General features: G+C 46.7%; 2 protein-coding genes across 2 annotated transcripts; both read right to left on the bottom strand.

Annotated features, from left to right (window-relative positions):
* Positions 1-60,741: 60,741 nt before the first annotated feature.
* SOX7 (SRY-box transcription factor 7) lies at positions 60,742-65,145 on the bottom strand. Its single transcript, XM_040060532.2, has 2 exons — positions 64,920-65,145; positions 60,742-63,017 (listed from the first exon to the last, which is right to left on the bottom strand). Exons 1-2 carry the CDS (start codon positions 65,143-65,145, stop codon positions 62,113-62,115), a joined length of 1,131 nt encoding a protein of 376 aa, XP_039916466.1. The 3' UTR covers positions 60,742-62,112.
* Positions 65,146-72,426: 7,281 nt separating this feature from the next.
* Positions 72,427-131,899, bottom strand: PINX1 (PIN2 (TERF1) interacting telomerase inhibitor 1). The gene is made up of 7 exons (XM_040060668.2): positions 131,852-131,899; positions 126,938-127,047; positions 125,080-125,172; positions 124,674-124,752; positions 120,915-121,007; positions 118,352-118,428; positions 72,427-74,439 (listed from the first exon to the last, which is right to left on the bottom strand). Exons 1-7 carry the CDS (start codon positions 131,868-131,870, stop codon positions 73,837-73,839), a joined length of 1,074 nt encoding a protein of 357 aa, XP_039916602.1. The 5' UTR covers positions 131,871-131,899; the 3' UTR covers positions 72,427-73,836.
* Between the last annotated feature and the right edge of the window lie 11,580 nt (positions 131,900-143,479).

The following is a 143,479-nucleotide window of genomic DNA, read 5'->3' as shown; positions in this document are numbered from 1 at the left end:
GTTCTCGTTGACATTGTTGCCATTGTTGGAGCGGGGAGGCAGGTTGGGCAGCTTCTCCACCGAGTGTTTCCTCAAATTCTCCATGGACACAGGTTTGAAGGGCTCCCGGCCCACACACACCAGCACGTTGGGGCAGTGGAGCAGGGCCTGCATGCTGTCGATCTGCAAAGGGAACAGCAAGTTCTATGAGGAACGACTGAGGGAGCTGGGGTGGTTTAGCCTGGAGAAAAGGAGACTCAGAGGTGACCTGATCACTCCTCACAGATTCCTGAAAGGTGGCTCTAGTCAGGTGGGGGTCGGTCTCTTTCTCCAGGCAGCAATGACAGAATGAGAGGACACAGTCTCATGCTGCATCAAGGGAAATATAGGTTGGATATTAGGAGAAAGTTTTTCATGGAAAGAGTGATAAAGTACTGGAATGGTCTGGGGAGGTGGTGGAGTCACCATCCCTGGACGTGTTTCAAAAAAGGCTGGATGTGGCACTCGGTGCCATGATCTAGTTGAGGTGTCAGAGCTGGGTTGGACTCAATGATCTTGAAGGTCTCTTCCAACCTGGACATTCTGTAAATTCTGTGAAGTGGAGCACCATGAGCCTAGACAGAGGAATTTGATTCTTCCAAATTCAACTGACAATGAGTTGTCACCTAAATAATAGAGTATTTGGGTAATGGTCTCAGGCATGCAATGCTGTTTAGGGTTTTTTTCTGTGCAGGGTTTTTTTCTGTGGACTTGATGGCCCTTGTAGGTCCTTTCCAGCTCAGGATATTCTGTGATTCAATGAAAATAAATGTGGTTCTGGAGAATTTTGGGGTCTACCAGAGCCTGTTGTAGAATTCCTCCACTGAAAGAGAAGCTCTACTATGTTTTGCTCAGATTTCTTAAGATAGGGAAGGTCTGGGAGAGATTGCCTAAGGGAGAATATATCTCATTCATTATGTAGTATACAAGATTTCACATAATCTTGAAAAAATTTGGGCATATTCCATGTGGTAGTGACAAAGAGGGTGGAACTGGAAGTGGTTTATTTTACCTTACAGAGAATTATAACTTTTAAATTCTTTTAATTCCTGTACAGGATAGCTTTTATTACCTGAACATACTACATGATTTTGTCCCTTAGTTGGTTCCTTTCTTGCCCAGGAAGAGGAACAAGAATTGTGACTTCCCCTAATACTCCCTCAAATACTGCTTTGGTTATGGTATTGCCTCAGTGCTGGACAATGAGGGACACTTTCCACAGTGTGGGAAGTGCCTGTGAAGGAATCTTTGTTCTTCCACAAGAACTAGGGTTGGAACCTTCAACCTTACCACATGACCTGCTCCTGGATCACACACCAAGTCCTTCATGAGTCACTTCTCATGGAACTGTATAATCCTAGAACAGTTTGAGTTGGAAGGGCCTATTTAAGTGCCATCCAGTCCAACCCCCTACAATGAGCAGGGACATCTTCAGCTGAGTCAGGTTTCTCAGTTCCCCATCCAGCTATTACCCAAATACATTTGTCTCCCTCAAAGAACAGGAATCAGTCCTGTGGGAAGCACTGGCAGGCAGGTCCTGGACCCATCTTCCATCTTGTTTCTGCAACTCTCATTTGAAAGACTGAAGTTAAGCTCTCAGGTAAAATACTTGATGTCTTTCAAAAGAATAAGTCTCTCTTGCTATCTGAGAGGACTTGAGAGTGGCCGGTTTCTGGCAGCTTTGTGCATCTCCACAATGAGGGATGTCCCTTCCTCCTCAGCCTGCCACATCAGGAGAACATCTCCAGAGCACAGGGATGACCTCAGCAAGAGGTGACTGCACCATGGGTTACCAAACCAGCACCGATGTTGGGCTCAGCAAGATGCACCCTGACCTCACCCTGTCACTTAATCATCATCCCCTTAGGAGAACCTAGATAAGGAATCGCAGAGGAGCAGCGATGACAGTCCTGCAGTTGTCACACATGCCTGAAATAACAGCACGTGAAGGAAAGGCCTTGGCCTCTAAATATTGTTGCAGCCAAGAAATGAAGAACCAGGGCCCCTTCAGAGCCTGAGCCCTCAGTTTATGAAATGCTCCTGGGGTTTTCCAAGATGTCCCACTGGAACTGTGGGAGGCATTAAGGGATTGGTGCTGGATCTGGTGCAAATAAGAGGATAAATGTGTGAGGGTGAAAGAGCAAGAGATAAATGGAAGCACATTCTAGATCCAATTAATCACTGCTGAAAAGATTTTTTTACACTAAAGCATATAGCATCAACTTTTTTGTGGGAATACAGTAAAATTCCCTTTGTCTTCCCATTATTTTTCTTTTTCTGTTGGTGTTATAACAATGCTTGTGTTTTAGGCCCATCCAGTTTGCTATGAAACCCAAAATAAGGGAGCTTTTCTCACTGAAACTTCCATTAAATTCTGCAAAGCAACAAAACTTCCAAATTCATGTTATGGGTACCATGAAACAGAAAAATAGCTCACAAATCTCAGTTTGCTTCTGTTCCCTCCACTTCTGGTCCATCTATTCCTAAAGAAAACATCTTTATATAGTCTAATGAAAACATCTTTCTAGCTTACTTTAAATTTTATAGAAAGCCTAGAATTTAATAAATAAAATATTTTGAGTATGTATCTGCCATTTCTATATTTAATTTCCTTCTCTTTTAATTTCCTTACTTTTCTGTTTTTTTTTTTTTTTTTTTTTTTTTTGTGTGTGTGTGTGTGTGTGTGTGTGTGTGTGTGTGTGTGTGTGGTTTTTTCTTTTTTTCTTTTTCTTTTTCTTTTTCTTTTTCTTTTTCTTTTTCTTTTTCTTTTTCTTTTTCTTTTTCTTTTTCTTTTTCTTTTTCTTTTTCTTTTTTCTTTTTCTTTTTCTTTTTCTTTTTCTTTTTCTTTTTCTTTCTTTTTTTTCTGTTTTTTTTTTTTTAATTTTTATTTTTAATTTTATTGCTTTGGTGAGATCTTTTCCCCTGATCTGTTACAAGTAGAAAAAAATGTGAGGATAAAAAAGAAGAAAGAGAAAAGGAAAAAGGGGGAGAGAAAAAAGAAAAAAGAAAACAAAACACAAAACATGTTCAGTCCCTAAAGTAAAAGAATCTGTCTTTCAAGCCCCAGCAAGTTTAGGAACTGTTCCTATTTGTAAGAGACTTTTTTTTCAGTGAAAGCTATTTTTTGCCCGCATTTTCTCACATGGTTCCATGTCTGGGTGTAGATATTTCAATCACACTCATCACTGCGGCACTGTGTGTGCAGAAAATAGATGGTGCCAGTGACAAAGAGTCAGGGATCCATGGAGCTGAGCCAACTGAGTTAGGGAATTTACACATTCTTTTATATGGAATACGTTTGTGTTGTGTCACTTAAAATAGTCTGCATTTGTAGTATGGGGTATTTCTGACATCAGCAGCACTTTAGCTCTGACTGTGTCTATAACATCAATTTTCTTCCTGATGTCTTGCAAGATTAATCTCTTCGAATTAATGATTCCAGAGTTTCATCTTTTGTAACGCTTTGTTGTTAAAAGCATTTTGGTAGTTTTAAATACAACTGAATGTTTTCTGAGGGTTAAATAAATCCCGTTTCTCACACTGGTATAATGCAGTATCCAGTGTTTCAGGGCAGTGCAGGGTTGGGATAACATCTGCTCCATACGGAGCCTTCCCACACTTCTGCAGGAATCCCATCCTCTCAACACACTGCCTGCCCTTTCCAGAGAACATCTGTTTTCAGGGCCATCAGTATGACATCTTTTGCTACTGCTGAATTATCGCTGAACAGCACATCCCCTCTTGCGTGTTTAGCAACTTGAAGCTCACTCAGTGTGTCCTGGGTGAGGCCCACGTGGTTCTTGGATTTCCTTCATTTTGAGGAATATGTAAAAACTATTTATAACCTAAAGGGATCAGATCCTGACCCTGCAGGTATTGCAGTGTCCACTGTTGCTCCTGGAAATGCTGAGTGAAATAATGGCCACATTTCAAGCAGTGGCAGAGTCTCCCCGGGCTTCTCTGGAGCCTGAACCACATTGTCTACAGCTGGGAAAAGAGCAAAACTGGGAACTTTCCTTCCACCAACAAGATCATGGAATGGTTTTGGCTGTAAGGGACTTAAAAAACCCTCCAGTTCCACTCTCTGCCATGGGCAGGGACACCTTCCACTATCCCAAAGTTGATCCAAGCCCCATCCAGCCTAGCCTTGGACTCTTCCAGGGATCCAGGGACAGCCACAGCTTCTCTGGGAAACCTTTGCCAGGGCCTCACCACCCTCACAGCCAAAAATTATTTTCCAATATCCCATCTGGCAGTGGGAAGCCATTCCCTGTGTTCTGTCCCTCCATCCCTTGTCCCCAGTCCCTCTCCAGCTCTCCTGGAGCCCCTTTAGGCTCTGGAAGGGGCTCTGAGCTCTCCCTGGATCCTTCTCTTCTCCAGGTGAACACCCCCAGCTGTCTCAGCCTGGCTCCAGAACAGAGGGGCTCCAGCCTCTTCTTTGCTATTGTGAAAGAGAAGTGATCCTGTTCTTCTTGGACACAACAACCACCAAAGAGTTTTTATGACTTGAGCAACTGAATTTTCCATGCAATTTCTGCCACAAATTTTCACGCTGGGAGAAGAAACTGGACATCAGACAGCAACTTGGAGAGAGAGAAGATTACAATATAAGCAGACACAGTAGCTATTTCTGTTTAAGAACCATGTGAGCCCCAGAGGAAGAGATGAAACATCACATGGGATTAAATTCTGAGAAAATAATCTGATGCTGAATTGCTCTTGAGATTAGGTAAGAGGTGGAAATGATCTTGCAGAGAACAGTATGCATTCCAACATACAGAGGAAAAGGGAAGGTTTCATGAGATGATCTCCAGAAGTCTTTTCCAAACTCAGTGATAATGTGATTTTGTGTTTAATTGTAGAAGTGGATGTTATTTTCATGGAGACATCAGTCTTGAATCACAGAATCACAGAATCACTAGGCTGGAAAAAGAGGGGTGGAACTAAAAGACAAGAAGGTGAATGTTCTTATCTGCTTTAGCTCGCACAGACAGCGGGGAAAATTGAATGCCACTGAAGGGGGATGTGTTTCATCTGAAAATAGATCTTCATGATTGTGGAGGTCTTGTCCAAACTTCATCATTTCTATGATGATTCTATGATTTTAGAGCAATAGTAAAACCTTAGATTCTTCTGGTAAACAGATTCGCCACTTCCCTCAGGCTGCCACAGCAAGATTCCTGAGCAGCCATGCTAGGATATTCAGAGAAAACAGTATTAAATCCCACCACAATTTAGCTAAAATAAACCTAAAGGCAATGGACTGCCTATCCTTAAAATTCGGTGATCACCTGAAGGAGATATGATGGAGAAGAGAATTCCCTGCTCTATTATTTCTTCATTAATTCATCACATATTATTGTAACTCATCATCTACAATCAGGGCTTCTTGGTGGAGGGCAACCAATATTTTTGGGAGACAGGTAATTTCATCTAATCCAGGTTAACATCCCCGCTTGGACATGCCGACTCTCACTGATGACAGAGTCAATCATCTCAATGCAGTTGTGCAAATGTAGATTCAAAGAACAATTTGAGATGTTCTAGAGTATCCAATACATGTCTGAGAATGGCTGGCTGGATAAAAGATAAACATGAGACCAGAAAGCTCAGCGGGAAACAGCAATCCCATTCATGAAATTAGAAAATGAGGTATCTTCACTTGAAAGCTGAGTCCCAAAACATGGGAACGTCAAGAATATTTTAATCTGTAAGTGAACAATTAGGAATAAGATGGAAGAGAAATAATGGCTTATGATAAAGGTGTTTGATGGGTTAGCAAAAAGTTCCTTTGGATCACTCAGGATCTATTCAAGTCTTTTTGGAGTTCCCTCGATGTAACTCAGTCACAGTTAAGGCTGTGGATTATCAGAGACAAGAATCCACTAAAATTCAAGGGATCTGTCTCTAATGGTTGGCACTTGGTGGGCTGGAATAGATTCCCATTAAATTTTTATTGTGTTAACATCTGAAAATTAAGTCAAGTTTCTCAATCTTACTGTAAAACCAGATGTAAGTCCCACTGTAATAGATGGGGAGAAATTGGGTGACTTCCACAGACTCTGGATTGGGATCCAAAATGATTATGGATGCCGTGAGTGAAGTTCTGGACAAGAGCCCAGGTTGGATGAGTCTTAGAGCAGCCTGGTCTAGTGGAAAGTGTCTCTGCCCACGGCAGGGGGTTGGGACAAGATCATCTTTAAGGTCCCTTCAACCCAAACCATTCTATGACTTACGATTCATTATCCCCCACCAGAGGAACTCCCTGCCCCAGCGGGAGATGGCATTTATGGATTGGTTCAAAAAAGCTCGATGCTCTTTCCAATAAGAGTGATTTACGGACATTAAGCTCCATTGGGAAGGTCACTACAAGTGAGGTGTAAATGAAAACACATCCTCTCTTCTGAAATACCCCTTTTTTCCCCCCAGTGTGGCTGCTATCCACTGAGGATGGATTGTCCCCATGAATTTTGCTGTACAGGACCCACCAACTGCTGTGATCTCAGCAAGGACCTCTAGGTGCTACTGCAACACAGTTAATAATAAAATGCCATCAGCTCCTATGCAGAAGTAAGGCAATTATAACACCTCTGACATAGGGAAGCAGCTGGTTGTTGTGGAGAACATTCCACCCTCTGGCTCTTCCCAGAGAAAGAAGAGCTGCTCAGCCTTGCTCACCTCAGAAGCTGAACACAGATATCAGTTTCTGATGAGGGCAGAGTGAAGGAGACGCCCTTGCTCTGCCTCTGCTGGCTGCCAGCCAACCAAAGACATCTGAGACTACTCAGACAGAATGTGGAAATAATGCAAGACATGGTTCAGAGGACAAGGCTATAAACTAATTCACCTTCCAAAGGAGTGCAGAGATGCTTGGGAGAAACCAGAAAAGCTGGAAACAGACCCACTGAGGAACGGGCTAATGGGCTGAGTCCATGGCCTGCGCTGTCTCCCTGCCTCCTTTCCTTGAGCTCTTCCATCTGCTCTGTTTTGTCTTCCATTCCCATTTACACCTCCTTGGAGAGTGAACAGCCCTTTTGTTTTTTGGTTGTGCCACATCCAACCCGGAGGCATCCATCAGGCTCTGAACTGATGTATGGTGGTATAATGATAATGAATTTTGCATTTTATTCATGCAAAGAACACATTTGCCCTTCCCTTCCCCAAACTTTGCACCGGAGGAATTAGAGAGTGGTTTTTCTGGGGAGTGGCTGGGTAATCCGTGGCCAGAAGGTGAATCATGGGGTGTTGCCACTCCATGCCCAGATACAAATTAGCAAAGTGGTGGAAGAAAAGGAGGAGGAAGAGATCAGGAAGTGCATGACTTGTTCTCCCTTTCTCTAACCTTGGCAGGGGTCACAAGGCTCTTGCCTGTCATCAAGAGGAGCACAGAACAAAAGGTAATACTGAACTCAGAGCGAGGAAATACTGCATGGAAATGGATCTAATCCTCTGGAAATGATAGCATCCCAATTATTAGTCCAGAAGAGAGCACACAGCACCTCTCGCATGTCCCAAATCAAAACTCACATGGATTCTTGAGTTAAATTAAATATCAGGTCCCCAGATCCACATGGAATTATGGAATGGTTTGGATGGGAAGTGGCTTCAAGGATCATCCAGTTCTACCCCTGCCATGGCCAGGAACACCTCCCACTATCCCCGGTTGATCCAAGCCCCATCCAGCTTGGCCTTGGACACTTCCAGGGATCCAGGGGCAGCCACAGCTTCTCTAGGAAACCTGTGCCAGGGCCTCACTGCCCCCACAGCCAACAATTCCTTCCCAATATCCCATCTGACCCTGCCCTCTGGCAGTCTGAAGCCATTCCCTCCATGTCCTTGTCCAAAATCTCTCTCCATCTTGCTTGCAGGCTCCCTTCAGGTACTGGAAGGCTCAGCCCAAAACCTCCTTTTACCAAAGAAAGATGGATAAATCAGGACAGATTCCAGTGTCCAAGGCTCTTGTAAGAGCAGGTGGTTTGTTAAACACAAATTACAGCTCCCACCTTTCTTTGATGCTTATTCAATGAAAATATGGCCAAATCCAGTGCTCCACATGCTGAAATACAGCAATGTAAGATAATGTGCCATTCCAGCATTTCTCCAAACATCAACATATAGATTTTTACAGACATGACTTGTTCAGCTTTCAGATTCACTCACAGTGTAAAGATGCATGGAAAAAATGAGCATTTTGGAAGGCCATGAAGCACTCAAAGAGCCAAGCAAAATGTGAAAGAGAGAGAAAAAATGCAAAAATGGCCCGCTCTGCTTTCTCAGTCAAGCACAGGCAAAGATCATGAGCAGCTATTGCTCTGCTGGAAGCTTTTCCCAGAGTACTCATGGATGTCTTTTCTCTGTGTGTGATGCTGCACACATATAAAAAAACCAACATTCTGGGTTTTGCCCTGAAAGTACTTTGGATGAACAACTCTTCCATCATTCCAAGAGAAGTACTGCAATCAGAAAATCAGTGGCTGTTGGAAATCACTTGGGTAGTAGCAGAAGGAAAAACACCTCATGGGAAAAGGGAAGAGGGGAAGGAAAGAGGATTGATAGGGAAAATAAAGGCATGGAGAAAGAATGTTTTTAAGAAACAGGAGAAGAGGATAAAAAAATGGGAAGAAAAGTGATTTTTAGCCTGGTTCAGTTTGGAAGTTTTGGTTGTGTGAGGGGTGCCACCAGTACTGCCCCTGTGCAGGATGAGCTGGTTCCTGATGAAGACTGTGGGAGGCTTCCCAAGGACTTCACAAAGTGCTGGATTGATTTGGGGAGATCTCCACATTGCACTGGCCTTACATGCAAGTTCTGATGGCTTTTTCTCTCCCCACCCACCCAAAATTAGGTCAAAATTAGGTCTGACACTGTTCAAGCTGTGAAGCAGCCAGAGAAAGAGCAAACTGTTGTTAAAGGTGCAAATTTCAGCTGAGAAGAGAGGATGGCCTTTCTAGAGAAGTTTCACTGGTGATGTTTTTCACCTTCTGACTGAAATCAGAATCCCCAACCTGCCCCTTTGGCATCGGATTCATTAAATCTGGTCCATCCAACATCAGCATTTGAAAATGATGAGTCAGAGTAACATCCACTCCACCCCGAGAGCCTGCCCTGATCCTCTCCTGGGGCAGGATTATCTTAAAAATTGACGTGACTTGAAAAATGTGAAACATTTAGTTCTTGTGCTCAGCCTTGTTGTGGCTGAGTCAGAGGGAAGGATCCAGTTTGGGAGTTCAAGCTTTTCTCCATGACCAGAAGTTGTCAAAACTCACTCCTTTCATATGGAGAACATTTACATCGTGGATGAGAAGGCATTCCAGTTGGAAATTGTGGGGGAAGGAGGGAAGGACAACATAGTTATGCTCCAGTTATCTCTGGGACCTGGGATTGAGGATATAAACCCTCCTGGATCCAGCTCACAGATCCATAGGGAATTGATCCATGGTCTTGCCATCTTGGCTGTCTCTGTGGGTAAAATCTGTGGGCCCCAGAAACTCTGAGCACAAAGAGAGACACATTCAGCTGAAATTTTTGGTTTAATTGAGTTGTTTTGTTTTGTTTTGTTTTTGTTACTGAGTCCAGGTTTCACTCTCAATTTGCAAAGTCCATGGTACAAATGAGAAAAGTGGAAAGGTTTTTACTTTTACTTCCACATCTTGCTAAGTGTTACAGCAGAACCCTTTGAATTTCATGTTCAAGGCCCAAAAGGAGGAAGAAATTTGATGCAAATGTAAAAATCCTCCCTTTTCCTCTTCTTTTACTGGCTAAAGACTCTCAAGTCTGCATTTGTAAAACCTAATTTCCCTATTAAAAAAACCCGTAGACCTTCCTCTGAAAATTCTTTGATGAAGCAGTGATTTCTACTTACAGAAAATTCACACTTTTTCCAGGAGAGGGTGGAATTCTGCTATTTTTTGCACTCTCATCAAATGAATATATAGAGAGATCTTGGTGACAAATCTTACTCTCCTGAAGTCTACTCTTATTTAGTGCTCCTTTTCTGCATTACAAAGAGAGCCATCCACAGGAAAAGCTTCATGTTTCTCATAAAATATTTTGTAACACAACTTTTTCTGATGAATCTTGATTTTTTTTTTTTTTTCTGGCAATTTGCCTGTTACTGACATAGAGCTGTTTTTATTGGCTCGATACGCTTTTTAACAAATAAAACCCCCATACAGGATTTTTATATCAAGTTTAAATTACTGTAACGCACTTTCATGCTCTTAGTTGCCTTGACAAATCTGCATTTTATAAGTCTTCAACTGTCTACAATCTTTCTAGAGTTCTAAGCTTCTATATATCGGTAATTATAGAAGTAATTTTCCTCTAAGTACTTTCTAAAATTTGCTTAAGATGGAAAAAAACTGTGTGAAATGTGAAAAATTGTACCTATAAAAAATTCAATTCCTTTTTTCCCAAAACCACTTGCATTTAAAAACAAAATACTTTGTTCTGGGGAAAATCCAGAAATGTCAAAAATAGTTGTAGGAGGTACCCATAGCGTAGCAGAAACTTTTGGTTGTATAATTGAGGTCCTCAAGGAGAAATTAAATGAGTGGTAGAATTTCCTAAATTGCTATTAGGGAAAATTAGAAAATATTAGTGGTCATACCACCAAGGCTGCCAGAGCTCCAGGAGGGTTTGGACAACACTCTCAGGCACATTCTGGGATTTTTGGGATGTCCTGTGCAGAGCCAGGAGTTGGACTCCATGATGCTCGGGAGCCCCTTCCAGCTCAGGATATTCCATGATTCCATGATTATTGCATACCCTCAACAACGTGATTGGAAATGTCTTTGCCCTGGGTTAAATTCAAAAGGATTAGAAAGCAATTACACTTTCCTCCATTATTACTGAAAGAGAAAAACCTCCCCAGGCTAAAGGAATCATCTGCATTCAGTGTGTGTTAGATAAGGAAGTATCAGATTTGCTGCATGTTAGATAAGAAAGTCGCTAAACACGGGGTCCCTTTACCATGTAAGGCACCTGGCCAGATGATCTCAGGGCATCTCAAAGGTTCACAAAACACACCTGGATATGAATCTTCTTGTGGATGAGGTTCATGGAAAGTTTTGCTGAGGTTTACAGATCGCTTGTGTAAATCTCGTTGGAGTCATTGTGGTTTTGGCACGGAATCAGAGAATATCGAACCTGAAACCTGTGGTTTGTTTTTAGACCATGAGTCACACACATGGTGGGTGGAAAAGTGGCACAGCTCACTTGATAGCAACCGTTTGCTCCAGATCAGGGGCTGGAATTCATTGCAATCCTTCATACCTGAGCAGAGAAACTGAGTGTCACAGTGAATACGTCGACGTGCAACCAGAAAATTAATGATCCCACGGAGGAAAATTATCACCTCTCTTCTCTCACTGTTTATATATACACACCACATTTTAAATCAGCTTATCTCCCTCCATGTATCCCATTTTCCTCCTGCATTTCCATCAGGGTCTTGATGACACCTGTCATTAAGACGGATGATCTTGGTAGAAAGCCCAAACATGAGTGGCCGAGAGGATGCCTGCGGGCAGCCTACAGATGTCCCAGGAATGGCTCTATGGATGCATAAATCTGAGTCAGGAAATATGTCAGACAAGCCTGTTTCCTGGCCTTGCACCCCTAGGTCGCTGTAAATACAGTCATTATCAAGAACTACTTAGTAATAATAATTAGGCCACCAGCTTGGCTAATAACACCTAAAAATAAAAGTCCTGAATTTACAACTAAATTAAATCAGTTCTGGATCCAGGGCACTGGAACGGCATTGCCTCTACCACGTCTCTTAGAGTGGTCATTCGAGTATTTAAAGCCTGGATCAGTTGGCACTCTCCCAGGGAATTCCTGGGCAGATCTGGGAATTAACACATCCCAGGGAGTTTTTCTAAAAAGCGGCTTGAACGTGGCCACCTCTGTGGGAATTAGGCCCTGTTTTGGGTGCTACAAAGTGTGATTATCCACAGATGGTGCCATTTGGTGCCAGAGTCTGTGCTCTGGTACTCTCCGGGCCACTGGAATAACTGTGGGGGCTCATTGTGCTGCTTTGGGCTGAAAATCTCATCCTACAGGTTGCTGGAGACTGGGAAGATACACCACAGAAGGAGCCACTTCATTTGGGCCACTCTGTCTTTCTCCAAGACTGGGACATGGTCAAAGATGGCTTGATTTGCCCCAGAATGGCTGGTCTTGCCTAAGTGCAACCAGAGTCGAATTCCACAGAAACACAGGACAAAACTGAGGGTTGTCACCCCAAGGAGTTTCTAGTAACTACTCCTTTACCGTCTCCAGTTGGTGGTGCCTGAGGAAACATTCCTTAACTCAAGATTGCTCCCCCTGATTAACCCGCACAGCAATTCTCTGATCCGTCAAGGAAATTTGGTGGCAAAGGGTGCTCCTTCTGCAACATTCTCACTTGTAGAAGCTGAGGCAAAATCGAATCTTTCTGGTCTTCCACTTGACCTTTCCACACAACAAAACCGGATCAGATTCACTCATTAAATGTAACAACTTACGGTCAGCCTTGAGTGCGCCCAAACAAAAAAACATCTCAGCTTTGGCCTTGCTCCAACAAACATAAAACTGGCCACATCCCCTGGAAAACTCTTTCGAGGGCTGATAAATCCCATTTGAGCTGCTCTTGGTAATTGCCACCAGTAGCCATAAACTATGTAGACTATTTGCCCTCTCACAGTGTGGTTTCAAACGCCATGTGAGGAGGAATGTTAGATTTTAAGGAAGACTTTGGTTTGGTTTTTGTTTTAGTTTAGGACAGCCAGTAAAAGGAAGGCACAGCAATTCCAGAATAAGGACATCTGTGTCTGAATACAGTCATGGTGCTGGATTCCTGTGACTTAACGGAGTCTTAATGACTGTTCAGCTGGTGGGCCCTGGATAATTGCCATTTGTAAGGGAAATCCTCTGTCGCTGCCTCATCATCCTACACGTCATTTCTTACAGACTGGGAGGATTTCTGCCCTCTCGGTGATCTTTGTCTCTTTGCCCCCAGAGACATCCTTCCCTCTCCAGGGGTGGGTTGTGGGGATCTAAACAGAGGTGCATTCCTGCGGTTTTGACCATGAGAAAGAAAACCCACTACGTGGTATAAAACCTCCCCAGAATGAAGTCAAAAGGTCATTTGATGGAGAAGATAACCTACAATTCTTTTTATTTTATTGAGATATCTGCACACCTGGTTCTTTTTTTAGTTTAGAACTGATGTTCCCAGTAAAACCTAGAAAATACGTGATTTCCAACAGTCTCATCAGCTAATGGATGTAAAGTCCCTTATTTGTGTTTGCCAATTTCCAAATATCTGTCGGACTTTGTAACTAGTATATGAAAACTTGGGCCTAGCTTAATTCACTAGTCTCAGTCACTTTTCCCCTGTCCCATAATTAATAAAGAGGGTCCAACAGGCAGAATGTCCCCTCCATCCCGAATGCCTCATAAGGCAATCAGATTTAGATGAATTAATGAATTATTTCCAGGATTGTCTATATTTTAGTGGAAAAGTGTGCACTGAATTTCACTGGCCAGTTAATTGCATGTTGATGTTAACCTAAATAACAAATTTCTCTATTTGGGCAGTTAATCCAATTATTTCCAGCTAATCACCTGGAAAACACCAACAAGTGGCTTGACCTGAAAAAAAAAAAAAGCTTAATGATTTACACTTCTTTTCTTGCTGAAAATTTAACTGATTTTGCTTACTTAAAACTGAAATAATTTTTTTCTCCAGTCCCATTGTCATCAAATTTCTAGGCAAGAAACATCTTGGTTAATCTGGGAAAATGGGCTATTCACCCTGATGAAATGAGTGTTCAAACACTTCACACCTACTTTCTTCAGTAGGACTAGGATTTCCTAGTAGGAAATCTGCTTGATGTTTAGGAATAAAAATACTGGGTTCACCTCACTCAAGGCTTCAGGAGTTAGAATGAAAATGCAAATATGTAAATACCAATAGAACCAAACTAGGTGTACTTCCATGGGAATCAGGGCTTTAAAATTCTCAGATTCTATGATCTAAGTTTGAGCTATGATTGAATTAAACTTGGAGGTTTACTGGAAAACTTTTGGACTACAAAAGGAAGGAATCACTTTTCTCTGCTTTCTCAAATCAATACTCCATGAAAGGAACACAAAACAAGCCTGTTCCATGTGTGTCTAAGTGATATAATGACATGAAGATTTGTAATTTCAAAGTGTCCTGAATTTACTCAACAAAATGGTAAGAATATTAAAATGGAGCAGATCGAAACAGAGTGACTGGGACAGAGATGATTTAACTCATTTTGCGATTTCAGTTTAGATCTGGAATTACAGTAGCAGAAAAAACAAAAGGAGACCAAAGAGCAAACACTCTGAGGTCTCTGAACATATCTTCCATTGAAGGAAATTTGATTAACAGGTAGGACAGGAGATTTTTGCCTTTTTTTGGTGTTTGGTTTTCAAGAATTCAAGGAAAAACTGGCTGAAAAAGGGACATTGTGAACTTGCTATTAAATGCTGTGAATTTTGTTATTCTGAGCCAGGCAAATATGAAGTCAACCCACCAGTAGCCCAGATACATTGCTTAGGAATTATTCTGCTAATCTGTCAAAATGCAGGAATAAATATCAAAGTTACTGTTCTATTCAATCCCAGCTCACTTTCCTAAAAAGATCTCTGAGCTAAGTCATGGGAAAAAAAATTGCATAGATAATTGAGATAAAAGAAGTTTACAAAATTATTTAGAGAGAATTCACATTATTCTTAAAAGAGAATAATGCAAGAAAAAAGGAAAACCCCAAGAAATATGAAATATCCAGATACCTTTGAATGATCATGGAAGAATGGAAGCTTCCTTCCATTGTCTTTAACAGAAAATGCAAATTTAAGTATAAAGACAAGATGTGTAGCTAAAATTAAACTCCAGCACCAGTGGAAGGAGGTTATTTGGGAAAGCTGAAAATTGTGCATTGAATTCACAATTTTCACTCCTCAATGAAACAGTTTTATCTGGTGAAAACTCAGACATAACCAACTGTGTATCAGGAACAGAGGTCTCGAAGCTGAGCTATGAGGAAAAAAAAACAACAAAAAACTTAGAAGAACAGAGATAGTTTAGAGAATCCATGTGAAAGGCAAAGATTGGAAAATCCAAGACAGAGTGAATTTTTTGTAGTTTAAATGCTTTGCACCTAAGCCTAGAGTAACAGGAAGCCCTAATAGGAATGGTTCTTAAATGAACAGTAGTGAACAGCTTGAAAGCTGGAGGTAAATTACTAAATTTAATAATGGCCAAAAAACTCACTGTAAAAAATTCCCAGGAAAGGTATTAATAATCACATATCTTCTAATTATGTGGAAGATGATGATGTTGCTGAAGTTGGAGCCTTCGACACCTATCACTGTGATATTCTGCACAGGAATTAAAGGAGTGAAAACAGAATTATTAAGATATAGAAAATCAACTCCTTATTGACAAAACAGTAATGAAAATTTTCATATTAATAAACCAGAATCTGAAGGGAGCGTGGAGTGATTAAGTGACAGTGTTTGACCCACACCCATATTTCTGCTGATGGAAAACATGGAAAGGTTGGAAAAGACTTCCAAGATCATTGAGTTGAAGATACTGTGTTTACAGAGTGCATATTTAGCACATATCCCACCTAAAATATTAGTGTTTATAATGACTAGAAGGAAAATTATGGGGGATTCATTTAGGAATTACAACGGGAACATTAAGACTGCACCAAGAAGTAGAAGGCAAAGCTTTTCTTTAGAGAAATCAGTGGAAATTTTCAAAAATTGAAGAACGGGAAGTTGCTATCAGTTCACAAGATTATTATGTTCATTAGGACTGAGCAGGAGTGCAAGTCTTGAACACTGGAGGAATCAGTGGCAAAATAAGTTGGTTATCCATAGATTACAAAATATATTGGCAGCAGGATTTGGTTTGGTTGGAAACTCTTTCCAGACTGGTGGGAATAGCAGAAAGCTCTGTGATAAGATACTGTGCTTCCATCAGAAAGGATGGCTTAAATTATCCCCTCCCTCTCTCCTTCCTGCTGCATGTTCCCCTCCCTCTGCCAGGTAAAAATGAGTTTATTGCAAAATATTCCTGCATTTTTTCCCCTTCTGGATAATGGGTCATTTGAACCTGGGTCATTTCAGTCACCTGGCTCAGAAACTGACACCACAAGTGGTTGTGTTTTTACCACTGAGGAGCTGGCACTCAGCCCTGTAAAGGTTGGAAAAGTGGGAAAGGAGCTGGGAATCTCCATTCACTGCAGGGACAAGTCAGGATAACTCATGCAATCCCTTCAAAAAAATGGGCGTAAATGTTAGTTAGCTAAAATGAGATGGAGAAGTCAAGAGAATCTCAGATTTGACAGGAAATTCCTCTGGGAACAGAACAATGAAGGAATTGCCATGCCCTGAATTTATTATAAGAATTCCGCCCCCTCCCAGCAGATTCACTAATTCATCAATACAAAAGTGTCTCTTGAGCCACTCAAACCCTAATATTTTATGCATTAGTTGGTTATCTTATCATCTTATCATCTTATTTTATCAGCATTGGTTATCTTTTCTCTGTTGAGGATCCCACGTCATGAGCAGGAAGGACTCTGTTGTGTGGGGAACTGTGCAACCACAAGGTGCTACCTAAGGGCCACCTTATCCTGTTGAATTCCCAGCTGTCAGGTATGGAAAAGTTGAACCTCTGCTGGGACATGCCTCCCAAAAAAAAGGTGAGAAGCACTATAACTAGAAGGGGGTTTTATATCTGAGTGCAAAACTTTAACCATCCTATTGACCCCAAACAATATTTGGCATGAAGTTCTTGAGAGGCTGAACAGGATTCTACACCAAACTATTGTGTAATTAATGGGGAAGAGATTAATGTGACAGAGCCCAAAGGATTAAGGTAACGTGGATAAACTTTTGGATCCATGAGCTAAAGATTTTGCATAACAAGGAACGTGATGACTCCTGTTTGAACAATTGACCAGCACCAGAGATATTTACCTTCTTCCCATCAACAGTGTAGAGCTTCTTCACTGGGAACTGCAGGATCTCCGTAATCTCATCCAGGAGAGTTTTGAAACTCCGGGCATTTCTGCGGTTCAGGATGATGGAGCGCCGAAATCCGCTCTCCCCATTCTTAACCAGAGTGATTTTCTTGGGTATTCTGGGGCCGTGGTGAGTAAAAGACGTGGAATAGTCTTCCAGCTTGCCCTCCTGAGCCGGTCTCCTCATGGTGCTGGAGGGGCGACCGTTCCGTGGCGGGGCCGGCCTGTGTCCCCCAGAGGTGATGCTGATGGGCTTCACGTACTTCTTGTCGGAGCAAAGGTAGCACCCTCCATCCTCCAGCTGGTCCAGCTCACTGATGCAGTGTATTCCTCGTGGGGTGGTGATGGTCCGGACCCCGAACGGCAGCGGGACCCGGTGGGAGAGGTCATCCATGAGCGCGTTGAAGCTCTTGAAGCTCCGCTGGTTGATGGCCATCTTGACTCCTGCAAACTGGGGGTCTCCACTCTTGAAGAAGGTTATTTTTTTGGCTGGAGGGACCTTGGAGAGGGTGCTGGCCTGAGCCACGGCGGGGAGGGACGGCTCATAGTTGTAGGGGCTGGTGGTTGACAGGTAGTCAGCAGGCACCTGAGTCATCCCTCTTGCTTGAAGTTAACTACAAAGAGAAGGGAAAACAGAGCGGGGTTTGTTTGAGTCAGGAAAGATCAGAGCCTGACGGGTGTGGGAGCAAGGCTTGTGCTCCTCACAACAGCTCCATCATGAGCAGATGGTACCAACGACCCCGAGGAATTCATGGATCAGGTGGATACAGGGAAGCACAGCAGGGTGACCATCCATAACCCTGCTCCTCACAGTAAAACCCTCCTGGTCCTGTGGATTCCAGTGGGAATCCAGTCAGTGTCAGTCACCCCTGAGGCACAAAAGGCATGAGTCAGACCCCAAGCGAAACCCACAGAAAGTGCATTGTTGTCCTTTGGAGTTTTGTATCTTCCTTGCTTATATTTTTGAGGTTTTCTCTGAAATTATCAGAGCCAGTGATTACTTCAGCTTTATTTTCACAAGCACAGCACTGAGATTCTCATGTAACCCTTTAACCCTGTGGACTGGAGCATGACAAAAACCAAAACAAAGCTGAATTTCTTCATGTTGTGATTACACTTTGTAGCACACAATCAGTCCTGGGCTCACTGAGGGGCAGAGCAGTCTGGTTTTAGAGCAGGCTGTGCCATAATGTGCTGAGTTCTGGATGAAAAATTTCTGGCAGTTATGCAAACAACCAACAAATAGCACAAGACATGAAATAGAACTACAAAATTTGGTTCTGCTAAAGAGTGGGAAAATTTGGCATTGGTTTGGGATCATCTGCCCAATTTTTGTTGGTGTCCTTAGCTTTAAAATATAAACTGATTTTGGTGTTTCAGTCCGGTGGTTGCATGCCACATTTTGAACATAAGTGGTTTTAACATAATTTTCTTGATGAAGACAAGACTCTTTCTTACTTGCTCCTATCAAATCTTTTGTCATGGCAGCCAGTTACTAAAAAATTCAGACCTCACATGGAATTAAACTATTATGCACAAAAAAGAAGACGCTTTGATTTTGACATGAAAAAAAAAAAAAAATTAACAGGATTTTTACAACTGTTAAAATATTGGCTGTAATGAGCACAATACATTTATTTAATGAATATGAGCAGTGATTCCCCAGTTTACTCTGAGTTGATTACTCAGACTTCAATGGACACTATAAAAATGGCACTTAGATGCATCATATTCAGGTCATTTATCTGCTCACAGGTAGGAAATTATTTGAAGTTAGTAAGGAATCAGTAGAATTGTAACTTGCAGAAGGGGGTTCTGGCCACAAACACCTACATCCCATTTATTTTCCAAATTCTGTTCTTAGTTCATATCAGTTTTCTGTGGTAATTTTTAAAAATATCTGACAAGAAAGGAAATGTTTTAGTGCTCACAAATGAATTAGAAAACAGTAAATGTATTTATAATGATATGGTTCCTTCAGTTTGCTCCTGGTCACCTCTCTTGCAGCAGCTGAATGAAGTTCTAGTTAGAATAATTGTGATACTCACAATTTATTCTTTGGAGAATCAATTTGGTGCCCACTGCCATTAATAGGAATTTTGTCATGGTTGGAGCATTCAAAAAGATGTAAATGCTGATTTTTTCTATATTTTAGAACAAAACAATTATATTCTTACCACAGTACCTCAACTGAAATATTTGTGCACGTTGTACTGCAGCAAATGCTGTAATAAATGGAAGTTTGAGCTCAGCTAGGTGAGAAAAGATATTAGGCATCATTTGAAAAGCCATTATTGTGACAACTGCTTTTTTTACATCCAGGCATACCCCAAAGATTTCAGTATGATTTATTCTTTCCATGTTCACATTTCACCAAGCAATTATTCACTTATTTATTTCCCAGTTAAAGGTCAATCCATTACTCCAACTCATCATTTCCAGGGAAAAAAATATCTCATTTCTCTATTTTCCAACATCATCCAGAAAGGTGGGTTCAACTTTTCCTCCACAAGCCCCACACTGGAGCTTCAAACAGCAACAGCATCCTTTCCAAACAAACCCATTATCCAAATTGTAGTCACTGGACAAATGGTGATCCACAGTATGCTGACTGCATTCCCCGAAATCTAAACTGCTTGCCAAGGATTTATTGTACATTGTGCAAGTTTTTAAATAATATTGTAAAAAGCACAGAAAAAAAATTAAATACAGGACAAACCATAACATGCTTTCCCAATACTATTTTTCTTGGGGAATAATTTCATAGGATTGCTTTGGGATGACTAATTTAAAGGAATATTTTTCCATGAGTTTTGGGTGATTATCCACCCCAGCCTAGAGGGTCTGTCAGATCTGATCTTACAAAGCCATAGATCCACAAAAAAGGGAAATATTAACAGTTCCCATACACTTCCCAGAAGTTTAATATTATATATTTGAAGGGTCAGAGTTGGAAGGGAATTTTACTGTTAATCTGCAAAGGAAAATGCTCATCTTGCCCAAGTACACATTTTTAGAGAAATAAGAGAAGTCTCAATGCATATTTTTGTACTTACATTGAAATACTTCATCCCTCTGGCTCAAGCTGACTTTTTCTTACGGAATATCCAAGGGATTAAAAACAAAATCAATCAAATAATAATGTTTTAGAAAAGCAACACGTCCAACCAGCCACATACAGGATCAAACACTCTGGGAAAGACAGGGAAAAATTTTAACAGGTTACCTGCTGTCAATCAAATTGGCCTCAAAATGACTGAGCACAGCTTGGAGGGTTAAGCAGGGCTGTGTTGCTAAGGATAGAAAGAAAAGCTATCTAATCTTCTGGAGAAGGCTCTCAGATCCACTGGGGCTTTAGCCACAATTTGTCCAATCCCTCTCTTCCTTGTGGCCATGTAACTCTGGTATAAATCTGACTCTGCTCTGAAATCACACCAGTACAAGTGGAAAGGCAATCCAAGGTGTATTCCTCTCCTAAATAAAGGCCTGCAGAGACCTGGAAAACTTTCCTGATTCAACCCACTCATTAAAATGCTTTGGAATCTTATTTATCTTCTGGCAGCTCCAGGGAAATCAATGGAGTAAGGATGATGGAGGGTCTGAAGAATTTGTGTGGGTCTGTCACTTCTCACCTGGTTAATATAGTCCTTTAGTCAGGACAGAGATGGGTGAGATCCATAACGACGTTTTAGGGAAATATTAACAGGAAAGCCTGAGGAGCCCTAGCCCAAAAATTTTCAAGTTCATGGCAGATGTCAAAGTCACAGTGTCAGAATGATGCTCAACAGCTGGATCATTGAGATTTGAGCATGAAATATGGACACACAAGCATGTGAATGACAAAAAATGTGAAATTTCTGTAAGAGCCTTCCTGTTTTGTCTCTCAGTTCCTACTCACAAAAGTAGACACATACAAAAACAACAACAACAACAAATCAGTTGGATTTAGGTACAAAATTATTGAGAAATCTCACTCCTGCATGGACTGGAGCTCTTGAAGATTGGACCTGATGATCTTGGAGGGTTTTTCCAGCCTTAATGACAGTGATTCTGTGATTCCATTACTCACACAGCTTGTGCACCTTTCTCACTCCCAGCACTAAGCATATTCTTTTGTAGAAACAAATTACTTGCAGTGAGATCAGGGTCATAAAGAGCTGTCCAACAAGGGCAGGCATCTGGGGATCCTGCAAGAATAAATTCAGCAATGTTTACATCTCAGATCCTTGACAGGAGTCTTCTAAATGTAATGTCAGTGTAGGAGCTGTTACATTCTTCTTTGTACAGCACTGCTTTTCCAGCTGTGGACACATCTTTGAGGGTCCAGAGGCCATTCCTGTGGGATCCTTGATGCACAGGACCAAGTTCATCTCTTTGTAGGTTTGTACTGAGTAAAAGAGATCTCAGCTCTACAGCAAAATTTGTAGGAGTCCATCCATGGGTAAGACTGAACCCCCTGGAGGCCTTTCTATACACTCAGGGCTCCCAGGGGCCAGGCTGGCCCCTGTTTTTCAATTTCCCATCACAGTTCAAAATGAAATCTCAAAAAGACCAAAGTATAACACTCAGGGAAATCCTGGATTTCTCAAGCCTATCAAACCTCTGCTGCTGGAATTCACATAGAGGAAGCTGCGTGACCCCTTAACCAAACCCTAATGGGATGGTTTGTGTTGGAAGGGACATTAAAGATCCTCTCATTCCACCCCCTGCCATGGGCAGAGATACCTCCCACTATTCCAGGTTGCTTCAACCTGGCCTTGGACACTTCCAGGGATCCAGGGACAGCCACATCTTCTCAGGGAAACCTGTGCCAGGGCCTCCCCACCCTCAATATTCCTTCCTAATATCCCATCTAACTCTGCCCTCTGGCAGTGGGAAACCATTCCCTGTGTCCTGTCTCTCCTGTTCCTTGTCCAAAGTCCCTCTCCAGCTCTCCTGGAGGCTCCCTTCACTTACAGCATTAACATCTGTTCACATCAGCCTTTGCCTTCTGTCCCTTGCACTGCTCTTATCTTGGAAAGTTTTTTCCCTCCTTCTCTCTCTTGGTGGTCTAGAAGAAGTAGAGGAACCCAGGTGTCACCCAGAAGGTGCCTGAGCCAAGGCAGAACAGCTGTCAGGGAATGTGACTCCATGAATTGAGCACCAGGTCTATAACCACTGTCCAAGGCCTTTATGCGGAGCTTCCAGACTTGACTTAAAAACCTAAATTTATCAAGAATCCGTCCCATCCAGCAGTGACAGCTCACTAATCCCACATAATACTAAAACCTGTGTCTTTCCTCTCACCTGAGCAGTCCCAGTGTCAATTTTTTTATGACTTTTGTTGATTAATCAGGGTGCAGAATTTTGCTGGAAATTTCTCTTGACATAGAAGTAATTGGAGCTTGTACTTCTGCAGTCATTTCTTTCAGACAGGTGAAAAAATTACAGACCACCAATAGCATTTGGAATGCAGCTGATTGAAAACTCCAGGATTGTCTTCCAGGGAAACCATAAACAAAATTATTTCATGTGGAATTTTTTCCAGACTAGGTGAGAGTTTCTAGCTAGGAAGACAAATCAGTTTGAAGATTTAACCATGGTTTTTCTTAAAAAAAGCTCATTTCAATTTGCCCCATACTCTTTTTGATGAAGAAAAAAATTTTTTAAATATCAAAGTGATATTAATTAACAAGGAGTATTTATGGCCTGACCAAGACAAAGTAATGTATGGAAAATTACAAACTTGGAGAGATTTGATTCATAAAAAGATAAAAGCATTGAATTGGAAAGCAGATTATCCATTTCCCCATGAATGTATAATAATTATCTGAAAAAAAAGGAGACCAAAATGGATAGAATGTATATTTTCTCCTCAATTAATTTGTTACTTAAATTGCTAGGAAAGGGTTATCAAAAGGACTTTAAGTTTTCCCTTGTTTGGGAAGGAGCCAATGTGTCATTTGATGTTACTGATGAATGATCCTAAACCATTCCTCACCTTTCCTCACCCAGGTCCTTGTCAGAGCTGGTCTGAAACCCATGGAAAATCACTTCCAGGTAGGAACAGTGTTGGAGATTTCAGGGATTGACACCATTTCTTGAACCTCACTGTTGGATCAGAAATGAAGCTGGAGATCCAAACTCTGTGCCAAAAAATCTTCTCGATTTGACAGCACCTATAGCTTAGAACATTTTCATCAACTGTTTTCTAGGAGGGTTTGGATTCACTGCATCTAAAATAATTCATTTCTTTTCCTTCTCTTCTGGGATTTTGTTAGGAATTTGCATGGTAGATGGATGGGTAAAGGTTCCATCTCTGGAAACATCCATGGACAGGTTGGATGGAGCTCTGAGCAACCTGGTCTAGTGGAAGGTTCCCTGCCCATGGCAGAGGGGTGGAATTTTGTGGGCTTTTAGGTCCCGTCTATGATTCTAGGAGGGTGTGGTGTGGACAGAGATGATAAGAGCACTGGAACTGTTGAACTTGGGAAAGGACTTGGAAACATCCACATCCTTGTCTATAACTACCTAGGGCATGGGATAGAGACTCTTGCCAGAAGAGCAAAGCATTGAGACATGGCAGACCCAAGTGGCAGCTGGAAAGAGGTTATTTTGGTAGGAGAAAAAAATAATTAGTGATGATGATCAGAGGCTGGGGCCTCAGAGGTGGAGGAACAGCTATTCCTGGGGATACTCAAAACTCCTCTGATCTACTGAGGCTGTGAGTGTAGAACCTCCAAAATCTCGTCCAGCCTAATTTATTCTGTGATTTAGCAGAGGCGAGGCAGCTTCTACAAAGGTTGCCTGCACTGGATCAGGCTCCTGCAGCAATTGGGATCCACCAAAATGCCAGTTTAATGTGATCCGTCCTTTGCAGCCACCTGAACCGTTCTGTCATCAGAGATGTTTTCTGGGATCCAATGGAATATTCCACCTCAAATTTCTTTAACATTATTCGCTCTTCCCTTTTGTGATCACTAGATTTCCTCCTACAAATTTAAATATTCATTTATACATGTGACTTTTTTGTTATTCTGGGTTTGGCAGGGGGAAGGGGCATTGGGGGGATTTTTTTAACAGTTTAGGTAGGGTTTTTTATTAGTTTGGTGGTGGTTTTTTTTTTTTTTTTTCAAAGAATGTACTTCTTCTTCTTTACTTGAGTCCATATCATTTTGAAACTAGTCAAACCTCAAAGCACAGCAATCCAAGTTGCATTTCCAAGTACAACCTCCAATGCAAAGGATTACAGTGCACTTAGGTAATAAAGAAGCCCAGCCTTCTGAAGGATAAGAATTAGACTCAGGGATCAGATTCATCTACAGAAAATCTCCCTGCTATTCTAGATGTATTACCTAAGTAGTTTTCCAGCCATCAGCCACAGGTGCAAAGAAAGAAAATCTAATGAAATTGCTGAAAAATCAGGGTGGTTTTTTTCCCAGAGTTCCTTATTTTTAAGGCATTTATTCTGTTACAAGGTCTCTACAGTTGATACATCATTTCCCATGGGTTTAAATCATGAAACTGAGCACCTTCAACATGAAATAAAATACAGCAGCTGAGAAACTTTGGAGGTTGGGTTTACAGTTGATACATCATTTCCCATGGGTTTAAATCATGAAACTAAGCACCTTCAACATGCAATAAAATACAGCAGCTGAGAAACTTTGGAGGTTGGGTTTTGGAACTAGCTGGTGTTTTAGTTCCGTTCCAACCCAAACCATTTTGTGGCCATTCCTGTGGCAAGAGGTGCCTTCACTATGCCAATAAAAGGTGTATTCAGGAAGCTGAAGACCAAACTCCTGGTATCAGTTCAGAGAGTTGGGAATGAGCCCTAAAGGTCTGGTTCCAGGATCAGCACCTCAGACAGGACAGACCTTACCAAGGCTGGCTCTAAACTAAGACTTGGTTCAACATCTCAGCGGCGAGGTTTGCTTTCTGCTTAGGCTGCCTGTGGAAATAATGGAGGAACCACCCCTCAAAATGTTCAGGAGACGCAGAGATGAGTGGGGCCATGGGTTACTGATGAGCTAAGGTTTGGACTAGATGATCTTAGAGGAATTTTCCAACCTCAATAACCCTGTGATTTTTGGTGAGCAGGAACAGGGACACCATGATTCCTGTTGGTTACCCTTTCCCTACTCATCCTGTTGTCCCCATCTCGGAGTCTCTCTACTCAATCATGCTGTGACATCTCCCCCAGGATGCTGATAAGCACAGTCCACTGTGAGATTAAAACACCCTCCCACAAGAGGAGACCTAACAGAGAGGACTATCTTCTTTTCCGAAAAAAATGTAGGATTTGTCTTTCTTAAAAATGAAAGTAAAGGTTTAATAAACTAGATGAAGAGAGGCCAGCTCTGCCACTTGCTGATAACACCCAGCTGTGGTCTATTGAAACAACAACCCTCAGTCATAGAATGCTTGAATTGGAAAAGACCTCCAAGACCATCGAGTCCAACCTGTGACAGATCCCCACCTCGGCACCAGCCCAGAGCACCGAGTGCCATGCCCAGTCATTCCTTGGACACCTCCAGGAACTGGGACTCCAGCACCTCCCTGGGCAGCCCGTTTGGCTGGGACCCAGCCCCAGTGAGACTGAGACAGGATCTGACCGCAATGGCCACATCTGGGTGTTTCGGAGTCTGCATTGTTTAGCTCCAGCAACAGGGCAGAAATACCTCCAGGATCAGGGACAAGGCTTTTGTTTCAGAGGGTATTTCTAGTTCTGAAGCCAGAATAATATTGTAATATTGTTATAGGTAATCAGCACTGCCCTTTACTCACATTTCTGGCAATATTGGGGAAAATAACTTCGCATTTCCTTCCGAGGTGGAATTTGATGTCCAACTTGCTCTGCGTGTTTGTACCAGGAAATTGATAAACTGAGGTGCTATTTCTCTTCTCTCTAATAACGAGGGATGGGACCTGAGGGAATGGCTGGAACTGTGTCAGGGGAAGGATTAGGCTGGATATCAGGAAAAGGTTCTTCCCCAAGAGAGTATTTGGGCACTGGAACAGCCCCAAGGCTGCCAGAGCTCCAGGAGCATTTGGACAACGTCCTCAGGAACAGGATGGCATTGTTGAGGTGTCCTGGGCAGGGCCAGAAGTGCGATCAATGATCTTTGTGGGTCCCTTCCAGCTCAGGAGATGCTGTCATTCCATGATTCTATTCATCAGACAGAGCAGAGATCATGACAACTCAAACCTGAAATGGTACAACTAATTGCATGAAAGGAGCACGATCCCAAAACCACACATGGATCACAAGGATCAGGAACGGGCTGAGCAGATGTTAGCAGTTCTTTTGCCTCTCCTGTACCTCCCACCTCTCATCCCTGTTCCCAGCTCACGGGAGGAAGCCCAGGCACACAAGGAGTTTATAGAGAAGCAGCTGAGATCTCCTAAGCTGGTGAGCTCCCCTGTAACAGGGAATTCCTCTCTGTACCAGGGGATGATGGAAGAGGCTGAGAAGGTTCAGCATCCAGGGAAGCAAACCAAGTGACTGGAGTGAGTAGCTGAAGAATCAGGAATATGCACAAAACCCAGGAATATGCACAAAACCCAGGACCTGAGGCAAGCTGTGCCTAAAAATTGCCACCCAGAAGCTGATTGCTGAGAGATGAACGAAGAGAGTCCCCATGAGATTTGGGGAGGTTTCAGTCTGCAGCTGGATCTGGCCTGGCAGCTCAAGGCTGTACATCAGGAGAAGGAACTCACCACCAAGTTTCCAGGAACTGCAGGGGCTGGGAGGGGTTTTCCCCCAGTTTCCACAAAAAAACCCACTCCGGTCCTTCCTCAGGACAACAGGCAACCTTTGAAATACATGGACATTTTATTCCCCAGACCTCTGGAGTTCAGCATGTGGTTCTCCATATGGCCAACATCCATTTGCATCCCAGTGTTTCCATCTCCATCAGGCACAAGTCATTTTGCTATTTTCCATTTCCAATAAGACATTTACTTGAGAGTATTAAACCTTCGAATGAAACGTTAGCTTTTTTTCCCCTTGGTACAGATCTCATTTTACTGACCATTGTTAACATTTCCAGGCCCTTTTATACAAATTCTCTTTTCTTCCTTATACCCTCAGCTCCTTCCAAATGATTATCAATTTTGATTTTCATTAATGTGTCTTTTACACTCTTTAAAATGTTATTTAAAATATATATTAAATCAAATCAGCTCCCTCCACATGTACATCCTTTCTCTCTCAGTTTTTCAATATGCATTATTGAACCCATGGAGAGCATTTATTCATCCAACAATGTCTCTTTCTAAAATGCTTTTAAATAATTTTCCAGGCCAAATCCAGCACTGTGTAAAATCTGATAAACAGTAGAAACAGTCAATTTTCTCTGGAATCGTGCATTTATCTGGCCTTTTGTCTGGAATTTTTCTGCCATACAGCTGCACTCTTGTTTGGGCCTCAACATTTGGTCCACTGTATTAGAAGACACAATGTCTCACCTGGAGTGACTCCTTTTGGCTTTGACTAATAGGAGGGAAAATAATTATCAGGGATATTATCCCAGTTTTTTTCCTTTATTCATCCCAGTTCACATCAGCTGCCTTTGGGAAGAGATAGAGTTGGTTTCTCAGTTCATTCTCTAACATCCAACTTGTCAAGATCAGCAAAACTGATCTGTGTTCTTTCCATTTTTGTTTTTTTTTAAGGATTCTCCATTTGTTCTTTACCAATTGCATTTTTTTTATAGTGGCTTCCTTCCTCACTTCAAATCCTGTCCAAATCACTCTCTTGTAGTTTTCTTCTTCAGGAGATTTTTTTTTTTTTTTAAGTTGTTCAATAACTCACCCAGTTTTGAATCTTTGTCCTCCTCCTTATTATTAATTTGTTATTAGTCCTGCTTTTTCCACTAGTTTTTCTCTATCCCCAAGATTTATATCCTCCCAGTTCTTGCTTATCCTCAATTTTAGCTCATGTCAGCAAAACCCCGACCTCTCATGCAGAGCAGCATTGCTAACGCCGGCGGCCCCGGCCAAAGTCTAAATCTGGTGCACTCTGTGATTTTTGCTCGCCTACACTTTTAGCACAATTAAACTGCTCCTAATTCCTCCCATCTATTGAATCCCAGTGCCAGACTCTCCAACTGGATGAGCCAGCAAGAGCTGACGGGAGCTCAGGGGAATCTCCTGGGACTGAACACCTGCTCCGTTCGGGCACTGTGCAGGAGCAGAAGGAACAATGCTTCCCCTCCACTGCCAGCTGTGGGACAATGGGGGGTATTTCTGACACAAACGCTCCTTCCCAGATGTTTTGGGGCCCTTCTGGGAGAACAAAGTGTTCTGGTGGGGCCGCACAGTCAGGTGGCCCCACCACTGCTCAACCCTAAACAGGGTCAGGGAGATTGTGTGCACCCAGGGAGGTGGGACAAGGATCAGCCAGTGCCTGGATAGTGGGAGACAAATAAATCCTGCTGGGCAGGATACTTGAGGCTGGATGTGGATTTCTGTAATGACTCCAGCTGAGAATGTTACTCCAGTCTTCTTCAGAGCCACCAGACAGACAGGACGTCTTTCAGGCCGTGTTCGACTCATGGAATTGTTTGGGTTGGAACCTTGAAGCTCATCCAGTCCCACTCCTTGCCATGGGCAGGGATACCTCCCAGTGTCCCAAGTAGATCCAAGGCCATCCAACCTGGCCTTGGGCACCTCCAGGGATCCGGGGGCAGCCACAGCTTCTCTGGGAAACATGTGCCAGGGCCCCACCACCTTCACAGCCAGGAATTCCTTCCCAATATCCCATTTAACTCTGCCTTCTGTCAGTTTGAAGCCATTCCCTGTGTCCTGTCCCTCCATCCCTTGTCCCCAGTCCCCCTCCAGCTCTCCTGGAGCCCTTTTAGGCACTGGAAGGGGCTCTGAGCTCTCTCTGGATCCTTCTCTTCTCCAGGTGAGCACCCCCAGCTCTCCCAGCCTCTCTCCAGAGCAGAGGGGCTCCAGCCCTTGGAACTCTGGAATCTCTGTGGCCTCCTCTGGACTCATTGCAGAAGCTCCACATCTTTAATCCTGAACTGGAAGTCTCAAATGAACTCTATCTTCAAACTTTTGTTTCTCTCCACTGTCTGGAAAAGAAGCTCAAGGTGATGAACACAGAGGGCTGCAATAAAGTTGTTTCATCCATTGTGTCTCACTCCCTGTGTCCTGGCTCTGAATGATGAGAAATGAGTGCTTGAATGGCTCCTTGTTGACCCTTCAAAGAGCATGTTTGAAAGTTTTTAAAAAAATCAAATTGAAAAGAACTACTGAAAATGAACACCTGAAGTACTGAGAAATAAGGGGGGGAAAGCCCCCTAAAAGAACTGCATTTCTCCTGAGCTGACCCTTTAAATTACATTCCTCTGATATTCTTGAGAGACGAGAAACTTAAAAAAAAAATAGATTAATTTTAAGTTTTGTTTCACTTTAATTAGTCTTTCAAAGCCTTTGAAAGTCTGCTTGAAAGAGAATAGAAATGTCATATTGAGACATAGTTTGGGGTCTTTTAAAGATTCCACATTCGAGCTTGTGATTTAAAACCAAAACGGCCGAAAAAGTCACCTCCTGCTCCTCCTCCGTGTTAGCTGCAGTTAAGGCCCAGTTCTCCTCCACAGCAACGGACACCACGTTTTTGAGACTTGGTCTGCTCTGCTGCCTTCACCCCAGCGTAGGATCTGAATGTCCTGGTGCTTCTTGCTCATCCTCATCCCCTCTCTGCTGACATCGTGATCCCTGTGGTGTCAGCTGCTGGCATCAGCCTTGATATTCACGTTGTCAGGGGCAACCCTCCGCTGCTGGATCTCTCCTTTCCTCCCTGAGCTTTCCCAGAGGTGATTCTGACAACACTTTTCACAGAATCATGGAATAATTGGGGTTAGAAGGGACTTCTGGAGATGCTCCAATCCAACCACACCACTAGGGCAGGGTCACCTGGAGCAGGGGACACAGGAACGCATCCAGGTGGGTTTGGAATACCTCCAGAGAGGAAGACTCCATGGAATCCCTGGGCAGCCTTTTGTCACAGTTAAAAGAACACCTCCTTATCTCCCACCGCAGCTGCTCCCTCCCTCCTGGGACAGCCCGCACTCGTGTGACACCCAAGATCACGACCTCCGTGTCGTGTTCAACACCTTCATCTCCTTCACACCAAATACTCCCACCTGGACTGGTGCCAGATCTTACAGACTCCTGGCTGAAATTGCTCCCAGACCTCCTGCCATCCCTTCTCGTGAAACACCTGTTTCTGAGCGACCTTGTCTCAGCCTACATAAACTCCTATCCGCTTTCATGATATTATACGAGATCCATGCAAAATCATGCCTAGAAAATCCTTCACTCCTGCAGTCACAGAATCCCAGAATCATTTAGGCTGGAAAAGACCTCTCCAAGATCATTGAGTCCAGCCTGTCACCAAACACCATCTCATCAAGGAGACCACAGCACTGAGTGTCACATCCAGTGGTTTATTGAACATTTCCAGGGTTGGGGACTCCACCACCTCCCTGGGAAGCTCCTTCCAGTGCTTAAACTCCTGCTTTTTTTCCATGTTTTCAGCTTTGCCCTTACCGTGCTCAGCTGATCTGAAGATCTTTCTTGTACCTGCCTGTCCTGAAGACTGAAAGGGTTGGCCAATCCAGCTCAGGCCTCAATCTATGGAGCAGGAATTGTTTTTGTACTCTGGGAATGGGCAACAAGTGAAGGTTTAGAGAGAGATGTCCTTGCTGCCATTCACCTCCCTTCCATGGCCTCATACTCATCCCAAAACCACAGATCTTATAAACCACGTTGGAGTTAAAGCAAATCTTATATAACACTGCAGTGATCACTCAGCTCCTCAACTCCACCACTTCCCAGCTTATATCTGATCCTGACCTGGATTCAGATGGGAACGCTGCTCCATTTGTCCTATCTCTCACTCAAAGGCAGATGTGATAAGGAGCAGAAAGATTATTTACTAAGAGGCTTTGCAAGCCTTTGAGGAAGCTTGAAGTGATAGTGTGTTGAAATGGGTGAGTGAATTGCCAGCAGTATGGGAATAGTTCTGGAAAAGTACTGCAAAAAAATACCTGGGATTATCTGTGCCGATTCTTTTTTTCCCATGGGTTGGCCAAGGGCCACGTCCTTCTGACTTCAGTGTTCACTTTGCCTGAACTTTAATGGCAAGGGCACCTGCCAAATGTGCTCATGGGCTCGCTGAGGTGTTCGTGGAGGGCAAGTCAGAACTCCCTCCCTGCCAGGCCTCGTGGCCACATCTCAGTGACACGAGATTGGCTTGTGCAGTCAAGAATTGAGGATGACACCCAGTGAATAAGTCTGGTCAGCTAATGCAGAAAGAATGCGAAATGCAAGAGAAACCTGGGAGCAGCTGGTACAGGATAACTTCAAACAAACTTTGATGCACCTGGGAACATTCCCAAAAGTAGGACAAAAAGTTCCACCAGACTGTTGTAACTTATTGAAGCGTCTGTAGTGGCCTCATTATTCTTAGGTGCAGTTTTAGAACCAAAAGTTGCTGCAAATGTGCTCCTTCCTATTAACTCTTGATCAAATATTCTACATTTAGGTCATGGAATTGTTCAGGTTGGAAATGCCCTCCAATATCATTGAGTCCAACCATTCCCCCCAGCACTGCCAAGGCCACCACCTGACACAAATGTCCCCAAGTGCCACATCCACATGGCTTTTAAGTCCCCGCAGGGATGGGGACTCCAGCACTGCCCTGGGCAGCTGTGCCAGGGTTGGACAACCCTGTGAGGGGAATAAATTGTTCCTATTCTCCGATCTAAAACTCTCCCCTGGTACGTTTGAGGCGGTTCCCTCTCCTCTTGTCTCTGTTCCCTGGGAGCAGAGCATGACCCTCCCTGGCCATCCCCTCCTGTCAGGGAGTTGTGCAGAGCCACAAGGTCCCTCCTGAGCCTCCTTTTCTCCAGGCTGAGCCCCTTCCCCAGCTTCCTCAGCTGCTCCTGGGGCTCCAGCCCCTTCCCCAGTTTACAACTTTGCAGGTTATTTTTTACCTGCCAGAGCCCCACTGCTCTCTGGGCTCTGAGGCAGGGTCTCCTCTGCTGTCACTCCCAGAACCACCCCGTTCAACCCAGCCCAGAAACTGGAGGTTTACTGGCACCTGCACGCATGATTCCATCAGGCAGCACAGAGTCCTTTTCTAATTCTGACAGCTTTACTGGCTGCACCTGGGTAAAAAAAAAATCCAAAAAACCATGTTTGTTTAAAGAGTAGAACTGGCACAACGTGGCTCCGGGGTGAGCATCATGTCTATTGAGCAAGCAGGTATGATTTCTACAGATTTATTGGCCTGTTGGATTCCAGCAGTGCTCCAAGGCTGGATGGGGAAGGCACATGTTGGGACATGGACACAGCCAGGCAGCACAGGCCCAGGCCTGCTGGCAGGAACAGATTTGCTGGGATCAGGCGTGAACACACAGAGAGTCACCTCTGCTCTCTGGGTGCCACAACGTGAGCCAGCCTCCCTGTGCTGGCTGACATCCAGGTCACGCTGCATTGCCATCACTGGATCATGGAATCATAGAATCATCAGGGCTGGAAGACCTTCAAGATCATCCAGTCCAGGTGTCAGCCCAGCGCTGCCACTGTGACCCCTAAACCACATCAGCCAGTGCCAGATCCAGACGCCTCTTAAACACCTCCAGTGATGGTGACACCTGAAACACCTCCCTGGACTGCCCCTCTCACTGCCTGACCACCCAAACAGTGAAAACATTTTTCCAGATATCTAATCTGAACCTCCCCTGTCTCAGCTTAAGGCAGTTTCCTCTGGTCCTCTCAGTGCAGTCACGGTAGGAGAAACTGACCTCACCTCACTGCAGCCTCCTGTCAGGGAGCTGGAGGGAGTGACGAGGTGGCCCCTGAGCCTCCTCTTTAGATCGTAGAATCAGAATGGTTTGGGTTGGAAGGGACCTTAAGGATCATCTAGTTCCACCCCCTGCCATGGGCAGGGACACCTTCCACTATCCCAGGCTGCCCCAAGCCCCAACGAACCTGGCCTTGGACACTTTGAGGGATCCAGGGGCAGCCACAGCTTCTCTGGGCACCCTGTGCCAGCTCTTGATCATCACAGCCAAGAGTTTCTTCCTAACATCTAGGCTAAATCTATCTTCCTTCAGCTGTTCCTCAAGGCCCTCATCCCAAGTCCCTCTCCAGCTCTCCTGGAGCCCCTTTAGGTACTGGAAGGGGCTCTGAGATCTCCTTGGAGCTTTCTCTTCTCCATGTTCTCCATTCTCTCTATATCCTTGCATGAATTCTTACAGGCACATGGTGGATGCTGAAACCCAGCTGAAATCCAGCACATACCACAGAAAGCTCAGGGAGCCTGAAGAGTTTAAGGTCTCCCCATCTCAGAGCTGTGGAGACACAAACCTTAGTGATAGTCATGAAATCCTGGAATGGTTTGGGTTGGAAGGGACCTTAAAGCTCATCCCATTCCACCCCCTGCCATGGGCAGAGACACCTTCCACTATCCCAGGCTGATCCAAGCCCTGTTAAACCAGGCCTTGGACACTTCGAGGGTTGGGCATCCACAGTTTCTCAGAGCATGAGACAGAAGACATAGACAAAGGCTGAAGGGAAAATTGAGGTTCTGGTGGATCAAGTAACCTGCCCAGTACCACTTGCTTGGCCATTGGGACAGCAACAGGAGCACAGCCTTTGTCCCCTTTGGCACGATATTTTGATTTACATTTCTGCATTAAAGCAAAGAGAGAGAGACAAAAAACCCCAATATCCGGCACAACCCCACTGATTCCAGGTGAGCTGCTTGGAAACAGCCATGGGAGGATTTGCTCTCCTTTATCCACAGCCCACCCCTCCCTCTAAGCCCTCGAGCACACACAGGATCCTTCTCACTCCATCCAGGGCACCCACGTCAGCAGAAACACTGAAAAAAGTCAGGCAACAAACTCGACTTCCATGCCCTGCAGGAGGAGGAAGACTGGGGGTAGCACGGGACAACCACAAGCCTGCAGGATGCCGCCAGTTTTGGGAGGTTTTGGAGGAAAGCAGCAGAGTGATTGAGGGGTTGGCGAGATGAAGGAGGGAGAAAACAAAATGTTGAAAGAACTAAATATACACTGCTTGGCCAAGTAATGCCCAAGGGAAAATTCAAGGGCTGGCAGGCAGGAGGGAGCCAAGAGCCAAGGAAGAAGTAGGATCTCCATTGTTGAGAGCTCACAGCCCCTGGAAGTGAACAATGAGGAATGATTGGGAGCCAGGAGATAAGTTAGGCTGAGGGGAAGCTGAGGAGTGGAGGCACTGCACAGAGAGATAAAATCAAGTCCTTTCTGGAACAACATTTTTGGCAGCAGCCAAACACCTGGGTCTTGATTTTCTCCTGTATTTTCTCCCGTATTTTTCATTCCCTAAGTGGTCAAAATGTTAAGGCTCTAATTCTTTTTCTTCCCAGGCATGCAGAGGAACAGCTTAATGTAGAGGAGGAGAGTAAAAATAGATGTGATGGGATAAAACTGAGAAAAAGGCAAGCGAGGTCATTTAGATTGGAATAATCTTCAAATGAAGCCCCTTCCCACAGGTTATTTAAAACTAGACTGAGTGGGGAAAAAGAGATTGTTTTGTTTTTTGGCCAGGGGCGGAGGGTATCACACAGTGAAGGGAAGAGATTAAAAGATGCATTGGTTATCTCTCAAAAATTATTTTAAATCTATTTAAACCACCTAAGCCTTATAAATGTCATTTTATTATTAAATGTGCAGTTTGTCCTTCTTCTACATTAATGGACACAAATTACTTGTAACAATTGATAGCAATAAAACTCACCTCTTGGCCAATGGTTTGTGCTTCTTCAAAGCAAAATAAGACATAATTACAGGTAAATAAATAAAAAGAGAGGAGAAAAAAAAAGACTTAGTGAAGTTCCAAAGGAGAGCCAAGGGAGATCCAGTGAAGTAGGGGGGAAAGAAACCCCAAATCAAAAAATCAGCAAGAGATGGAAGCATTATCTTGTGCCCTCAGTTGCTGTGAGGGGCAATTTGGGGGAGTAGAAGATGTGGAAGAAAAAACTAAATCAATCACCAGCATAACCGATTGTTCATAGTGATTGCAGCCAGGCCAAGAACCTGCTGGAGTTTCAGATGTTCGAAAGCAAACATAAATCTTGATCCAAACCCTAGAAGAGCCACAGAGGTGCAGAAATTCCCAGATGAGGGCTATGGCCACCAGAAAACATCCTTCCAAAACAGGCCAGTGGAACCAGCTGGGTTTTCCCGTGGATTGCCAGGTTCTTCTCTTCAAAGGCTCAGTGGGATGCTGACCTGTGGCTTCCTGGTGAATTTATATCAGTTCTCACCTTCCCGCCTGTATTAATTCAGTTTATGTGCTCCTGCCCTGAGTTTCTCAACACAATGTGAACAGATCTGAAAGCAAAGGAGCTACAGGATGAAATTCAATGCCATTTTCTGTTCAAATTTGATGATCTAAATGACCCTTATGTCACCAACATTAGGAACCACTCTTCAGTCCAAGAAATCAATCCATTTTTAATAGTAATTCATTAAAGAACTGTCAAGGGTTGATGACCTGAGATGCATGTTAGCCAAAAAAACACAAGCCCCTCCCCGCCCCCGTTTTAGGTTGTGCTTAGAGAGACTGAGGGACTGCCAAGAAAAGAAAAAGAAAAGGGGGGGGGGGGGTGGTGTGGAAAAAAAAGCCTTGTGGTTATTCAGTTCTTACAGAGAAAATCAGAGCAAAAATTCTGGTTTAGACTCCAGCTGGGGTTGTGGTGACAGTGACATCTCTCCTATCAGGGCCTGGAGCAAACCTGGCTCCCTGCCTGGGCAGCACTGCATAAAATGGACAGGAGTCCCTTCTTCGTGCACAGGAGCTTGGATCTTCTTACGGGATTGATACACTCGATCTCCTGCTGTCCCTAAATAGCAGCAGAGACTTTAGGAGGCTGCAGCAAGTTACATCAGGAAAACGGGACTCTAGCCCTGGTCAGAAAGGAGACCTGTTTGCCTGGGAAATGCCTCAAAAAGGACGGACCCAGAGCCCGCTGCAAAGCCTCCCAGGAAAACACAAACACAGCCCTTGGAGGCCTTCCAGGGATAACATCTGCATTGCCCAACAGAGCAAAGAACAGCCACCAGCTATGGCTTGTTCCCATCAGAACTCTTCCCTGTAAGCAGAATTCCTGTTTATCACAGGCACCTATTTCCCCAACGTAACCAACAACATCTCCATTTCCTAGTGAGAAACAAATCAAAAAGGATGACAGAGTTGCTGGGAAAAAAGACAGTCAGTGCTAACGTCAGTCCTCCAGTGCCTCCCTTGTCATTTCTTTCTCCCAGAGTTGTTTTAAAAGCTCACAGAGGGACAGACAGAGTCAGGTTCCACTCACCACAGCGAAGGTAATCCAGGTACATATCTCTGCTCAGGTCAATAATCCATCCCAGGCGAGGCCTTCCTCGAGCACCGACAGTGGGGATCAGAAGCCAAGCAGAGAATTCCTCTGGCTCCTGCTCCTCAGCCCCGCCAGCGAAGGGTGGGACGCTCCTGCTCAGTCCCTGCCCGCACGGGGAGATGGGCCCCCACCTCCCTTCCTAAAGATTTACATCTCTCCCCTTCCCGCAGCTCTCCCCACTGCCAGGTGCTCCCATGCTCCGCCACTTCTCCAGATAACAGAGCCAACGGGCTCCTCTGCCAAGGGGAGCTGCTGGGAACGGGATTAGGATGAGCAGAAAGGAGCTTACAGCTGGGCACCATCTGCGGTGACGATGATTAGCTAATGAGGTTTTAAAGTTGCGTTTTTTTGTTCTCTTGTCCCCCGTGCAGGTTTGGTGACGGAGAGTTTTGCATCACTGTGAGCACCGTGGTCCGCTTCTCGCCCAGCCTGACCCAGTGCCCCCCTCCTCCTCCTCCTCCTCCTCCTCTGTCCACACATATTCCAGCCAGGAGCTGGAGCACAGGGAAAAGCTGGCTCCTGGTGGCAAAGGCTTTCTTGCCTTCTCTGATCGCCAAGCCCATGTTTTAAGTCTCCAGGCTCTGATATGCAATAATTAAATCAGATTAAGTGAATGCAAGAGCCCCTCCTAACCTAAAAAACTCTCATGAACGGCAAAAAAAAAAAAAAATTTCAGTATCCGGGACAAAGCTTCAAATATTCCATCAGGGACTCTTAAATTGTATTATCACTCTCTACAACTTCCTGAAGGGTGGTTGTAGACAGCTGGGGTTTGTCTCTTTCTCCAGGCAGCAATGACAGAATGAGAGGACAGAGTCTCAGGCTGCATCAAGGGAAATATAGGTTGGACATTGGGAAAAAAGTTTTTCATGGAAGGAATGATAAAGTACTGGAATGGTCTGGGGAGGTGGTGGAGTCACCATCCCTGGATGTGTTTAAGAAAAGACTGGACGTGGCACTCGATGCCATGATCTAGTTGAGGTGTTAGGGCTTGGGTTGGACTCGATGATCTTGAAGGTCTCTTCCAATCTAGACATTCTGTGATTCTGTGGTTCTGTGATTCTGTGATAAGTTATAAGGAATGACAAAAACCCACAACCCAAGAGAGGTGAAGGTGTTTTTCTTCCTTCATTGGTTTCATCCTTTCAGCGGAGAAGAGGCATCTTCAGATTCTGGTATCTTTCCCCACAGCAGGGCCAAGGGCAGACCCCAATGTCCTAATGCCAAGTCCAACACCCTGACCCCAGATGATGCCTCCATGCAAAAACTCTTGTGTTTTCTTGGGCTTCGTTCCCACTTCGTCACTGAAGAGACTCCCCAGGTCACATTCCCAAGGCTGCCAGAGCTTCAGGAGTGTTTGGACAATGCTCTTAGGGATGCACAAGGTGGGATTATTGGGGCGTCTGTGGAAGGCCAGGAGTTGGATTGATGATCCTTGCAGGTCCTTTCCAATTCAGGATATTCTGTGGCTCCATGATTCACCCTCACGAATTACTTCATCTCCCCAGGGAATAAGGGAAATGTGAGATTTTAGCTCAGATACAGGTCTCTGGAATGGACAGCTGGAATTACATGGGATGAGTGCATACTCTCATGGTGCCCAGTCACATAGAAGGACAAGAACTTTCCAAAATCGTTCTGCATCCTAGAGTGAAAACTGACTGTAGCACAGAACAACCATCACAGAATCCTAGAGCAGTTAGGATTGGGAGGGACCTTAAGGTGCATCCCATTCCACCCCCTGCCATGGTCAGGGACACCTTCCACTATCCCAGGCTGGTCCAAGCCATGTAATAAGTGATATTATTCCTTCCAGGGTGGGACAGACACCCCTGGAATCCTTGCTCTAGAAGGAGCTGAACCATTTTCCAGGCCCTGCTGACCACGTCTCATCCAGGAGGAAGATCACCACATACAGCAGAAGCATAAACAGTTCAACTTTTGAGTTTATTCAGTGAATCCTATAATCCTAAATGAGGTGTGGCTGTAAATGAAATATTCCCAGAAATTCTTACCTACATTCAGGTGCTTCTGTGTCTTCTAGGGCAAAACAGGGAAAGCTCAGCCAGCTCTGAATTACCCTTGCAAGTGACTCTTGCCTCACTGATGACAGACCAGAGGCTGTTTGCAATTATTCAGTGGTTGTAGCCAAGGAAAAATCTAAAATTCTGCATGACTGGCCCCAAAATAATGCCCCAAAAGACAAGGCCACGAGAACTGTGGTGTGAAAAGATTCTTCCTTGGTGTGTTGAGCTCCCACCTCCTTCCTCACCCCATCCCCTCCGAGACTCAGATGAAGGAACTGATTTTGGCCATGTGTGAGGACTCCACATGTTGCAGGCTGTAACTCCAGGCAGGTGTCATATTAAATCTCCTGAGAGACTGGTAGCTGTTTATCATCAGAACTGGGGGAATCTCTCCAGCTTTACCCCGTGCAATGGTTTCATCACCTAAAGCTGCACGTGATCAGCTTGACCTCATGCTGCCGTGGTTGAATGGGGTTTTTTCCAAAAGGAGATTACACAGAGTTGCTCGGTGTGGGATTTCCAGCACTTTTCTCCTCTGAGACTGCCTCAATAATTAATTGTTTATTATAATTAATTGCGTTTTGGCAGCCTCCCTGGACTGTTTTACCTGTAAATCTCCGTGTAACTTCAAGGCATTAATGAGAATCGACTCACCCACGAAGGTGGTTGAGAAGGTTTTATTAAGTGTTAAGGGAGAATGCAGGGAGGAAAAGGCATTTTGGAAAACGTGTTAGGCTTGAAAAAACTCCTGCTGGGACCACTGCTCAAATTCAAGGCTGAACCCCAGTAAAGTCTACAGGGTGGATAACTATCAACGCAGATTCCAGTCTTCTTAAAAAATTAAAGCTGTAGGTCTCAGCTCCTCGCCACGGTGGATGTTCTGACCCTATTTCCTCCCCTGATAAAGAGTTCTGTGAAGGTCTTGAGCTCAAGCATCCAGTGAACACGACACAGCAGCAGGTCATGCAACAAAAACCCAGGGGTCCCCTTTTCTAATCCCCTCCTCCCCTACTAAACACCTCCTGCCACTAGAGGAGAAATTTGGCAGAAGACAGGAGAAATTTGCTGACTGACAGACAGGGAGAACGTAATCCTTTTGACTCCCATAAACCCCTCCTTATGTTTGGATACCATTAGCACCTGTTTCTAATCCATTATTGAAAGGTTTTACACTTAACAGTGAAATTACCGAGGCTGTTGGGTCTCGCTCAAAAAAACTGAGTGTGGTACAACTGGGATTATTTTGGGGAAATCACTTAGACCCTGTTCCCACAGGAATATGAGCCAGCACCTCATTTCCAGATGTTTAACCACCTTCTGTGTTTTCCTCTTCTGAACAGAGCCTCACTTTCTCCCTATGGAGTTATTTTCCATGTAAGTGAGAGGACCTCAGTCCCAGCCTCCCAGAGGGGCTCATCAAGAGGTGACTGTGCTGCCCAGGAAAAGAGAAGGAGCTAGACCTCCCTGTGTCAGTGACCAGTTTCTGCTCTCTCCCAAAATCATCTCCAGAGAAAATGAAATTCCCATTGTGTGTATGGCGACACATCAGAATTGTACAATTTTGGGCAGACTGCACTTGAGGGCTGCTTTGCTCAGAGGATCCCAGTCGTGGGTGACCAACTTCTAAGGAGGTCTAAAAGCCTGGGTGTTACCAAGACTTTCCTGATCTAGTTGACGATGTGCCTGTCTGTTGCAGGGGGTTGGACTTGATGAACTTTAAGGGTTCTTTCCAACCCAAACCATTCCATGGTTCTATTCTATAGGAGGGGAGTCAGGAGACTTGAGAAACGCAGCCGCAGGCAGACTCCTCTTTGCCACTGAGACTGAAGTTATTTCTTTGCCAAATCTCTTTCCTCACCAAACACACATCCTGCTTCAGCCTTGCAGGGTCACTTGAGAGAGCTCTTAGTTTGCTCTGGAATTTCATAAAAATAGAAACACCTGAAAACCAAACAAGCCTGAAAACCATGTTTTGTCCTGAAATGAAGCTGTATAAATGCATTAAACTATGTGGGTCAGTGAGAGAAGGGTGGCTGGGCACTGAACAGGCTGCCAGAGCTCCGAGAGGGTTTGGACAACACTCTGAGGCACAGGGTGAGACTGTTGGGATGTCCTGTGTAGGGTCAGGAGTAAGAGGCCAAAAGCACTGGTCTCAAAACACCGTGTTGTGTGGAGGTTTGACTGGCAGGACATTACCTTGCTTTGGTCCATCACAGACCTAAGAGGCAGCTGTGGGATGCTTGAGCATCTTCCAGACTTCACCTCCTGCATGGACCCCTCTTTAGAACCAGCCCCAGGCTCCCCACAGTGGTCTGAGCAGAACCCTGCACCAGCAACAGCTCTTCCAGGTGAGCCTGAAGGAGAGCAGGGTCTTTGCCAGGCTTGGCTGTGCTCATCTCATCCGGAGCACGGCATCTGCCATCTCCTCAGGGCTCCATCTCTCGGTGCTGGGAAACGGGCAGCAGATGCACAGGGCGACATCCCTGCCCTGACCACGCTCTCAGGGTGGTGGGCTCTGAGATCAGGATCTCATGTTGTTGTTGGGAGCCAGCTGAGCCTCGCTGGGCTGAGGATAAATCTCCTGCCTTGCCACAGTTGCACCTGCAATGGGCAATGCAGTTTCAGGACTGCATTTTTTCACCTTCGGAGGTGCAGCCGATGCAAGGAGCCCTGGGTGTGCTGCACGACACAAGCACAGGAGATGAGAGCCCTTCTGTCCTAATCCCCTGGGACCCAAAATTGGTCTAAGAGAGAAGTAACTGCCTTACATGCTGAGGCATTAATGGATTAGCACTAAGAGCATTAGGGACTCGATTAATGATGCAACCTCCACGCCCCCGCCCATCACGTCACCGGCCTTTAAAGGGCTCCATCCTTGCCTGGTCCTTGTGCTTTCCAGAACTCGTTTCTCCTCTTGTAGAGTCACAGAATCATGGAAAGGTTTGGGTTGGAAGGGATCTTAAAGCTCATCTCTTTCCAAACGCCTGCCATGAGCAGGGACACCTTCCACTATCCCAGGATGATCCAAACCCTGTCCAGCCTGGCCTTGGACATTTCCAGGGATGGGGCAGATGCAACTTCTCTGGGTTATCTGTGCCAGGACATCACCACCCTCACAGGGAAGAATTCTTTCCTAATATTGCATCTAATCCTGCCCTCTGGCAGTTCGAAGCCATTCTTCCTTGTCCTGTCACTCCATGCTCGTGTAAAAATTCCCTCTCCATCTTTCCTGTAGGCTCCCTTCAGGTACTGGAAGGCCTCAATCAGATCACCCCTAATCCACAACTACACTCAAATACAGCCATGTGCCAGCCTGGCATCTCCCATTCTCCTCAGGTGAAACAATTTCCCAGCAGGAATCAGCTGCTTTGGCTGATTGTTGTAGCCATAACCCAACACTTCCACTTTGAGGCCTTGCCTTCATTCCAAAGGGAATTTCTGCAAAGCACGGCTTCTCACGGCTGGTTTGTTTCCACAATTTCAGCTTTGTCAGCCTAAATTCATCCAGCCAAGCTGCAGGTATTTACAGAGCAGGTGGAGATCTTCCTTAGGGGAGACGCTTGCTGGGAAAAACTCGGGCCACGCAGGGGAGGTGGGAGAAATGTGGAAATCTCTGTATTCTGAGGAATGACGCAACTTCCTTGAATCTTAAACTGAAGATCTGGCCTGTCGTGTCAGCACATGGGGAAACCTCTCCCACTCATCCAGGAGCTGCTTGTTTGAATGTTTTGATGCCCAAAATACGGTGATGGAAATGATGAGTAGGAAGTTTAAAGCTCCGGTGCTCTCCTGGCTGTGCCAGAGAGTGGGAATTCTTCAGCAAATCCCCTAAACCTGGGACACAAACTGTTATTTCATCTCACCCGATCAGCAGCCATGGTTAACCAGAGGATGTAGGAGTTGAAGACACCTTTGAGGAATGCTGGAGCATGTCCTGTGCTCTCTGGGATTGCCACAGGAGGCTGGGAAGGGAGAGGTGGGTAATAATCTCAGAATTCAGATTAAATCACTACAGATTTTTTTATTTAGAGAGGATGGGCAATGACAACCAGGATTTGCTCCCGTCCTCATTTTCATAACTCAGTTTTTAGGATGCAGGACTGATACAGGACAGGAAGGTGACATCTCTACCAGGAAACCATTCAGTGCTTGGAGTAATTTTCTGGTCCTGATGACAATTGTCAGGGTTGGCAATGTCCACAGAATTAAACTTCCTCCAAAATGAAGTGAATGTTTCCTGTCTGGGATCAAGGATGGGCTTTGGTACCAGTTTGGGCCAGGCCTGGGGTTGTGGTCAAACAGCTTTTACAGACCAGCTAACCCAGTGCTTGTCCCTGGCTGTTCTTCTCAGCATGATCACTTTGCTGGATTCAGAGAGCAGAAAAAGCTGGAGACTAAAGAAAAGCCAGGAACATGATGGAGAGGGTGGAGAAACTTGAGGAAAAGGAAATCTGACTCTGGTCAGGCCCTCAAGTGCCAGAGGGGATGTGAATCAGGGCAGAAAACTTCCCCGGGGAAATGACACTCTGTGCAAAGTGCAGGTTCCTTCCCTACCCACCACCCAGCTCTGGTCCTCTGGGAAAAACTTTCAGGGGATGAGATCTAGGGATTTAATCACAACTGTGGGACTTCACACTTCCAGGGAAGGTGGCTTGGATTTCTCCTGGCTTTGCTGAAGAGGGAAATGCCTTTAAACTCCCCAACATGACAGTGTTACAGGATGCACCATCCAGCCTTTTGGGATTCAGAAACCATTCTCCCAGCTATTTCACTCTGCTCTTCTCAGGTGCTCTCTTATTTTTTTCCCCCTCCCTGTCACTTTTCTTGAATGCATTTATTTTCTTTTTCTCCTGAAGTAAGCAATAGTGGGAGTCACTAATTTTCCAGCAGGGCTCCAGATCTTTGCTCTGACTTTCCAAAAGCCTCTTGCAGAGCCTGAAGACCCCTCCCAAGCACAGAAGGTGCCACTGCAACCAAATTTGGGATCTTCAGTGCTGTCCTCTACAGCAGCAGTGAGGAAGATGTAAAGCTCCTGAAGGATGTGGAGGACTGATCTTGTGGGGTCCAGCACTAGCTGTTTGTCCATTGTGTCTCATGAGATGAGGGGAAGTGGGGAGAGCAGACAGGAAAAATGCCTCCAGAGAGGTTTTACACAAAGAATGTGGGGTGTTTAGCTCAAAATCCAGGTCACAGAGGGTGGATACCCATGGGAGGGGGTTTGGACTGAGATGGTCTTCCAGGCTCCTTCCAACCCAGAATCACACCATTAACTGGGCTGGAAAACACCTCTCATATCCCCGAGTTCCACCTGTGACCAAACACCACCTTGTCAACCAGGTCACGGCCCAGAGTGCCACATCCAGCCTTTCCCTAAACACCTCCCAGGGCAGCCCATTCCAATGCCCAGTCACCATTTCCGTGAAGAAACTCCTGACGTCCAACCTAAACCTCTCCTGGTGCAGCTTAAGTCTGCGTCCTCCTGTCCTGAGCCTGAACCATTCAATGTTGTTTCAGAGAGGAAGTGTAAATACAGGCAGAAAAGCTCCGTGGCAGCCCGAGAGTGGCCCCAGGCTGGGATGAGCCCGGGAGGGAAGGGTTTGTCGGAGCTGTGGTTGCTGGGGACACCAGGAGCAGTCATGCTCTGGGTGAAGTGTCTGGGAGCACAGCCCGGCAGAACGAGTCTGGTGGGGTTGCTGGTGTGTTTCTGGTATGAAATCCTGCCCTCACCCTACCTCCCAGTGAGCTGTGAAGAGCTTCCCTGTGTTGTAACAGGGATGACAACATCCATCTGTGCCCTGCCAAGCTGGGATCTGAGAGTGGCCGGGGAAACCTCCCCGTGGTGCTGAGCTGGAGGGGTCCTGCCCACGGCCCCTGCACGCCTCTGGGTGCCTGTGGTTTGTGCAGCGAGGGGCTCTGCTCAACACACGCACACCGTCCATACAGAGCTCTGTGAGGATTTCCTCCTGGGTAAAAGTGGCTCTTTAACTCCAGCTCTGCACTCAGGTCTTGGGGCTTTTCCAGCTCCTTTCCTTGTCCCAGCCTTTCTCCCAGCCTCTGCACCACGTCAGAAATGAAAAATTAAATAAAACCCCTGACATTTCAGTCCCCTGTATTGCAGTGAAAAATATTGCTTGTATCTTGATTTTGCTTGTATCTTGTATTGCTTTGGACTTACAGATGTTCTTGGGCATCAGGTCTGGACACAGACTCTCCACCACGGTAGCACTGATCTGATCAGATTAAAGATGGAGGAGCTACTGTGGCTTTACATCATCAAAACTGAGCCAGAATTCAACCCATCGCTTGATGCTGATTATTATATCCATGCTGGGCATTACAGTCTGTCCAGCTGAGAGAAATTGGCTCTGCTGGGTGGAGTTTGCAGAAGCCTGGCCGTGCCATTGCTGCAAATCCCAGGGCAGATGGATTCTTCCCAGAGAACAAGGCTTGCTTTTGCACTTTTTCTCTTCCAAACCCGTGTCTTGATCTGCTGAGCCTCCACCTCTGGTGCTGAACGAACATCACCTCCTTGCCCTGCTCTGACTCTCCACTGAAGTGGTCCCTGCTCTTTAAAGAGAGGTGAGATGATCCTTAATGGAGTATTTTCTACTCCCTTCCAGCAGCGGAGTTCCCTGAGGATCATCAGGAATGCTCTGGTAAGTTTAAGGAAAGAATTAGGCTTGAAGTGTGTCTGTGCCTGTGCATGGATAACCTGGCTGCTGACTTGAGTCACTGGGAGCTTTGGCTGCCTCTAAGCCCGGCATCAAATCCCTGGCAGGGTTTCAGCATGACCTTGCACCACTCTCAGGAACAAATCCCAGGTGGGGATCAGGAGTCAGCACAGGTCCACCCTGTTTTGAAGGCTGAACTTGACAGGATGGACATGTCCAAACCACGGCAGGTGGGTGAAGTCCCAGAGAATGCAAAAGACACTGTTTGATTGGTAGATACTGCAAGAAAGGGTTTTTTTGTGCTGCCTCTGTTGGTTTGTGGGTTGTTGAATGACAATATCTTAGGCACAGACAGATAAGAGTATCCTGAGGGCTTTCCCTTGCAAGAGCCTCAGTTTTCTCGTGTTAGTGGCTTCAGACTGAACCCACCCAGTCCTTCAGTGCTTTGAAGTATCTGCATTGTTAGGGCTGTTTAAAACCATCATCAGTTTGATTCTTTCTCTCCTGCACTGTGGCTGCCAAGAAATAATCCCGAGTTAACACTTCCCTTGTTTTCCTATGCGATAACAGAGCAGCTTCACAGCACGGGGTGTGCCCGGAGTGCCCCGGCGGGGCTCTCTGCGCTCATGGGGACATCACCTCTGACCCTGGAGCCTGGTGGGAGCTTCCTTGGAGCTTCCCTCACCTCCAGGGCGGGGCAGGGCAGCTGCAGCTGGAGCCGTGTCCAGGCTCCTCGCAGAACCACGGAGCAGTGAGGATCAGGAGGAACCTCAGGAGGTGTCTGATCCAAAACGCCGTTCAAAGTTAGATGCAAGTTCAAAGTTACATTGCTCAGGGTCATACTCAGCAATATTTTATCTCCAAGGATGGAGACAATCCCCCCTCCCCTCCAGCATCTCTGGGTCACCCCTCACATTTTTTATTCTCTTCACGGTGGATTTCCCCCTCCCTCAGTTCCCTAATGTCTAACTGGGATTTCTGTTCTTGCAATTAGACTCAACTGTCTCTTTTCCTTTCATTTTAGACACCGAAGGAAAATCTGATTCTACATTCTCTACACCCTCTGATGGATGAACAAACCCAGATCCCTCAGCCTCTGCTTCTAAATCCTGCTCTTTAGCTCCCTAAAGATGTCAATACAAATAAATAAATAAATAAGTAAATAACTATATACACCCCCTGACCTTCTGTCTGACTCTCTTCAGCTTGTCAATCCCCTCCTTGTGGAAAAGCCCAAAACTGGGAAGTCTCCCACCAGGCACAGTATTCTGGATGTGTCCCACATGAACCACAGCCGCCCATAAAAAGGAGAGAAGTCCTCTATGTCACGCTGATGTTGTTCTGTTACACCCCATTGCACTCCAGAAGGTGCACTAAGGATTCTCCTCCTCTTGGACTCTTTCATATCCATCCTCTTAGTGTTTTTTTTTTGTTTTGTTTTGTTTTGTTTTTTTTTTTTCCCCCTTTCTTTTTTTTTTATTTTTCTTTTTTTTCCTTATTTGAATTGATGCACGTAAGGCAAGAATCAGACCCAGGCTAAGAGAAAGGTGAGGATGATCCGTTTTCCCTTTGGGCCTCCGTGGAGAATGAGAAGAGAGCATGTGATGAGAGGAACCAGTGACGCTCCATCAATCATTTCAAAAGGTTTCCACAAAAACAGTTGTGTGAGAAAATGTCTCCTGCCCTGAATGGAGAGAAAAGAGGGAATGGTGCTACAGCACCATGGAATTGTGCACAATATTCTGGTTTCCTTCCCGCCTCACCCACGCTTGGGAGGCGGTCCATGCTCATGTCTTGGCTAAAGAGAGGGAACAGGGGGTTGTGCTGATGCTGGGTTAAACCTTTGGGCTTTTAGGGCTCCTCCAAAATAAAATTAAGATGGCTAATTACACATTTATTTATTTATTTATAACTTGACACAGAGTTGGTTCCTCTCCCTAAAAAATGGTGCTGGGACCTCCTAAGCCCTAAGGATGACACTGGAGGTGCAGAGCAGAGCTGAAGGGAAGGTAGCAGCCTGTCCTGGATCAGACCCTGCTCAGGGAAGCCAGAGGAGGTATTTTGATGCTTACAAAGCTGTTTAATCATGAGATAACACACGAAGCCTGTTCACACAAATTAGGGTGGGTCCCGTTTGCATAATGTTGATCCCAGAGACAAATTAATCCCACAGACAACATGTTGCTGCTGCAGATTTTATCCATTCAGCACATTCGATACGGGATCAGCTCTCAGGCTGAGGAAATCGTCACGGGGTGAATTTTGAGAGGGAGGAAAGAGGAAAAGGGAAAAGCAGCTGGATTTCACAGAGGTAATTTCTCCTGGATTGCTGGTTTTGGATGGAATTTATTTACTTTTTTATCCCAGGCTGGATAACTTGAAGGGGGTCTTTGCTTCTTGCTGATGTTCCTAATCAGAATATGCTTCACAATCATTCATCCCTCATTTATTTTGAAAATAACACAAATTCAGTCATGGATCAAACATCCCACCCCCAACCCTCCTCCAGGTGCTTCTTGCCCACTGATCTCCCAATACTTATGAAAAATGCCCATTCAGTTCTTTCCCAGCACTACACAGGATCGGGGCACCAATCCTCCAGCATTCCCTTTGAAATAAAAATCTATTCAGGACATCCACTGCTTCTTCACAAATTAATTAAATTTTAATTAAACGTCATGAAGAAATTACATCTCCCTTTGCAGCCAGCTGGGTCAGGAAGGGCCATGGGGCATTCTGACAGAGCTGCAGCTTTCCTCAGCTTTCCAAGGGGAGGGATCTATGCTGATTCATTCATAATCAGCTCACTGAATAATGCATGAGATGCTAATAACAGTCCAAAGTCCTGCAGAGGAGCCAGGATGTACTTCCATGACTCCTTCCTTTTGGAGAGGAGGTGGGAAGACGGCAATTAAAAAAAAAAAAAAAAAATCTGTTTAAGAAACAAGGATGGAAAGCAGAGCCTTGAGGACTTTTTGAGTTCCTGATGGATTTCTGGAGGCGCATTTTTGGGGGGCGGGGTGTAATTTCAGAAGTTGCCTTCTGGGTACTCACTCTGGTACTGCACTTCCTCTCCTGTAACAGAAGAATCAATGCTTGAAAATAAATCCTGAGGCAGCTCTTGCTCACACATCCCCACAAACACAGGGACCAGTGGAGGGGGAAATGGGGGATGTGGCGTCCTGGGAGTGAGAGAAGCACTGAGGAGCAATGAAAATTGGGAGCTGCAGGGCTCTGACAGGACTTGGTGGGATATTCCCTCCACAAGCCTGGAAATTGTCCCTATTTAGGAGGGGTTTTTTAACAGAAATCCTGCGGCCAATGGCTGTAACCACAGTGCATGGCTTTGATTACATGGGAATTTTAAGCCACCCTAAATTATTTCATATTTAGAGAGCACAAAGGCTCTTCCTGCTTTGCTCCAGTGGGGGAAATCTCCAGTGAGAGGCTGGAAAAGCAAAGTCAGCTGGAGCACAAGAAGCTCAAAGCTTCCAGCAGGCAACGTTTAGATGAACTTGGATGAGAAAGGAAATGAGTGAGAGGCAGGAACACATTTTTGGTTTGTTCCCCGACCTGTGATGTCCTCCTGCAAAGAAAAGGCAGGATGATCAGTCTCTGGAGGCTCATTAAACTGTATCCAGTTCTGGGGTCCTCAGCACGGGAGAGACAGGGAGCTGCTGGAGAGAGTCCAGAGGAGGCCACGGAGATGCTCCAAGGGCTGGAGTCCCTCTGCTCTGGAGCCAGGCTGGGAGAGCTGGGGGTGCTCACCTGGAGAAGAGAAGGATCCAGGGAGAGCTCAGAGCCCCTTCCAGAGCCTAAAGGGGCTCCAGGAGAGCTGGAGAGGGACTGGGGACAAGGGATGGAGGGACAGGACACAGGGAATGGCTTCCCACTGCCAGAGGGCAGGGATGGATGGGATATTGGGAAGAAAGGAGGTTTAAATTGGATATTAGGAAAAGTGTGTTCCCTCAGAGGGTTGTCAAGCCCTGGCACAGGCTGCCAGGCCCTTTATGTGTGGTTGGGATTCTCTGAACTGCAGGAAACACCCTGGAGCTGGAGAAATCCAAGCTCTTGCTTCCCTTTACGCCCTCTGGAGAGTAAAATTGAAGAATGGAGTAAGAACAAAGGTTGTTTTTCAAAAAGACAAGTTGTCTTATTTTAAAATAGCTGTATAAAATACCACGACCATGTCTGGAGGCTGTCAGTCCTCTGCTTGGACTAGAGGCAAATTAAATTAGCTGAGACCTGGAATTTTTGGTTATTCATCTTCCAGCAAACCAGGAAGTCCCAAGGCACCAGTGCTGGAGTCCTGCTGTCCCGTCTGATGGAGAGCAAAGGCATTGAAATGTTTTTTTTCTTGGAAAACCACCACACACCCAAGTGTATTCCTGCACAGACTTTGGGAGTTTGCGTTTCCTGGGGTGATTCCCAACAGCCAATATAGCTGTACCATCCTAAAATCTTTAATATTACCACTATTTGGGAAGGAAAGAGTCATGGTAAAATCATAGAATCATAAAAGGGTTTGAGTTGAAGAAACCATAAAGACTGTAGGCAGGGACAGCTTCCCCTAGAATATTTAGACAACCAATGGAGATAAAGCTCTGAGTTTCCATAATTTAGGTGGGATAAACAGCACCCCACATTTTATTCTGTGCTCACAAAATCCAGGCTGGAAAAGACCTCCAAGACTGTGATCACAAGACAGATGCTGAGGTTTATCCTGCCGTTCTCACTACAAGGGAATTATTCAGAAGAGGGGGGTGTGGCTCTCCAGTCTGCAGTTCCCCAGAAATAATATTGCTCCTTGTCTGCTGGGAGACGTGCTCAAAGCTGCGGGATTTGGGGACTTCAGCCCTGCAAGGTTTCTTCCCTCTATAAATGCACAAAGGACGCAGACTCCACTTTTACTGGTGAACCTATAATTGCAAAAGGTTGGAGAGTGGTAGCCAGGCACTTTGCACAACAATAACCTGTTCCTCTTCATCCCACAGGATCTCTGAAAGATTTTTCATGCCTAGGCAGGATGAGGCGTACCCAGTCAATTCCTGGTCTCACCCCCTAACCCCATTCCCGGGACATGACTCATTTTTGGACATCCAGCCCAAAGAAAGTCCAGGAATGAGCCTCCAAGTGAAATCAGTGGGCACCAGGCTCCTCCAGCCTCCTGTAATTAAGCTGTCTCAGATATTCCCCACCAAAAAGGCATCGAGGGAATGCTGGGCTTAATCACCGCATCAGTTTATCCAACACTTCTCCAGTGGGCTGGGCTGGGCTTTTGCCAGGTTTTGCCATGGATCTTCCTTCCCAGACAAATGTTTCTGCGCTAACAGCCTCATCTCCCAGGGCTCATCCTATTCCTGCAGACGTCTCTCCCTCAAGACACCGAGCTCTCTCCAACTCGTTCGTGTCACCTTGGAGGAAAGCAACAACCGCGTCTGCTCACTTCGGGATCTCACAGGGAATAATTTATGTTCCCAGGTCCCTTAAGAGAGGGATTATCATCCCAGTAGCGCTGACAGGTTAGACAGAGCTCACTGGGGTTAAGGGACCTGGCAGGGGGTGTGGAATGATTTGGTGGCAGGAGCAAAATCATGTAAATGCAGAGATCTGGTTCCATTCCTAATTATTCTCTTCTGTTAGCGTAATGCAGGCTGCAGAGTTAAGAATCAGATCCCTGTGCTCCATTCAGCTTCCAAACATATTTTTTAATGACTATTCCCTAATCCAAACATATTTTTTTATGACTATTCCCTAATTCTATAAATGTCTTTATCCAGTTTGACTGAAGGGACAGGCAAAATCAGCAACAAACAACTGGAAAAATCCCAATTGTTCTCCCAGTTGAGGTTCTCATCTTTCTTTCATCAATTGAAAAAAAAAAAAAAAAAAAAAAAGCCTTTCAGAAAAAAAAAAAAATCATACTAAAATCCTTCCTTTTTTAGAGGGAAAATGGTCCTATCTATTTCAGTTTTATCTTTGTTTAATTGAGAATAATAATCTATCAATTTTATTGAAAAATCTCTTATTTTACTCACAGTTATACACCCGAATATAGTTTAATATTGAAGTAGAAAGTGTTTAAATTACAGAATCACTGGGCTGCAAGGGATCTTTGAAGATCATCTCCTCTGACCCCTAAAACAAAACAGATCTTCAAACTGGTAGAATCTGCTATGAGGATGAAGCTTAACTTGACCAGGAAACTGTTAAGTATAGCTAATGAAAAGGAAAAAGTAAAGAACATGAAAAAAAAAGAGTCCATTTTCTATGGATGTTTTGAGGGAGTTTGGATATTGCTATGAAAAACATAAAAAATATATACATCTTGTCATTTAAAAAAATCAAACAGTCTCACTTTGTCTGGTCCCTCATCACTTTTATTTTTCTTCTCTACAAAAAAAACCCCTGAAATTTTGCATAAAATATGCTTTCCTTTAGAGTGCGCTTAAGGGAAACAAGGCTAAACTCAAAGTTTTCTTTAAGTTACTTGGCTTTTTTTCTTTTTTTTCTTTCTTTTTTTGCCTTTTTTTTTTTTCTTTTTTTTCCCTTAGAAGGATGTTTTCTGCAAGGAAATCATCAATGGAAAATGTTTGACCAGCTGTACCCTTATCTGCAGATCTGGAAGCACAGGCAATACATGGAAATCCCCACCTCACTCTAAGTTTCAAGGGGGTGGCTGGTTTTTTGTGCTCGTGCCTCTTTCAATGTGAATAAGTGCTCCAGTATTCGCTTTTGTTTGCTATCCATCCACTCCAGCCCAAGGGAAAACACAGGGAAATTTCACCCTGTGCAGGATCCCGGCGCAGGGACCGCGGAGTCCACACCGGGTCGGTTTTGTGCAGTCCCCCGAACAAGGCCTCGGATTTGGCTCCTTCTGGAGTCTTCAGGGAATTTGAACCTGGAGATCAACTTGCAGCTTGCAGGAAATAACAGAGGCAACCTGGATATGCCTCAGTGTGGACTGGACGTCGCTCGTTTGCGCTCCTGGCTTGGGTTGGAGTCTGCTGGAGTGAGCCCAAATGATCCCAGCCGTGGGTCAGGATCAGCACGGCACAAGGACCATTCCTGGGGGTTGTTCAGATGCAGCCACCTTGTTCTGGAGAGGGTTTGGACCAGACCAGCCAACTGGTCATCAAGGCAGAGGATGGGCACAGGGTGCCCAGAGAAGCTGTGGCTGCCCCTGGATCCCTGGAAGTGTCCAAGGCCAGGTTGGACAGAGCTTGGAGCACCCTGGTCCAGTGGAAGGTGTCCCTGCCCATGGCAGGGGGTGGAACTGGATGAACTTTAAGGTCCCTTCTAACCCTCACCTCTCTGATTCTAAGACTTGCCATTGATAGAAAGAGATCTAGTTTTGTTGGCCATCCATTACAAGTTTGGAATTCCTTTGTCCCTCTGGCATTTTGCCAAGCTTTGATTGTGGGAACTGATCTGAGGGTGAATTCCAATTCCTGACCACTCTTTCTCCTGTCCATATCCTACAAAGAGGCTGTAGTGCAAAATCTTCCTGGTCTTCCAGGAGAACAGCAGGGAAAGTTTAAATTGTTCGGCCTGGAGAAGAGAAGGCCCTGGAGAATCTTCTTCCAGTAGAACAGCACTCAGCAGGAGCGGCAGGAGATGAATAACTGTTCAGTTTGGCTTTTCTTCCTAGTCTGGATTTCCACCTCTGGATTTCCAGCTCTGGCCTGCATTTCCACCTCTGGCTTTATTTCATACCCCAGCCATGAAGTGTTGATAACACTTTGGGGAAAAAAAAGACACCCCAAAAGCCCAAACACACACACACACACAGACACAGACACACACAGACTTGCTTGGGCTTGCACTGCAGGTTCTCCGCCCGGGAGCAAATCACTTGGGAAATTTAATTAAAGTTTAATGAGGCACTTTGATTGCTGGGCCGTACGCCTGCTGGAATTAACGTACGATGAAGGGGTGTCTCGTCACGCTGCTGGCAAGAGCTGGCAATAGCTGGCAAGTTCATGTAGAGCAGAGCATGTCATCCTAAATCACCTTTTGAACCCGGGAAGGCAGCAGGGAAGAGCAACCAGGAAGGGCTGATGGGTCATTTTGTACAGCAGGTCCTTTACAGGAGAGTCCCATACCTCAGGGAAATTCACTTGGAGTCACTTTTGGGATTTTTCATGGGGTTGGGGATGGAAGGCAGGCAGGGTGGTGTGGGGGGTCTGGGTTGTGGGTTTCCTTCTCCTATTTCCCTTGACTGAAAGAAGGGAAGAGGAGCCTGGATTGGAGGGAGTTGTGGCATGGGAGATGCTGGGAGAGGTGGGACCTCCATGGATCCTCTGTGGGACCATGGTGCCGAGATACCCAAACTGTTTGTTGCTAGTGGAGATGTGGGCTTTGTTTTAAGGGAAGGGCCTCCAGGCCACCAGGAAAAGGCATTTTTGGAATGCCATGCTGGTTTGGAGAGGGACAGACAACCCCAGGTGAGTCCCATCTCCTTCTGCCTCCAAGCCAGGCCTCCATCTGGGAAAAGATCTATCACATGGGATCTCCAGAGGTCCCTTAGCACCTCAGCATTTCTGTGACAACCACAGAATCACAGACTATTCTGAGCTGAAAGGGACCCACAAGGATCATCAAATCCAACTTCTAAGTGAATTTCCCACAGAGAGATTGCACCGACAACCATGGCATCACTGGCACCACGTTCCAACCAACCGAGATGAAAACTGCACCAGGATGGATTTAACCTCCAAATCAGAGTGCAGATAGCTGGGAGTTAAATCCCACCTTTAGTCACTGATCAGGCTTGCCCAGTGCAGGCACTGGGAGGGGCCCTGGCAGGCCTTGTCAGAACTTAAATGTTGGGCGGATGCTCCCAAATCTGCCTGAGCGGAGAGTGGTCCAAGCCGGGAGAAAAGTTCATTGTGATCTTGTAACCATGAGGTCAGTGACTTCCAGCGCACTGTCACATCCTGAGAACTCCTGCACCCCGGCTCTCCTGCAACGCCTGGCACGTCGAGGGAGCAGGGAGGTTGCACAGACATGCTCCAGGCCTGGCCTTTCCTAATCCTGGAGCACATGGTTCTGCGACAGCAGCGCGTCTTCCATCTTCCTGGGCACAGGGGACGGAAGTGGGAATGTTTTCTAAGGTGGTAAAAGCCCAGGAGACAAATCCACACTCCAGAAGAACCCATCAGGGAATGAGAGCAGGGTCAGAGGCTTCCCAATGATCTTCCAATTGTTTGTGGTGATTTTGGCCCAGGTGGAGTGGCAGGGATGCAACCATTGCCCCGGTGAGGTTCAAGGTGAGCAAAGGCCAGGGATCATTCCCAGGACACACAGGGATCATTCCCAGGAGGCTGAGAGGATGGACCCGTTGGGTTCAGAGTTGATCCCTTCATTTTCCTGCACAGGTGCATCCATGAGGATCATTGGAGCCTCTGGAACCACCATCGAGGCACGGTCAGAGGCTGTCACCTCTCCCAGGCCAGCCCTGAAGAGCATGAGAATCACGAAACCCTGGAATCATGAAAGATCCTGTTTTGGAAGAGACACACAAGGATCAAATCCAACTCCTGGCCCTGTGCACAGACACGCCAGCAATCCCACCCTGTGCATCCCTGAGAGCATTGTCCAAAGGCTCCTGGAGCTCTGGCAGCTTCGGGAACATCACCATTCCCTGGGGAGCATCTTCAGTGCCCGACACCCTCTGGGGAAGGAACCTTTTCCTGATATCCACCCTAAAAGGACACGTGAGACATGGACTTGGCTGAGAGTTCCACCAGACTGTGCTGAGAGCTGTGGACAAGGACACCAAGGGATGCTGCTTTCTCTAAGCCATATGTCCTCTGTGTGCACACTCACATGAATATGTATAAAATCATAAAATCATGGAATACAAGAATCGCTTGGGTTGGAAGAGACCTTAAAACTCATCTCACTCCACCCCCTGCCATGGGCAGGGATTCCTTCCTCTAGACCAGGTTTCTTCCTTATATTTAATCAAAATCTGCACTCTTTTAATTTAAAACAGTTCTACTTTATCCTATCATGACTGGCCTTGCTAAAAAGTTTGAAGTAATTTTTCTTACATATATATATTAAAAAGTATCCCTTTTACATTTATATATAGACATGCACGTGTCATGTCTCCTGTATGTGTATATATTTACATTTTTATAGATGTGTAAATCTATTTATATATTTATATTTATATATTTATATTTATATTTATATTTATATTTATATTTATATTTATATTTACATATGTATATTTGGTATCTCCAGTGACTGAGAGGGGTAGAGTTGGGAGTATCCATCTTTCTTACATACAGATATATCTATATATCTATATATATATATAGATATATCTGTATATATGTGTGTGTGTGTATTGTTATTTATTTATTTATTTATTTATTTATTTATTTATTTTAATCTACAGTAAATATGAGGGGGAGAGTTGGAAATGTCTGAGTGGTGCCAATCACAACCATGCGAAGCCCCGGACAAGAAGCCTGGCCTGAGGAGAAAATCAAGTAGCTGGTCCCAGGTCAGGGGTGCTGAGGAGGCTCTTTTAAATTCATGTTTTTTGGCATCCTCCCTGAATTTTGGCCGAGGCCCAAATGGGCAGTGTGGAGACTCTTCCCTCAGCAGGGAAGCAAATCCACTCCAACTTAATGAAAAAACGCCTGCAAATCGTGTTCTGTTTATCAGAACAAATAAAATGGGGTGATGCTGGCAGTGGTGGATGAGGATTTTTGGTGCCCCGGCCGGTCAGGGCTCGGTGGGACCTGGCATCCCTGGATACCCGATCCCGCTCCCTGGGATGCCGGGAGGAGCAGCGGGATCGTGACTCAGCCCCACATGAGCCGGTTTCCTTCCTGCACCGCCAAGCCTGGGCTTCTGATGTTTTGTTTGCCGTGGAGCTCTGGGGGCCAAGTGGGAGCTCCTGGAAATCAAAGGGAAAGAACAACATCTCGGGCTGGCTGAGGCGGGGTGCGGTGTCCTGGATGGATGGGACGCGGGGGAATTCCGGGTGCTGAGGGAAGAGGGGTGGGCGACACTGGAGGAGGGCACAGGTCAGGGCTCCAGCACAAGGCTTCTTATCCCAAAATTCTCCCTGGATGCCCCTCAGCTGCCCTCATGGGCTCCTTGAGCTCGGAGGAGGAAGAACAGGGCTTTTCCCTCTCTCCTTTCTTCTCAGGTTGTCCTCCGTTCCTCTCTTGGACCCACTGGGTGGGAAATGGGACCTGCAGCAGCTCCTTTTGGAATGAGATGGGAGTGGGAAGAAGCTCAGCTCTTGTCAATCACCCTGGACAGGAGATAGCCAGATTTTGTCTAATTTCCGATTTCTCCCTGTTGATGCTGAATGCAAAACTCTCCATGAAAAGCTGCTCAGTGTCTGGACCCATCCAAACCAGGTGACCATGTCCAAACCCTCACCAGGAATGTCCTCACTGTCCCTATCCTGGGCCTGGGCATGGCTGTGCTGGGATCTGGGGTAATTCCAGTGGGAACGGTAATGCTTGAGGGCTGGGGGTCTTCCCTGTCCTAATTTCTTGACCAGTCTAAGTCTAGTGCAGCTCTCTCCATGTTCCTTCCCTCATCCAGAGGTGGCCCTGGACATGTACCAGCCCTCAGTCAGTGCACAGGTTCTGCCTTGAGCCTTGGGGATGCTCCCAGAACAGTGTGAGGAGAGCACAATCCAAAGAGGCAGCTCTGGCCAGCACTAGATTCTACCTATCCATTGCAAAAAATATGGAGAAAATCCGTGTTTTCCTCATTCCCTCCACACCCACCGCACAACTTCCCCCTGCTCCCCAGCCAGCCGGGCTGCCAGACCCAGCTCCGCCGCTGTCCTCCCTCCGCCAGCATCTGATTCCCTGGGTGACAGAGGCGGGCAGGATAACCCCGACCTCCAGCCATGAGGGCTGCCATGGCTCTGGCCTCGAAGGGGCTCCCCTGAAGGGTGAGGACAAATCCTAACGGGGATCTGGATCTGCTGCGGGGCGGTGACACGCTGGGTTCGGCCAAGGTGACCCCGGATTGATGCTGAGCCCGATCCCACAGCGCTGAGCCTTCACCCTCCACCCTCAGGCTCCTCTCCCCACATCCATCCCGCCTTTGCCCGGGCACATTCCCACGCAGCCCCAGCGAGCAGGGAAGAGACCCCAGCCTGCCCACAGCCCTCCTTGTCCTATTCCCAGCATTTATCCTGCCGCACGTAGCCCTGGGGGAGCCAGAGGATTGTACACAGGAGGGAGAAGTTATTTTTCCTTGACATAAACATCCAAGCCTTTCCTCGGCCCCCTTCTCTTGAAACGTGGAGGTAGGACCTGGACTCATAACATCCTGCAGGAGGGGTTGGCCTTATCTGCCAGGAAACACTCAGCTCCGGATACATCCTCCCCTGCTCCCGGCACCCCGAGCAGCTCCCATTGGCAGTGCTGGGCAGGAAACCACTCAGCAGCTTGTCTCATTCCCTCCTCTGGAGACACGGGAGGGCCTGATCCTGCCCTCCCTGCCGTGGGGTGCAGCGGGGTTCTAAATCAGGGGAGGGAAAAAGGGTTGGATGGGGAAGGAGAGCAAAAAAGGGGGGAAAAAGGGGATTTGGGATCTGGGGGGAGTTGGCCGTGTTGAGGGTCTCTCTAGGTTCTGTCACTGATTTGCAGAGTGAGCTCAGCCCGGTCGCCTCACCCCCGTCTCTGCCTCGACTTCCCCCAGCTGGTTCTGCTTTGAGAAATCGGGGGAAATTGTTGTCTCCCTGCTGGTTTCGTCGCAGGATCCAGATCCCTCACGCGGGGCAGGGACCCCTCGTGCTGAAGGCAGCACAAGCACTTGGTCCCGTTCAAATTTTGGGGAAGAGACAGGTCACGTCCCAGCGCTGGCTGGAAAAAGAGCGGGAGGGAAGGAAGAAATCTCTCTGTTTTACAGACAGGGAAACTGAGGCATGGAACATCCACGTGGGTGTTTGTCACCAGGGCCCACCCTTGCCCGGTGGCATTGGGACACGCAGAGAGAGGACGGAGAGGAGTCACCACCTGCTCAAGGGATGCAAAGGAAATCACCCGGGGCATGACACACATGGCAGCTCCTGGCCAGCCCAAATTCCAGCTGTCCGGGAAGGTGACCTCATCCCTGCTCCCAATGCCCGGCACCACGACCTGGCCAGCCGCGGGGCCGAGGAGTGGCCAAGGCCACCGGACACCGGGGGCAGAGGGCTTACACCCTGTCACCTCGTGGCAAGGAGATACCCCTGTCCTGGCCCAGGCTGACACCCCCGAGCAGGAGCCCAAATGTGGTGTGAGGCCGTCTTTATCCCTTCCTGCAGCCCTGATTTGATTTTCCTGCTGGTTCCCAGGCTGGGGACAGCAGGCCACAAACCGCAAGACTCCTCAGCATGCCATGGGCTGCCACGGGCTCCTGGATTTGGGGTGGGGAGGGAGGAGAAACAAGCCCAGGACTGGTGCAGAAAGAGCCCTGCTTGGGGTGGAGACCCCCCCCCCAACATCCACAAACGGCAATGGCCAGCAGCCTTTCCTATGGATATCCACTTTCCAAGCAAACCCACATCTTCCCACCTCTGCCCGCCACTTACTTTCCACCTGCTCCCCGCAGCAGCGCCCTGTATCCCAAAAAATTGCTGTGGGTGGAGGGGATGGACCCACAGCATCTCATTTCCCATCCCACCAGAGAAGGGGAGGATGGTTCTGCTCCTGAATTTCGTCTCGGCTGCAGTGTCCTGGAGGTGGGAGCCGGCTGCTCCCGGCGCTGGGCGTGTGCCCGGATCCGGCCGTGGCTCCCAGGGAGCCGCACCTCGCCTTGGCTGCGGCTCCCAACGCCCTCGGGGGGCCCCGGCTCCCGGTTGGGGCCTGTAGCTGTTCCTGGCGTGCTGAGAGCACAGGGACAAGCTCCCACCTCTCCTCACGTGGCTCCGGGTTGAGCAAGTGGGGACAGGCTTGGCTGGCGGGGATCTCGGTTCATCCCCGGCACGACGGGCTCCTTGGGGATGGGGTGCGCGGATAACCCCCGTTTCCTGGGAATATCAGACTCTGGGATCTGCTGGGAGCTCTTGGAGAGGGGTTTGTTTCTGCCAGCCCTGCATGGGTGAAAGCAAGGAGGGAAAAGGCTCCACAGCGTGGGGTGGTTGATCCCATCGTTGCTTTGATCCCATCATTGCTCAGGGCATGGGAATAAGGAGAAGGACCAGCAGGAGCAGCCAATGTCCTGGAGAAAGGGTCCCATAGGGTGAGAATGTGACATCCCACATCAGGCTGGTGGCAACACCCTGAGCTGAATTTCTGGGAGGGGGCTGGGACAGCTGAGCCTCCTCCCCAAGGCAGTTTCACTGTTCTCAGCTGCCTCTCGGGCCCCCGGCACCACAGGGATTGCAGCGAGGGATGGAGAAGGGAAAAGCAGGACTTCTCCAGCCCCACTCCTGCTCCTGGCATGGTCCCACGTGAGTCAGCGCTGCTGGGCAGAGAGGCCAAACAGGATCCTGGCACCTCCCTCCCTCCATCTCCAAAGTCCTCTTGGAAGAGTCACGTTTGGGCTGAGGCACCCCAGTCAGGGAGCCACCACAGGACACCCAAAGGTATCTATTCCTTCCCCCCTAAAAACGAGAGGCCAAGGGTGAGTTCGGAAGAAGGAAGAGGCAGGATGGCAGAGCTGAATCCAGGGATTACAAGCGGGGGATGGAGGATGACAGGACAGGAGCACCTTGGTGCCTCTGCAGATACTCACACAGCCTGCCCTTTCTGGGACCATGGGCTCCGTGGGTCAGAGATGTCATTTATGGGAGACAAGCCACCCTGAGGGACAGGATGGGGTTGGGTGACCTCTGAAGACCCCTCCCAGCCACCAACACACAGGTGGCGTCACAAAGTGCATTAGGAAACGTGCTCCTCCATTTTTGGGTGCCAAGCAGGAGGACCCAGCCTGGCAGGACACTGCTTTGGGAGGTTTTTACACTGTCTTGGATCTCCAGAGGTCCCTTCCAGCCCTGACAACTCTGGGAGTCACTGTGCCTGGCCAGACCTCAAGGACAGCCTGATTTAATGTCTGGCAAGAGCAGGCTGTGATGTTTTTTCATGGACAACAACATGGATTAAGCTTTTCTCTTTGCTGGCCAGGCCTGAAGGCCATCACTCAACATCACCTTCACGTGGCTCCCCAAATTTGACCCCCACACACTTCTGAGGCCTCATTGCCTCAATCTGCACCTGAGACGAGGACCCTTTTCAAGGTCCCCACACTGTGGAGCACCTTAAGAGGTGAATCAGCCCAAACTGTGAGAGAAAAGAGAGCCTTAAATGTGACTAAAACCCACGCTCCAGGCACTGGCACTTGCTCCATGAATTGGCAACATCATCTGTGCTCACCAAGACACCAAAGGCAAAGCTCTTGACTTCACTGTGATGTGGAAACAGGATTACAAAGATCATTATCTGAGAGATGGCAAAAGCAGGATCAAGGCCAGCACAGTGATCCGAGACACTCCATGAAAAGAGGGGGGTGAGCACTCACCATGCCCCTTTTTTTGTTAGAAAGCAATCCACAATTTGTAAAGATAACCACAGATCTTTGTTTTATTTATAAAAAAATGGAAGTAGAAAAATTTGGCTGAAAATACCAACAACAACAACGACAACAAAAATATAAAAAAATAGCACTTGCACGGGAAATGTTTCTGTTTTGAAAACTGTTGTCAATAGCGACAGCAATTTAAATCATCGAGCAATCATCATATAAAAACATATTTATTTAAATTAAATATTTTATGCAAACTCGTATCTACACTCATTCAAAATGCATAGAGTCACACAAAAGAGATGGAATGTATTAGCTTAAAAACCAGTGAACTTCGGGGTTTTGGTTTTTTTTTTTTAAGTTTTCTTTGCAATTATTATAAATACATTTTTGGGGCCGAAACCAGGAGATCATAACCACGTTACTAACTAATCATTACCAAGTGCCATACAGTAAACACTAAGATTAATCATGTCATATAACTGATTTAAAATAAAGCTTCATCTTTATGGAAAGGAAGAGAACTCGAGCAATACAGAATCCGAGGTGAGGGGTGGGGGGAGGAATAATGGAAGGAATAAATCAATGTACAGCTTTATTACAAGCAATAAAACGCCAGAGTTAGGAGAGGCATCGGGCACTGTGGCTCCAAATACTGAGCCTTCCCCTTCAAAGGATGTTTGATAAAAAAAGTGTCTGCTACATCATCACCTCTTGGCCAAAACGTTCGTCCCAGGACCTGCTCCCAGGGGTGGATGCTGGCCGGATCCTGCCTTTCCAAGCCCTGATCTTACCCCATTCCAGAACAGGCTCAGCACCCCTGGGGCTGGCTACTGTTCTCCTGGCTGGTGTCCCATCCCCTCTGGGGTTTCCCGAGGGATGAAGCCCCCAGTCCGTGCTCTGGGGCAGGGATGGGGGGCTTTAATCCCCGTTGGAGCAGTCAGGCAGGTCAGGGTGGCCGCAGCAACGCCGCCACCAGAACCCAGGAACAGCTCATAGACCTTCACCAAAATCTTCCCTTCTCCCATCCCTGCCTTTCCCCCTTCCAGGGGGGAATTCAGACCTGACGTTTGCGGGGTGCTGCCGCCCTCCTGACTCCAAAGCAGAGCTGGGGACACCCCAAAATGAGGGGCAGCCTTCCTGTGCTCCCAGGAGCATCCCTGCTTTGGAAGAGGGACTTGGCCGAAGGGCTTTGGTGTCGGGAAGTGTCCCCCGACCGCGGTCGGAGCAGAGCTCTCCAGGCTTTGCCCGGCGGTGACCCAACAACCCAAATCCTTTACCTACAACACCAAGGAGACTCCAGGGCCCGGCGGTTCGGACTCGGTCACCCCGAGGGGCCGCGGGCCGTGTCCCCAGGGAGCAACGCCTCGGAACAGTGTCGGGTCCTTCCTCGGCCGCTCCAGGCGGCCCCGGCTGGGCTCCTACGAGACGCTGTAGTTATTGTAGTAGGTGGCCGTGGCGTCGGCCAGGACGGAGATGAGGCTGTTCTCGGAGCTGTGGGAGCTGCCGGACGCTGGGCCGTGCCCGTTGGCCAAGGCCCCGCCGTGGTGGTCACCGTGGCCGGGGTTGTTGAGATACTGGTCGAACTCATTGCGGTCCATCTCCCCCAGCAGCTCCGCTTGGCTCAGCTGGTCCAAGGGGTCGAAGCCGTGGTGGTCGGGCGGCGGGGAGAGCTGGCCCAGGTGGGCATGGAGGCTGGGAGTGGGCAGGGAGGGGAAGGCGGGTGTGTAGTAGCTGGGAGGAGGAGGAGGAGGAGGAGGGAGGGGAGGGCAGCTGGAGGCCGGGGGGATCATGCAGGTGGCCGGCTGTGGCATGGGGCTGAGCGGGTGGTGGCCGCACGGCAGCGAGCCGCCCGCGTACTCCGGGGAGAAGGTGGCACCGGCGAGGTGAGAGCGGTGATGCTCCTCGGGGCAGGGCGAGGAGAAGAAGCTCTGCTCGGGGTCTATGGCATCCAGGGGGGACATCTCCGGCGGGGTGGGCAGCCCGTAGGGGTAGGTGTCCACGCTGGTGCTGCTGCCGCTGCCCGGAGCCTCCCGGTATCCCCGCACGGCCGGCAGCCCCGGGCGGGGGTGGTACTCACCCGGGCCCTCTTTGTCCCCCCCGGCCCGGCTGCAGGTCCGCTTTTCCGGCACAGAGTTCTGGTCCCGTGTCAGGCTGCCCAGCAGAAAGCCGGCATCCACCCGCTTCCCGATGCGCTTGACCTGCTTCTTCCGACGGGGCCGGTACTTGTAGTTGGGATAATCTTGCATGTGCTTCACCCGCAGCCGCTCGGCCTCCTCCACGTAGGGACGCTTCTGCGACAGGCTCAGCGCCTTCCAGGACTTCCCTGAAACGGAGGACACGCTCCCTTAGCACCCGCAGCCTCCCGAGGGAGCCCAACATCCCACCCGGCACACGCGGAGGACGCATCCCAAAAACCCTGCAGGGGGACGTGGCGGCAGCGGGTGGGAGAAGAAGGGGGGATGTGAGGCTGTTATAGGGTCTCTGACCCACTTCATCCCAAGTCCCCACACCAGGTGGGTCTAGGGTTAGTGGATAAATCCAGGCAGATGAACTCTCCCAGCTCCACAGGCCGGGGCAGAGAGCCTGGCTATGGAACAGGGACAGCCAAGGCTGGCTGAGCAGAGGGTCAGGACGTGGTGTCCCTGAAGGTGCCCCAGCCTGTGCCCTGCCAGGACTTGCACCCGGGTACAAGGAGACCTGGGCACTGTGACAGCTGGTCTGGGTGGTGTCCCTGCTCATGGCAGGGGAATGGATTAGATGGTCTTTAAGGTCCCTTCCAACCCAAACCATTCCATGATTCCGTAATTAATTCTATGACCTCGCTCCTCCCTGTTCGAGATAAAATGTCCCCAAGACACAGGACAGAAGAGCAGCACTGGGCAGAGGGGGCGTTATCCCACAGTGAGGCTGTCCCAGGCTGCTCCTCAGGGTAAGGGGCAGAAATGAGGATACACATCAAAGCCTTTGATGCCTTCCCATGGCCTGAGACAGCAGAAATAACACTAACAAGCTGAGATGCTGCACGGCAAAGCAGCGAGGAGAAAACCCAAACCACCAAAGAAAACACCACAGAACTGTCCAGGGAAACACAAACTTTGGATAAGAGGTTGGGCAGCAAAGCTGTGTTGCAATTCGGGCAGCTCTTTCTCAGGCTGTCTGGGCCGATAATTTCAGTTTGCCCTCTTGGTTTCATGTCAAAATGGGGATTGGGAGAAAGGGAGAAATAGTGGATGGGGAGTGGGAAACAAACGTGTGCTCAAAATGGGTTGTGATCCCCCAAAAGGAACAACAGAAATACACACACACACCCCCCAGCCACATAATACTGGGACAAAAGTGGGACAGTAAGGACAGGCCAGGAAAATTTGGGGGTCCCTCCCTGCACAGCACCCTCAGGGTTTGCAGCAGAGGGGTGGCAGGGTGCCTGTCCCCTGGCATGCAGGACAGCACCAGGAGTGGCTGCACACCTGGAGTGCGGGACAGTTCTGGGGTGAGCACCCCGTGGGTGACGGGGTGGGTGCACGGTGCTGCTCCCCTGGGAGTGCAGAACTCCATCAGGTCTTGCAGCCCCAGGCTGCTGCACCCGGGCTGGCTTTGCACCCCAAAACCGGCCAGGTAGGTGCAGGGGTGCCCTCCTGCTGCGTGCCAGACCGGGTCCCCACCTGGGCAGGGCTGGCACCCCCAGGGATGGCCAATCCGGGGCGCTGGATCTGGGTGGGATTTGCACCCCAGGATGACCGGGTGGGTACATGATGCCCACCCCAGGGCATTGGATCCGAACGGGATTTGCACCCCAGGAACGGCCGGAGGGTGCCTGGCTCCCCACCCCAGCGCGCTGAATCCGCACGGGGTTTTCACTCCAGGGACCGCAGGTGGGTGCCTGGGGACCAAGCCCGGAGCGCTGGATCCGAGCAGGGTGTGCATCCCATGCCCGGGTGGGTGCGCGGGTGCCTCCCCCGGGCCGCTGGATCCGGGCAGGATTTGCACCCGCGGGAATGCCCTGGTGGGCTCACGGGTACCGAATCCGGACACGGTTTGCACCCGCAGGGATCTCCGGTGAGTGCCCCTGGGCACTGAATCCCGACAGGATTTGCACCTGGATGGGTGGGTGGGTGCCCGGGTGCTCGCCCCGGAGCACCGGATCCAGGCAGGGTTTGCACCCCCGGGGATGCCCGGGTGGGTCCCCGACCTCGCCCCCCAAACCCGCGCCCCCGGCCCTCCTCACCGAGCATCTTGCTGAGCTCCGCGTTGTGCAGGTCGGGGTTCTGCACCGCCAGCCGCTTCCTCTCGTCCTTCGCCCACACCATGAACGCGTTCATGGGCCGGCGGATGCGGCTCTCGGAGCCCTTCTCGCCCTGCGACGCTCGGGGGGGTGGCCCTGGGGACAGCCCCTCGCCCGCGTCCCCCTCCAGCCGCTCCGGCCAGGGGAATGTGCTGAGCAGCGCAGCCATGGCCCCCCCCGGCCCCCCCCGCCCCGCCGCGCTGCCCTCGGGGTCCCCGCGCAGTCCCAGCCTCCTGCCCGGCCTCTCCCGTATTTATGAGCTCCTTGGAAAAAGCCTCCTCCAATGACACCGAAGGGACTCGCTGCTCCTCCTTGTTTGCAAACTCCTCAGCCCCGGCCGGGATGGTGCTGGGAGAAAACTTCTCCCCACCCTCTGCGCGGAACCCCCCCGGGGAAGCAGCACCCCCCCAACACCTCCCTTTCTCCTTCCCACTCCCCCGCTCCCCCTCTTTTATTATGATTTTTTCCTTATTTTGCCCGCTGAAAGGGAGCGAGGAGAGAGCTGGAGATGTCCCGCCCCCAAAACAGCCCCGCTGCCCCCCTGCACCTCAGACACCTTCAGAGTTTAGAGGTTACGGGGTAACACAGAGAGGGGAGATAAAGGCACGGGAAACTTGGAAAGTGGCACCGAAAGGAAGATCCCACTGGGGTGAAAAAGGCCCCTCCCCAGGCTTTGACAAGCTGCAGGAACCCTCTTTGCCGAGGGAAATCAAGGCACGGATCCCACAGGCAGGGACACCTTTTCCCCACCTCTCCTGCTTTGCCCACCAGCCCTGGCTGTGCTTTGCCCACCCCACGTGGGTTTTCACCCCACATTTCCAGGTCCTCTTGTATGGGATGGAAACCTGGACATGATCAACCTGCTGGTCCAGCCTGGGTGCTTGCCCAGCCTGGTCGGACCCCTAAGGGAGCTTTTGGGGGAAAACAAGGCAGGGATGGGGCTGGGCGCAGCTCGAAGAGGTTGAAACATCCTCAGTCGGTGCCCGCTGCCCATCCCTGGACACAGGGAGACAAAGGATCTTTTCCTTGCTGCTGCTTTCTATGGAGTGCTGCCCCATCCCCCAAAAAAGGCTGGATGGGATGGAAATCCCAAAGCCACACAGTGGTGTTCCCCCCTAACCCCAGCTGGGTGTTCCCGAGGGTGGGAAAGTCATCCAAGCAGCATTCCTCTCTCTAGGACAAAGGATCTCCAGGAAGGTGATGGCATCGAAAATCCCCAGCTGGCTGCCCTTTCCCTCCTGCCCTGGGGAATGTCTTTGAGGGCTGGATCCCTTTAGGATTTTGGCCCGTGGACTTGGGGCTGCAGAGGCTGGATCCCTTTAGGATTTTGACCCGCGGTCGTGGGGCTGCAGAGGCTGGATTCTTTTATGATTTTGACCCGAGGACGTGGGGCTGCAGAGGCTGGATTCTTTTATGATTTTGGCCCGAGGACGTGGGGCTAAGGGTCTGGATCCCTTTAGGATTTTGACCCGTGGACTTGGGGCTGCAGAGGCTGGATTCTTTTATGATTTTGGCCCGAGGACGTGGGGCTAAGGGGCTGGATCCCTTTAGGATTTTGACCCGTGGACTTGGGGCTGCAGAGGCTGGATCCCTTTAGGATTTTGGCCCGAGGACGTGGGGCTGCAGGGCCTGGATCCCTTTATGATTTTGGCCCGCGGACGTGGGGCTGCGGGGCTGCGGCGGCTCCGCTTTGACTGCCCGGGGGTTTCCTCTCCGGGCTGCCAGAAAAGCGGCGGGACGGGTGCGGGATGGGCGGGCATTTCCTGGGGCTGGCCAAGGCTGCCCCATCTGACCCCAAGGCAGGGGGGAAAGCCCCGGCGCAGATCCCAGGCCGGGGAGCTGGGGCAGGTTTCCCACGTGCCTGGGTGTTCCTATTGACTCTTGTCAGCTTAGGAGTGATGGAGAGAGCTCGTGTAAATGTGAGCCGGGCAGGATCCGCCTGGGCTTCCTGGTCTCTCCCTTCCCTCTGCACAGCAGCGGGATGGCTCTGGTTTCTTGTGGATTGCAGCGATTTTTGGGGTCAGGAGAGCTGGAATCTGCCAACTTCGCTCGCAGCAGAAGCAGCAGCTGCCCTCCCCGAGCTTTATCCCGAGACCGAACTAAAACGCTGCGGAAGCAACAACATTTTCCAAAGGAACTGATTAAATCTATTAAGCTATTTACAAGTGGGCTCCATCAGAGCGGTGTTATCTGGGAATACAACAGGAAGGCAACTTCTCTTAAATCTAAAAGGCGCAGGAGATTTCCTGGTCTCGGGACAGATTTATAAACCCTTTCCACACACACACAAGGAGGAGCTGCCTTTTATCTGGGGTTTGGAGCCGGGCACGCTCCTGGGGACAGCTCGTCCTGTCCCAGCAGCTCCAGATCACTCTCAAAATCCCGTCTCACGCCTTCAAGTGCCGGGATGGAGCAGGGAGGGAGGATGCCAAACTATCCACCCTGCCCTGCACAGGTCTCCCCCGGTGCATTTTGCAGGCTGGAGCTGCTGCAGAGGTTGGCAGCGAGAATTTTGGAACATCCTCAGTTTTGTGTCGTTCCCTTTAGGAAGGGTGGAAGTGCCCTGAAAAAGAGGCTGCCCGGAGTTGAAAGGTTTTATTTTGAGCCGGGTGGTGCTTTGGGTACGGGTAAATACGTTGCACGGCTCACTGTTCCTTTTTAACCCTCAGGATGCTTGGGACCTGGATATCGTGAATATAAAAACACCTCTGCTGAGGCCCCAGAGGCCAGGAATTTTTAGCAGTAGCAGCAAAATTTCCCTTCCTGGGAAAAGGGAAGAGATGGATGGATTCCACTTGATCCCTTTTACAGGACTGCTTCCACCTTGCCCTGTGTTTTCACGTTTTGCAGGATGAGTGGAAAGGTTTGGGAGAGGATAAAACCCCGAGCGAGGACAGGACCTGCGCCCACCTCCTGCCTCTGCTGCCGAAGCCTGGAAGCTCTCGGAGCACCTCTCTGGGTGTTCCTCATCCTCATTATTCCCTCCACATCCTGGGAGTAACATTTGACCTCCCAGAGGTATCACAGGGGTCAACTCGTGGCTTTTCAGAACCTCCTGAGACACAATCTGGGGCTCCTGCGCAGTTACGGCACAAAGAAATCCGGCAGAATATTCCTCGTTTGGATTTCCTCCCTTCCCAGGGCCCCCACACAGAATTTTAAGTGCAAACACTGCTACTATTATTAATAACCACTTTTTTTTTTTTCCCTCCCCCTTCTCCCACAGCACCTGGCATTCTGATGGCATTACTAAGGAGGGTTTCATTCTGCACCCTGCCTAAAATGCTGGTCAAACCTGTCCTGTCGGAAGCTCTGGCGTTACATAAAGGAGGCTGTGGCCATGTGAAAATGCCACCTCTTAATTGCCACCGGATCGGGGTAATTAGTCTGGAAAAACCTCAGGATTACCTTTTTTTTTTTTTTTTTTTTTTGTGTGTGTGTGTGTGTGTGTGTGTGTGCGCTCACCTTCCCCGCTCTGCTGCGAGGCTTCACCTGTATCTGGGGCACAGGAAGCAGCAGAGCTCTCCCAGGGCTTTGGGAACAGGGAAATTACGGCGAAAAGCCGTGAGCGAAAATAGACGGAGCAGACAAAGGGGGGAAGAAAGCTTTGTTCTCCCCCATTTTCACGGATGGGGAACAGTGGCAACAACTCCCATGGGCCAGGCAGCAAAGGAGTGGCTGAACCCTGCATGGAACGGCCATCTCTTTAAAAATATCCTTTCTTTTGGGGCGGGGGGAGTGGATCTGACATCTGGAATTTTACTCCTGCAAAAAGAGAGTTTATTTTCAACCCGCCCCCCACCTCGCACCCCACCAACCTTCAGGGACACTAAAATATGTGAGAAAGTGCAAATCCTAAATTAGCTCAATATTCACACGTTCCTTAATTATTGATGAAACTCTTGTCTCCCAAGGGAAGTTTTTGCAGAGGGAGCTGGGGGTTCCCAGCAGAAGATTCCCTCAGTGCTGCAGTTCCCAATTCTGCCCACTGCCCATCCCCTCTGATTCCACCTTCCCCAGGGATTGCTACCTCGACCATTTATTTTCCAGATAAAAACCCCCAGAGCTTTCCCATTATACAAAAAAATGCAGAAAACCTCCCTCCCCGAAATGCTAAATTTTTCAGCATGGTGCTGAATATTCCTGCTCTTACTACTTTTAAAATGCTGCTTTAACGTTACAAAAATATACATTTTACTGCCTTTAGGTTAAAGGGAACCAGGAAGAGTTTCCCTCTTACACCTTTAAATTTATAAAGATGTGTTAAGATAAGAAAAATGTACTTGGGTGATTCAGAAGCAGATTTTGACTTGCTGAGAAATGGAGCTTTGTTTTACAATATTCCCACTTCTGCCACCACAAAACTGTGGCTTTGCACTGCATTTCCTAGTCCCAGATCACTACAAGTTTGATGACGCCCCAAAAAATTGGTTTATCCCTGGATGGAACAGGTACAGAAACAAAAGCCTTGGTTATTGTCCCAAATTCTCTGAGCTCTGATCCTTCCTGGGGATTCTTGCCCAGGAATGAGGGGGAATTAGGTGAAGGACGGCTTTGGATGCTCACAATCCTCACCCCATATCCAAAAGGACACACTATTCCCAGATCATTTTTCGAGCCAGGTGTGATGCTGAGCAGTGTTTCCAATAGAGTTTGTGTGGTTTCCCTCTCTCCTTGGAGCTTCCTTCCTTCCTTCCCTCAGTGTTGGCAGGTTTGGAGGTTTCGTGACGTAAATTCTCTCTTTTGAAGGTGGGTGCTGCAACAGCTTCGGTCTTGTGTGTTTAAACAGGAGAAAATTGGTTAATTACGCTGATGAATGCAGCTAATTGTCTGGAGGCAGAGAGCACCAGGGCAGCTGAAAGAACTGCAGCCATGGACACGATGCCGAGCTGTCCCCAAATACTTCACAGAGCCACAGGATGGTTTAGAGTGGAAAATCTCTCAGAGATCATCGAGTCCAACTGTTCCCCAGCACTGCCAAGGCCACCACTGCCCCACGTCCCCAAGGGCCACATCCACACGGCTTTGAAATCCCTGCAGGGATGGGGACTCCAGCACTGCCATGGGAAACCCCTTCCAATGCCTGACCACCCTTTCCATGGAGAAATCACTCCTGATGTCCAACCTGACCCTCCAATGGCACAGCTTGAGGCCGTTCCCTCTCCTCCTGTCCCTGTTCCCTGGGAGCAGAGCCTGACCCCCCTGGCTGTCCCCTCTTGTCAGGGAGTTGTGCAGAGCCACAAGGTCCCTCCTGAGCCTCCTTCTCTCCAGGCTGAGCCCCTTCCCCAGCTCCCTCAGCTGCTCCTGGGGCTCCAGCCCCTTCCCCAGCCCCGTTCCTTTCCATTCAATTCCCTTCTGCTCCAGCCCCTTCAATTCACAGAAGTCACAAAGCAGCTGCATCTCAATGGATTAAAATTCACTTAAACACAAGCATGGGTGGTTCTGAAATCTTTAATGGTGTCTTGCATTTATGCTTTAAAAACCCCTGGTTGTTACTAAGGGGCACTTGGGGACGTGGGTCAGTGGTGGCCTTGGCTGTGGCTGGACTCGATGGTCTTGGATGCCATTTCCAACCTCAGTGATTCCATGATCCTACAATTCTCCCTCTGCTTTATGCTGTCTGTGTGTGAAGCATCAGAGCTGGAGCGCCTTGGGAGGAAATTCAAGGAATTCTGCCTTTAGCACATGTCTGGGCTGGCACTTGGTGTGCTCCTGTGCCATCTCCCACCCCTGGCTCCAAGGAAAGCTCCACCGTTAGACAAAACTCCAAAAGCCCATCAAGTTCACGCGGATTTGGGTCCAACAATGCTACCAGGACTATTTTTCCATGGTCTCTACTTCCCAGGGCAGCCTGGTGCCTGCAGGTGTTTACAAGCACAATTCAACCTCCATTATTGCTGCCCTAACATTGTCCTTGGCCGCAGATCCCGCAGCGAATTCTGAGCCTCGAAGCCAAGAACAGCCCTCTCCCTGCAAAGAATGGGACAGCTCAGGAGAAACCAGCGTTGGAATGTTCCCAAAGCAAAAAGGGAAATTTCCTTCAGTCACTGCTGACCCGGGGTTACCAAAACTGAAAACGTTTTAATATCTTTGCCGCGCGTGCCTCGCTCCCCGCTCAGCAGAGCAGGGAGTCTCATTTTCCTTGGTGTCCAGGTAATTTCACTGGGAGCCACCTCATTCTTTGAGTACAATGGATGAACTTATAACAAAAGGCCTCGGAGTTTGAAAGTCTGATTTTCGCGGAAATGAAACCAAGTTGTTCCTTTGTGCTCACATTCTGCTTAATTCCGCCATCTGGGCGCTGACGTAATTCTTTTTCTTGTGCTTTCTAAAAAAGGCCTTCTTGCCAAACCCAGAGTTGGGTTAAAACCGAACTCCAAAACCCACTAGAAACAAACAAACAAACATATATATATGTAATTTATTACTCTGAAACATGTTCTTCTTGTTCCAATCATCCATTTCACTGGACAGTATCTGGTAAGAAGAGCTTTTCATTGAGTAATGCTGACCACAAACACAGAGCAGAGCAGTTAAATCAATTGCTTCTGTCAAACACAAGCAATTTATGATTTATGATTATTTATTTATTATGATTTTTCCCCTCCTAAAACCACATGCAGAGCTGGGGCACATTAAAATTCCACATTTCCTGGGATAAAGTGCCTTGTATTTATTGCAGAAACAGAGAATCTTCCATTGGTAGCTGATACTTCCATCTGAGCCAGATTTAAGCCTTGGCTATCCTGAATTTAACAGGAGTGACAGCACAAATTTAAAGGTTTATTCCTGGTTTTATTCTTCCTGTAACTGACACTGGAATGTGGCCAAGCACCCACAAGAATCTGCACACAGAAACACATGAAAATTCACAGAGGGAACAAACAAACAAGCCCAGCAGTATTTGGAGAAGGAAACCTTACTCCTTGACTAGCACCTTTTTAAACTGAAATCCCACAGAGGCTGTAAGGTTTAGTTGGCTTAAGAGGTAAAAAAAATAATAATTGGAAACAATCAGGCTTTTGGATTTTAATAGCAAAATTAATAACAAAAATTCCAACTTGTGGTGAGCAAGGAATCAGGAGGGATGCTTCAGTTTAACATAAAACATTATTCTGCTGTCTTCTTCCATTGAGAAAGTGATTTTTTCACCTCAAGCAAGGAGTTTCCTCCCAATCTGACAACAACTGATGGTATTTGGTGGTATTTCATTTAACGAAGCCAGGGACAAGCGGATTATGGTGAATAATAATTGTACAGCCTGAAAAGGAGATGCAACAAGGGTTAACACCCTGGCATGTGAAACCCAGGGAAAGGCATCTTGTTCTCCCACACAAGAAGTGAAACTCCATTTTGCTGCAGTGAATGAGCATGTCCTGAGGGCAGGGAAAAAAAAAAAAAAAAAAAAAAAAAAAAAAAAAAAAAAAAAAAAAAAAAAAAAAAAGTGCTTTGGAAACCAAGAGATCTTAAAAAAGGAGGAGTTGAGCTGCAACCAAGCCATCCATGTGGTCCGGGTGCTGCAGACCGAGCTTCCTCCAGTGCACAATAAAGGCAGCTCAAGGAAATTTTTTTTTCCCTATTAACATCTGCATCTTGACAATGTTCCTCAGACCATGTTAAGCAACTCTGCTGAGCTGAGACAATATAAAAATGTACCCGTTTTCTTCAGCAGAGCAGCAAATGGGATGTTTTAGATTTACACTGATGAAAGCCAGCCAGGCCTGGATGAAATGGGCAGCTCATGGATTTGGATTCTGGATTCTGCCAGGATAACTGGTTGCTGTTCAGTGTTGTGCTGGCAGTTTGCTGTGGCCAAAGAAATATCAGAACACCAGGAAGGTGAATCCTTCTTCCCATTTCACTCCTTCCAAGCTCACCCATCTCTTCCAACAGCTCTGAGTGACATTAAAATGACAAAATTCATGCTGAATGTTTCAGATCTCCCACAAAACTGCTTGTGGCAGTGCCCAGTTCCAGCATTCCTTATTTCCAGGCTTACAATGAGAAACAAGCTCTAGTTTGGTTATAAATCCAAATTGCAAGTTCTCAATGTGTGAATGGCAATAGCAATCTGACTGTGCTTTTAAAATGTGCTGGTCTCCCAATTTCAGGAAAAAAACCTGGCTCTATCCAAGGCAGCTTTCTGGATTCCAGAGGTACTAGCGAAGAGATCCTGAGAATTGCCTGGAAATCAAAGACTTAGGTATGGTTAATAAATAGTAAGGTTACTAAACAATTCTTTTAGTTTTGGTGCAAAGTTACAATTGTTTGACAATGGTTTGGAGGCACAGGGAGGTCTTTTTTATTTCATCCTTTAGTGCTGACACTCAGGAGCAAACTTTTAATCAGAACAAGCACTTTGGGAAGAAACAACATTCATTTTACATGTAAAAAGAGATGAATGTAAAAATCAGCTGCAAAAATCAATGAAAAAAACCAGCTTTGCAAACCTCACCCCTGCTTCCAGAAGCAGGGCAGGGCTCTCACAAGTGAAAACAACTTTAATAAAAAGGCAGTACTAGGGTGATTTTTAATTTTTTTCTTCCTGGATTGAGAAAAAACACAGTCAGTGTGAAGCAGCAGAAAGTCATTCCCTGCCTTTCCCAGTCTTGATGAGTTAATCCTCCACATGGATCCCTTTTGAATGTAGCACTGAACCTCCTGTTGGCCCATCACCATCCTGTTTTCCCTTAGGAGAGCTGGGTTTAGATCCAGCCTGTGTTTAGATCCAGTCTGAGTCTAGATCCAGCCTGTGTTCAGATCCAGCCTGTCCCTGCTGGAGCTGGAGCAGTGTCCAAGCCTGGACTGGTGCTGTGTTTATACAGAGCCTCCTCTAACACAGACATTAAGCCTGAAAGGGTTAAATGTTCTTGCAGTGCTTCTTTTTCTTTCTGGGTGCTCCTTCCCCACACTCCCCTGTCTCCTCTTTTTGCTTTTTGTGCTTCTTCTTGTGGCGTTTCTTCTGCTTTTCCTCCTGCTCCTCTGCGCTGAGTTCCTCCCCCTCAGACATTCCCACAGAAATCTCTCCATTGCCCATATTTTCATCACAACTGATGTTTTCTCCTTCGTCCTCTTTATGTTTCCTCTTTTTTTTCCTTTTGTGACACTCATTTAGTGGATCATCCAGTTCTTTTCCATTCAAGCTCCCTGTCTTAGGCTTTTTCCCTGGTTTCTCACAGTCCTCTGCCCTCTCTGCCTCATCATCTCTCCTCTGCTTCTTCTTTTTCTTTTTGACTTTGGTTTCCATCTCTTCTGAAGGCTCTACAGCTTCGTCAGCTGCTGGGCTGGAATGATCCACCTTTGTTTCTGTTTCCTTCTTGGATCCCTTCAGCTTTGCCATGCGCTCAGCAAAATATTCCTGGACAGTGAGAACACTCTTCACTGTATTGGAACCATCTCCCGGGCTGGAGAGCCAGTTGTTCCTCTCCTTCTCTTCCTGGGAGTCAGGATCAGCAATATCCTCCTGCAAGGGAACAGAGAGGAGCAGGAGTGAGTCAGGAGTCATGGCTTTAAACATAATGCTGGGGTTTTCCACACTAATAAGGAAAATACTGAAAAGCAACCCGGTGCTTTGAAAATTAACTGTGAAAATACAGATGTGGGTGGAAGTGAGGCAGCCCTTAATGTGAAAAATGCTGTGGGTTTCGGGAAAAAAGGTGGAAGGAGGGAAGGCAGCAAGAGAACACAAACCAAGACAATTTTCAGTTGTTTTGAGTTCCTTAGTTTACCTACTCCTACTTAACTCATGTCTACCACTGTCATACTCAGTGCATTACACCGACTTTGCAAAGCACGTGTCTCTGCAAGACACAAACCAGCATGAAAAATGATCCACTGCAATCCATTAGCCTGTGGCACACAGGAAATCCCATGCCTGGAATAACTCTTCAGCAAAGAACTTGTGATCCAGGGAGCAATCCAGCATTGAGGCATCTCCTCCATCTTATCTGATCTTTGGGAATGTTTGTTTCCGAGCTGCTCTGCTGTCAGGGTGTCTCAGATGTTGTTATTTAAACAGGCTCCATTTGATCACACGTTATCAGATGGCACAAACAACATCACAGGTTACATCTTACAAGGTTTCTGCAGACATGAAATAAAAGAGCTGCTCATCTCCCGCTCCAGGTGAAGAGCCTTCTTCCTAGAAAGGAAATATCAAACTAAAAGCAAAGTATGGCTCTGGAGCTGGATGCTATGGATGGCACAAAGAGAATTTACCGAGAAAGCAATAAATGCCACAAGATGGAAATGTATAATTTGTTAAATTATCTGAGATTTACAAAAGAAACAAACCATAAAGTTGAAATTAAGGCTTGTTCACATACATACCAAAGCACTCAAAACAAAGCCTCTGTGGTAAAGCCTTTGTGGTAAGCCTTTTGCTTGGCAAAAGTCACAAACGACTCTTGGAAATGTTCCAGATTTTCACAGAATCACAGAATCATTTAGACTGGAAAAGAGCTCCAAGACCACCGACTCCAACCTGTGAGTGATCCCACCTTGTCACCAGCTCAGGGCTCTGAGTGACACATCCAGACCTTCCTTGGGCACCTCCAGGGATGAGGACTCCAAACCTTCCTGGGCAGCCCCTTCCAATGCCTGACCACCCTTTCCATGGAGAAATCCCTCCTGATGTCCAGCCTGAACCTCCCCAGGCACAGCTTGAGGCTGTTCCCTCTCTTCCGGTCCCTGTTCCCTGGGAGGGTTCCTGGCTGTCCCCTCCTGTCAGGGAGTTGTGCAGAGCCCCAAGGTCCCCCCTGAGCCTCCTTTTCTCCAGGCTGAGCCCCTTTCCCAGCTCTCTCAGCTCATTAATTGTTTTTTTAGAGCCCTGTACACACCCCAGCGAACCAGGTAGCCCCTCTGGATGGGAAAACCTGGGCAGGATGGTGTAGAATCCTCACCAACATCTGCCCTGCAACACCTTCCTGAAGGAAAGGGGATCCACAGGGATGACAGACAGAGAGAATTCCCTGTTTTTCCATTCATAAATGCACGGATGGGTAAGAGCATCTGCTCTGCCCACACATCCTGAATCCTGCCTGCCCAAATCAGAGCAGTCAGATTTCACAGCCACTTGCACTGCCATAAGCTGATACTCGGGGAAAGCACTTATCTCAACACGTTATAGTTATTACATGATGCTGCAGATAAGGGACCCGGCTCTCTTGAGGGCATCGTTAAACTTGCTGGCTGAAGTGGGGTTTATTAGGGTTTGTGAGCAAGGTTTTCCAGGTCTGGCCCCTTTCTGCATCCATAACCTTTACTCCCATGAGCAGGAATGCAAAAATTGGTGTCATTAGTGATGCATTACGAGTAGTGGTTTCCTCATCCATCTGCTTTCAAGAGAGCTATTCCAGTGGAACGAAAGTGAGGCTGCACTTGAGATTCCAGTGATGTTTGTGTGGGCACTTACCAAAATTAGGGACTTTTCTTGTAGGGATATGTTGTAGTGTTCCTCAAGGGTTATGAAGTAACTGAAACTATTTGACTTCTGGCAAAGAAGACTGAAAAGGGATGTGGAACATGGGGAAAAACAGGATGTATTCACACACGTCTCTGCACAGGTTACATTTGAAAGGGGAGCTGCAGCAGAAGTTTAACAAGACAGAATTCCCAGGATAAATGTGTTGAGCTCTGTTTATATTAAACCTGGTTTTAATAAGACCTAACTCAAAAAGCAGGGAATCCCATGTCATCACAGGATTGTTTAGGTTGTAAAGGAGCTCCAACAACATCGAGTCCATCCTGTGACCATCCTTGTCACCTAGCCCAAAGCGCTGAGTGCCACATCCAGGCCTTCCTTGGACACCTCCAGGGATGGGGACGCCAAACCTAGGGCCCTGGGCAGCTCCTTCCAATGTTTAACAACTCTTTTCATGAAGAAATCCCTCCTGATGTCCAACCTGAACCTCTCCTGGCACAACTTGAGGCTCTTCCCTCTCCTCCTGTCCCTGTTCCCTGGGAGCAGAGCCCAAACCCCCCGGCTGTCCCCTACTGTCAGGGAGTTGTGCAGAGCCACAAGGTCCCTCCTGAGCCTCCTTTTCTCCAGGCTGAGCCCCTTTCCCAGCTCCCTCAGCCGCTCCTGGTGCTCCAGCCCCTTCCCCAGCTCCGTTCCCTTCCCTGGACATGCTCCAGCCCCTCCAGGTCTCTCTTTTTGGGAGGGTCCCAGATGTGTCCCCAGGGCTGGAGGTGCCCCAGCAGTGCCCACACAGAGGGACAACAATCATTTTCCTGGCCTTGCTGAAGGCCAGGCAGACAGGGTCATTTTCCTTCTCCCCACAGAAGGATTTTGACACCCTGGATTGCAAAAGGACAAGCAGACTCCCAGGTTTTCAGCCAGAGCCGTTTCCCTCCCCGCCCCAATGTGTAAAACACACTTGGGCCCAGAACACCAGCTACCCCCTGGCCAACCAGGAAAGGATTTTCTCATTGCCTTGCTGACTTCAAGTCCTGACAACTTAATTACAGTAATTGAAGGCAAATATTACTTGAACTCTACACATTTCTTTCTTTTCATGAAGTATACATTAGGCATAAAAACAAATGTTCCTTTGGTTAAGCAGTGGAGTTCCAAAGGTATGTACAAGTTTAGAAAATAAGAACCCTGCTCAGAAACTCCTTTATTGATAAGAATTTTTAATAACCATGGGCCACTGAGCACAGAACTAACAGGGCATGGAGACAAGCAAAGAGGTGCCAACCCTAGAAAACCTCTGGGTTTAGGAAAAGCTTATGTAAAACCATAAATCACCTGGAAGGGCTGTTAAATGCCAAGGTATTCCTGCTTCTGTGGTGTACCTGTCCCAGTAGCCATGGGAACACCGCTGAACTCTAACCAGGGGCTTTCTCTAACCCCCCACAGTTTATGCAATTCCCCCCCTGCATGACACGACACAGAGAAACATTTCAAAGAAAAATAATCAGATACCCTGAAAAGTGGATTGTGCTGCTGCAGTTTCTGAAAGACCAGAAAGAAATATTCTTGCTCCAAAGAACTGATAATCAGGAAAAAGAGCAGTTGTGCTGTAACTGGAGTGAAACCTGAAGATTGGGCTTTGGAGAAGGCGTTTGTCCATGCCAGGAGTTCCAAAATTGCCCACAAAATCGAGCTGAGGAGATGACGTTAGAAGGCACTGGGAATAGGGGATTGGTAGGATGGTCCCAAGCAAAAGGAAAGAACTGCTTGAAACGTGGTGTTAAATGTGGAATGAGTAAGAGGAAACAATAGGAAAATTCAAGGAGAGGTTGGGAAGTGCACAGGAAGAGATGAAGGTCAATTACAGGCAGAAATCCCCTGTAAATATCATCTGTTTATGTAATTAGTGAAATGTATGGAAAATAACCTAAAGCACTCCATGTACCCCTGTGTTTTTCTCTGCCTTTCTCTGCTTGCTGATTAAATCATTAAGGGAGTACACTAAACTTACAGAGGGAAATCCCGGTTCCCTTGGATCCTGCAGGATCAGGATTGCATCTCTGGGGCATCCCACTCCCAGAACACCTTTCAGTTATGTAGAGAAGGGAAAAAAACAGGGGGTTATGGTCAATTATCAAAGGAATTCCCATCAGTGAGAACAGTTTGGCAAGAGAAGGAGCCCGAAGTGGGAAGGATTTAGACACCTCATGAAATCAAATGGGTCTGAAACCCAACCCAGTCTAGTGGAAGATGTCCCTGCCCATGGCAGAGGTGGGAATGAGATGAGATTTAAGGTCCCTTCCAACCCAAACCATTCTGGGATTATTATAATTAATATTCAAAAAAAAGAACTGCCACCTGCATGTCACCCTGGGAGGAAAAGTGAGATAGAACCCAAGCACAACGCAAAGGGTGCTGGCAACATACAGGAGCAGCCTGGATTAATTCAGAGAACTTTCCCTCCTCTTCAGAATGCAAGTATTTCCTTTTTAGCACTTAAAACAGGGGAATAAAAGAATCTCTTATACCATCTCTGTCTGCTACAAATAAACTACTATTACTTAAGCCCAGTAATTTCATCATGACTTTGCTTTTTTGGTACTAATTCACAAGGATTTTGTGAAATCTGATTCACAAAAACGACGCAAAGTCCAGAAGGGATGAGCAAAAAGGCAGAACAGAGCTGAACTATTTCAGTAGGCTCTCACTTAAATTACAGAAAGTGGGCTGGATGAAGCACATGGAGCCTGAGTTCCACGGAAAACACAGGATCACTCCTGGCTTTAAAACGCAGCCACTCCTGTTCTTGCCTTTCTTACCAACTTTCTTGCTGAGAAACGGTAACAATAAGATTAAAATAATCCTGTTCTGTTCCTGCTGCTTCAGATCCTCACCGAGAGGGTGGCAGGACTCCCATGCAGGGCACAAAACTGGCACGAGCTGAGGGCATCCCTGTATCTTTCCATCCCAGGAATGGCTGCAGATAATTCCTGAAGAGGCACTCTGGAGCTCTGCAGACATCAACGATGACAGAGCCTTGCTTTAAGGAGCTGACAACTTCAAGTTAAGTATGAGCATTAACGTTTGGATTGGGATCAAACAGGTGAGAGGGTGAACAAAGACCTGTAGCCTGATGAGTTTAAGCAGGATTAAAATAAATACATGCATAAATAAGGCCACATACCATCAGTTGTGCAGCCAATTCTGGCATCAGAACAGGTACCCAGGAGGCTCTAATGCTTTTAATTTACCTGATTAAAATTGGGTTTATTGTAGACAGCATCTTGTGAAGAGCTGATGAGAACAGACTCCCGATACAGAAGGGGCTGATGCAAAAGGAAAACGGGACCATTTCCCTGGTGCTCATGTGGAAAAGGACAAGCAGCAGATGGAAATTATCCACAGGAAAACTTTGCCAGTAGGAGAAATCAGCATCTTTGTGAAGCCTCAACAACCGCCAGGAGTCTCAACCACTGAAAGCAACTCAGACAACTTTTAGGGAAGTGTTAGGGGGAGTTAATCCTTGCTTGGAATATAAAATGTGGGAACTGGACTCCAGAAGCATTTTTCAGTCCTGTAATGCTTCAAAAACCTAAACAGGGGTACAATTTGACCTCCTGGTGATCACAGAATTGTTAAGGTTGGAAAAGCGCTCTCAGATCACTGAGTCCAAGAATTCCCCAGCACTGCCAAGGCCATCACCAGCCCATGTCCCCAAATGCCAGATCCACACAGCTTTTAAATCCCTGCAGGGATGATGATCCCACCACTTCCATGGGCAGACTCTTAAAATAAATGAGGGCTTCATGAAAGACATGAGAAGCTGGGATACTCAACCTGGACAAAAATGGTAAAAATTCAGGCCACCTGCAACTTCTATTTTTTTGTTGGCCCTGGTGGTGTAATCACCAACACACGCCAAGTACCCATAGGAAGGTTTAATTTTACTACTCTTTATCCTGAGTACCAATAGGACAATGAATCCACTGATGGGAAATGGAATGAAAATCCCGAATGTCCAATACCTGGATGACATGACATTTGTTGAAAGGACAAGTTCCAATTATTACAGAGAAGCACTTTCCTGTTTGACTCTGTTAAAATAAATTCTGTGCCAGAATATATTGAAACATCAGCTGCTGTCTTGCAGGTGATGTTAACTTCTACACTCCACATGAGCCATCAGCTGTCTCTAACCCAGCAGGGACAAGGAGAGAGGTTAGGAAGTAATTAATGGAAAGGGGACAGGGAAAAATGTTTTTAAAAATACGATGTTTTTCCATGGAATTATGAAGATCCATTTTTGCTACCCTTGCAACTATGAAAGAGCCAATTGTTTCTCTGGCAATCAAAAGACCAAGGAATTTTATTATAGTAATATTTACACCTAAAATAATCTGGAGGTTATTAATAGAATCATTGACCTCTGGAGCAGAACTACTGTGAGTGCTAGACCAGCTCCACTTTTTTTAGTGGTGTAATGGAAACCTCCAAAGACAGAGGTTTTACCATCCTTGAGGATATCCCTGTTCTAATTAGAGAATCATGGGATGGTTTGGGTGGGAAGGGACCTGAAAGCCCATCCCATTCCACCAGGGCCACTTTCCAGCATCCCAGGCTGCTCCAAGCTCCATCCAGCCTGGCCTTGGATATGGTACCACATCCTACTGAGGTGGTTTTACCACCACATAACAGCACCCATTTCACCCCACTGCAGCAATCTACAGGTGCTTGGTTTTCATTTACATTGTATTTGCTGATTCTGTTATTATTTTGGTTTTAAATTCCGCGGTGATGCGTTTCTATTGAAACCACATCCAAATTCTCCCAGCCCATCTCGTCCTGCTATTTTATATTTTTGTCAAAAGAGGACTCATCCTGTACCTCAGAAGGTGGCCAAAATTAGCAATTTTCATTCACTCTTATAATTCACACAACAGAAAGCCCCCATCTCTCGTGCTGAATACTCCGGGTATGCAAAATGCCATTTTTGTGCGATACAAACAATCCATTTGCAGGGCTGTGGGATGAGCTGGAGCCCAGCCCGATCCCATCAGCGAAACAGGAGCTGCACAATAGAGCTGTGACACTCAGCCAGGTTTTGCCTCCAGCCTGCAAACACCAGCGGAACAGGAAACAACAGGGTTGCAAAAGTGCAACGGATTAAATTTTGGCCAGAGACTTGATTGCAACGATAGTCCTGGGGATTCATTCCAGCTGTCCTGAGCAGATCCTGGTCAGGCCACAGCACCTGTATTTCCAAGGGCAGCTTGGGAATCCCGGCACCGTGTCCCAGAGGGCACACACACACTTCCTCCTACTGTTCTTACACTTTTCAGGAAAAAAACCCCAAATTTATTTAAGTTTTTGCATAACAAAGGCAGCAAGTAAAATTCAGGAGCTGAGGCTAAGGGGGAATACACACCGTGGGATAATTCCCAGGGGGTGCAGAAGGCTGAAGACACATAAAGAAGAAGTTAAAAAACTCAGCACATGGCAGAGAAAATCCCTTCCATATCTTGAGAGACACTCAGATATCCCTGTGACATCTCATTCCACTCCAGCTCCGCTGCTGAGGCCAGCACAACCTCTCTTCCTTCGCATTTCCCTGCAAATTACATCCGTGCCTTAGACTGGATATAAACAAAACTAAAGGAAGATATTTCCCCTAGGATCTCTCTATTGGCACGATGCAGAGATCCAAACACAGTGACTTCATCTTCCCAAAAAGCACCTAAATCAATCCTAGCTGCTCTGTTCTCACCTTGAATAACAGGGGAAGTACAGTCCAGCAAAACGAGCACAGGACTGGGAAGGTCACGTTTCCCAAATTCTCTTCCCAGCTGGTGGGAAACCCTGGAGAAGTTATTCCCTGCAGCTCTGGCACAGGTTATCAAAGCACAGAACATGCCTGATCAACTGCATGAAACTCACAGCAGAGCTGAGTTTCATAAAGTGTCTGTAAGGTGCCTTGAGATCCTTCGCAGGGATAAACAAGGATGGAAATAACCCTGGAATTCCACTCACCTGCACCTGGGGCTGGGACACTGAACACTGACCTGACCCAGCAGCACTTCTGTGACAGATCTGTGAGCAATCAAATCACCAGGAGTCTCAGATTCTGTATTTTAAAGGAGTGGGTAGGAGAAAAAAACATGGATGGTTTGAGTTGGAAGGGACCTTAAAGCTCATCCAGTTCCACCCCTGCCCGTGGCAGGGACACCTTCCATCTCCCAGGCTGCTCCAAGCCCTGTCCAACCTGACCTTGGACACTTCCAGAGATCCAGAGGCAGCCACAGCTTCTCTGGGAAACCTGTGCCAGGGCCTCACCACCCTCACAAGCAGGAATTCCTTCCCAGTATCCCATCTAACTCTGCCCTCTGGCAGTGGGAAGCCATTCCCTGTGTCCTGTCCCTCCATCCCTTGTCCCAGGTCCCTCTCCAGCTCTCCTTGAGCCCCTTTAGGCTCTGGAAGGGGCTCTGAGCTCTCCCTGGATCCTTCTCCTCTCCAGGTGAGCACCTCCAGCTCTCCCAGCCTGGCTCCAGAGCAGAGGGGCTCCAGCCCTTGGAACATCTCTGTGGCCTCCTCTGGACTCTCTCCAGCAGCTCCACATCCTCCAGCTGTTGGCCCCAGGGCTGGAAGCATCGCTGCAGGTGGGGTCCCACCGACACTGGGGATCAGCCCAGGATGCAAATCAGTGCAGATTGTTTTGTCAATCCTGAACCCAGACTCTAAATGTCTAAAGAGTCTTCAAAAGTCCCGGACAGTCATCCCCATCCCCAATACTGTGAGTACTGTGCCATGCTCAGAAGAAATCCAAGCCTTCTCCACGTGTGCTGTCACTCCCTGGGCACTTTTTATTATCCCCTTGTAACGCGTCTGGAATGGGGAGCTACTATTAAGAATTCAGGAGACCGAACCCTCGCTGATTCTTGAGTTCAGGATTTCTTCCTGTGCTCCACAGATACAGAAAACCCCCAAAAGAAGTAACAAGTGGGTTTGGATTGTGACTACAAACAAAGATATCAATGAGGGCTCTGAAGATTTGGGATGCTGAGAGAAAGAATGGAATAAAAACCATTGGAAGCACCCAGAGGAGAGAAAGGAGTTCTGGTAGCAGTTCCAAGAGTAAGCACAGTCACAGCATCACAGCTTTGGCTTCTGGCAGAGGAAACCACATGTGCTTTGAAATCTGAAAACAACACCTGCCTATGTCAAACCCCTCTTCTGGCTCTTTTCTAATAATAAATGCAGAAAAGCAGATCTGTGTATAAATAAAGTGCTTCCAGGAGCATTCGAAGCAGGTAATTTAAACCAAAGCTTCACTCTTTTCCCCTTCCCCTCAGAAAATGCTTCTCAAAAGGAAAATCGACACTTGAGGCTCTTCCGTTCCTCTGATCCGAGAGGGTGATTTGTGGGAGAGCTGATCCATGGATCCAAACCAGCTCAGACCTCTGGGCAAGGGGACAGACATTTCCTGTTTTTCAGCACCAGCAATGGCCCAGGAGTGGCCCTGAGAAATACCTTGTGTCACTTTGTTGTCACTTTTCAGTGTGCCTTCCTCAGGCTTGGTTCCTCTCCTCTAAGCAGGTGTGAAGGGGGACTCAGAGCACAGGGAAATGAATCAGAACTTCACAATTTGGGGCAGGACAGACCAGAAATACCATAAATACCAGCAGGGCCCTCCCGTGGAGGCTAAAAGACAGATGCAGACAAACAAACAGCAAGAATGAGAATTAAATCTGAAATACAACAGCAGGGCTGTGTATGCACATTTTTTTTCCTTCTCTCCCATTTATAAGGGTCTGAAGAAAAGTGTTTGTCTGAGGAATGGGATTTATTTTTTAAGGAATACCATTCATGCAGTGTGTGCCTAGAGTTCAGAAAGGATCATATCCTTGTTTTCAAGGATTCACACAGCACAGCCCAGTGACCACAACCCAGTCAGGTATAACCTCTCTCAGCCTTTTTTTCCATAAATTCTTGCATTTCTTCTTCATTTCTGCCTTTAGTTTTAAAAAACTCTTCTGACAATCAGCTCCTCAGATCAATTCCAACTGGGACTCATCCTCCCCTCCAAAAACCAACCCAACTCTTCTCCTCTCAGCTTCAAAATGCTGCTCCAAGTGTTTCCCTAACCATCTTGCCCGCGTCCTACCTTACCCTCTCGGTGTCTGAGATGTGTAACATCCTGCCCTTGTTCTGTCCATCATTTCCTTGCAAGCTCTCTGGGGAAGCAATTAGCCCACTTGTGAGAACTCTACAACATAATTAACAAATAATAACCACTGAGAAATGTAGGCCAAAAAAGCCAAGTTATCACAGCCCCATTTCTGCAGAGACTTGCATTGTTCCGTGCTTGCTCGCAGCTTCCAAGTTCCTGGAGGCACAGATTCTCCTCCACGGCAGCACAAAAGCAAAGGTGAACGCTGTGTTTAAAAGAAAACATAAGATGTTCTGACTTTATTTGGATTTCCAGGCTTTTCTGCTTTTTCCCACTCATTAACACGGCCAGTTGTGAGTATTTACACAGAGAGCACTACAATAAATCTCGGAATTGGAGGTGAAAGGCTCATAATTTGGTTCTAAATTAACTCTGGGAACGGGGGCACCGAAGGAAGGAAAGACAGGATGAATGTAACCATGAGCAAGATGCAACACTAACCTAATGACATCATTTAGGATGAAAAAACTGCTGGAGGAGACAGGGACAGAACCTATTCTTGAGTTTCCATCCACACATCCCACAACAGCCAGTAGGGAATGGTAACAGTTATCAGGGAAAGCCTAAAAACTTGTTCTCATTTCAGCAGCAAACAAATTATTTCCAGTTCCTGAGGCTTCCTACTGTAACACAGCTCTTCCAGGCTCCTGCACACTTCCCAGGAAGTGTTATGAGTCTTGGGTATCCCTTCAATACTGAGAAATAAGGTGCCAAAGCAATTAGACAAAGGTTTCTAATAAGGCTGAAGCAGAATTCTGCTGGGGAGCCAAGGAAGCATAAAGGAGGATGAAGAAAGAGAAGGATAAATTACGAGTTTGGAGTGGTTATTGGGATGGAGAAAGATGGCACTTGGAATGTACAGAGAAGGAATAATGTTGAGGAAAGAGGGGGGAGAAAGTTTGTGGTTAAATCTCCACATTCTACAGCCTTGAGTAGGTCAACAGTGACGATTCTGAAAATCTGATTTCAGATCCATCCACCACTGATCCTGTCCTGAAACACCAAACTGAGGTGGTCCCCACTGAGAGCAGGACAGTGAACAGCACATTTCAGCCACAAAGCAGCTGGAAAACCTGTAATGGAGTAGTTGGCACTGATTTATGGATAATCCCTGGAGCCTGAGAGTGCCAGGATGTCTCACCCAGCCCTGCAACCTGAGCAAGACAGAGCACATCTGCTGTGACCTGGGACAAAGGATCCTCATGGTCACTTTGTGAAATCTGCCATCCCTGGCACAACTTTGGCTCTGCCGACCTGCAGAACAACTCACCTGGTTTAACCTTAGGTCATCTGAGGAGAGAACACCTCAGATCAGCACGTACAGGAGAGATATTTCCCAGGCCTGCTTCAGTAGCAAAGAAAATTTTAAAGGTACAAGAGGAGAGGTCTTTTCCTTCAAAACTGGTAAAAAGCCACAGCATGGCTGGAGCTCAGTGATCTTTCAGGGCCCTCTCAACCCAAACCCTTCTGTGATTCTCTGATCATATAATGTTGAGACACTTTGTAGCCTCACAGCCAGGATCTTATCTCAGCTTTTCTGCTCATGGGCAATCCAGTCCTGATCTCCCAAGTATTAAAAGTGAAAACATTTGATTTATTTTTGTTTCACATCCATATTCGTCCAGCCTGCTCTCAGGTTTACATTGAATTCCTCTCCTGGGAGTAAAGAGCCCCATTTTCCACCTTCAAACTCATCCTTGGACTTCTTTACCTTTGGGCTGTTTCCCATGGCTGACCTTTGTGTTTCTGCTCTGCTTTTCACAGAATCACAGAATGGTTTGGGACGAAGAGGAACCTAAATCTCATCCTGTTCCACCTCCTGCCATGGGCAGAGACACCTTCCACTATCCCAGGCTGCTCCAATCCCCATCCAATCTGGCCTTGGACACTTCCAGGGATCCAGGGGCAGCCACAGCTTCTCTGGGAAACCTGTGCCAGGGCCTCAGCAGCCTCACAGCCAGCAATTCCTTCCTACTATCCCACCCATCCCTGCCCTCTGGCAGTGGGAAGCCATTCCCTGTGTCCTGTCCCTCCATCCTTTGTCTCCAGTCCCTCTCCAGCTCTCCTGGAGCCCCTTTAGGCTCTGGAAGGGGCTCTGAGCTCTCCCTGGTCCTTCTCTTCTCCACGTGAACATTCCCAGCTGTCCCAGCCTGGCTCCAGAGCAGAGGTGCTTTCCCTTCTTTTTTTTTTATTGTTTGGTGATGACTGCATCCCTGATTTTGACCTGGTTGAGTTTTAAAGGTGCACCTTTCATTACACCAAGTATGAGCTTTATGAAATGGCATAAAGATTCCGCAGCAACGCAAAAAAAAAAGAAAAATGCCAACGAGAAAATCCCTGTGCCTGCAATTCCGGATAGATTTCCTAGGATTTTATTATTAACACTTTGTGTAATGCCCTGAGGGGAGCAAAGAGCTCTATGGTTGCCCCGTGAACCACACAAAACACAAAACCTGTGCCCCAAGGGAGCTGCGGGTTAAAGCTCTGAGCGGGTACAAAACACTACAAATAACTGCCAGGTAGGTGGTGATCCTGCAGGCAGCATGCACGTTCCAAGCTGGAACGTCTCCTGGCACAGGAGCTCTGGAAGAGGAGTGGGAATGGGATGTTCATCACAGCTCAGCAGCAAACTGCTCCAGGAATAAGCAGCAAAAGGAAGAGTCAAGAGGAAATGGCAGATTAAAGGGAAGACCAATCTGTTCCCAAAGTCTCATTTGCTCCTAATGCTCTGCGGTCTGCAGGTAAGCAAAGGAAAAGAGCTGTGGAATCCTTGAGGTTGGAAAAGTCCTCTGAGATCACAGAGTCCAACCATTCCAAGCACTGCCAAGGCCACCACAGGCCCATGTCCCCAAGTGCCACATCCACACAGCTTTTAAATCCCTGCAGGGATGGGAACTCCACCACTGGCCTGGGCAGCTCTGCCACTGCTGGACAACCCTTTCCATGAAGAAATTTTTCCTAATATCCGATCTAACCCTCCCCTGGTGCAGCTTGAGGCCATTTCCTCCGGTCCTGTCACTTGTCACCTGGGAGAAGAGCCTGACCCCCATCTGGCTGCACCCTGCTGTCAGGGATGTACCAGCCCAGCACAGAGCTGGCTGTCCCCAGCCCCGACCCATTCCTCAGCTGTGGGAAGCTGCTCTGGTGAGAGGGCAGTGAGGTTGGCTGGGGTCTCAAATCCATAATGGAAGGCTCAGAAGAGCTTAACAAGAAGTATTAAGTGTCCTGAAGCAGAGAAAAAACCAGATGCCTAACATCAAAGAAATTCTTGCTTGACGTTGAGCATTTAAACAGCGAAGAGAAAAGGGAAATAAAGACTCACAGGGTGGTTTGGGTTGGAAAGAACCTTAAAGACCATGGGCAGGGACACCTTTCACTATCCCAGGTTGCTCCAAGCCCCGTCCAACCTGACTTAGAACACCTCCAGGGATGGGGAGCGTCCCCTCATCCAGCAGACCTGAGTGGCCTTGCATTTAGCAGGAACACAGAAGCTTCAAGAGCTGTTGCTTACCCCCAGTTACACTCTAAAATCCACCTTAAATCTGCTTGCTAATTTTGCTTTGCCTCCTTCCAGTTAATCCTCCACTGCCCTGTTTTTTCCCTTGGGGTTGCCCTCTGTTGATCCCTCCTGCTGCGTCCAGAGCTGGGTGGTCCTTGCAGCACCGAGTCACCCCATCTCAAATCCCTGCAGTGACTGAGCAATGCCAGCTCAGGTTCATTCCCTTCGTTACCCAACACTTAATGCCCTGAGAAAAGCAGGAGGGTGGAGCCACAGAGATCTCCAAGAAGTCATCCCAAGCACAGGTGAAGGTCACGGCTGCTCCGAGGTGGGAGCTCCATTTTTCATTTAGAAAAGGATGGTTGTGGTAACTCTCAGCAAAGCAGTGCCACTTCCTGTGGCTTTGGATATTGTGTCTGGATGACCCTGGATCTGATAAAGCTTTTAATGGGTTCTGATTGAAGCTGTAACTGTGGTTATGGAGGTTTTAACACCTTTCCTCCATGTGGATTTTCTGATGTTGAATGATAACGTTGAACCCAGCTGGGAAAACAATTTGTCTTTCCTTTTTGTGCAACCATTTATTTTCACAAAGAGTAGGAACTTCATATTTGTGAGGCTGCTGTCTGCCTGTGGATTGTGCCTCAAATCAGTGAGAGAGGATGGAATAGACAAAAAAAAAATTAAAAATCACCGAATAATGGAATCATTAAGGTTGGAAGAGTCAGTCCAGCACCACCACCCTGTTCACCTAGAAACCACATCCACATCTTCCAAACACTTCCAAGGATGGCGAGTGTTCAAAACAAAAAAAACCCCAAAAAACCAAAACCAACCAACCAAAAATAATCTATCCTTTAACTTATCTGGAAGCCAGGCTAAAAATGAAGCAGTCCTTTAAGTAGTAGAAATAAGACCAAAATAATTCAGTGTTGATAAATAAAAAGAAATGCACTTGGGTAAAACAGAACCGAATATGAAATATTGTAAAATTAGAAAGTCAGGATGTATTTCAGCAGTTCTGTACCTTATTGATGCTCCTGCATGTCTAAAATACCACATCCAAAAGTAGTTGGATAATTTAGAAAGCAGTATATCACACACACAGAGGTTAAAAAGAAAGCCCTGTAATGCTGATTGGTCCAAAGCTCCCCAAAATCAAGTGTGCCACAACTATTTACCATTAATTCCAACTACCCTAAATCTGATTGCTCAGACGTTTCTCACCTTCATGCAAACACGACTTGTGCTAAAAGGAGGTGTTGATTTCAGGTGGAAGCGAGGCTCAGTGAGAAACAGGAAAACAATAACAGCAGCATAAATGACCACAAAAGACCATTTAGAATAATATTTTGTGCTGAAGCAGACAAGAAGCAGCCACAGACCCTTTTCCAGAGAGGAAATAAGCTCTGGAAAGGTGGCAACAACATCCAAATGGAAGCGGTGAGAGTAAGGTGCCGATGGCAACCATTAACACGACTATTTTTGCAGCAATCAACACCTCCTGAAGAAAAAAAAAAAAAAAAAAAAAAAAAAAAAGAAAGCAAGAATCCATGCTAACTCATAGGTGGTAAGAAGCCAACACAGCACTGAAGAGGAGGAATTGTTCAATTATTATCTTGGCTATGAGCATTGCAAATGCAGGCACCGACATCCGTGTTACAACCTGTTAGCGACCGCAGCACGTTGAAGGGATTAAAAGCTAATGACAGGCCACCATCCCTCCTAAAATCCAGTGCCAGGCCAGGGGCTTCCACTTTCTCAGCTGAAATATCCACGGTTGCAACATCGGCCCGGCGTTGTTTGTTCCTAATGAAAGAGGTGATTCACTTTCTTTCCAGGAGCTGCCGCTGTAAAATGTTGATTAGAGCTCGAACCGCCCCCGAAATTTGAAGCAGAGGGGGGAAAAGAATACAAAGTGAGGTGTGAGAGGAGATGGGAGTCCAGGGGGAAATCAAAGCAGGGAATTCACCAGGAGGTAGAGATTTTATCAAAGCGATTGGTTCATTAGGCACAAAATTTGACTGTCATTAGCACGGTGTTGCAGTGGCTTTTTGTTAGTGAGTTCTTCAGGGCAGACACCTTTGTATTTTTACTTGTAAAACACCAATTAGTACCTCGGGCAGACTACAAACAAATCAACATTAAAACAAAGCAGCGAAACAGAGCCATTTGTATCTCCTGCTAAGCCTGGAGTCACCGGGACCGATTCAACTCTCAGGAGAGAGACCACTTTCCTCATTCCCTAATAGCCTTCCCCTCGTCTGCTGCACATCTGTAGGAGTTAAAAAGCACAAATTTGGATTTATCTCTCTGCTTGGGCTCAGAGGGACTTCATCATGGGATGCTGCCCTGGGAATTCTTGTTACAAGTTTTGTGTTGCCTGCGTTCAAGCTGGATTTCAATTAACAGCAGTGCAATCAAAGCCCACCCAGCACAGCCAGGCATCACTGCTTTCCCAATGTGGAAGTGAAGTGACCTCTTCGACATCCTCTGAAATACCACATTTGGGAATTAAAAAATGGCTGGAAGGGTGGAAGGAGCCTGACCTGGTTCAGTCTAGTCCATCTGGCTGGAATGGGAAGGGTTCCTGAGACTGTCTCCAGAAATTCAAAGGAGGTTTGCTCATTCACTTCAGAGCAGAGTTTGGGAGGGAATTTACTTCTGTGGAGAATCCATTTCCTCTGATCCTGGTTCTTCCTCCCTGGGAGAAGAGCCTGACCCCCACCTGGCTATAATCTGCTTTCAGGGAGTTGTGCAGAGCCAGAAGTTCCCCCTGAGCCTCCTTTTCTCCAGGCTGAGCCCCTTTCCCAGCTCCCTCAGCCACTCCTGGTGCCCCAGCACCTTCATCTTTCAACCTGCCCTACCCATCTTCTCCCCCCTTCTCACACACACTTTCTAAACAATATTAAATATCTTTTTCCGGTTTAACTCCCTAAAATATGTTCAGAGGAAAGGTCAGGCACAGCAACAATCTGCTGGTTCAGGGTCACTGTAATGGTTAAGATGCCAGACTACAGATTCAGAGTTTGCCATGATTCACACTGAGGGCTGGTCAGGTTATACTCGCTGTAAGGAGAAAAATGGTAATTTAGCCTTGATGATTGAGAAAACCTGAAAATCTGCCAGCCTCATTTCTGCCTGGAGTGCCAGTAGCTATTAAAGCCTTAACCAGGGACACAGGCAGGCATGCGTGATTTGGGGTTTATGATTCCTGGAGCAGTGTGAATGTCAAAGATTGGGAGAGAACGAATGGTCTCGCCTCCACGTTGTACTCCCTGTGGTAAAGAAATAATGATTGTAAACAGAGGCAACAGAGATGCATTTTTTAAAGAGCTGGAGAAGCCTTTCCATGTTTAGTCAGGCACACAACAGCCTGTGCAGAGCCTGTGGGGTTGATGTAAAAGAGCACCCAGCTGTAGTGGGATTTTTGAATACATCAAGACTCAGGTGAGCAGAGCTGATCCCTCTTGGGGAAAAGGTGATGGATTTGATGAGCTCTTAGGTCTTCTCCTAAATTACCTCCTATGCAAAGAAACCTGGACAGCAGCTTGGAAATGGATTGAGAGCTCTCCTGAAGGAGTTAACCATTCAAACAGGTAATATCTGAATTTTGAAAGAATTTGGCCACCGGAGCTACTTCCCTGCAACAGCTCCAAGGAGCTGCTGCCAATGTTAACATCGGGAGGCAGCTACTGACAGGTTTCATTTTGCCCAGTCTGATGCTGCTATTGACACTCATGCAGACAAGCCAGCACAAACAGGAATAAAAGGCCACCGTCCATGGCAACAGTTCTCAAGGAACTAAGGAATTTACTGACAGCCCTGAAATCCCTGGCAGGTGGTGGGATTCGTTTCCCAAATGTCCCGGGGCACGGAAAAGCTGATGGGACTCACATTAACAACGGCTCCTACCACGCTGCTGGGCAGCTCCAGAGATGAGTGACAGCCTCTGCAATATCCAACAGGAATTACTGGGTAATATGGCCTCTCAGGCAGTGGCCAAGTGATGTGGAAGGTTGGGGGTAAATTCCAGCTGCAGGTCAGTGTCCTTCTGAGAGGACAGAAATTTTTGCAGAACCAATGGCTACTTGAATTTTTCTTCAAATTTCTTAAACAAGAGTTACTGGATAGGGCTTGGAGCAACCTGGGATAGTGGAAAGTGTCCCTGTCCATGGCAGGGGGTTGGAATTAGATCATCTTTAAGGTCCCTTCCAACCTAAACCATCCATAACTCTAATCCCCATCCAAATTTCTGCCTCTGCATCTTCTACCCCAGTTCAGCACCTAACCAGGCAACTCTGTGCTAGTGCAGAAGGTACAAGTGATTCAGAGAGAGGAAGCTGAGCTCATTTTGCCAAGTCCAGGGGAAGGGTGAGCTGTGTACAAGAATGTTCCCTCCCAGACAGGGATCTTCACACCCTGTGCTCAGAGCAGTTCCCAGTTTTCCTGCTTTTGAAGAAAAGGGGATGTGGGTGTACACTGGGAGCTGAACTCCCCGCTCCAGCTCCTCTGCTTCTCAGAAAACTCAGCATCCCTATATTTGGATTTGAATCCAATATTTAGGCCTTTAGTCCATCACTGAAGTCCATTGAAGGCTGCAGAAAACCCTTCATCCCAGGAAATTTAATCCAGTTTCAGATTCACAGCACTTTAGGAGAAGCTTTTACAACATTCCCCAGAAACTGTGCTTTGTCTTTAAAACAGAGCTGACAAAAACGTGAATCCTGGAGAGCTGGAAGTCATGGAAGAGCAACAACGTAAAGGTTTGAGGATGATTTTGGAAACACCAAAAGGCCTGCAGAGGCAGCTGAGAGCCTGTTATCGATGACAGATTAGCCAACCCCACTGGGTATAATTTGCATCTGACTCACAGGGACTGGAAGAGAACTAGGAAGTTGGGATTACAGTGGGATTAATCACAGGACTCCAGGGATCCCATTCATCCTGCTGCTGAAGGGTCCTAGAGCTGCTCTGCACTGCCTGAGCTGCATTTGGGAAGTTATTTGAGGTTTGCTGGGACAGGAATATCAGATTGGAAAGAGGGAAGAGATAAAAGTTTGCTGGTTTTCCTCTCAAAGCCAGCCTTTATCAAAGTTATGTGACCACAAACTGAGATTAAGGACTGTAGTAAACCTCAATTCCCAGCCTAGAGCTGAAAACCTTTGAGATTTAATGCTCCTAATTCCTCCAGCCCTCACATTTACTTGAAGTGACTGTTAAAAAAAAAATAAAACAAATCAATCACTCTGGAGGAACTGCTGTGCATCCTGAAACAAAGGGAAAGGATGAGATCATCGCTGTTTCTTCAGCCTTGGTGAGGTCTCCAAGTGAACATACGGAGCAGATGAGACTTGCCTCAGCAAGGCCTGCCAATGTCAGAGCAATAAATAAATGTTCAGAGAATGAGGCTGCACCTTCAGCTGATGTGAGCTGCTGTCAGAGCTGGGAAACCTGCAGAGTCCCAGGATTTCTGGGAAAACGAAGATGTGGCCCTGCGCTTCCCTGAAGGGAGACTCCAGAGCAAAGCCTCTGGAAAGGGTCAGGCTGCCAGGCAGGCACTTAATTAGAAGAAAAACACTTCCAAAGCTTCTCTCCCATTGTGATCTTCTGTGTTGACCTTGGCATGACCATGGAGTTCTCGGGCTGTCCTACACCAGGGACACCAAGGCCCGGGAAGCACTGAAGCAGTTTGTCCCAAACTGTTCAGCATCAATATTTGATGTGGGGACTCCTGGTTTTCTTCCTGCATTTCTCTTCCTGGGCTTTGGCCACTGAGGAAGATTTTCACACGGAGCCAGAAGAGCTGGGACTTTCTGTGCCTCTCTTAATGGTGAAAATTAGGAATGAACCCTAGCTGTTATTAAGTGTAACAAATGAGCTGCTCCAACCAATTCCTAACTGTGTTTACAGATTTCCAAGAATTGGTTCCCAACCCGGAGTCACAGCCCAGGCCTTGGCACAGCTCCAGGCACACCGAGGCTCAGGCATTCCTGGTGGAAGGTTCTCTTTGCTCCAATTCCCACTCCCTCTGCCTTAGACCCTTCACTTTCAGGTCACATCAAGACAATACATAAAAGAAAACCTCTGATGTTCATTTGTGACAACACTGTCCAAATAACCCCTTCTTTGAGGACAACTTGTCTGACCTCTGTTCCAAATCTGACAGCAAAATTCTGATTTTATAAAACTCTCTTGGAATACACTTTTTTTTCCTTCCCTAGTTTTAAACTTTATTCACCTTTTGGTGAAAGTTTAAAGAAACAATTAGGAGTCAGGCTGAATTTATGCCCTTTGGGGGGAAAAAAAAACCAAAAACAAAAAACACCGCAATATCTACGGAGATGTCTACTGACCCAGCAGTTATCAGAAATGTGGTGGGTTTTTTTGGGTCTTTTATTTTATTTTATTCTTTCTGGCACAAACCCAGCTTTCTCAACAGCCAGTGACCCACTTTCACCTAGCTGGCCTCTGAAGTTGAGAGAAGATTCCTAGCCTCTGGACGCTGGAGGCTCTGTTTGAAGTCCCTGCTGTCAGGAGATGGTCAGTTTACGTCTCCTGTCCTAGGACAGGAAAAGGATGCACTCTCAGCTCCATGTGTTGCAGGGAGATAAGCACAAAGATTTCTGTCCTATGCCCTTATCAGCTTTTCCTGCTACTCTCCAGAACAGACACCATCAAGGCTGGCAGTAAAAATTAAACTTAAGCAAAACGAGAAGGAGGAAAAAAAAAAAAAAAAGAAGTATTTCTCATAACTGTAATTCAAAAGGTTGTAGTTTTGGGGAAAAAAAAAAAAAAACAAACAAAAAACCAAAAAAACCCACCAACAAAACTGTGCTAGGATTTTTAGGAGTACTGAAAACTACCTGCAATATTCTGTATTCTGAATGTAAACTGATCTACTCTGCCACACCCAGGATGAATTAGGGTTTAAAAGATATCTCACTACTTAAATAATCTTTACTACATGAGAATTCTTCCCCTTGCAAATAAAACCAATTAGCTGGCAAAAGGACATCCCCTGCACATGGAAATGATCATGGAATTACAGAATGCTTTGGGCTGGAAGAGGCCTTAAAGATCAAACTGTTCCACCCCTTGCCATGTGCAGGGACACCTTCCACTAAACCAAGGTTGCTCCAAAGCCCATTCTATAAATTAATATTTTTATTTCATGGTTTCTTCTGCTCCAAAGCCCATTCTATAAATTCATATTTTTACTTAATGGCTTCTTCTGCTTTTCCTTCTTTCTCTGCTCCTCCCTCCTTATGTTCCTTCAGTCCTGTGACCTTATTTTCTTAGTGTGCAGAGGACAGGCTAGACAGAGTCTCCAAGGATTTTGAGTTATCTCCCATCTTTCCATCTCCTGCCCACACAGGATTTAATTTATGTGTGCCTCAGCCTCCACCCTCTATAAAACTGGAGTTACTTCTTGTTAAAACATTGTCAGCCATAAGTGAGATGGACTCAGTGTCATTTTAGGAGGCACCTTCAAAGTAAGACTTGAACACAGAGGTGATAAATAAACATTCCAGGAGGAAACCAAGTGTCCAGCTCTCCACAAAGACTCACCTGGATCTACCAATGTAGAAAAAAACAAAAATCATCCAGCAAATACCCACATATAATTCCCAAACATGTTTTGGAAACCTCAAGAATTGCTCCTATGCTCCTCCCCAGCCCTCAATGTCATTATTAAAATCATGGCTGCATTGTCAATTTATAAATTGAAACAACTTTAGAAAACACCCCTCATGGAATTGCAGCAGCTGTTTAATCCACATCACAGGATGCCAAAGAAATGTGGGGAGAACTTTACGGATGTGACAGGGCAGAGAAAATCCTGGAGCACTTCAAGATTCCCAAATTCTAGATTTATTTCTGCTACCAATTTCTTCTATGAAAAGGTGTTTGGGGTGAACTTTAAAAGAACAGTCCAGTTTCATTTTTAAAAGCACACAGATCCTAAAATATACTAACTTCCCAGGTGACTGAAAGAGTTTGTATCAACACAGAACATGTGGAGACCCAAGATGAACAGAGGCCAATGTAGAAATAATCAATGTATTGGCATTTTAGGCAAAGCAGAACTTCCCTCTTAGAAGTTCCTGTTTCTCCTCTCCTTAAAAGAAGCTTCTAAAATTTGTTTTTAAAATAATTGTGCTGCTTATACATTTTTACCCCTAAACCTGATATAGTGTCCTCATTAAATGAAAATCTTTTCTGCATACATGGAACACCAAAACTTATGTTACTCGTACTGCTATTGAGCAAAAAATTCAAAAGGCAAATCATGAGAGATCAGCATTTCTCCAACTTCATTCTCCCATTTCTCTTTATGTCCTACCACAATAAAGAAAAAATTCCTCACTCAAACCTCCTGCAGTAATACAAAAAAAAAAAAAAAGGAAATGATGATGAAATGCTCTTTGGGCAAGACAGGAATTATAGTGATGGCATCAAAAATGTCAAATATTCCTTCAAACTGGAATAAAGAAGTATTTTAAGACTCTGAGCACATGCAAGCAGCATTGAGCCCAGGATTCTGGATAAACCAGCAAGTGTGTGTGTGTGTGTGTCCCTGGGTGTGTTTATCCCTGGATATCAGACAGGACAGGAAAGGAAGAGTTGAAACACTTGTCCAGAAAATGCTCAAAAAGAAAACACAGCCAGGGACGAATTTAGCAGCTTTACTTAGCTGGGATATCAAAGGCAGAGCTGACTGGAAAAGCAACCACCTCTCAAGAATGGCAAAATAAACTTAGCCGAGTCTCGGGAGGAAAACCCGGATCAGAGGCTGGGTTTCGTTAACTGCTGCTGTTTTGGGTAAGGCAGGTCCTTTCTGACACTGCTGAGATAATCTTGTCAAAGAACAACAAAAATGAAAAGCCAAAAAAGAAAAAAAAAAGAAAAAAAAGAAGATAGACACACAACCAGCCATTTCAGGGGGAATCTGTTTGGTAAAGTGGCTTTGAGGTGGTGTCTGAAGAAACAAAACTCGGAATGAACTTCCTAAATTTTTTTTTTTCTTCTTCTTTTGGTCTCCTTTGGAAAAGTGAATTTCAATAGGCTGATTGGCAACTTGTTTGTTGATCAAAGCAAAAGTCTGAAACACATCTGAAACAGATTTTCAGAATTAAAAAAAAAAAAAAAGCATTTCATGCTCAATTCAGAAGAAAGTTACCCCAGCAGAAACTAGGCTATTTGAATTTTTTTTAAAGGTTTCCATCAACTAAAATGAGCCAAAAGTGACATATTTTAATAAATTCTCTCTTGAAGACATGCACACCTATTACCTGGATATGATACTGAAATCATGGCTTGGAAATGTGACTTTCTATCCAAAGTTCAATAATTTGCTTGTATTATCCAGAAGAGGATTTACCTCAGACTGGGAAAAAAACACCTAGATCTTACAGTGACCAGAATCCCAATTTGATGCTCAGAAATAGTCTGGGGTTAGATGGGAGGAGGGTGGCATCTGCCCACCTCTGGCAAAAAAAAAAGAAAAAAAACAAAACAGAGAAGGAAAAAAAGAAAAAAACCAAAAAAAATCCTCAACTTTTCAAGCTGCTGCGACTTCACCTGGGGAAGTCTTCCTGGAAGATTTAGTACAAGGGGCAAAGGAAGTGTGTCAACATGATCTGTACCATCCAATGGATAAAACTGGCTTTGGAATTCACCTTCCCAGTGCCAAACTCCCGCTGCCGAGAGATCCAGAAATTGAAGTGATGTCAAGCAATTTCCCTTGGCTCCCAGTCATGCCAGAGACAGACACTCTGACGCCGAGGGAGGATGATGGGGAGATAGCAGGTCCCTCTCATTTTCACAAGAACTCCAGGGAACTGCTCCCATATCTGGTGCAGAATTAATCAAGATAAGTTAATGTGTGATAACATGTATCTGAAGGGGAGAAAACCTGGACAGCTCCTGTCTCTCCAGGAGTAAATTTAACGGCTCTCCAAGAAACACAAAGCTGTCCTTTTTCTGCCCTGATCCACCCCAAAAACAGAGCTCAGGCTGGACAATCTAAGAAAGGACAAGGTATGGCACAGGAATGTGACATCGTACAGAAGCATCTCACAATACTGACAAATCACTGATGCTTTTACACCCCGGCACGAGAAACCTTCACCTGACCCACAGATGCTCCTTCTGCTGCTACTCTTAAAATGCTCCACACTAATAACAAGTAAATGGTTTGTACATCCACAAAAATGGGTATTTTGAGGTATTTCGGCGAGGTCTAAACTCTGTATGATCGCTACCTTGCCACTGTGACATGTTTCATGCTGAATGAAAACTTCAGAAGCAATTGGGTCACTCGAGTTGTGGGGAAGGGGGGAAACTGGAAAAAGGTTTGGGTTGCAACTATGGAAACTGGAGCGTGAAGAAAGAGACCACTGAGCAAACGCACACACAGACACTTTTCTCTCTCACACAAGTGCATCAAGCAAAGTGCTGCCTTCTGAATCCCAGAATGGATTGGGTTGGAATGGACCTTGAAAACCATTCAGTTCCCTTCTGCCACGGGCAGGGCCACCTTCCACTGTTCCAGGTTGCTCCAAGCTCCATCCAACCTGGCCTGGAAGATTTTCAGGGATGGGGCAGCCACAGCTTCTCTGAGCAATCTGTGCCAGGGCCTCCCCACCCTCACAGGGAACAATTCCTTCCCAATATCCCATCTAATCCTGTCCTCTGGCAGTGGGAAGCCATTCCCTGCATCCTGTCCCTCCATGCCATTGTCCAAAGTCTCTCTCCGTCTCTCCCGTAGCCTCCCTTCGGGTACTGGAAGGGGAATTAGGTGACTCTGAAGCTTTCTCTTCTGCTGAACATGCCCAATTCCCTCAGCCTTTCCCACAGCAGAGCTGCTCCATCCCCCTGAACATCCTGGTGCCTCCTTTGGACTTGTTCCAGCAGCTCCAGGTCCTTCCTGTGCTGGGCCCCAGGGCTGGAGGCAGCTCTGCAGGTGGGATCTCACCGGAGAGGGGCAGAATCCCTCTCTGTGCACCTTCATCCATCCCAAACGAGGCACTTTGCAGAGTCCAGAAGCCGTCAGGCCACACGACCACATGGAATGCGCACATTCAATTCCAGCCTGATGGAAGCGTTAGCAATCAAAATCTGTGCATGGAGCACCCTGAAATGTCCACAGGGAATTCCCAACGAGTGCCATCAATTGGATCTGATTAATAAACCACGCCAGCAAGACACAAGCTGAGAATTTGTGCTCACAAGCACTTCAGGCACACAGACAGGCTCGAGGCTTGTGTGCATTTATAGACAAGGACATCACTTACACTCAGGTAGCCAAAGACCTCTGAAAACATCACCTGGTATTTGTACAGGAAACGCTGTCTGGAGAGCTCTCATGCTCCATTTTCCCACCTGCATTGTTCACAAGGTGACATCCATCAGCAGCATCCCAGATGGATGGCGTGAATTAACAGAGCATCTCCAGAGGCCGAGCTCCCAGCCAGGTATTTATATCCCTTCCCTTGTGAGTGAGCTCACTGCACTTATCTAAGAAACTGCAACCCCTCCCAAAGAATGCAGAAGTGTCAATATATATAAAAATGGAATCCAATAGGGGGGAAAAGATACAAATTTGTCTGTTTTGTTTGCAGACACGTCAGATATGGAATAGACTTCTAAATGGAAGGTGATGTGACCAGCATATTTCCCTGAGGTATAATTTGCCTCTCTAATAAAACAATAACTCCCACTGTGCTGTCATGAATAATATCATCAGAAATAATGCTTATTCCTTTAATCCAGGAATATGTGTAAGCATGAGAAAAGCATTCCCATGTATGACAAACGAACAGCAAAGCAGCAGGGCTGACATCAGAAACTGTCTCTTCTTTAGTACTTCAGCCATCTCACCAGAGATTGGTAGTGAAAACACAAAATATTTCAGCTCCAGATGTGTGAATCTGGGCTCAAACTCAACCATTTGAAGCAACATGAAAACAGAAGGAGCTGAGGTCTCAGCCATCTCAACCTGCAAACCTAAAATCAGTAAATATCTGTACTACCTTGTGGAGCAGCTGCACCCAAATTCCGAATTTTGATTTGTTCTTCAGCACGTAACAAACTGTCCTCTACCTGATACCATCCCCAGACCAGAAAGGATGAAGATACAACTGCAGTAAACAACGTAGAAAGAATATTCCCTAATTCCCAGCAAGAATATTCGTAATCCTGTCTCCTAAACAGCATTTGAATTGTATGTAGTAAATAAAGACCAAGGGCACACCCTAAATGAAAAAAATACCAAAACAAAAAACTCAATAGCTGCTCATGATGTGAGTGCCATTTCCAGAGAAATGAACAGTACATAATTATGTAATTAACAATTATGATTGTCTGAATAATCTCTTTGTAGGGTTGGAGTGTGTCATGTTACACGATCAAGCTCAGATTCAGCATTTCTAGGGGGTTTTTTTTGTTTGGTGTTTTTTCCTTTTTCTTTTTTTTTACACAAATTGGTACTTGAATGAGGTTCTGTACAATACATGGAGAAGTGGCATTATGGAGAGCAGAAAAAGGATGAAATAAACCTTAAACTCCTGACTGTACAAGAAGGGCATTGCATAAAGGCCTCTAGGAGACATGGCCTGACCCACTCAACCGGCTCCAGCACAGGCAGCCCAAAATCTCCCTGGGAGAACATGCAATTCCAGCCTGATGGAAGTCCAAGCACTGAAACCCTCAGAGAGGCTTAAACATTCCTTGTATGATACTCTTATGTCTTATGAAAGGAAAATCCCCCCAAAATTTGATGTATTTCATTAATACGTCCAATATGTCCAAGGCCCAGCTTGATGAGGCCCTGAGCAACCAGGGACAGCAGAAGATGTCCCTGACCATGGCAGAGGGGTGGAACTAGAGGAGCTTTAAGGTCCCTGCAATCCAAATCATTCCAGGACTCCAGTATTTTCAAGACAGCCCAAAGGCATAAAAGCTTTAAAGAGACATGTCTTTCAAAAATTTGCCATAAAAACCCAAGAGCAATATCCTCTCCCCCAAACAAATAGTTTTCAAACACAGTGCTTGTGACATCAGCAGAAACTGTGAAACGATTCAGAATTTTGAGTTCAACCAAAACTCAAGCATACACTTTACTAAAAATTAATTGGAGGAAATTTACATCCAAGGCCAGGTTGGACTGGGCTTGGAGCAACCTGGGATAGTGGGAGGTGTCCCTGCCCATGCCAGGGGGTGGAACTGGATGAACTTCAGGTCCCTTCCAACCCAAACCTTCCTGCGATTCCATGATTTTATGTTAAAGCAATAATGGCTTTTTACATGTAACTATTCAATTGTTTGCCTTACAAATGGATTCTTTCCATCAAATGCTCCTTTAAGAACTTTCTGAAGGAAGTTACAACACTTCTATGGTTTCAGAGTGGACAAACCCCAAGTTTTTCCTTCAGAGAGAGCCTCCAGGAGCTGACATTACCTCTGCCCCAGCCAGGCAGTGCTGAAATCAATATTGCAGGGCTTGCAAAACAGAAAGTCCTTTCCCACTCAGACCGTCCAAACCTGTCTGCAGCCTGTTGGACTCCTCGGAGCCACTGGATGCTCCAATGGTTTTGGCAATGCAAGTCCCCATTTTCACTCGGGTCAGCCAGAACAAGATCAGACCACATTCCTGGTGGCCAGCAGGTGATCTGTGCTTGTGTAAGCTCAGGCACAAAGGCACAAGTTTATCTCCGTGTCCCAACGCGGCCAGCTCGCTCTGCAGAACCCCCTGCAGTGAAAAGAGCAGCTCAAGAACAGATTCCAAAAAAAAGCAGCCCACTGAGACAAGGTCTGTGTGGCAGTAAGATCCTGGCAATGGAATTCATCCACCCTGGCTGCAGAGCCAAGAAAACCACTTGCACCTTCAAAGAGCTCAATGGTATGCTCACATATCACCAGGTGAAACAGGAGACTAAGTTATTCCTTCTCATTTAATGAGAAAGGATTAAAAATGTATTAAAATTAAAAAGTGTTCAAGGATAATTTTAGCAAGAATTAGGGGGAGCACTCCAATTTCTTGGAGTTCATCTGCTCTTTAACCAGAGAACAGCTGCCTGGAAGGTATCAACCCTGAGAATGTTGTGATTAGAAAGCTGACCAATAACAGAATCCCAGAATGGTTTGGGTTGGAAGGGACTTTAAAAATTATCCAGTTCCAGCCCCATACCATGGGCAGGGACATCTTCCACTATCCCAGGGTGCTCCAAGCCCCATCCAACCTGGACATTTCTAGGGATGGGGCAGCCATAGCTGCTCTGGGAAACCTGTGCCAAGGCCTCACCCCTCTCTGAGTGACATTATTAGGTAATTATCTTGAATAAGATAATAATATTAGAATAAGATGTAGCAAATCCTTTAAATGCTTTTGAATGTGCCTTTCTGCTTCTGTACTTAAAAGATGACTGAACAGCTCGGGTCCCGCCCAGCTGGCTATAGGGTAGAGGCACAGTATAGAGCAAGGGTCATCATAAATAATTTTTAAAAAAATAAATAAAAAGGAAAAGATGTTTTGGTTCCAGTTAAGGTCAGAACGACCATCTTTGTAACCAATTAATTTAGCGAGGCTTTTCTTGGTTTAGAAGCCACAGTCTCCTGTTACAAACTCTGAATCAGTCTCACATCTCTATTCTCAAATGCTGCGCAGGATAGCCCCAGGGGATTAATCCAGCATTCCTCAGTTTCCCCGGTGGAGGGAACTGGCAAGTGTATTCCGGGGCTGTTAAAGAGTTAATTAGGTAGTGCTTTGTGCATCGCAGCTTCACTGTTTCAGCAAGTCTCCGGTGACACCTAATTAACAAATCTCTGATGAGCTGTTTCTTAGAGAGCTCAGCACGGTACTCAACGAAAATCTCATTCCAGCCACGCAGCTCCACTGTCCTGCTGCCCCTCTGCCCCTCGGTGAGGGGATACCCGTCATTCTCCGGCTGGCTCTAAGCTGTCAATCCTGCCCCCTTCTCAATAAAAGTTTATTTACTAAACTTGGGAGCATTTCGTACAAAGCAAAAAACAGGCAGCTACATCAAAGCCTCCCTATTATCACTCCCTAGTGAACTGTGAAAATATAAATTCAAAGCTGACAAGCTAGTTAGACTTTTAACTAAAATCTGAGGGCAATTAACTTTAACCATGCCACTCTGCTGCTGTACTCCTGGCACCAACTTTGAGAAGTGGCCCAAATTCCTCTGAGGAACAGAAAGACCATTTATCTCCTCTATTTATTCAGGGCAAACCTCCTCCTTTGTGTCAAGCTGGGAATGCAGTGTTGCTGACTGTGACTGGCAGTGATAAAGGAGCTGGTATGATTTTCAAATGAGCAGCATGTCCTGCTTTCCCAAATATTGGAGAAAAGTGAATAATATGCCCTTCTAAATAAGAGCCAGGTACCGATTCAGAGCTGCACACTGGGGAAAAGGTGCCTATAAATTCCTGGACACATAAAGCTCCTGCCTTAAGAAGGATTTCTGCTTGTATCTCCTACAGAAAGGTATTTTTATTAGTAGAACTTAGGAAAGGAAAGCAATCAGAAGTGACAGAAAGGCCATTTATCTAAGGATAAGTTAGGAGGTGGCATTAATCTACAGAATAATTTCTGTACTTGTGGTCCCTTCCAATGTTCCTTGAGGTCCTAGCCACGTTCTGGGACTGAATCCTTTTAGCAGCACCAAAAAAGTGAGTCCCTGGCCATGGCAGGGGGTTGGAACAAGATGATTTTTAAGGTCCCTTCCCAGCCAAACCATTCTGCAATTCTGTTCTATGAAAAATATAAGACAGAAACTGCCAAAAGCATATTGCCTTGCTAAGTATCGATATGGAAAGGAAAAGAATATAAAGCTTTTATATATTTGCAATATATGATTATAAACCAAGAGCTTGGTACCTAAAACTCAAAACAAATCTTTAACATTTAGTGGAAGCTCTACATCTGGAGTCTCAAATCTTCATACCCAGTGGAGAGAGGTGACCCTCAAATGCACAGCCCACACCTTAAGCAGGTTAAATGCTCCTTCACTTTGGCTTTACTCTTCTCTTGCTTCTTAGATGTTACATCACTATATTTAACCTCTCAGCTGAGATTAATCTCCCTCTCCTTTAGGCATTGAGCTTAACTCTGAAACAATTGGAGAATATTGTCTTGAATCCACCAGGATCAGCAAATCCCCGCAGCAACAAGATATCCTGAAGGACAAAACAAGAAGCCAAGTGGGTGCCCTCTGCATGACACCCTGAAGGTGATTCTGTGTCAGGGCCTTTAAGTGGTGTCAAACCCCACAACTCCCCCTTGGGTGCAATCCCACCTTTTCTTTCAAGGACTTCAAACCCAGGAAAACAGAATTCTCCCACCAGCCTGACTATCCAGGTTGCAGAAAAATTGGTTACTAATCAGGACAAAAGAGACTTGCACTGTTCAGTCCAAAACTTTCAACCATAAAAACTTCTTGGAAAATTAAATACGAAAAGTGGTTTACAGATGTCGTGGCAAAATTCTAATCTCTTGTTGCCTGACATGAACTTGAGATAACTTTTTCAACTTCCCAAGCTTCCTCTGAGAGTGCAAGCAGTTCTGATCCCTTCAGCCACCCTGTGAAGGTGAAGGGCATTTTGTTCTGCTGATACAGGACAGAAAGGAGCTCAAGACTCAAAGTTCTGAGATTGGAGGAGGATCTGCCACAGCCCTGCACAGCTTTAGCTCTGTGGAGGTGCAGAATTTGGGAGCAGAAGGGCCCTACAAAAACCCGCTGTGGGTTAAAGCAGAGGGGCAGCATCTCCTCTACCTTGGAAGATTCCCAGAAGGCAAGAGCAAGGCTGGACTGGGCAGGGAGCCCTTTATTGTTATCAGTGGTTTTTGCGCAGCCAGTTGCCAGGAGTGACAGAGCTCTGTTTTCCAGGAGCAAAGGCTCGGATCAGAACCCCCCAGGCCGGCGGTGCTGCGGAGCGAGGGCTCTGCCGCTGGGCGTCTCTTGGAGACGCCCATTTCCCTAACGCCGGAAAAAGGAACGGGCCACGCTCCCTGCCTTTGGACCCGAGCCACCGCAGTTGCTACACACAGCATTCCTTTGCCATTTGGTAACTGACAAACACCAGGCTTATTTAAAAAAAAAAAAAAAAAAAAAAAAAAAAAAGGGGAAAAAACCTGACCCCGCGGTTGGGGAAAAAAGAAAAAATCCCGAGCCTGCAGTGATCCGGGTGGGAAGGCCTGGGTAGAGGGGGACTGCTGGAATGAGGGCAAGGAATCAGCAGCTCAAGGGATACAAGGAGTCCTGGCTGTCAAAACAAGGGTTGCTGCTCCACTTGACCACTTACACAAACACTCCTGCAGGTGAGATACCCGTGCCCTTCTTGTCTGACCTCAGCTTCCCAAGATCCACAAATATCCAGGGTTATACACCCCCACCCCCAGCCGTGCCCTCAGGGGATGTTCTGGAGCACAGCGCCCCTCTCCCATCCCATTTTATGTAAGCAGCCCTGCTTTTGCGGGGATTTCAGGGAAGCTGGAGACAGTCACGCTTCAGGACTCTCTGAAAGTTTAATTAAGTTGCAATGTCTTAAAACCACAATATGGGCACCTTGGCTGTAAAGTTCAAAAGGTAAACAGGGAAGCACACGCAGAACACTTCCAACGGCTCTGCCAGAAATAAGCGTTGGGAGAACCCCGGGTGATACACTTTGCACTTCAAAACTCTCAGTTACCATCCCAGTGTTTCAATGCACTCCACGAAGAACCACACACAACACAAGTTAGGCTGATACCACTTGCTTGGGACATGTGAATCATTTAGTGGTTGGGAAATCGGGATGCAAAGTCGACCCAAGGCTGCACAGCAGGTGGTGAAAGGGAACCAGAGAGCCCTGACCAAAGCCTGGCTGTGCCTCACCTGAGCCACATTCCTGGAATCCACTACAGACAAATCCCATCCTCCAAATCCAGAGGGGCTGGGAGAGAGGAGTTCAAAAGCAGTGATTAATAGGAGGCTTAGCAAGGCAGAGTTAAAACAGGGACATTGTGCCTTCCCAGTGTGCAAGTTCCAACAAAAAACTTCCTCTTCCAGCCGCTTGCTGACGTGTAGGATTACCCAATTTTCTCTCATCACCTCGAAGCTTGGCCCAGCATCCTCGCTGCTCTTAAGACGAAATGTAAATGAATGCTTAAGCTCCCAGCATCGGCACAGGCACAGATATTAAAAGGCTGAATTTAGGTCACACTTTGGCCAAGGCTGAATCGCTTCCCACAGAACATTCACTCTTTTAGTCAGGAGGAGAAAAATTTTTAGGGGGAAGCAATTTGAGAGCGGGATAACACGACAGTCACGTGTTTTGTTATGTCACTACCCCAGATTGGAGCCGAGGTTTACATCATTTATATATTATATAATATTATGGTGGTCTTCATGGAACAAGTGGAGTTTTGAACTGGTGCTATCACTGCACAGACTGAGTCCTTGGAAAAGGGAGATGTTTAGAAAACTTAATAATCCACTGGGCTAAATCTGGTGTTTACAAACTGATTAAGGAGCTGATACTGGGATAAGCTGAGCCAGGCAAGTCAATAAAGATCTGAAGCTCTGAAATAATTTGGGAATTGTTGGAGGAAACAGCTTTAGCCTGGATGTGACAGCAGGGACATGGAGAGTCAGCCGCCCCCAAAATGCATCAAGGCAGAATTTGGGATGTTGTCTTTGACATATTTCATATCAAATTTCTTAGTGGCTTAATCCATTAGTAATTGGAGAGAAATTCCACATCCACTGATACTCAGAGGACTTTATAAATATTTCACTAAAGCTGAGAACTTTTCCAGGCACTTGGAGCGTTGGGTGCCTTTTCAATATTTTTAAGAGTTTAAGAAGTAGATGAGATTTGGAGAGAACCAGCAAAACCCTTCTGCTTATTTACTTGAACTGTTCCTCTTTTTCTTCACTAAATATAAACCTCATATCCATATTATGAGACATCAAAGAATAAATATATAAATAAAAGGTTTCCTGAAAAAAAATAAAATTACTTGATTTTTTTCCTCATCTAAGAATTTTTTTTACTCCATCATGAGATATAGCGGTTTAATGAATAATAAAAAAGCACCTTCAAGCTTGCACTTGACCACAGCAAGATGTTTGTAGCAATTACTATTTTTCTAACTGCAAATATCCATTGCAAAATGCACAAGCTGACAATTTAAAATTATATTTTTTAAAAATTTTAAGAGAAGTAAATGGTATTTTCTGTGAACTAGAAAACATTTCCTAATTAGCATTAGCCTTTGACTACCTTGTACTACAGCAACTTTCTTCTGCTCCCAAGCTTAGATATTTCTTTGTAAAAAAAGTATTGAGAATAAATAATTTTCTTTCAAGTATTGAAGCATGGAGTGACATTTAAATTCTTCAAAATTCTGGAAAACAGGATTTTAGGGCATGCAATATTTTTGATCTTCCCTTCATTTGTTAAAAAACAACCTGTACCACACAGGTGACACAGGATCAGTGTTACCCTGAGCTGGGATGGATTCTGCAATCAAAAACACTTCCCAGCACGTGGAAAAAGTCAGCTCCTGGTGAAACAGAACAGGTATAAAATAAATACCAGTAAATAAAGAATTAAATTTTGAATGCTGTGGACAGCCACCTTTCTCACCCTCTGTCCATTCTATTATCCATGGCAAAATCATCCCCGGGCCTGACTTTTTGTGGGAGCTCAAAGTTGATCCAGCATCGCTGGTTTTTAACCCCAGCTGAGGCAGTTGCAAGGTGGCCACCAAACCACCCTGGGAATTCTGCATCCTGAGGGACTCCAGAACTTTGCAGCAGGATCATCCAGGCAGAACCTTTGGGAGGTCCCTCCCAGGCTACAACCAAAAATTTCTGAGGAATTAATGATCACAGACAGCAGCACCTCCTGCTCCAAGGCCAGACCAACCTCCAGCCTCTCCTCCCCACACCCACCGGGTTTGTAGCGCCGTGAGTCTGCAAATCCAAACACCTGAGGGCACAACCAACCGACCCCAAGGAAAAAAGGGACAAACTGCACACCACAGATGGAAACACTTCCCTTAATCCAGTGCAGGGAAATTTTGGAATCTGTTCAAGCAGAGTATCCAAACTCTGTCCAGCTCAGCAAAACTCTTGAGCTCCCCTTGGTTGCCTTTTCTGTGGCTGATTTCAGTTGCTTCCATGGAATGGGTTGGGTGGAAAAGGACCTTAAATGATCCAGTTCCACCCCCTGCCATGGGCAGGGAGAGCTTCCACTATCCCAGGTTGCCCCAAGCTCTGTCCAGCCTGGCCCTGGACACTTCCAGGGACCCAGGAGCAGCCACAGGTTCTCTGGGAAACCTGTGTCAGGGCCTCCCCAGCCCCACAGGGAAAAACTGCTTCCCAATATCCCATCTGTCCCTGCCCTCTGGCAGTGGGAAGCCATTCCCTGTGTCCTGTCCCTCCATCCCTTGTCCCAGGTTGCTCTCCAGCTCTCCTGGAGCCTCTTTAGGCTCTGGAAGGGGCTCTGAGCTCTCCCTGGAGTCTTCTCCAGGTGAACACCCCCAGCTCTCCCAGCCTGGCTCCAGAGCAGAGGGGCTGCAGCCCTTGGAGCATCCTTGTGATTCCAGCACTCCAACAGGTCCACAAGTCCCTGCTCTCCCCTCTCAACAAATCAAAACAGGACAATATTCATCCTTAACTCCAAATCTCAGACCTTTCCCACAGAGTATTCCATGAGGGAGAACAGCAAGCCCTCAACACCAGGATCCTGACATGGGACACATCTTCCAAAGCTGATGCTGATGCCACCTGAGCCCAGAAGGCACCAACTATCCCCCTGCATGATTTGTTTTCCCCGTCATCGTCTTCCTCTTTCCTTGGCTGAGGGATATGCACAGTTATTAACAGATGGCCAAATTAATGACATTAATCAGCGCTTTTGTCACATTTGTCTCTCTCTCTATGGCAACACCAGAACTGTTCAAAGGGAACATGCTGGGTTTGATGGTGTTTTGCAGAGGGAGGCTGCAGACATAGTGAAAAACAGACACTGGATTTCTTAACCTTGGGAAAACTGAAATAAGCCCAAATTAAATTCAAATGGCCACATTTTCAAACATGCCAGGGAGCTGGAGGGAGCTCAGAGAGAGGAGGATCCAGTTTGGACTCTGGTGGGGAACTTTACCACCAAATCACTCTCCAGCACCAGATATTCCTCCTGACTGGAGAGTTAAAAAAGCAAATATTCGCAGCTGAAGAAAGAACGATCCAGCAGAGAAGCTGAAATACTGGATTGGAAGTGGAAAAGCTTGTTTCTTTAGATTTTAAGCACTTTCTCAGGCTGAATCATTTCTTTTGCTCCATCTTCTGGTTTGTTTAACCCATCTGAACCAACCAGCAGTTTCATAACCAGTTTGATGAAAAATCAGAAGACACCCTGGGAGGAAGGTTAGACACCCTTTAATGTCACTAAGTCAGCAAAAATCAGATTCCTGTGAACACCCAGTCCTTGCAGGCTGCCTGAGTAGGTCCAGCTGCCCGCCTTGGAGATAACAAAATGCATCCTAATCCCGGATTTCTGAGAGAGACCAAGCTGCTGTTTCCCTCTCAGTCCCACAGCAGCATTATCCCTACAAGTTGTCAGCCCAAATCCCATTCCTCCAGACACAGGAATAAGCAAATTCCTGCCCCAGGGAAAGCAGGGCAGGGAGGGAGACCAACTCATCATCAAGAACTCGCCCACCTGGCTTAAAAATCAACAGGAAGCCACCTGCTTAGTTCACACTTCCATATACAAATCCTGTTATGATAGGATCAAAAAAAAAGGTACTTTTCCTTGTTTTGAACTGCTGCACTACATTTTTTTCTTTTTTTTTTTTTCTCTTTTTTTTTTTTTTTAAGGAAAGCTCTTTGATCAGACAATTATTTTTAAAAGGAAAAACAAAACAAGGCTGGTCTATAAAGCTCAGGCCCATGGCAAGGGGTGCTTGGAAGGAAGGGATTACACAAAATAAGGTGAGGTTTATTCCCTAGAAGGCAAACCCATATTCTTAGGTACTGGTGTGTTACTTTCTTACATAACACACAGTTAAAAAATAAAAAAAAATTAAAAAAAAAAGTAAAAAAAGACAATTGCAAGAAAAAAAGCAGAATTAGGATTTGTTTTGAGCACCCAGTTAAGCAGCTATGCCAAACATTGTTTTGTGGTCCCTTACACGATTCCACTGCTTTAACCCTGTTTACCCCATGGATAAAAGTGTTTATAGATCACATTTTTTATGCAGTTTAATTTAGAGCTGGATTTTCTTCCTCCCCTTTTCATTTAATTTTTTTCCCTCTAAACCTCAGTGAAGAATCCCACTGGAGAACCATTTTTGCAGGATGAGGTGTTATAAAACACACAGATGACAAGGTCCAGCACAGAAATGCCAAAAGCCAATAGGAAATCAGGTCAGTTAAAACCTTTTACCAACACAGGCCTGCCTCTTACTCCACAGATTTTCCCCAATTATTCTTTAGACCCATTTATGGATCTATTTTTTGTCCATGCAGTACCTGAGCACTGGATACAACCAACTGAGCAGCCTCAGGATCTTTAAATGACAAAAGCAACTGAGCCATCCTGATTTCAGACCCACTCAATCTCAACACAAAAAACCACAACGATTTCCTCTTTTTGAGAGGGGGAAAAAATTCTTGAGGGTTCTTTTCTTCCAGTTCTTAAAGCAGAAGAACTCCAATCGTGACAAAGTTGTGATTGGCCTTTTCCTCTTACAGACTTCCACAGCCTAAAAGCTTCCACAATGCAAAAAAAAAAAAAAAAAAGGCAAAGGCAGCAAAAACCCGCCTCCAAAAAACACAGCACAGCTTTCACACCAAGTGTAGTTAAAAAATGACTAAGTTTTCTTGATATATGAATTTGTGGGTAAACCATTTATCAATGACCTGTTTACCTGTGCAGCAGAGTCCCTCAAGCCGAGGGCCATGTCATTCCCCTTTGACTGATTAATTAGCCAATCAAGGGATATTTTTCACTCTGAGGCAGGATGGGTTATTCCAGCTAATGCCTGGTCTCTAATGGTAACAACATTAAAGCCAACTCGGCTCTTTAAGCCTCTGGAAGTGACCAAAAGGGAAGGAGAGAAGATAAATCAAAAAGAGCTCCCCCCCAGTTTTGTTTCTGTTCCTTAACAAACCCCCCAAGGAACAAATGTGGAGGCAAGACTTCTCCAGAGAAGAAAAGAAAAAGCACTTTTACCTCCAGATTGGGAGATATCTCCTCCTCTCCCTCTCTCCTGATATCTGAACAGCAATAATTTATCCTCCAGTTGATTAACAAGGTGCTTATAGAATAGGCAACAAAACATCAATACTTTGCTCTTCCTCTTTTTTTTTTTTTTTAATCAAAAGCACAACTAGGACAGAATGCTGAGTAAAAGAAATTCTTCCTGGTGTTCCTGAAACAATCTCATCTGCACGGAGACATTAAATATGTGGCCCAAACTAACACCTTGAGCCTAATTAACTTTCTGACTTGCTACGCAGGGTGTTGCAAGTTACCAGCTCAAAGCAACAGGGCATTACGTCTGCTCTCCACGGGTCTGTGCTGCCAGATTTGCTCTGCCTGTACCGCCTGTGCAGGGGCTTGGACCTGGAGGAGCTTTAAGGTTCCATCCAACCCAAACCATTCTGTGGTTCTGTGATTTAACCCTTCGGCTGCACTGTCCTGTTGTTCTCCCTGTGACTTTGTGTCACCAGCCCGTCCTGGTTGCTCCTCAGGCGCAGGCAAAGGCCTCGCACTGCTCGCTGCTTGCAGAATCTGGGTTTGGGTTGGTTTTTTCTCTTCTTTTTGACCCTTTTGGCTGTTAAGAGTCCATGGTCGGGTGCAGAGCACAACTGGAGAGGCTGAAGAAGTTCCTGCAGTACTACAGAGGCTGTAAAAATCCCTTGATAATAATTCCAGAATGGTTTGGGTTGTGAGGGACCTTAAAGCTCATCCCATTCCACCCTTTTCCATGGGCAGGGACACCTTCCACCATCCCAGGTTGCTCCAAACCTGTCCAGCCTGGCCTTGGACTCTTCCAGGGATCCAGGAGCAGCCACAGCTTCTCTGGGCACCCTGTGCCAGGGCCTTCCCACCCTCACAGGGAACAAGTTTTTCCTCGTAACTCATCTGAACCTCCTCTGCCTCGTCTCAAGACCATTCCCCCTCATCCTACCAGTTGAGACTAAAAATCTGAAGCAAGTAAAACTGGTCGAAGCAGCAGAGACTTCAAAGATATGAAGACTCTTAAAATACTTCATGACTGAACAGGGAAGGCCAACAGATCCATGTGCAAAAGGGATTCCAGCAGGAGCTCATCTCCTTTAGCCACACAGGATCCAAGCACAACCACAACCACAGGAATCCAACTGCAGTACTGGAGCTGCTCACAGAATGGCTTCTGGGAGATGTTTCACTTAAACTGATCCATCTCTGCCCATCCCAACAGGTCTAAAAGTGTTAAACTCATCTTTTTCTTGGCGTCACTCACCGAGGAGCTGGGATTTCCCTCAGGAGACTCCTCCAGTGCCCCGCTGACATCACTGTGAGGAAGCCTGCTGAAGAGCAAGTCTGTGTCTTCCTTTTTCTAATTGAAGTTCTCACCTCCCCAGTCCCATTCCTGGCTTTTGCCTACTCTGATTACTGTCCCTTCCCTTCCTCTGCCCCTCCCTCCCTGTGACCCCAGATATTTATAGGCAGAGAGGTCATCTTTTTTCTGCCTCTTTTCTGAGATGAACGTATCCAGTTCCTCCACTCTCTCCTTCTAGGACATGCCCTCTAACCCTGTCTCCCATTTTACTAAATCCTTTTGGACACTTTCCAGGTTTTTGATGTATTTTTTTTTTCCTCCTTTTCTGTTCTGCTTCTCAGTCCCAAATACCTCATGCTAACTGTGGTCTCCAAAGCAGAACGGTGAAAAAATCGGTGTTAATTTGTAACTCATTTTTCTCTTCTGCAGGTTTTTTTTTTTTTTTTCCTTCCCTGGCATTGCCAAAAAAGGGAGCAGCAAATTAATTTATGTGCTAATCCTGCAACAAATTTGGTCACAGGCTAAAAAAAAAAAAAAAGAAAAATTCCTAAGATTAAACTTGCAACTTGCCTAAAGTCAGAACTGTGAAGCCCCACAAACACCAGTATTGTGACTGGTATTTTGCAGAGAGAAAGTCGAGGTGCAGGGAATGGTATCAGTTCACCCATAACTTCAGGGAGCCCACGGTAGAGCCAGACTTTAATGGATTTTCAGCTATGTCCCTTAAGATTAGCCAACATGCTTTTCCTGATAAGTGCTGGGAAATACAAATCAGTCGAGGAAGTTCTGCAAAATGTGTCAGAAGACAATTTCCTGATTAAAAAACAAAACAAAAAAGTGAAAAAGCACCAGGGGTGGACAGTTCCATTTCTACTGCCTAACAAGGAAGAAATCACGGCAAGCCTGAGACTTTCGGGCTGCTTGGATTGGGTGGCTTAGGGGAACTTACGCAGGTTTACATCCAAGTTACACAAACTTGGAGGAAACAGATTACTCATGGAACGGCCTGAGCCATGCATGTGAGATGGATGCAAAACACTCAGGTTTTTTATGCATCTCCAGCAGGGCTTGAGCAAACCAGAGCTGCTCCCCCCAGAACGAAATCAGTGCCAGAATCATGTTGTTCAGCAACCGAGTTGGGACCGTCTGCAACTCATTCCCAAATCCTCACCCTCACTCAGGAGCATTTTCTCCAGTGATAAGGCTCCATCAGGAAACACAGCTGGATGGAGGAAGGAAATTCTGAGAAGCAAAAAAAAAATAGTGGGGGTTCCAGGAAGTTCAACCAGATAGGAACTAATGGAATTTGTTTTTCTGTCTCCCCAGCTCCCAGTGTGTTCCTAAGCAAGTGAGAAAATTGCAGGGAAAAGTGGGGGCAAAAAACAAGTCTGGCAGATCTTACCCTGCAAAACAGGTCCTCACTGCAGGTCTCCAGAGAGCATCATAATTACAATTCAATATTTTCGATCACTTGGTCTCCCTGGGAAAAACTGCAGACGTTTTCAATTTAGGTCCACTCTGAAGCCCAGCCATTGTTTTCTTCCCCACCTCATTTTTTTGACTTGTATTTTTTTTTTTTTTTTGTTTGGTTTTAAACAAAGGTCCCTGTGTAGTTTATTAAGGAGGTTTGAGTTGGACACATGATTTATCAAAAATAATTCAAAGAAAAGGATGGTTATGTTGAACATTCAGGAGAATTAAAGGTTGCAATTGCCTCTGATTAGTAACACGTATCCCAGAACCATCAAAACAACAGCATTGTAGTTTTATACTTCTAGAGAAACTCCTTTCAACCCTCAGAGGCAAACAGCATCTCCTTCCACATCCTTTGCAATTCCCCTCTTTTGCAAACTTTACAGTCCTCTGGCCAACTCCCTCTTCCTTTGATAAGGCAGATAATCCAAGTTCCAACATTCCCCACTTACTGCCGCAGAGCTGGTGTGGAACAAGAGAAAGGACCCATCACCAGACCAGTCCTTGGCCGCTGAGATGGTTAAAAAGGGAGTCTGAGATCAGCCCCACAGTTAGGAGAGCTCAGATTAAGCTCATGCAGAGCACCTCAAGATGATAGAATGATTGCTAATAACCACACTGGGAAAGAGTGGACAGGACTGATAGTTACAGTGATTTGTTGAGACCCTCTTTATCACTGCAGCAGTTCAGGGGTGACAGGTTTTTGACAAGCATTTCAGAGCCAGGATTATATTGCTGGTCTCAGGTCCATCACTGAGCCCTGAGCTTTCCCATTAACTCCCCTTGGAGCATAAGCACAGATGGAATTCCTTGCATTTTGCTTTTTCCTTCTCTTTTCCTAACCTCTAAAGGTGGTTTGGTGTGACACCAGCCAACCAGCCAGACACAGTGCAAGAGTGGGGAGGTTTAGATTGGATTTAGGAAAAATTTCTTCATGGAAAGGGTTGTCTAGCACTGGAACAGGCTGCTCAGGGAAGTGGAGGAGTCGCCATCCCTGGACGTGTTCAAGAAACATGTGGCTACAGCACCTGAGGGCATGGTTTAGTGGTGAACAGGCTTGGAGCTGAGGATTGTAAAGGTCTTTTCCAGCCTTAACACTTCCATGATTCTGTGATCTCTTCTACCCCTTAAGTGATCTCTTTTATTCACCCACAGAAATTTTGCCACGGGCTTTAACTGGAGGCTTTAGGGAAGGCTGATAATCAAAACTCTGGACAAACTCCTGAAGAAGCTGCCATAGCTGACCCTGCTCTGAGCTGGGTGGCTCCTCTGGAGACCTCCAGGTTCCCTCTAGTCTCAGCAATTCTGTGGTTCTATGAAAAGCAGTTCCTGATGCAGTTCCTGCATCTTCCCATGAAGTTACACCCAAGTTTTTCTGATCCCAGACTGAAAAAAATAGAAATAGGGGAAAAATCTTTGTCAGAAGATCAAGAGTGGAATGGTGACTCTGTTGGGGTCGTTCAGTGCTCATCAAATGTGTGCTGAATGCTTCTCAAACTGCATCTCTGAGAACAGAGGAGGGAGATGATACCTCAGGAAGAGCCTCAGAGACAGGACTTCAATCTATAAAATCATGGAGTGGGTTGGGTAGGAAGGAACCTTAGAGATCATCCAGATCCACCCTCTGCCACGGGCACGGACACCTTCCACTATCCTAGGTTACTCCAAGTCCTCTCCAGCCTGGACACAGACACTTCCAGGGATCCAGGGGCAGCCACAGCTGGGCACCCTCTGCCAGGGCTCCCCCATGCTCACAAGGAAGAATTGCTCCCCAGTATCCCATCTAACTGCCTTCTGTAAGTTTGAAGCCATTCCCTGTGTCCTGTCCCTCCAGGTCCCCGTAAATGGTCCTTCTCCAATCTTTCTTGTAGATTCCTTCAGGTATTGGGAGGCCACAATTAGCTCACCCCAAAGCCTTCTCCAGGCTGAACAATCCCAATTATCTCAGCCTTTCCTCACAGCAGAGCTGCTCCATCCCTCTGCTTATCCTGGTGCCTCCTCTGGACTCGCTCCAACAGCTCCAGGGGTTTCTGGGCTAAGTCACATTCAGCTCTCACTCACCAGCACCCCCAAGTCCTTCCCCCAGGGCTGCTCCATCCCTTCATCCCCAGACTGGATTGATCCCTGGGGTTGCCCTGATCCAGGTGCAGCACCAGCACTTGTTCTTTTTAAATCCATGAGATTCTTGTGGGCCACTGCTCCAGCTTTTCCAGGATCGATGGGGGTGCTTCCCTGTATCATCTCCACTGCAGCCACAGCTGGGAACCTGCACTCAGATTCACACAGGAGTTCTGGCTCCTATGGAAGTATGGAAGTCCTTATCTTGTGACCAGGGAGACCAGCCCGGGGTTGCAGGAGCTGAATTTTGAAGGGGACTGGAGCCTGGCACAACCTGCAGGGAAACCCAGGGCTCTGCTGGGCACCAGGGCCCTTCCTACCTCATCTCCACGCAGGAACAACTCAGTTCCAGGAGAATGGCAGCACCTTCCTGCTCCTGCAGTCAGCTCTGTGCCACAGCAGGGAGATGCCCAGATCTCAGGGATTTCAAACCAGAAGGCAAACACTGAGAATTCCTGCAAAGCCTCAGGGGGCACTTCCCTTTGTGCCACCTTAAGGACCAGGCTCTGGAACACGATGGGAGGGATCATAAGAGTTCTTGGGTGCAGTGCAATGAAACTGCTCAGAGCTGCCTGAGCAGCGCACTTCTGCTCTGTGCAAACTCCACAGATCTCTGATCCATGAAGAGAAGGAGAAGGGGAAGCTGGAGGAAGCCACTGTGCTGCCTCTGGCTTCCTCCATCTGTGGCTGCTCAGCAGCAGCCAGGAGACAACAAATGCAGTTCCAAATTCTGCTCCCTCCTGCCTGGATTTGCATGGGGAAATTTGGGTGCACAGTCTGTGACTTTTCTGCCAGAAGCTTGAACCATTTCAGGAAATCTGCACAGCAGCCATCAGCCAAGCACCACATCTGTCAAGGGATTGGCAGAAACATGCACAAACTCAGACACCCTTCAGAAAATCCAGGTGATCTGCAGTGTTTATCCACAAAAAAAAAAGAGCAAATGTCCTGCAGGAAAAAGTCCCAGAAGAAGCAACTTTTCAACTCTGAATTTCAGAAGATGTAGAACATAGAAAACAACACCAGCTACTTGAGACAACTTATGGGTGGGCAAAATCTGCTCCCTCAACACCAGCAGTGCTGAGCTGCTTTAAATCCCAGTTTGTCCTGCTTCCCACTGTCCTGACAGCAAGGGAAGATCCAGGGCATATTTAGGTGATCAGAACCAGCAGGGCTCCCTGGTACCCACAGGATGTGAGAGCTCCAGCAGCTCTCACAGACTGGAAGTTCCCAAATCCTTATTTCAGCTCCCAGTGACCTCCAGTGAAATTCCAGAACAACCAAGATCACAAGGAGCAAGGTGTCAAACACTACAGGGTATTCCAGAAATTTCCACTTCATTTCAAGCCCCATTTTTCCCTCAAAACCAGAGATCTCCAAGAACTTGGTTACCAACAGGGCCATTCCTGCAATAAATTCATTTGTGCTTTTCCAGATGTTATTTTTTCCAAAGAATTTTTCTGGATATGTTGGTCATGTCACAGTTATTTTATCCACTGACAGGGCTGACGTCTGTGCTCTGCAAGTGCAACATGCTAATGAACACATAAATAAAATAAAAGCTGCTCCAAACCTGGATCTCGTTACACAAAGTCAGGGGAAAGGTCTTCTCATTAAATATTTATCACTAAATATTGGTGGTTCAGGCCACCTCGGAATCTTTTGCAGCTACTCAACCTTTCCCATTTTTTGTGAAAACAAGGGCGGTTTCTGCAGATTGCCCAGTTGCTGCTGAATGTCCAGTTTTATTTTGGATATTCACGCATCTTTCACAGAATCATTTAGCTTGGAAAAGACCTCTGAGAGCATTGAGTCCAACCTCTGATCTTTCAGGTCAAGCAAAATTCTTCTTTTTTATGTATGTTTCTTACCGAAAAATTAAAATACTGGAGTTCCCCTAACTCCAAAGAAGTTACATCAAAATAATCCACAAACACAGGGATTAAATTTACTCTTATTTCATCACAGTTCAAGCACAGCACTTCAAGCAGAAAAAACACATTGGCAGAAGACATTTGGATATTTTGTTATAAGGGATAATAGACGAGGAAACAAGAGAAAGGAGAAGGTTCTTGTTTACCTGGGTCTTGGCACTCTTCTGTCTTCTCCCAAAAATGCAGGACAGGTCCTGTTCAGTGCGTGATGAGAGATCCTTACCTGGAAGGGGTAGAGAGAGGGAAAAACCCTAAAACCTCCACATCTGAGGATGCATTTTGATAACAAAGCGACCCACAGACAGAGAGGAATTCCTCTTGGAGATAAACAAAAATCAGGAAGTGCAGGTTGGACAGGCCTTGGAGCAAGCCGGGATAGCCGAAGGTGTCCCTGCCATGGAAGGGGGTTGGAATTAGATGAACTTTGAGGTGCCTTCAAACCCAAACCATGCTGTGGTCTATGCTAAAGCCACTAAATGAAAGTACACAAGAGGAAAGGTGTCTATGCATCGGGATCTTTGGATTCTCACGAGAATTCCCCATTTCTGACAGAATTTAGGGAGTTACACTTCCTCCACACAAAGAAAAAAAACCCCACATCTTTACTCAGTGGGGACTTTTCTCCCATTTCTGATGTTGTTTTTGAAAAGCAAAACCTCCACCTCTGCCACACACTGGGTTATTCCAACTCAAAACCATTTCAAGGGTGAAGCAACCATTTCCAGGAGGGCCATTATTCCCATCTGATTGCTGTGTGGTGAGCTGGATATCAGACATATGGATCAAGGAAGGGGAAGCAGGAGGGTGTGATGTGATATTCAGAGATACAGACAAAGGTTCAGCCAATTCCACAGTGCAGGAGTTGTTGAGTTGTTCATTGCCTCTGTCAGAAAATTCTCTTGGAAAAGGGAAGCAAAAGTTAAAGAAACAAAATTAACCAACTGAGGTCAACTTGTTAAGACTCTGCTGGGGGTCTCAATCACTTGATTTTCTGATTCCAAAATCAGTAACCTCAAAGTGAATTTTGTAATGGCAAAAAAACCCCCAAAACACAAAAAACCCATCCCAAATCTGACTTCTTTTTCCTGGGATCCCCAGAGGGTAAAGAGACACATCAGCCTAGAGCAGCAAGTGTTCCCCAGCTTCCTGCTCACTCACTGCTCCACCTCTGAATGGCCTTGTCCTGGCAAGCTGGAAGACACTGGGGTTCTTTTCAGCTTTCCCTTGGCCAAGGCTTGGAATGTGACACCTAAAATCCTCCTGCTCCCGTTTTCAGGCTACGTTTCCTTTCCATGCCTCCCCCTGGATGTATCCCCCATTTTTCCTCCAACAGAAAACCAACTCAGCTGACAGCCCCTGCAGCATCCCAGGGGAGCAGCTACTCGAAAAACAGCTGCAGTCAGTGTTTTCATCTGAGGTTGGGGTGTATTTCCCAGATCCAGGGGTGGCTGTTCCTCCAGCAGCGAGGCTCCAAACCAGCCCCGGGAGCGGAAGCCGCGTTTGGTGCCGTCGCTGTTCCCTTCTCCCGCTTTTGTGTGAGCTTGTCTTGTTTAGTCTGAAAGGAAGCAGGACTGGACTTCAACAACAAGGGCCATGACAACACGAGCCTTTCTCAAATAACTTTTCCTCTTTCCCTGAAAAAGGACAATTTCCCTGTGTCAGGCCACAGAGGGTACAAGCAAATGAGGGGCTGCCTTGTGGAAAGGTGACCAAACCAGCCAGGGATATTGTGAATATGAAAGGCTCCAGCTGTATTTTACATGCTCAAAAGATGCTTCTTTTTTCCTCTATATTTAGTAAAAAGTTAAATCCAAATCAAAATAAATCCTCTTTGCTCAAAAAGCCCATGGCCTCTGTACCTATGAGCCCTGAACCAATTTAATTGTTTAATGTCATAAAGTGGCAGGCTCATGTTAACAGCTTGGACTTCAAGGTCGAATTATTTCACCAAAAATCCCAAACCCTGATATGAAAATCTGGCCTTCATTCAGATATCAATTAGCTCTGTTTTAGCAGAGGCATTTTCTGTCAGAAAACAATACACAGAGCTTTCAGTTTAATAAATCAGCCATTAGTGGAAACTGATCCTATCCTGAAATGGGCACACACCGTGTGAAAGGGGAACACAGCAAAAAGGGAAAGGACTGAACAACTGTCAAGGGCCAGAACCTGGGCTGACTGAAATAATGCCATCACTCTAAGAAAGAAAGAAAGAAATGACTGAACTCCACAAGTTCTTGATATGAGTTTTTCTGGTTGCCCTAATTTCTCCCATAAAGCACCTGGCCGATATAAGAGGGCTTTCCTCTTCCTTCGTGCAGGTTTAATCTGATCCCTGATCCCATCCACATGATCTCTGAGCAGGAGTTACTGGGGATTGCAGGGTTAGTGCCACGCAGGTGCCCAAGTCACTCCCATCCCACCCCTGCCTCCTGCTCCCACGCCCCGACCGCTCGGAATATTCGCCGCTCCCTTATCCAGCTTCTTCGCTAAGGAATTGTTTTATTCTCAACATCAGCAGCCTAAGGCCATCCAAAATTGCCCAAAATAAAGAGGAGCAGCACATTAGAGCTTTCAGCAACTAGCTGCAGGCGGTTCTAAACCCAGGTTTTACTTGTCAGATTTAGACTCCACGAGGCAGCAGGTCACCTTGAGCATGGTTTGTTCTAATCTTGGCCAGGGCTTATGAAACGACAGAACTCCTCTTACCTTTGGCAAACTTCATATAATGGACACGTTTCTTGGAAGATTTGGATTTTTCTTCAAGGCTGAATGTCTTTTTCTGCTTTTTCACTGACGACTCTAAAAAAACCCAAACCCCAAGCAATCAAGGTCTAGCTCTGTTAGAGGCACTTCAGCACCAAATTCAAACATCAGTGTAATTAACTTTCTCAAAATCCAGTCAACAACATATCATAAAGTATTACTGAAGGAAGCATTCCAAGTTTTGTCTGAAATATGTCAATGCTTGATTTTTTTTTTTTATTTTTTTTTTTTGCCCCATCCCCTTTCTTTCCCATTTCCAATCCGATGTAATCTGAAAAGGCAGACCCAGGTACTCCAGGTCAAAGGCAAATCCATCTCTGTGGTAAGAAAATAATAATAGTGCTGTTTTTCATAGAGTATCTGCAGCACCAGAGTCTGAAAAAGACGTAAGAAATAGTAGGAAATAAAATACTGTTTGAGCAGAAAGAAGAAGGGGGGAACCTCCCCCCCCCAACCAGGATTTTAATTTCTAACCCTACACAAAATAGCTTTATTTGGACATCAGCTGATACATCTGTGTAAGGAAACTGAATGGTGACAAAGCTTTTCTGTCCCTGAGGCCAGCTAGAACAAATTGCCACATCCCTATTATCTCATTTTCCAGGCTTCCAGGAGAGGGACTGCATCTAAACTGTCCTCTGGGAATGGTCTCTGGGGCTGGCTCAGTCCCAGAGTCACTCAGGAGTACTTTGGGAGACTCTGAGCAGGTTAAAGCCACGTGGAGGATTAACCTCACTATTTAACAGCACAGAGATCACGTTCCTGTGCTGTGCCAGGTTATTTTGGGGGTACAAATGTTCCCTTTGCAGCCACAGAGCCTGTTAATTTACATAATGTTGCCAGAGAGAGAGAATTCACCTGTTGAACAGTTAATTACTGCTTTACTAGACCTAAAAAGAAGCACCACAGGAGTCTCTGCTCTGTAACTCCACAGGTTACTGTGGTGAGGGTTTTTTTCTTTTCCTCCCTGTGGGATGGGTAGGAAAAATCAACCCATACCCTGAGGGCCAAATTGAGTCACCTTTTTTATATGATCCCACCCCAGAAAGCTCTGCTGCCCAAGCTTTTCTGGAATTCCAGCACTCCCCTGCTGGATAGGCAGTGCCACCTGATGAATCCCGGAGCTAAAACTGAAATCCTCAGCCTGCAGTGGGAGAGCTGAGGGCCAGCAGGCTGAGATCCACTCTCCCACACTAACGGGAAGAGAAAGGAGCAGCAAATCCAGTTTTTAACAAAAAAATCCTCAGTAAAAAGGGTCTGTGGGGAAAGTGAAGATCACAACTAAAATATCCTAAAATGAACCTGGCTTCCATCCTCCTGGTAGCAAAAGGAGCATCACACATGGCAAAGGGTTTCCACAGAGCCTTCATCCTGCACGTTATTCCTACAGGGAGAGGGGCAGCAGCACCGCCTCGTGCCTGCAGGGAGGAATTTCACTACGGAACATGCTGGCACTTGCAGTGGGCAGGGAAATAAATCCCTGTGTCTTCCAGGGACTGGAAAATCATCTGACAAACTGAGCAAGCGCTGCAGGAATATTAATGTGCTTTTTGAAGCAATTCAGTCGGGGCAATAAAGTCACCAAGGTGCCATTTCTGCAGCGAATGTGATCGAGGTGGACGTGCCAAAGCACAGCCAGGGTGTTGTTCCTACTTTTTGTCCGTGGGAAAGGGACAGTCATCGTCAATGAGGATTCCAGAAAAAGAGCCAGGAATTATAGAATGGTTTGGGTGGGAAAAGACCACGCAGTTCCAAACCTTTCCATTATCCCAGGTTGCTCCAAGCCCTGTCCAGCCTGGCCTTGGACACTTCCAGGGATCCAGGGGCAGCCACAGCTTCTCCGGGCACCCTGTGCCAGGGCCTGACCACCAGCAGATGAATCTCTTCCTAACATTTAATCAAATCTAAACCTGCCCTCGCTGGGTGCTCAGCCAGAAAAAAAAAAAAAAAAAAAAAAGGAAAAGACAGGTAAAGCTACAGACACTGAGGGTATTTAAATGGTGGCATCAACCCCCATGGGGCGCTTCCTTTCCGACCTCTAATTGCAATCCAGCTCTGGCAACTGCTCCAGTTCTTTAAGAACAATGAAGTTTTTCAGCTGACTTTTAATGCAGTTTGAAACTGGAGGATGGCCAATAATGTAACATTTGCTCCCGCAGCACAGCTGCAGGCAGGGGTTTTTTTTCTGCATGAGTTTTGCCAGCTTCAACAATTGCCATAAAAAACAAGTTTCAGAGTGATGCCTTTCTGTAAATCACCAAACGTGGCTCTGACCTGGAATCTTCAAGGTGCACCCAAATTTGTTCTCAGTGATTGGAAACTTGTCCCAGCTCCTAAAAGGACCAAAAGAACTGAGTGCAACAGGGAGAAATGTGAGTTCTCAAGGGTGACCCAGGGAGGAGTGCAGAGCTTAGGACCAAGCCTTGCTCCCCAAACCCGCCTCTGCTGACTCACTGTGGCCCTGGGCAAGTAATTTCAGCTCTCTGCTCATCACTCTGCAGATTTCCCACCAGTTACACCTCCCTGATCTTCCCAGGGCTCAAGTTGCAACTTGGGTAGGATTTAGTTCTGAAGGGAGACAGGAACTTTTGGAATTTCCCCGTGAAATGCTCTCCTACCTCTCCAGGAGCTGAGTGACAGCACCGAGTCCTGGGTGGCCTCATGATTTCACAAGGACAAGTTGCACAGCAAGTTAAAGAAGGTGTTTTGAGGCATTAGGCCCAGAACTTTAATCCTAGTTCTCCAGGATTAGAAAACTTCCTTGATAACTGATTTTCTTCCTCTTCTTTCTACATTTTCTCTCCTAGAAATCCTTCAGTGCTCCAAGGTTAAGAATGAACAAATGAAGAGCTGCTAAATTCACTAATCTGGCAGTTCTGCCCCAGCAGCACAAGGACAGGCTGTGTCCAAGCAGGAGCCCTCGGTTTAACGCTCCAGAGAGGCGTTCAGACACAAAATCAGAGTTTGAACTGCATTTAACCAAAGGAGAGATGATAAATCACTTGATAAATCACTTGATATACTTTCTCTAAGCTCACACCCACCACAACTTCTTAATTTCATTTTCACAAAGCAAGGTCAGTTTGTAAGAATCTTTTCAAAAATAGAAGACTTTAAAAATAGCCCTTTTGGGAAAGTTTTCCCACTTGTGTGCTCAACACCAGGGCTACAAAAATCACCCTATGCCACACTCAAGGCAGAGATGCAGAACTCTGAGGCAAAAGCTCTCCAAGGACAGGAAAAGGAGGTACTTAAGAAGCCACTGGAGCACAGAAGCCAAGTGTGACAGTTCATCAGCAAAAGGAAGGCAAAGCATTGCAGTGCTGAGTGTTGTGAGCCTTCAGACAGATTCTGGATGCTGCATAAAGAAAGAAATGTTCCTCTAGGTACAGCCCAGGAAAAGGGTCCCAAACGCTGTGATCCGGGGTGAAATAAACAGGTTTAGCATTTTGTGTTCTCTTCCCTCAAGAAAAAGCCTTTCTTTGAGTCATGAGAGCAAAACTGATCCACTGAGATCCACAAATCCATGGTCATGGATGGCAACACATCCTTTGGCTCCCAGTGATTTTGGGGAAGAAGAAGTTCTCAACCTTTTCAAAGTTACTATTTGCATCATGAACTGGGCCTCAGGAATTTTTTTAAGACACAGAATGGAAACTCTGCTGAGCTTCCAGCATCTGATCAAGCCAAGCATGAACCTACCTGTTTCACCCTGTCCATGGCAGTTATTCAGCTCAGCCAGAAGCTGGTTGAAGTCATCCTGATGAGCAATCCAGTTGTCCTGTAAATATCACCCACATGAACACAAGGCAGAAGGCTTCAGAACCAACACAAGTTTTATAAAACAGTTATTAAGACTCTTAGAAGTCAATCAATTGAATATATCCAATCCTTGTTGGTGGGAAGGACCCTGGGAAGCTCCACAGGCGGTAACATCAGTCACCCCAAAGTGAAACGAAATTAAAAGGGTTGTCTTGGAAAGTCCTAAACAATCCTGTTTGGTACATGCTACCACCAGCTATGACAACAGATTTCACTCACATTCCATTGAAATAATTGTGCTTTTGCTGAAATGGGATCCATTCCCTGCCCTGGTCCTAGTGCTCACCTCGTGATTGATGGTAGCTCCTAACCCCAGCACGTCGTTTTTCACCTTAACCCTGATGTGCTCTGGATTTCCTTGCTCTTGAGCCCCAAGACCCTAAGGAGAATTTGAAGGCAAAAATGTAAGGATTTTACAGCAGCAATTAGAGCTTTTGGACTGTAAGACAGTTCACAAGGAAATACAGCAAGAAAACACAACTTCCTAATAATTTGCCTGCTTGTAGCTGAATTCATTCACAGGCATTATCACACAACACACAAAGTTTTTTAATTTCACTACTTAAGCCTCCAGCAAGGCACCATAAACACTAAAATAGCAACAATTAATCAGGAAACCACCTGACATTCTTAAGCAAGCCCAAAGCGTTTACAGTTTTCAAAGAAGACACTGCATAAGAAGAATGTGCCTCTCCCCAAAAACATCTCTGTCACTGGGAAGGGTCATGGGAGTAAGGCAGATCCACATGCAACACACAGTCCAGACCAAATTTAAACAGGAGGAGAGCAGGGAGGGGCAGGGGAGAAGCAGACTGGAGCCAGCAGGGCATTCACAACTCCTTCCACCTCATAAGTGGATGAAAATATTGGAGCAAACACCTTTGGGGTTGTTTAATATGAAGGAATATTCAGGTCCAGGGTTATCCTTCTCAACTCCGTTAACAAGGCTAAAAATTTAAAAGGCAAAGCTTTAGGTTTAAAGCTTTGCTCCTGGAATTTACCTGCTTTGTTCCTGGAATTTACCTGCTTTTTGCCTCATCTGTCACAAATCATCAGCCAAACGTGTCAGAATTAATAAACGTTTATGTGGTGCTGCAGTGGAGAGAAGCCCAGCAGACACATCCTGGGATGTCAAATGTGTGAAGGGATGAGGTCTGTTTAGAAAAGGCTGTTGCCATTACAAAGAAGAGTTTATTTGTTCAGTGGGGTGGAAAATTTGCCTTGAAACTTCTGCTGACCAGAAAGTATGGAAGCAAGCAGGACACTTGGCCACACATCCTTCCCTGACCCAAATCCAGTACAACTAATTACAGGACTGGTGTTAAGCAGCCTAATTTCACTGTCCAGATGGGCAAACTGAGATGCCCTTAATCTGATCAAGGGAAAGTTCCATTTGTCCAAGTTTGTAATGGAATGGAGACATAAATCCTTCTTGTACAACTGCTGGCAAAGAAGATCCTGTATCTCGAGTGGGAAACAACTGAGGCAACAGTTTAAATCCAAAAACAGGCTTTAAGGCATCTACAGAATTGAGAATGATCCTAATTTTATGCCTCTTCAGGAAAGTCTGGAAGAAGAAATCTAGAAGAATAATTAGAGGGGGTTTTGTGGGGATTCTTATCACTAAACACCCTTATGTGCAGCCCCAAATCTCAGCTTTGCTGAGGCACCTATGTGGCATTAAACCTGCAGTTTGCAGGTGTCTGTGCTGACCTGGAGGTTTTTATTAGTGCCAAGAACCAGTCCTCTCACCCACAGGTCCTGGCTGGAGCTGGAAAGGGACATAGCATCTTGGGGGCTCAAGGCAAAAATCAGTAAAGACTCTTAAAACCAGGTGAAAGACTAAAGCAGGTCCTGGAGCTGCTTTAAAGAGTATCAAAAGCAGGGAGAGAACCGAAGGTTTAAAAGCAGCCTAAAACCTTTAACCTGATTTAATGTTCTAACTCCAGCTCTCACTTGGGAATTTGGATTGCCAAAGAACAGAGAGAAACTGGAAAGGAGGAGAGGCACAAACAAGAGCTCGTAACAAAGCGCAGAAATCTATCACTGCTCAAATTCTCTGTGCACTTAAGAGGATAAATCAAAGGAGAGACCCCCTGGCAGTTTTAGACCCTCCAGCTACACAATTCCCCTTTGGATACTACCTTTCCTTTGGACCAGCCCATCTTTTCCAGCATCTTCTGGCCAAATTTGGAGTCATCGTTGCTCCAAGCGCTGTTTCGGGGATCCACAGACCACTTCTGCTTTCTCCGGGCTGCAGCAGGAAAGGAAAATTCAAACAGGCTCTACTGGCATTCCCAGAGAGTTCTAGGTGTTGAATCACTTCAAACAAAGCTCTTCATTATTAAAAAAAACACTCCAGAACTTATGCCAGAGAATTTATTTCAGGGGTTAATTTTACTAAACAAAAAACTCAACAACAATAATAAAAGCCTGGTGAAAATATTAATTATTAATGGGAAGATGCCAAGGTAGGATTGCTATGGAAGTTGCTGTCCCTGAGGATGGGCTGCAGTTCAGGGAAGGCTTTAAGGATTACCATTTAGGTTTAAATTCCATATTTATTCCGATTTTGTTTTACATCTGGCTTCAACACAGAATCTACAGAGGAGGAGATGATGATGCTGCTTTCCCAGGTCTGGACAAGATCAATTCTCCAGGCTTCCCTTTAACCAGAACCCAGGAATTTTAATATTTGCCTTCCTAACAAAAGCCAAATCAAAAATCCAGTGTAAGTGAACAGAGAAAGGGAATGACAGAACACAAACTCGTGGGATTTCAGCTTTTGGATTTCTCAAAAATGGTTTATGGGGAAACTGAAAAGCTGCCAGAAATTAGTGCAGGAGTTAAGAGATCCAAAGGAGATTCAAGGCTCCTTTGTCCTGTGTGGATTCCTAAAGAAATTACAGATTCCCAGACCCACGTGTTGCCTTTCCCACCAGAACAGCTTCCTTGAAATCAAGGAAGAGCAGCCAGCCCAGCTAACCAGTCACTTGAAGTGTGCACCTAAGGCCAGGCAGGAAGAGAACCTAAATAAACAAGACAAACAAAGAATGGGAGACAGGAAGATCACAAACTTCATCAAACGCCATGGGAAATGCTGGATCAAAAATGACCGATTAACCCAAGGCCACACAAAGGCTGGGAGAAGCCAAATCCAACGAGGTGTTTTCAATGTAATCAGGAAGTCATCGTTCCCTAAAAGACAAGATTTGGGATTTGGGCCAGAGGGGACTGAATACTACAGGGATGTCTGACTCATTTTTTGCCCAGTTTTGTTTCATTTTTCAGGAACTAAGACTGTCAGAATTCGAGGTGGGGACTTTTTTTTAACAGAGTTTCAAAACTTTGAAGCTTGAAACAGATTTTACATTGGGTGAAAGGCCCCAAGGGCTGTGAGGGGAATCCAACCTTTGCCTGGTTCACTTCTCTAAAGGAAACAACTTATTAACCTCAGAGGCTGTGGCTGCCCCTGGATCCCTTGGAAGTGTCCAAGGCCAGGCTGGATGGGGCTTGGAGCAGCCTGGGATAGTTGAAGGCGTCCTTAACCGTGAGAGGGGTGGAATGGGTTGAACTTTAAGGCCCCTTCCACCCCAAACTATCCTGGGATTCTGTGATTATTCCCACCAGGAAATGTTGAGAGCAGCAACTCCTCCAAGCCCTGCACGTGGTGCCAAGAAAAGATGGGGAACCAGCACTGTGGCCTGTGATTTTAAACTTCCAAACAAACTGGGATTCCCTGCTGCCCCATGGAGAACCAGAGGCCTGAGCCTGGAGAAAAGGAGGCTCAGGAGGGACCTTGTGGCTCTGCACAACTCCCTGACAGGAGGGGACAGCCAGGGGGGGTCGGGCTCTGCTCCCAGGGAACAGGGACAGGAGGAGGGGAAATGGCCTCAAGCTGTGCCAGGGGAGGTTTAGATTGGATGTGAGGGAAAAAATTCTCCATGAAAAGGTGGTCAGACATCAGAACAGCTGCCCAGGTCTCCATTCCTGGAGGGATTTCAAAGCCACGTGGATGTGGCACTTGGGGACATGGGGCAGTGGTGGCCTTGGTAGTGCTGGGGAATGGTTGGACTGGACGGTTTTGGAGATCTTCTCCAGCCTCAAAGATTCTGGTTCAAGGGTTCAAACAGATTTTACGCTCCCCAGCTGAAAAGCTGCCCTTCTTTTCAATCACAACTTCAAAAGTGAATTTCTATAGTTTTTCCTGAGTATCTTCCCCTGTGGAGAAGCCCCTGAGATGTTTTGCTCCCAGGAGGTTGTTGGTAACAAAGCACAACGGCACCTCACACAAATATTTCTTGAAATTGAGAGGCCTTCCCTTTCCCAGCAAACTTCTCAACTACACTGTGGGACTAATCCTCACGTTCCTGACAGGTTAACGTACACTGATTTTTTAATCAGGATAAGTTAGATGCAAGAAACCCCCCCCAAAAAATCTTTCTTTCATCTTTACAGAAGTATTTAAGAAAGCCAGGAACAGCTCTTTGCCATTTACAGAAAAAATAAAATCATCTTCCAAACAAACAACAAAATTCACTAATTAGTCAATAATTTATCAGAAATGTAAATTTGTTCACTGATGTCTTTACAGTGGGAGAGGGAACTAGGCACAAGATTCAGCTCCTAATTTAATTCTGGGCTCCTTCAAAAATGATGCCACACAAAGTGGTGGAACTCTGGGAGAGCAGCACCATCCAGTGGAGAAAATCCTCATTTCTTTAGGGAATCACAGAATCACTGAGACTGGAAAATACCTCTAAGATCACTGAGTCCAACCCTTCCCCAGCACTGCCAAGGCCACCACTGCTCTATGTCCCCAAGTGCCACATCCACACAGCTTTTAAACCCCTCCAGGGATGGGGACTCCACCACTGTCCTGGGCAGCTGTGCCAGGGCTGGACAACTCAAATTCTTCACTCAGATATTCTACAACCTGGAAAAGATCCATTACTGATCCCTTTTCCAAGATGAATTCTATGCCTGGAGCACGTTTTTAATTATAATTTCCGAAAGTTCCCATCCAAACCCCTGCTGTGAGCCCAGAGATGGTCTGGGGGCACAGGAAGGACAAAGCTCTGGAGCCAGGCTGGGAGAGCTGGGGGTGCTCACCTGGAGAAGAGAAGGATCCAGGGAGAGCTCAGAGCCTAAAGGGGCTCGAGGAGAGCTGGAGAGGGACTGGGGACAAGGGATGGAGGGACAGGACACAATGAATGGCTTCCCACTGCCAGAGGGCAGGGATGGATGGGATATTGGGAAGGAATTCCTGGCTGTGAGGGTGGGGCACAGGGTGCCCAGAGAAGCTGTGGCTGCCCCTGGATCCCTGGAAGTGTCCAAGGCCAGGTTGGATGGGGCTTGGATCAGCCTGGGATGGTGGAAGGTGTCCCTGCCCATGGCAGGGGGTGGCGCTGGAGGAGGTTTAAGGTCCCTTCTACTCCAAACGAGTCTAATATTGACATGCCCAATTAAAATAATTAACAAATTCTGAAAAAATGACAACAAAGTTTACATTGAAAATACCTAAAAAATGCCATGTGCAAATGCAGATTTGTTTTCCTCAAATCACATCTTTATTTCCCACTGTAAACCATATTTGTTATTTGTGCTGTCCAAATTTCCTGCAGCCCAATAGGGAAAGTCACCAGACCCTGAGCTCTCGGTCAAGGGTGTCCTGTTAGAAATGAGGAGCCCAAGCTACCAATCACCTCAGAGGCAAAATTGAAGCTCTTTGTTTCCAATATCAGGGAAAAATAAAAAAAATTCACAGAGTCATGGAACACAGACACCCCAACAATCCCACCCTGTGCATCCCTGAGAGCCAAACACTCCTGGAGCTCTGGCAGCCTTGGGAACATCACCATTCCCTGGGGAGCTGTTCCAGTGCCCAAACACCCTCTGGGGAAGAACCTTTCCCTGATATCCATCCCAAATTCCCCTGGCACAGCTCCTGTACCGGTCACAGGGAGCAGAGATTGGGGCTGCCCCTCAAGAGAAGCTGGAGCCTCAGCAACAATCCCAGCACCCTCGCTCGCCCCTCGCGTGGCTCCTCCAGACCCTTCCCCACCTCCAAATCCTCCTCTGGAGGGTCTCTAAAATCCAGAGACTGGCACAGACTGAGCTCAGCTTCAGCTCTACCACAGTAATGACCCAAGCACTGAAACCAGCACCAACACAGGCCCTGCCACGGCCCCTGGGTGTCCACAGCACCCCTGGGCTGGAGGGGACCCCCCTCAAACACACAGCCAGAGACGGCCCCGAGCCACTGACGGGACAAGCTGTGCCTGAAGGTGTCCAAGGGACATTCCTGCTGCTGCTGCCCTGCCAGGGACACGACAGACCCTGCAAAGAACCCGCCTGTACCAATATCCCCCTGGAATCCCCTTTCCAGGCATCCCAGCCTCCATACCTCACCCTTTCCTTAACTCTGTGACCCTCTGGATGTCCCTTCCTGCCTTTCCCAGACCCCAGATCCTTCTTTTTTCACCGCCAGGGACCCTTTGAGCCTCAGGCCAGGTGTCCCAGCTCCTCTTTCCCTTGACCCTGGGATCCCGCACACCCCCATTCCTGCCTTTCCCAGACCCGAACTCCCTCGTTCTTCAACATCGGGGACCTCCTGAGCCCATTTTGCCACCCCGGCCTGGGTCTCCCAGCTCCCCCTGTTTTCCTGGACATTGAGGGACTCCCCATTCCTGCTTTTCCCAGCTCCTGGTTCTTCAACACAGGGAGCCCCCTGAACCCTTTTCCCGGCTATCCCGGGATCTCCCCACCCCATAATCCCCCCTTCCCCTGACACAGGGAACCCCCTTTCCTGGACAGAGAGACGCCTCGTCCCATCTCTCCCAGTCCTTGCACTCCCCTTTCCTTAAGTCTGGAACTCCCTTTCCCAGCACCGGAACCCCCCGAACCCCTTTATCCGGCCCTGGGACCCCGCCGCACCCATCGGGAAGGGCAGCGCGGCCCGGGCCCCTCAGGCAGGGCTGTGGGGAGGGGCTGAGTTTGCTCCCCGGGCCCTGGCTCGTCCCCATTCCCGCGGCATTCCCGCCGGGATCGGCACTCACGCTCCGCCAGCATCGCCATCTTGGGGGCCTCCCTCCGTGCAGGGGACTTTCGTGACCGCCGGCGCATAAAGGGGCGGCGCGAGTAGCGCCTGATTAAAAAAGTGTTAAAACAGGCGAGCGCGGTGGCCACCAAAATGAAAAAAGAAAAAAAAAAAAAAGTTTGCAAATTTGCTAAAATTCTAATAAATGTCTCAGATCGCGTCTCGGTTGTGTATCGGCTGTTTCCGAGCCTGGGGGGGAAGGGGATGAGCAGCGGTCGATGTGCGTGGTTGGAAATAAGGGGCATGGACGGGGTGAATATTCCAGGGAATTTCAGGTGTGAATGTCCCTGGATTTCCCCAAATCTCGCTGTCGTGGGAGGGAACTGAGGAGGGTGTGAAAAGTGCATATTATATGGCTCTACGCAAGATATTTACTATATGTGTTATGTTGTGCTAATTGTTAATGTGGTATTAATATTTTGATAGTATGGTAAATGTAGTTTTCTAGTTAAAATGTAGTTTTTATCACACCAACCACAGGAAGACGTAAATCTTTCAGAGAAAAAGAATTTCCTGCTTCCTTATCAGAAGAAACCAACTCCTCCTGCCTCTCTCAGCCTTGAGAATGCCACAGAGATTAAAGGAAAAAGTGATACTAACCAGAGACAGTTCTTTGTTTAAATCAAGTTTATGCATCATGTATAAAATATATGAATATTCAACAGGCTATTGCTTTTAAGAGATAGTCCTTTGTTAGCAGGGGTCCTTCTTCAGAGCTTGTAGCTCGGGAGAGGCACCCAGACATCTGTAACTTTGTTTTTAATGTCTTGTATTGTCCTAACTCTAAAACTGTTCAATTTTTTACTCTAATTCTATTTTTGTAACCATCTTATTTACTATTAAACTTTTAAAATTTTAAAACAAGTGATCGGCGTTTATCACAATTATGGGGATACACAGAGGCATCTTGAAAAACATCCCCTTCCTGCCTTTCTGTGAAATGAAGGGTGAATATTCCTTTCTGCCACAAATTGTATTTGAGGAGGGAAGCAACCCCTCTGATGAGTTGGTGATTCAAAGAATCAAAACGCTCCTATACAGGATTTTTTTATTATTATTATTATTTATTTACATTCTCGAGCCCTTGGTCTTTTGTATTTTCTGGGATTTTTTAGCATCTCTTCAGTTGTTTTATTCGAAGAACAGCACCCAAAACATGACTGAGTTCTTCAGGCAGCTTCCTCTGGCTCCTCTCTGCCTACATTTTGCCTCTAAGTGCAATATTTTGTTCTTTAATATCCCTTTTATAGAAGTGCTGTGTGGAGGTTTTACATTCTTTGTCCATGGCATGTGTTAATTCTATCTTTTACCCTTTACTGAATCAGTATTTGTGTCCTTTCATGTTGTTTTGGTGTTCTGAATTGAGGATATTTGGTGTTTCCCCTTCTCTTTCCCAGATGGAATCACCTGGAAGTGTCCCAGGTGTCCTCAATACTTTGAGTGAGGTTGATAATGGGAGGATTGAGTCTGGAATCCCAGGATGGGTCAGGTTGGAGGGACCACAAGGGCTCCTCTGGTGCCACCTCCCTGCCCCAGCAGGGCCATCCCCGAGCACAGGGCACAGGGCTGTGTCCAGACAGTTCTGGAATATCCCCAGGGAGGAGACTCCTGACCCTCTCTGGACAGTCTGTTCGGTGCTTGGTCACTGCACAGGGAAGTTCTTCCTCCTGTTCGGGTGGAACTTGCTGGGATCAGTCCCTGCCCGTTCCTCTGGTGCCATTGCTGAGCCCCTGGAGCAGAGCCTGGGCCCTGCTCTGAGCCCTCCCTGCTCACAGGGACACACAGGGACACACAGGGACACACAGGGGTGAGGTTCCCTCTTAGGATCTCCTGAGGCTGAACAGCCCCAGCTCCTCAGCCTTCCCTCCTGAGGGAGATGCTCCAGTCCCTCCCTCATCTTTGTCACCCTCTCTGGACCCACTGAAGGAGCTCTGTGTCCCTCCTGTCCTGTCCTGTCCCAGAGCTGGACACAGCACCCAGGTCTGCCTCACAGGGCTGAGCAGAGGGGCAGGATCACTCCCTGTCCTGCTGGAAATGCTCTTCCTGGTGCACCCCTGGATCGCTTTGGCTTTCTTTGCCCTGCAGGTATTGCTGGTCAAGGACACCACCCACTATCCCAGGCAGCTCCAAGTCCCATCCAACCTGGCCTTGGACACTTCCAGGTACCCAAGGGGCAGCCACAGCTTCTCTGGGCAACCTGTGCCAGGGCTTCCCCAACCTCATAGGGAAAAATTCCTTCCCAATATTCCATCCATCCCTGCCCTCTGGCAGTGGGAAGCCATTCCCTGTGTCCTGTCCCTCCATCCCTTGTCTCAAGTCCCTCTCCAGCTCTCCTGTAGACTCCATTCAGGTACTGGGAGGCCACAATTAGGTCACCCCGAAGCTTCTCTTCTCCAGGCTGAACAAGCCAAATTCCCTCAGCCTTTCCTCACAGGAGAGGATCAAGACAGATTTCCCACTGCTCTTTCTCCATCCATCCTCCCATCTGGATGGCAGCTGGGTTACAGCTCCCCTGGCTCAGCTTTTCCCACTGCTTTGCCTCTGTGCCTTTGGATTTATGTTACAGTTCCCTGTTTGCTTTGGGAACACTGTGCAAGACAGCTTTTTTAAGGTTTTTTGTCTTTTTTTCATAGACAAAGCAAACAAACGTGTCTCTCTGTTCCTCTCTAAGACCCCTTCTGTCTGTCAGCAAATTTACATTGATACACTGGAGCTTGATCCTGGAAAATGTCTAAATTTATAATTAGCTTGGTGATTTATTTTTAATAGTTCATATTCAGGTCCTATAAAACTGGCTGCTCTGGCTGCCCCACTTCCTCCTTTAAATAAGGGTGTTGAACTGGTCCTTTTGTACTTTTCTGAGCCAATAACCTGCTGCCAGGAGCCTTCACAGGGTTTGTTCTCCCCAGACTTTATTGCCAGTTCTCTGCACTGTCAGGTTGCATTCATCAGGCTGGACTGATGTGAGAACAAGTAAATACTGCCCAAACCTTCGCTATGTGGAACAGAGATGTTTTCCTGTTCAAAAGTTTCACTTAAAGTTTTTTCCAGGAGGAAATCCTTGGAGATCGGAATCAACCATAGAAGAGCCTTCTTTCTGTTTTCGTGCAGTCACACAGGATCACAGAGTCACGGAATCATTAAGGTTGGAAAAGGCCCCCAAGATCATCGAGTCCAACCTGTGCCAGATCCCCACCTTATCACCAGCCCAGAGCTCTGAGTGTCATTCCTTGGACACCTCCAGGGACTGGGTCTCCAAACCTTCCTGGGAAGCCCCTTCCAATGCCTGACCATCCTTTCCATGGAGAAATCACTTCTGATGTCCAACCTGACCCTCCAATGGCACAGCTTGAGGCCATTTCCCCTCCTCCTGTCCCTGTTCCCTGGGAGCAGAGCCCGATCCCCCCCGGCTGTCCCCTCCTGTCAGGGAGTTGTGCAGAGCCACAAGGTCCCTCCTGAGCCTCCTTTTCTCCAGGCTGAGCCCCTTCCCCAGCTCCCTCAGCTGCTCCTGGTGCTCCAGCCCTTTCTCCAGCTCCGTGTCACCTCCTCTGCTCACAGGTCACTCACCAGCGTCCTCATAGAATCACCCAGGTTGGAAAAAACCTTCAAAATCCAACCATTCCCTCAGCACTGCCAAGGCCACCACTGCCCCATGTCCCCACCTGCCACATCCACACAGCTTTTAAACCTTTCCAGGGATGGGGACTCCACCTTTGCCCTGGGCAGCCTGTTCCAGTGTTTGGCCACCTTGAAGTGAAGAAATTTTTCTCCATATCCAATCTAAACCTCCTCTGACACAACTGGAGGCCATTTCCTCTCATCCTTTCAGGGAGTTTTAGGAAGTCTCCTCCTCTTCCACCACCGAGGCATTCTCTGTAGTGGCCACTCTTTGCTGTCATATGGATCTGAAATAAAAGAATTCAACCCTCCTTTATCCTTCTACCTGTATTCCATGATCCTACTTCCTGGCAGTAGCAGCCATTTCCATGAATTATAATTTTATTACCTCTTTTACATTAATGAAATTGTACTGTCACCCATGTGTCGAGTGTTCGGATGGTCACTCGTGTGATCCGTTTCATACCAGCCGAATTCTGCTCTGGTTTTGATTTTGGAGACGTTTGAGTCTCCTGGCTGAGAGCTGAGTGTTGTATTTGATCGCTCCAACAGGGAGCAGCATTCACCACGTTTGGAACAGCTTCGATGTATGAAGACATCACTGGAGGTGGAAAATGTGAAGTAATTTCTGTTAAAGGATGCCTTGAGGTTGAGATTTTTCTCTTGTTTGGTTTCGAAATTTAATATTAGGCTGCATCAGAGCCCTCTTGCCTCCAGAGCTCTCACTCCCGGCTGGCAAAGAATCACAACACAAAACGCAAAGGAGGTCATATTTGATTTAATTATTATTTAATATTTGCTTAACGGGAAGCTTGAGGTCAAGGTCCAAATTATCTGACACAGTCCGTGCAAATTAGGAGTTCATAAAACAATTAAGTCCTCGAATATGCATAGGAGCAGTGAAATTAGACAGAGAAAACGTTCCATCCAGGGGCAGTGTGTGTTTCCCGATTACGTTCCTGACTAAAAGGTGATGTCACAGGAAAGAAAAAAATATGTGAATGTTTGAATATATATTTTCTGCTATGAGTGATTCCAGCCCTCTAAGAAAATAGCCTAAAATCCTGTTTCCAGTGTGCCTGGAGAGGTTGAGACGTAGCTCTGCTCTGGAATGTAAAGGGATAAAGATGTCTGGTGGGCATTCCATTCGGAGTTCTCCAGCGATTCCTCCCTGGGGTCTCCCTTGGAAAGAGGTGTTTCCCGAGAGCCAGCCCCCCTAGGGTCACCCAGAGCTCGGAGCCTGAGCAGGGAATTTCCCTCCCACCACGTCCTTTTCGATTGCTGCCAGCTCCAGAGTCCCTTCAGGCTTTGGGGAATTCCTTTGGTGCCACTCCCAGGCTGAGTTGGGGTCGTAGGGAAAGATCCAGCTGGGATGAACAGAGAACTGAGGGAACAGAACCAGCAGGAAAGTGGAGGAGGGTTGGAAGCATATCTGAGCCTGATGCCGACCCCTTTCCACCTGGAGGAGGCCCTTGGAAGGAGAGAATTACATTTCCCAGCTGAGGAACAGCTCCGTCCCCTGCTGAAGGGCCCCGTTCCAATGCCCCATAAACCGGGGAGATGCGAGGAGGGAGAGGCGGCCAGGAAAAGAAAAGTTGGGGGGAAAAAAAGGTGAAGGAAAGCGAGGGAAAAAAAAAAAAAAAAAAAAAAAAAGGATGTGAATCCCAGCTGTGCAGCAAATCCTTTGTGAGGGAAATCAGCCTCTGTTGTGCGAGAAATGGCCTGAGGCCAGGCCAGAAATGCTTATTGAGGGAGTCCCGGGAGAGATGTGATGGAAGCGCTAGGGACAAGGACTGCCTGGAGAGCTTAAAACGACAAGACAGCTTTGATTTCGGACGCTGATTCGAGGGAGCACACGGATTAGAGGTGAGCTCCGGTGGGAGAAGCCGCCCATCCAGCGCCAGGCAGGGAGCAAGAGATTGACGACGTGTGACCCACGGAGCAAAGGATGTCACAACGAGTGCCCGCAGCCAGGAGATGAGGGGTTCAAAGAACAGCCACTGGGGCACTCAGGAGCACGAACAGGCTCAGGGAGACAGGTTCTGTTCCTGGAAGTGCTGCCAGCACAGAGCTCGGCAGTGGCTGGCTGGGAACGCCGGAGGGAGCCTGGCAAAAGAAGCACCGGAGAGGAATCCTGATGATTTTCCTTCTATTCCATGGGTGCGGTGTGTTTATATTCTCTTTACTGCTCTTGTTAGTTCATCAGCCTGGGCTTTATGGGATCGTGGAAACACGGAATGGTTTGGATTGGAAGGGATCTTAAAGCTCATCTCGTTCCACTCCCTGCCAAAGGCAGGGGCACCTTCCGCTACCCCAGGTTGCTCCAAGCCCCATCCAACCTGGCCTTGGTCTCACCTGGATGTAGGCGAGGAGGTGAAAAGCCCAGAAGAAGCATTGACAGGAGACTGAAGGCTTTGCAAGCTTCTTGTTTTCAGTTTTTCGTGAAGTCTGGAGTGGATTTAATGGTGAGAGTTTGGGAGTAGGAAGAAAATGGATGTATCCACTTGGAGGTTTGTAACTCAGGGAAAGTTCAGCCTGGAAATTTTGAGAACTGTCCTGTAACAGCCTTTGAATCAGTAATGATCATACTGGGAGGAAGGGTGGTGGAGCTCAGGGAATTGTGGAGGAGCCACTTTGCCCCCAGTCCCCGGAAAAACCCTGCAGAAATTTTTCCATAAATGGTTCAATATTTGTGCACTGGAGGACAACAGAGTGATGAAAAAATACTTGAACAATTCACTGGGGACAATCCTCCACAAACCAACCAGATTTTTGTCTCTGACCATGACTCTGGTTTTGGTGACTGAGGGTTGAAAGGGAACAATACTTTTCATCTGGACACTAGCCGAGATGGGAAAGCGGGAATGACCAAGAGGCACCAACACTGGGGGTAAATAAAAAAGGAGGAAGGAGTAAAGCTAGAAAATAACAAGTGAAATGAGAACCTTTAGTGAAAAATGGTTCAAAAGAAGCAATTCCTTTCTGGACCCATTACCTGTGATGGCAGAGGATAATTGCTCCCAGTCTCGGAGATGGAAAAGCTCCACAGTTGTAACAATGTGTCTGGACACTGCACTTGAGGAAATCGGGGATGAACCAGGTATGGAGCAGGCAGGAGAGGAAGGGACACAAACAGATGATTGAAAGAGGTGGTCTGAGGAAGGGCTTGGATGAACTGGGCTTCTTTGGTCCAGAAATAAAAAGCACACAGGAGCTCCATCAGTGCAGGCTGCTGGACATGGATTGGTTTCCTTGCACACTGCCACCTGGAAAAGCAGGAATCAACACCATGGAGCATGTTGGAGAACAGGCAGGGTACAGAACACCTGGGAATGGCTAAGGGGTGCTGGGATTGTCTTTTTTGAGGGTCACATTTGTCATGGATGGACTGTTTGACCTGACCACAGAATGGGGAAGGGAGATAGGTGGCTGCCCAAAGGCTCCTCCAGCTCCTCCAGTTCTCCAGCTCTTATCACTTTATGAGTTAGTTCAGGAAGCCCTGTGAGAAGGCGTCTTCCCTCGGGCCTGATGCAATGTCTTAACCACAAAACCAACCCTGTGCTAATTGCTCCTCCTTAAAGTGCAGCTCACTCTGCAAAATAAAGTGTCCCATTTAATCCCGTGAAAGACTTGCTTTGCTCAAACTGAGATGGGAAAGGAAAAAAAAAAAAAAAGGATTTCCTGCAGATGCTGGTTCAGATTTCAAAATTAATTCCCTTCCAGCATCGTTATGTTCTTTTTCTGAGAAGCAACTGGGCAGCGAATTTCATTTGCACAGGACATTTGTTGCCAGGGGTCCAAGTGTTATTTACCACACAGGTGAGATAAGCAGAAAATGGCACTTTTGTAGGTACAGGAATCACTCCTCTGGTCATGAAGCGCAAATATGGAAGTATTGAGCAGCACAGAAGCAACACCAATGGCTCACTTCAACGGGATGCACAAAAAAACTTCAGGAAGAAACTGGTACAAATGAAACAAAACATCCCTGCCCCAGAAATCTTTTTTTTTTTTTTTTTTTTTTTTTTTTTAAGATTTGCGAATGGTTGCAAGGAAAGTTCATTGCTTTCCACAAGGAGGAGGAAATGCCAGGCCCAGCAGAGCGTGTTTGATATTTTATTCATAAGAAATTATGTGCTGAAGACTTGTCAGGATCCAGCCGCAGCAAACAGAGGTCAGCAGTGAAGAAAGCAAATAGAAAGAAAAACCTGCAACGGGTTTTAAACTGTCTTAACGCAGCCAATTTCTGGCCGTTTCATTCATTAGCCCTGGTTGTCTGGGATGTTCTAGTGGCAGGATGGAGGTTCCTTCTGAAGATTTCAGAACCTGAACTGCTCGCAGTCCCAGCAGGTCTCAGCTTTGTAAACACAGCAAATTAGATTTAGGGCTTTTGAACAGAAATAAAGAGGGAAACCCACAAGGACACTGCTCACTTTTCAAAGTGGAGCTGCACTTTCAAGGCTGACCCAGTACTGTCATTTCAGGGCTGTTTGAGCAACCACTGGAAAATAAAAGAGCACTAAAAATAGCCAAGTTGGGCTCATTAGCTCTTTAATTACACATTGGTTTTCTTTTCTCTCATCTGCGCTTTGTCCTGTGAGCTCCCCATTGGCAGTGACTGGGGAATGCCAGGTCTGGGGACATTGCTGTCATTCACTGCCAGTCCACGTCCCCGTCCTTACCTTTTCCACACATTGGAAGACAGGATTCCTTCCTGAAGCCCACAAGCATCAAGGAATGATGCTGAGAGAGTTGGAACTGCTCGTAATGGAGAGGAGACACCTTCAGGGAGACCTCAGAGCCCCTTCCTGAGCCTAAAGGGGCTCCAAGAAGCTGGAGAGGGACTGGGGACAAGGGATGGAGGGACAGGACACAGGGAATGGCTTCCCACTGCCAGAGGGCAGGGATAGATGGGATATTGGGAAGGAATTGTTCCCTGTAGAGCAGGAGCTGAGCTGGAGATTTTCTTTGCTCACCCATGGTGGATTCAATGAGCCAGGGAATTTATCGTGGCACACTCATCCCACAGACACTTCCAAATCCCCAGCTAAAAGAAAGCACCAGCACTGCCAGTGCTTGTAAATACCATTGTTTGTTTAAGGTTCTCTGGAGCATTTGGGAAAACGCTCAGCTTGGGAAGAAAATCTCTCACTTTACTCCAGCGCTCGGGTCCTGGCTTGTTCTGGGGAGAGAGAGATTCACAAACAGGCAAGATGCACATGCACACGTGGTCAGAGGTTTTGTAAGTTGTCAGCAGAGGATTGGAAAAATCAGTTTAATCTATTGAGAGGTACCACTAACAAACCCTGGAGAAGCATCCCCTTTCCTGGTGGCACTCAGGAAGTGGCTGCTGCCACAGGGCAGGACAGTGCCACCCACACCTGTCCTGCTGAATCATATCCAACCCCTTCTTCACCTCCACTTGGGAATGCTCAGCTCCCACCCACAGAATCTCCCCAGTGTCTGCTTATCCTACGAGAGAAAACTGCTCCTGCTGTCGCACCCCACACTTCTCTTCAACCCATTTCTTGCTTCTTTTCCACCCATTGCTTTGTCCTGACTCCTTCCTTTTCTCATCCCAGCGTGCAGTTTGGGTGTGGCCATGCTGACCCTCTCCATGAGCTTTCCTACAGAACCAAAGACTGGGAAAGCCTCCAGGAAATTCCCACTGAATATCTGGTCTAGGTGGAGGCAGCTGCTACCTACCTTGTGCTGTGACATGGCAGGAGTACGCTCCTTGGGCAGGTGAGGGACAGCACAAAAAACCAGCCAGGTTGTGGACTGAGCTGCAGTTGTCCTCCCCAGAAGTTGTTTGTTAGCAGCAAACCAGGGAAAATTATTAGGGAAAGGGCTAAAATGGAAGCTGGCAGATTGACGAAAGGGAGCAGGGAGCCTGTTTTGTCAGAAGGTTGTCCCGGGATGGGCGCTAGCAGGAGAGAAGTAATGGCTGTGTGAGGTGATTTCTTCACTTGTTTTTTCCCCACCCTCATGGGTGAAAGATGGTTTTTTCCAGGATTGCTGCTCTGCTCTGGTCCTGGTGCAGGTTGAAATCCCTTGGAATTCTTCCCTTGGCATTTATTTTTGCCTCCCTTCCTACCCTTAAGGAGTTCCTGGCTGTTTCTGTCTTCCCTCAGGTTCCTTCTCTGCTTCTCCCACCATACCAGGACCTCTTCAGCCTCATCCCTATATCCTACTCCTCTTCTTTCCCTTTTCCTCCACATCCCAGCTTCAAAGACCCGATTGCAAAAGCATTTGCCTGAGGTTTGTGGCCCAGAGTTGCCATTTGATATGGAAGATTGCAGGAATCCCACTGCTCCTGGGACACAACTGGGGAGTCGAGGGCATGGAGGGGTAAGAAGTTTTCATTCAGGGCTGATCCCTCGGCTGCTCCTGGTGCTCCAGCCCCTCCCCGGCTCCGTTCCCTCCCCTGGACACGCTCCAGCCCCTCAATGCTTTCCTTGTTGGGAGGGTCCCAGAGCTGCCCCCAGCACTGGAGGTGTCCCAGCAGTGCCAGCACAGGGGACAGGCACTGCCCCGGTCCTGCTGCCACCCCACAGCTGGGACAGCCCAGGTGCCATTGGCCACACCTGGCTCATGTCAGCAGCACCCCCAGGGCCTTTTCCAGCTTTCCAACCACTCTGCCCCAGTCCGTGGAGCTGCAGGGTTTTGTTGTGACATCCCCAGAGAGGGAAAATCGAGTCAGAATAAAGGACACGGTGTGCAGTGAGTGCCCACACTCACCTGGTTTTCTTCCAGATGCCTCTCCATAACCCATGAACTCTTCTCTGATGTATCTCAGGTGTGACATGGAGGCTGCACAGCCTCCCACCCCTTTCTCCTTCCTTTCCCATTTGATATCTCCCAGACCTGCCTTCCAACCAGACTTTGGCAGTGTCCTGAAATCCAGATCCTGCCCAGAGCATCTGGGAAGCACAAGGATGTTTGGTTTGAGCTCTTGTGTGTGGTGCCTCCTTTCGCACTCTGTATTCTCTGATGTGCAGTTAAATACTGGACATTCACAGCTGTGGGGTCCTGCCTGCAGCAAACCAGGAGAGTTGTGGTACAAAAAATTCTTTTAGGGAGTTTTTGAAGCAGGAAACTTTTGGAGAAAATTGCCAAGAGTTTGGGACATTGCTGTACCAGAAGTCCTCTTTCCCAATCACCTCCCAGGATCAGGTACTTTACAATGGAACTGGTACCAAACTGGCAGATTTAATGAGGAACTTTCCTGGAGTCTGTACGGGGCATTAATTCTGCTTTGAAATATTGAAGTGGAGCAATTTTGGGCCCATATTTCCACTGTTGCAAAAACCCTCACCAAAGGGAAGGGAACAGCAGTTTCTGGAGGAGAATAGCTTTGTACTTCAGTCATGGGGAATATGATCTGCTTTTCCTGAAAACACCCAAAAACTGCCACCAGAAATCAGCACCCGGTGGGGCTCTGCAATGAATGTCCCCCCTCCCTTGTTGCTGTGTGCTTTGGTCCTCACTACTTGTGTCTACAGCAATAAATTAAACAAGTGCTGGTTTCCAAGCACACTCCTGAGCAGTTTTGGGCCAGGTCACTTGGAAATGTCCCAAATGGTCCTTAGATTTGCCTCAGGAGTTAGAACAGACCATTCCCAATAGGTGGTTTGGATGTGACACCCACCCCCCTGCCCTGGAGTTTGGGGACCAGGCCAGAGGTGCCTCAGATCCCAGGATGGAATCAGCATTTCCCTCGTGGTCACACAAGGATTTGCTCTTCACATGATAGCAACCTCCAGCACCAACAGAGAGCCCTCACCAGCAGGTTTCTGTCCTCACGAGCAGCACGTCCTGGGTGCCCATGGACAAGAGTTTCCAGGGCATGGCAGACCCAGGTGTGAGGGAGGACAGCTTGCACAGACTGCTTAATGCTTAGGTTTTGGAGGGATGGATTGAGGGGTCAGTTATCATCAAATGTGTGTTTGGGACAGGCACTCAACAG

This window comes from Hirundo rustica, chromosome 3, assembly GCF_015227805.2.
Source record: "Hirundo rustica isolate bHirRus1 chromosome 3, bHirRus1.pri.v3, whole genome shotgun sequence".
NCBI classification, from domain to species: domain Eukaryota; kingdom Metazoa; phylum Chordata; class Aves; order Passeriformes; family Hirundinidae; genus Hirundo; species Hirundo rustica.
Note: the sequence above shows the minus strand (reverse complement) of the source record. Positions and strands in the feature narration are given on the sequence as shown.

Coding starts and splice junctions, on each gene's coding strand:
- PINX1 (XM_040060668.2), bottom strand. Junction 121,008..124,673: donor CCATGGACAGGGTGAAACAG/GTAGGTTCATGC, acceptor GGGTTTTTTTAG/AGTCGTCAGTGAAAAAGCAG. Junction 118,429..120,914: donor TTATATGAAGTTTGCCAAAG/GTAAGAGGAGTT, acceptor TACCCCTTCCAG/GTAAGGATCTCTCATCACGC.
- SOX7 (XM_040060532.2), bottom strand. CDS start 65,145: ATGGCTGCGCTGCTCAGCACATTCCCCTGGCCGGAGCGGCTGGAGGGG. Junction 63,018..64,919: donor GGAGCTCAGCAAGATGCTCG/GTGAGGAGGGCC, acceptor CCTCCGTTTCAG/GGAAGTCCTGGAAGGCGCTG.